Source organism: Chiloscyllium plagiosum, unplaced genomic scaffold, assembly GCF_037043375.1.
Source record: "Chiloscyllium plagiosum isolate Xiang-an unplaced genomic scaffold, Cpla_swu_hap1 HiC_scaffold_51, whole genome shotgun sequence".
Taxonomy (NCBI): Eukaryota; Metazoa; Chordata; class Chondrichthyes; order Orectolobiformes; family Hemiscylliidae; genus Chiloscyllium; species Chiloscyllium plagiosum.
The window spans coordinates 9425876-9570054 of record NW_028270189.1 but is presented as its reverse complement, the minus strand read 5'-3'; the positions used below and the strand labels follow the sequence as shown (position 1 = coordinate 9570054).

The 144179-nt window shown below is 46.1% G+C and overlaps 1 long non-coding RNA gene across 1 annotated transcript; it reads left to right on the top strand.

The window, feature by feature from the left end:
• The first annotated feature begins 47160 nt into the window (after positions 1-47160).
• On the top strand, positions 47161-89814 carry LOC148134957 (uncharacterized). The gene is made up of 3 exons (XR_015755572.1): positions 47161-47277; positions 65030-65141; positions 89446-89814. It is a non-coding gene; the product is annotated as an uncharacterized LOC148134957 (long non-coding RNA).
• The last annotated feature ends 54365 nt before the right edge of the window (positions 89815-144179 follow it).

The window sequence follows — 144179 nt, the reverse complement described above, 5'->3', positions numbered from 1 at the left end:
GTCCCTCCCTCGGTGTGTGTGTGTGTGTGTGTGTCCCTCCCTCGCTGTGTGTGTGTGTGTGTCCCTCCATCGCTGTGTGTGTGTGTGTGTCCCTCCCTCGCTGTGTGTGTGTGTGTCCCTCCCTCGCTGTGTGCGTGTGTGTGTCCCTCCCTCGCTGTGTGTGTGTGTCCCTCCCGCGCTGTGTGTGTGCGTGTGTGTGTCCCTCCCTCGCTGTGTGTGTGTGTGTGTGTGTGTCCCTTCATTCCTGTGTGTGTGTGTCCCTCCCTCGCTGTGTGTGTGTCCCTCCCTCGGTGTGTGTGTGTGTGTGTGTGTCCCTCACTCGCTGTGTGTGTGTGTGTCCCTGCATCGCTGTGTGTGTGTGTCCCTCCCTCACTGTGTGTGTGCGTGTCCCTCCCTCGCTGTGTGTGTGTGTCCCTCCCTCGCTGTGTGTGTCCCTCCCTCGCTGTGTGTGTGTGTGTCCCTCCCTCGCAGTGTGTGTGTGTGTCCCTCCCTCGCTGTGAGTGTGTGTCCCTCCCTCGCTGTGTGTGTGTGTCCCTCCCTCGCTGTGTGTGTGTGTCCCTCCCTCGCTGTGTGTGTGTGTGTGTGTCCCTCCCTCGCTGTGTGTGCGTGTCCCTCCCTCGCTGTGTGTGTGTGTGTCCCTCCCTCGCTGTGTGTGTGTGTCCCTCCCTCGCTGTGTGTGTGTGTGTGTCCCTCCCTCGCTGTGAGTGTGTGTCCCTCCCTCGCTGTGTGTGTGTGTCCCTCCCTCGCTGTGTGTGTGTGTGTCCCTCCCTCGCTGTGTGTGTGTGTCCCTCCCTCGCTGTGTGTGTGTGTCCCTCCCTCGCTTTGTGTGTGTGTGTCCCTCCCTCGCTGTGTGTGTGTGTCCCTCCCTCGCTGTGTGTGTGTGTGTCCCTCCCTCGCTGTGTGTGTGTGTGTCCCTCCCTCGCTGTGTGTGTGTGTGTCCCTCCCTCGCTGTGTGTGTGTGTGTGTCCCTCCCTCGCTGTGAGTGTGTGTCCCTCCCTCGCTGTGTGTGTGTGTCCCTCCCTCGCTGTGTGTGTGTGTGTCCCTCCCTCGCTGTGTGTGTGTGTCCCTCCCTCGCTGTGTGTGTGTGTGTCCCTCCCTCGCTTTGTGTGTGTGTGTCCCTCCCTCGCTGTGTGTGTGTGTGTCCCTCCCTCGCTGTGTGTGTGTGTGTGTCCCTCCCTCGCTGTGTGTGTGCGTGTCCCTCCCTCGCTGTGTGTGTCCCTCCCTCGCTTTGTGTGTGTGTGTGTCAATCCCTCGCTGTGTGTGTGTGTCCCTCCCTCGCTGTGTGTGTGTCCCTCCCTCGCTGTGTGTGTGTGTGTGTCTCCCTCGCTGTGTGTGTGTGTGTGTGTGTGTCCCTCCCTCACTGTGTGTGTGGGTGTCCCTCCCTCGCTGTGTGTGTGTGTGTCCCTCCCTCGCTGTGTGTGTGTCCCTCCCTCGCTGTGTGTGTGGGTGTCCCTCCCTCGCTGTGTGTGTGTCCCTCCCTCGCTGTGTGTGTGTGTGTCCCTACCTCGCTCTGTGTGTGCGTGTCCCTCCCTCGCTGTGTGTGTGTGTCCCTCCCTCGCTGTGTGTGTGTGTCCCTCCCACGCTGTGTGTGTGTGTCCCTCCCGCGCTGTGTGTGTGCGTGTGTGTGTCCCTCCCTCGCTGTGTGTGTGTGTGTGTGTGTGTGTCCCTTCATCCATGTGTGTGTGTGTCCCTCCCTCGCTGTGTGTGTGTCCCTCCCTCGGTGTGTGTGTGTGTGTGTGTGTCCCTCCCTCGCTGTGTGTGTGTGTGTCCCTGCCTCGCTGTGTGTGTGTGTGTCCCTCCCTCGCTGTGTGTGTGTGTGTCCCTCCCTCGCTGTGTGTGTGTCCCTCCCTCGGTGTGTGTGTGTGTGTGCCCCTCCCTCGCTGTGTGTGTGTGTGTCCCTCCATCGCTGTGTGTGTGTGTGTGTCCCTCCCTCGCTGTGTGTGTGTGTGTCCCTCCCTCGCTGTGTGTGTGTGTGTGTCCCTCCCTCGCTGTGTGTGTGTGTCCCTTCATCCCTGTGTGTGTGTGTTCCTCCCTCGCTGTGTGTGTGTCCCTCCCTCGGTGTGTGTGTGTGTGTGTGTGTCCCTCCCTCGCTGTGTGTGTGTGTGTCCCTGCCTCGCTGTGTGTGTGTGTCCCTCCCTCGCTGTGTGTGTGTGTGTGTCCCTCCCTCGCTGTGTGTGTGTCCCTCCCTCGCTGTGTGTGTGTGTGTCCCTCCCTCGCTGTGTGTGTGTCCCTCCCTCGCTGTTTGTGTGTGTGTGTCTCTCCCTCGCTGTGTGTGTGTGTGTCCCTCCCTCGCTGTGTGTGTGTCCCTCCCTCGCTGTGTGTGTGTGTGTGTCTCTCCCTCACTGTGTGTGTGTGTGTGTGTCCCTCCCTCGCTGTGTGTGTGCGTGTCCCTCCCTCGCTGTGTGTGTGTGTGTCCCTCCCTCGCTGTGTGTGTGTCCCTCCCTCGCTGTGTGTGTGTGTGTCCCTCCCTCGCTCTGTGTGTGCGTGTCCCTCCCTCGCTGTGTGTGTGTGTCCCTCCCTCGCTGTGTGTGTGTGTCCCTCCCACGCTGTGTGTGTGAGTCCCTCCCGCGCTGTGTGTGTGCGTGTGTGTGTGTGTCCCTTCATCCCTGTGTGTGTGTGTCCCTCCCTCGCTGTGTGTGTGTCCCTCCCTCGGTGTGTGTGTGTGTGTGTGTGTCCCTCCCTCGCTGTGTTTGTGTGTGTCCCTGCCTCGCTGTGTGTGTGTGTCCCTCCCTCGCTGTGTGTGTGTGTGTCCCTCCCTCGCTGTGTGTGTGTCCCTCCCTCGGTGTGTGTGTGTGTGTGTGTGTCCCTCCCTCGCTGTGTGTGTGTGTGTGTCCCTCCATCGCTGTGTGTGTGTGTGTGTCCCTCCCTCGCTGTGTGTGTGTGTGTCCCTCCCTCGCTGTGTGCGTGTGTGTGTCCCTCCCTCGCTGTGTGTGTGTGTCCCTCCCGCGCTGTGTGTGTGCGTGTGTGTGTCCCTCCCTCGCTGTGTGTGTGTGTGTGTGTGTGTGTGTGTCCCTTCATTCCTGTGTGTGTGTGTCCCTCCCTCGCTGTGTGTGTGTCCCTCCCTCGGTGTGTGTGTGTGTGTGTGTGTCCCTCACTCGCTGTGTGTGTGTGTGTCCCTGCCTCGCTGTGTGTGTGTGTCCCTCCCTCGCTGTGTGTGTGCGTGTCCCTCCCTCGCTGTGTGTGTGTGTGTCCCTCCCTCGCTGTGTGTGTCCCTCCCTCGCTGTGTGTGTGTGTGTCCCTCCCTCGCAGTGTGTGTGTGTGTCCCTCCCTCGCTGTGAGTGTGTGTCCCTCCCTCGCTGTGTGTGTGTGTCCCTCCCTCGCTGTGTGTGTGTGTCCCTCCCTCGCTGTGTGTGTGTGTGTGTGTCCCTCCCTCGCTGTGTGTGCGTGTCCCTCCCTCGCTGTGTGTGTGTGTGTCCCTCCCTCGCTGTGTGTGTGTGTCCCTCCCACGCTGTGTGTGTGTGTGTGTCCCTCCCTCGCTGTGAGTGTGTGTCCCTCCCTCGCTGTGTGTGTGTGTCCCTCCCTCGCTGTGTGTGTGTGTGTCCCTCCCTCGCTGTGTGTGTGTGTCCCTCCCTCGCTGTGTGTGTGTGTCCCTCCCTCGCTTTGTGTGTGTGTGTCCCTCCCTCGCTGTGTGTGTGTGTCCCTCCCTCGCTGTGTGTGTGTGTGTCCCTCCCTCGCTGTGTGTGTGTGTCTCTCTCCCTCGCTGTGTGTGTCCCTCCCTCGCTGTGTGTGTGTGTGTCCCTCCCTCGCTGTGTGTGTGTGTGTCCCTCCCTCGCTGTGAGTGTGTGTCCCTCCCTCGCTGTGTGTGTGTGTCCCTCCCTCGCTGTGTGTGTGTGTCCCTCCCTCGCTGTGTGTGTGTGTGTGTGTCCCTCCCTCGCTGTGTGTGCGTGTCCCTCCCTCGCTGTGTGTGTGTGTGTCCCTCCCTCGCTGTGTGTGTGTGTCCCTCCCTCGCTGTGTGTGTGTGTGTGTCCCTCCCTCGCTGTGAGTGTGTGTCCCTCCCTCGCTGTGTGTGTGTGTCCCTCCCTCGCTGTGTGTGTGTGTGTGTCCCTCCCTCGCTGTGTGTGTGTGTGTCCCTCCCTCGCTTTGTGTGTGTGTGTCCCTCCTTCGCTGTGTGTGTGTATCCCTCCCTCACTGTGTGTGTGTGTGTCCCTCCCTCCCTGTGTGTGTGTGTCCCTCCCTCGCTGTGTCTGTGTGTGTCCCTCCCTCGCTGTGTGTGTGTGTGTCCCTCCCTCGCTCTGTGTGTGCGTGTCCCTCCCTCGCTGTGTGTGTGTGTCCCTCCCTCGCTGTGTGTGTGTGTGTCCCTCCCTCGCTGTGTGTGTGTGTCCCTCCCTCGCTGTGTGTGTGTGTGTCCCTCCCTCGCTTTGTGTGTGTGTGTCCCTCCCTCGCTGTGTGTGTGTGTCCCTCCCTCGCTGTGTGTGTGTGTGTCCCTCCCTCGCTGTGTGTGTGTGTGTCCCTCCCTCGCTGTGTGTGTGTGTGTGTCCCTCCCTCGCTGTGTGTGTGTGTGTGTCCCTCCCTCGCTGTGTGTGTGCGTGTCCCTCCCTCGCTGTGTGTGTGTGTGTCCCTCCCTCGCTGTGTGTGTCCCTCCCTCGCTGTGTGTGTGTGTGTCCCTCCCTCGATGTGTGTGTGTGTGTCCCTCCCTCGCTGTGAGTGTGTGTCCCTCCCTCGCTGTGTGTGTGTGTCCCTCCCTCGCTGTGTGTGTGTGTCCCTCCCTCGCTGTGTGTGTGTGTGTGTCCCTCCCTCGCTGTGTGTGCGTGTCCCTCCCTCGCTGTGTGTGTGTGTGTCCCTCCCTCGCTGTGTGTGTGTGTCCCTCCCTCGCTGTGTGTGTGTGTGTGTGTCCCTCCCTCGCTGTGAGTGTGTGTCCCTCCATCGCTGTGTGTGTGTGTCCCTCCCTCGCTGTGTGTGTGTGTGTCCCTCCCTCGCTGTGTGTGTGTGTGTCCCTCCCTCGCTTTGTGTGTGTGTGTCCCTCCTTCGCTGTGTGTGTGTGTATCCCTCCCTCACTGTGTGTGTGTGTGTCCCTCCCTCCCTGTGTGTGTATGACCCCCTCGCTGTGTGTGTGTGTGTCCCCCTCACTGTGTGTGCGTGTGTCCCTGCCTCGCTGTGTGTGTGTGTGTCCCTCCTTCGCTGTGTGTGTGTCCCTCCCTCGCTGTGTGTGTGTGTGTGTGTCCCTCCCTCGCTGTGAGTGTGTGTCCCTCCATCGCTGTGTGTGTGTGTCCCTCCCTCGCTGTGTGTGTGTGTGTCCCTCCCTCGCTGTGTGTGTGTGTCCCTCCCTCGCTTTGTGTGTGTGTGTCCCTCCTTCGCTGTGTGTGTGTGTATCCCTCCCTCACTGTGTGTGTGTGTGTCCCTCCCTCCCTGTGTGTGTATGACCCCCTCGCTGTGTGTGTGTGTGTCCCCCTCACTGTGTGTGCGTGTGTCCCTGCCTCGCTGTGTGTGTGTGTGTCCCTCCTTCGCTGTGTGTGTGTCCCTCCCTCGCTGTGTGTGTGTGTCCCTCTCTCGCTATGTGTGTGTGTGTCCCTCCCTCGCTGTGTGTGTGTGTCCCTCCCTCGCTGTGTGTGTGTGTGTGTCCCTCCCTCGCTGTGAGTGTGTGTCCCTCCCTCGCTGTGTGTGTGTGTGTCCCTCCCTCGCTGTGTGTGTGTGTCTCTCTCCCTCGCTGTGTGTGTCCCTCCCTCGCTGTGTGTGTGTGTGTCCCTCCCTCGCTGTGTGTGTGTGTGTCCCTCCCTCGCTGTGAGTGTGTGTCCCTCATTCGCTGTGTGTGTGTGTCCCTCCCTCGCTGTGTGTGTGTGTCCCTCCCTCGCTGTGTGTGTGTGTGTGTGTCCCTCCCTCGCTGTGTGTGCGTGTCCCTCCCTCGCTGAGTGTGTGTGTGTCCCTCCCTCGCTGTGTGTGTGTGTCCCTCCCTCGCTGTGTGTGTGTGTGTGTCCCTCCCTCGCTGTGAGTGTGTGTCCCTCCCTCGCTGTGTGTGTGTGTCCCTCCCTCGCTGTGTGTGTGTGTGTCCCTCCCTCGCTGTGTGTGTGTGTGTCCCTCCCTCGCTTTGTGTGTGTGTGTCCCTCCTTCGCTGTGTGTGTGTATCCCTCCCTCACTGTGTGTGTGTGTGTCCCTCCCTCCCTGTGTGTGTGTGTCCCTCCCTCGCTGTGTCTGTGTGTGTCCCTCCCTCGCTGTGTGTGTGTGTGTCCCTCCCTCGCTCTGTGTGTGCGTGTCCCTCCCTCGCTGTGTGTGTGTGTCCCTCCCTCGCTGTGTGTGTGTGTGTCCCTCCCTCGCTGTGTGTGTGTGTCCCTCCCTCGCTGTGTGTGTGTGTGTCCCTCCCTCGCTTTGTGTGTGTGTGTCCCTCCCTCGCTGTGTGTGTGTCCCCCTCCCTCGCTGTGTGTGTGTGTGTCCCTCCCTCGCTGTGTGTGTGTGTGTCCCTCCCTCGCTGTGTGTGTGTGTGTGTCCCTCCCTCGCTGTGTGTGTGTGTGTGTCCCTCCCTCGCTGTGTGTGTGCGTGTCCCTCCCTCGCTGTGTGTGTGTGTGTCCCTCCCTCGCTGTGTGTGTCCCTCCCTCGCTGTGTGTGTGTGTGTCCCTCCCTCGATGTGTGTGTGTGTGTCCCTCCCTCGCTGTGAGTGTGTGTCCCTCCCTCGCTGTGTGTGTGTGTCCCTCCCTCGCTGTGTGTGTGTGTCCCTCCCTCGCTGTGTGTGTGTGTGTGTCCCTCCCTCGCTGTGTGTGCGTGTCCCTCCCTCGCTGTGTGTGTGTGTGTCCCTCCCTCGCTGTGTGTGTGTGTCCCTCCCTCGCTGTGTGTGAGTGTGTGTCCCTCCCTCGCTGTGAGTGTGTGTCCCTCCCTCGCTGTGTGTGTGTGTCCCTCCCTCGCTGTGTGTGTGTGTGTCCCTCCCTCGCTGTGTGTGTGTGTGTCCCTCCCTCGCTTTGTGTGTGTGTGTCCCTCCCTCGCTGTGTGTGTGTGTGTGTCCCTCCCTCGCTGTGTGTGCGTGTCCCTCCCTCGCTGTGTGTGTGTGTGTCCCTCCCTCGCTGTGTGTGTGTGTGTCCCTCCCTCGCTGTGTGTGTGTGTGTGTCCCTCCCTCGCTGTGAGTGTGTGTCCCTCCCTCGCTGTGTGTGTGTGTCCCTCCCTCGCTGTGTGTGTGTGTGTCCCTCCCTCGCTGTGTGTGTGTGTGTCCCTCCCTCGCTTTGTGTGTGTGTGTCCCTCCTTCGCTGTGTGTGTGTGTGTTCCTCCCTCGCTGTGTGTGTGTGTCCCTCCCTCGCTGTGTGTGTGTGTGTGTCCCTCCCTCGCTGTGAGTGTGTGTCCCTCCCTCGCTGTGTGTGTGTGTCCCTCCCTCGCTGTGTGTGTGTGTGTCCCTCCCTCGCTGTGTGTGTGTGTGTCCCTCCCTCGCTTTGTGTGTGTGTGTCCCTCCTTCGCTGTGTGTGTGTGTATCCCTCCCTCACTGTGTGTGTGTGTGTCCCTCCCTCCCTGTGTGTGTATGTCCCCCTCGCTGTGTGTGTGTGTGTCCCCCTCACTGTGTGTGCGTGTGTCCCTGCCTCGCTGTGTGTGTGTGTGTCCCTCCTTCGCTGTGTGTGTGTCCCTCCCTCGCTGTGTGTGTGTGTCCCTCTCTCGCTGTGTGTGTGTGTGTCCCTCCCTCGCTGTGTGTGTGTGTCCCTCCCTCGCTGTGTGTGTGTGTGTGTCCCTCCCTCGCTGTGAGTGTGTGTCCCTCCCTCGCTGTGTGTGTGTGTCCCTCCCTCGCTGTGTGTGTGTGTGTCCCTCCCTCGCTGTGTGTGTGTGTCCCTCCCTCGCTGTGTGTGTGTGTGTGTCCCTCCCTCGCTTTGTGTGTGTGTGTCCCTCCCTCGCTGTGTGTGTGTGTCCCTCCCTCGCTGTGTGTGTGTGTGTCCCTCCCTCGCTGTGTGTGTGTGTGTCTCTCCCTCGCTGTGTGTGTCCCTCCCTCGCTGTGTGTGTGTGTGTCCCTCCCTCGCTGTGTGTGTGTGTGTCCCTCCCTCGCTGTGAGTGTGTGTCCCTCCCTCGCTGTGTGTGTGTGTCCCTCCCTCGCTGTGTGTGTGTGTCCCTCCCTCGCTGTGTGTGTGTGTGTGTCCCTCCCTCGCTGTGTGTGCGTGTCCCTCCCTCGCTGTGTGTGTGTGTGTCCCTCCCTCGCTGTGTGTGTGTGTCCCTCCCTCGCTGTGTGTGTGTGTGTCCCTCCCTCGCTGTGTGTGTGTGTGTCCCTCCCTCGCTTTGTGTGTGTGTGTCCCTCCTTCGCTGTGTGTGTGTGTATCCCTCCCTCACTGTGTGTGTGTGTGTCCCTCCCTCCCTGTGTGTGTGTGTCCCTCCCTCGCTGTGTCTGTGTGTGTCCCTCCCTCGCTGTGTGTGTGTGTGTCCCTCCCTCGCTCTGTGTGTGCGTGTCCCTCCCTCGCTGTGTGTGTGTGTCCCTCCCTCGCTGTGTGTGTGTGTGTCCCTCCCTCGCTGTGTGTGTGTGTCCCTCCCTCGCTGTGTGTGTGTGTGTGTGTGTCCCTCCCTCGCTTTGTGTGTGTGTGTCCCTCCCTCGCTGTGTGTGTGTGTCCCTCCCTCGCTGTGTGTGTGCGTGTCCCTCCCTCGCTGTGTGTGTGTGTGTCCCTCCCTCGCTGTGTGTGTCCCTCCCTCGCTGTGTGTGTGTGTGTGTCCCTCCCTCGATGTGTGTGTGTGTGTCCCTCCCTCGCTGTGAGTGTGTGTCCCTCCCTCGCTGTGTGTGTGTGTCCCTCCCTCGCTGTGTGTGTGTGTCCCTCCCTCGCTGTGTGTGTGTGTGTGTCCCTCCCTCGCTGTGTGTGCGTGTCCCTCCCTCGCTGTGTGTGTGTGTGTCCCTCCCTCGCTGTGTGTGTGTGTCCCTCCCTCGCTGTGTGTGTGTGTGTGTCCCTCCCTCGCTGTGAGTGTGTGTCCCTCCCTCGCTGTGTGTGTGTGTCCCTCCCTCGCTGTGTGTGTGTGTGTCCCTCCCTCGCTGTGTGTGTGTGTGTCCCTCCCTCGCTTTGTGTGTGTGTGTCCCTCCCTCACTGTGTGTGTGTGTGTCCCTCCCTCCCTGTGTGTGTATGTCCCCCTCGCTGTGTGTGTGTGTGTCCCCCTCACTGTGTGTGCGTGTGTCCCTGCCTCGCTGTGTGTGTGTGTGTCCCTCCTTCGCTGTGTGTGTGTCCCTCCCTCGCTGTGTGTGTGTGTCCCTCTCTCGCTGTGTGTGTGTGTGTCCCTCCCTCGCTGTGTGTGTGCGTGTCCCTCCCTCGCTGTGTGTGTGTCCCTCCCTTGCTGTGTGTGTGTGCATCCCCCTCACTGTGTGCGTATGCATGCCCCGCCTTTGCTGTGTGTGTGCGTGTCCCTCCCTCGCTGTGTGTGTGCGTGTCCCTCCCTCGCTGTGTGTGTGTGTGTCCCTCCCTCGCTGTGTGTGTCCCAGCCTTGCTTCGTGTATGCGTGTCCCTCCCTCGCTTCATGTGTGCGTGTCCCTCCCTCACTGCGTGAGTCCCTCCCTCGATTTGCGTGTGTGTGTCCCTCCCTCTGTGTGTCTATGGGTTTCTCCCTCACTGTGTGTGTTTGTGTGTCGCGTCGCTCCCTTGCTCTGTGTGTGTGTGTGTGTGTGTGTGTGTGTGTGTGTGTGTGTCGAATATTTGCACCATTCAGGAATGTGTGGTTTAACTATATTTACCACGAGAAATGCAGGGTTTAATGTACAGGTAGAGGGGTGGGTCTGGGTCAGATGCTCTTCAGAGGTTTGGAATGGACTGGTTGGGCCAAATGGCCTGGCTCCACACGATGGCGATTCTATTCAGGTTATTGTCCAGGCCTGTCAACCTTCCCCGTCTCTTACACCTGGCCTTATCCCCAATATTCTCCGTAACACTGTAATCTCCTCCAGACTCTAAAACACTCCTTGGCGATGTAAGCTTCTCCAGTCCTTGCAAAGATCGATATGTCTGTCACCTCTTCCTGCGTTTGGAACCCTCTCTATAACTATTACCATTTGGTACAGCACTCCCAATCATTGTTCCCTCTTGAAATTTCCAGAAACATTTGTATCTCTGAAAACTCATCTGGACTGTCTCAACTTTATGGGCCGCACGGTGGCACAGTGGTTAGCACTGCTGCTTCACAGCGCCAGAGACCCGGGTTCAATTCCCGCCTCAGGCGACTCTCTGTGTGGAGCTTGCACATTCTCCCCGTGTCTGCGTGGGTTTCCTCCGGGTGCTCCGGTTTCCTCCCACAGTGACAAAGATGTGCAGGGTCAGGTGAATTGGCCATGTAAAATTGCCCGTAGTGTTAGGTAAGGGGTAAGTGTAGGGGCATGGGTGGGTTGCGCTTCCTTGGGGCGGTGTGGACTTCTTGGGCCGAAAGGTCTTTTCCACACTGTAAGTAATCTAATCTAATCTAAAACTTCCCTTTGACAGTAATGTGCTGAGACCTGCTCTATATCAGTGAAGTAATTAACTCTTGGCAACACTCACTGTTATAACCTCCCTCCAGCCTTACAGCACTGAGGATCTGTAGAAGCTCTTTTCAACCCAACATCTGTGTGTTTGTACTCTCCTCCACTCCCCATAATACATTCTCTCTGAGCTCCTCTGTCGTCCACTAAACACTCCCTAAAACTGTCTGTATCACAGTAACCTTCACCAAAAACACAACCTTCTCTATCTGTGTAAATCCCTACACCAGTCCTTGTCCCTCTCAGCTCCGTCTAACAATACAGCCCTCCATGGCTGTGTATTCACCTTCAGTCTCTACTCACCTCCCTATCTGTGTAACCTTATCCATGCATTTTTGCTTCAGTCTCTTCAACTGTCCCTGTCAGTGTAACCTCTTCCAGACGCGAAAACTCTCCTCTTTTTGACTTACTCAGACCACACAACCCTCACTATCTATAACCTACTCCTGTCTGAGAAACCTACCTCTGCAAATTGCTCCAACTCTTCAACTCTCCATAAGCTCCTGCAGCTCTTACATCCCTCCCTATCTACCAAATCTCTTCCAGTCCCTAAACACCAACAGTCTGTGGAGACCCGACCACCATCCCTATCAGTGTAATCCTCTCAGGTCTCTGCAGTACTCCTGATCTGTCAAACTCACTCCATGCCTGTGCCTCTCCCAATCCAGTCCCTACAAAACCTACTATCTATTTAACACCCTCCTGTCACTATCAAATCCTTGTCAATGTAAGCTCCTCCTGTGTCTCCACCATCTACCGATCTTCATAACCTTGTCCAGCTCTTTCACAACTATCTCTTTAAATGTCACCTTCCTCTACAACTTCCTCCTGTTTAGTGCTATGCTCCCTTATCTGTGAAACTGTTTCTGACCAAAATTGTTATCCCAGTCTCTGAACAGAAATCCACATTCCACAGCCTCCATAACCCCCAGAACCTAAGCCTTCCTATGTCTATAAACATCTTCAGTCACGACTACCCTGCATATCTGTGTTTGTTCTTCCAGTCGATACAAACATCTTTATCTCTGTAATCTGCTCAGCTCCCTAAAACAGTCCCTGTCTGTGACCCAGCCCCGGCCTACAAACATCCTTATCCCTGTACACTTCTCCATCCCTCCCTCCTCCCCATCTCCATGAACTCCTGCAGGCCCGATAGCTTTCCACATTTCTGTAACCTCCTGTGGCTCTATGGTCCACCCTCCCTGTGAAACCACCTCCAGTCCTCATATCCCTCCCAATCTGGGTCCTCTGCTCCAGATCAGACCATTGCTGTCTCTGTAAACACCTCCACTCCTGATAACTCTTCCCATTTGTGTAACCTCGTTCAGACCCCATACTCTCCAGCTTCCTGGATCCTCTTCCTGCATTGCAACCAAAACCACATGTTTATGTAATATCCACCAGTGCTTACACCCTCCCCAACTCAGTAACCACTTGCAGCCCTAACAAAACACCTAAACTGTGAAACCTCTCATTTCCCTAGAATCCTCCCTCCCTCCTCAAATGCCTTCATCACCATGAAACCTCACAATTACTGAAGCCTCCTTTTGGTACTGCAAACCTCCTAATGTCTGCAAAATCCTCCAGTCCTGATATCATCCCTGTCTCTGTAACCCCCACCACCCTCCAGTGTCCTTCTGGGGAACATGGCAGAGGAGGGAAGATTTGTGAAGTCCGAGCCATGTTACGGAGGTAGAATTCTGGGAATTACAGATTTGGTCGAATGTCTGTGGTGTGCAGATTATTGGCGAGGACTCTAAAGACAGGATGTATGACTACTTGGTAAACCATAGTTACATTAGCCACAGTCAGTATGGGTTTGTGTGGGGCAGGTCATGCCTCACAAACCTTATTGAATTCTTTGAGGATATGGCAGAATATGTTGATGTTCATTCAGAAAAGAAGGAAAATTGGGATACAGGGAAATCTGTCTGTCTGGATACAGGATTGGATGGCCCAGAGAAGACAGAGGGTGGCAGCAGATGGACAGTTTTGAGCCTGGAGCTCAGTGACCAGTGGTGTTCTGTAACAATCGGCTCTGGGACTCTGCTCTCTGTGATTTTTGTAAATCACTTGGATGTGGATGTTAGAGAATGGGTTAGTAAGTTTGCCAATAACATAAAGGTTGGTGGAGTGGTGGGTAATGTGGAGGGCTGTTGTAGGTTGCAATGGGACATTAACAGGACGCAGAGCTGGGCTGGAAGTGGCAGATGGAGTTCAATCTGGAAAAGTATGAAGTGATTCATTCTGGAAGGTCGAATTTGAATACAGAATACAGGGTGAAAGGCAAAATACTTGGCAGTGCGGAGGAACAGAGATCATGGGGTCCGTGTTCATAGATCTCTCAAAATCGCTACGCACGTTGGTAGGGTTGTTAAAAAGGCATATGTTGCGTTGGCTTTCCTTAAAAGGGGATTGACTGTAAGAGCCGTGAGGTTTTACCGCATCTTTATAGCGTCCTGATGAGACCACACTTGGAATATTGTGTTAGGTTCTGGTCCCTTGTTTACAGGAAGGCTGTGCAAGTTTTAGAGACCGTACATAGGAGATCTACCAGGATGCTGCCTGTAATGGAGGGCAGTTCTTACGAAGAAAGGTTGAGGGGGCTAAGGCTTTTTTCATTGGAGAAGGGGGCGGGGTGACTTTGTGGAGGTGAACAAGATGATAAGAGGCACAGAGTGAGTGAATTGTCAGAGACTTTTCGTCCTATTGGCATAAATGGTTATTACACGAAGGCATCATTTTAAGATGAATGGAGGATGGATAAGAGGATAGAGAATAGTAGGTGGTTGGATGGACTGCCAATGGTGGTAGTAAAATTAGACACATCTGGGACATTTAACAGACTCTTGGACAGACACATGGATAATAGTAAAATGAAGGGTATGTAGTATACTTTGGTCTTACAGTTGGATAAAAGGTTGGCATGAAATCATGGCCGAAGGGTCTTGGGCTGAACTGTTCTGTGTTCTACGTTCTGAATGGTAAACTGGGTAATAAGCTCAGATCAGTGTAAAAGGATATGGCATTCACGAGGAGCTAGTCAACTGGATACAAACTTTGGTTGATGGATGTAGACAGAGGGTGATGGGGGACATGCTGTTTTTCTGACTGGAGGCATGTGACCAGCGGTGGAGTGGATCCCCTGCTGTTTGTCATTTGGATAAATGGTTTGGATGGAAATATTGGTTTCCTGGTAAGTAAGGTTTTTGGGTGACACTGAAATTGGTGGTAAAGTGGACAGTGAAGAAGGTTATCTGTGATACAACAGGATGAACAGTATTGCTGGGATAGTGAGCTGAAGAATAGCAGATGGAGTTTAATTAAATAAATGTGAAGTGTTCCATTTTGGTGAAACAAACCAGGGTGGGACTTGTACAGTTAACGTTCGGGCCCTGGGTAGTGTTTTCAGTCAGAGATCCAGTGACCCAGGTACACAGTTCTTTGAAAGTGGTGTCACAGGTAGACAGGCTGGTGAAGCAGGCATTTGCGATGGTTACCTTCATTGGGGAGAGCATTAAGAGTAAGAGTTGGGATGTCATGTTGTGGCTGTAAAAGACATTGGTGGGGCCACCATTAAAACATTGTTGATCAGTAGGAAGAACTCATCTAGTTCACTTACCTCCTTTAGGGAAGGACATCAAATATTCTAAACTGGTCTGGCCGACATGTGACTCCAGACCCACAGCAATATGGCTGACTCTGAGCTACCCTCTCAGTAATTAGCAGTGGGGTCAAAGAGCGTTGTTCCAGGAAGTGACACCCACTTCTCATGAATGAATAAATAAAAATACCTATGTCCCTCCGTACCTCTGCAAACCCCTCCAGCTGCAGCAATCTGTACTGGCTTTGTAACACAGTTCAGACCCTGACCACTCTCTGTAACACTCTCACCACCATCCAGCACCTTCACCTCTCCCTGTTCCTATCATGTCAATAAACCCTGACCGTGGCTCCCATTCCCACAGCCCTCCTCCTGCGAGCAGACCCATTGCAATCCATTATCTTTTACTCCTAGAACACTTTCTCACTTCAGGATTTAAGCACTTTTTGGTGATCTTCTCACCTTATAATCTCGTATGATTCCTTTTGTCCTGAGTGAGGGATCAGTGGGAATTTTTTGCTGAGGTTTTTACTGTTTCAATGGTATGTCCTTTTGTTGAGTATTTTGCATTGTCCCTTCAAATGTTTTCCACTGTTCATTTCCAGGCACATAATTCAGTCTCTTCACTCTGTTTACCTTGGTCCGTTCTCCTCTCACACCCATTTCATTGGCTATTTTTGTTTCTAGTTATAGCTTGTCCTTTCTGTGATTCACTTTAAAACTTTATATTTATTTAAACTGCACTTTATCACAATTTCCCGAAGGATCTCTGCAGGTGACATTACTCATTCACCAAGTTTCATTACACGGTCGCTCTGCGATAGTTATGTCCCTTAACAGGTGCACAATGTGTTTTTCAAAGAAACACTGAAAAAAATTTAACCGAACTCCTCTTCCAATATCAATGTTGACCGTGTGATTGTCCCAGATTATACAAATATTGACGTTTTCCAAAATTATCTCAATGCTTTTGTTAAAAAAATTCCAATGAGTTCCTGTTTATTGCAGTGACGAGCAATGAAATACTGTTCGGTAGCTAAAACTGTTCTGTTGCTTGTGTCCTCGGCAAGTAGTAGCCAGAATTTACATTCAGACTGACTACTTCATGATCTGATACCAAATGCTTTCTCTGTAATGCCTTTCTTACCCATTATTGTTAGCGTTGTCTGTTTTGCCTGAGTTTGCACTAGATTATGAACCACTGATTATTTTTGTCCACGCTGTATCCATGTCTCCCTGGTGTCTAAATCTCTTTTATCTCTGTTCCACAAATCCATCTACCGTATTGCAGCAACGTTATCCATTCAAAAAAACATAATATACTCTCTTCCACAATTTTCTGTCACAAATCTATTTGCTGATGTACAGTTTTAGTTAAACTCTGTCCCATCCTGTTCCTTTCTGCTTGTCTTCAGCCACATCCCCATGCTGTTCCATTGCTTCAACTTTTCCCTTTGGATTTGGAAAGCTCCTTTCACCTGCATCCTCTCTGTCAGTTTAATGCCCTGTCCATAAACCTACCGACATGATTGGCCAGGACACTGGTCCCAGCACAGTTCCTAATAGATTTTTTTTAAAAATCAGGTCTGGGATGTGTGAGTCTCTGGCTGACCAGCCTTTCTTGCCCAGTCCTAGAAGCCCTTGAACTAAGTAGCTTGCTCGGCCATTTCAGAGGGGAATTGAGAGGCAAACACTTTGCTGTGGGGATGTCGTGCAGACCACGTGAGGATGGGCAGATGTCCTTCTCTAAAGGACAAGTGTTTGGATTTGTTGTACATCAGTAATTGTTTCATACTTATTTGTGAATTATTAATTATTATTTTTAAAATTATTGATATCAAATGTCTCCTTTTCAGATGGTGGGATTCAAACCTGCCTCCCCTGAACATTAGCTGACGTTTTGGATACATTCTCTCGCAATAATACCACTAGGCCATCACTTCACCTGCTCACTGGGTGCTCATCCTTGAGCAGTGATACCAGGGCATCATCAAGCTAAACACATTCTTCCGACACAATTGTGTGATACTGACATCTTTCAGCAATCTGGGACTATTTCTTAATATCGTTCCATTTTCCAGATGTCTGTGGAACTCAGTGCCATTCTCCATGTGTAACCCTCACAGCATCTGTTTAATATCCCATTCTGTCTATTTCTCTGTCTCCTGTAGGTCCTCAGGAAAGTCCTGACTCAATAGCCTTCCCAGCTGCTGGGTGGATCGTCCATCACCACATTGAACACAGATGGTCTGCCAGAGACAGACAAAGGGAAAGGAGATCTGGAGCCTTCAATAAATCCTGTAGTGAAGTAAGGTCACCCACAGTGCACAGAGCAAAGAACAATGAGAGGGCCCCAAACATCTGTTAACACAACATGACAAAGATACAGTGCTGGAGGGGAGCACAGTACACACACACACACACCCCAGGCTCAATCACCACCCCAATGTAAGTTCTGTTATATTAAAACTCACTGCAATACAACAGTGTATCTATGGCATGTCTTGTGGTCCAGTGTCTTCAATAATTTTTAATTCCTATAACAGATCCTATCGCTGTAACCTCCTCCCTTCCCGATAGTCCCTCCACATATTTGAAATGCACTGCATTCCAGACTACCATCCCTATCCCTGTAACTTGCTTCAGTGTCTACAACATGCCTTATCTCGGTCGTCTCCTCCTCCAATAAGGTAAAAACAAGTACAGCAGATGCTGGAAACCAGAGTCTTGATTAGAGTGGTGCTCGAAAAGCACAGCAGGTCAGGCAGCATCCGAGGAGCAGGAAAATTGATGTTTTGGGCAAAAGCCCTTCATCAGGAACAGAGGCCTGGATCCTGCAGAGTGGAGAGATAAGTGAGAGGGGGGGGGGTGGGGATGGGGAGAAAGTAGCATAGAGTACAATAGGTGAATGGGGTGGGGAAGAAGGTGAGAGGTCAGAGTGGAGGATGGGAAAGGTAGCAAAGTATACAATGGGTGAATGGGTGTGGGGATGGGGGTGGTAGGTCAGAGATGAGGGTGGAGTGGATAGGTGGGAAGGGAGATAGGCTATTAGGACAGGTCATGAGGGCGGTGCTGAGCTGGAAGCCTGGAGGTGGGGTGAGATGGGGGAAGGGGAAATGAGGAAACTGATGCCCTGGGGTTGAAGTGTTCCGAGGCGGAAGGTGAGGCGTTCTTCCTCCAGCCATCGGGTGGTGAGGAAGTGGCGGTGGAGGAAGCCCAGGACCTGCATGTCCTCGGCAGAGTGGGAGGGGGAGTTGAAATGTTGGGTCACAGGGTGGTGGGGTTGATTGGTGCGGGTGTACCAGAGATGCTCCCTAAAGTGCTCTGCTAGGAGGTCTCCAGTCTCCCCAATGTAGAGGAGACCGCATCTGGAGCAACGGATACAATAAATGATATTGGTGGCTGTGCAGGTAAAACTATTGATGTGGAAGGTTCCTTTGGGGCCTTGGATGGTGGTGAGGGGAGAGGTGTGGGCGCAGGTTTTGGAATTCCTGCAGTAGCAGGAGAAGGTGCCAGGAAGGGAGGGTGGGTTTTTGGGGGGCGTGGAACTAACCAGGTAGTCACGGAGGGAATGGTCTTTGCGGAAAGTGGAGAGGGGTGGGGACCGAAATATATCCCTGGTGGTGGGGTCGGTTTGGAGGTTGCGGAAATGTCGGCAAATGATTTGGTTTATGCGAAGGTTGGTAGGGTGGAAGGTGAGCACAAGGGGCGTTCTGTTCTTGTTACGGTTGGAGGGGTGGAGTTTGAAGGCGGAGGTGCGGGATGTGGACGAGATGCGTTGGAGGGCATCTTTGACCACGTGGGAAGGGAAATTCCGATCTCTAAAGAAGGAGGCTTACTGTTGTGTTCTGTGGTGGAACTGGCCCACCTGGGAGCAGGTACGGTGGAGGCGGAGGAATTGGGAATAGGGGTTGGGAATTTTGCAGGCGGTTGGGTGGGAAGATATATAATCTAGCTAGCTGTGGGAGTCGGTAGGTTTGTAAAAAAATGTCGGTGTCAAGTCGGTTGTCATTAATGAGGATGGAGAAGGCCAGGAAGGGGAGGGAGGTATCAGAGATGGTCCAGGTAAATTTAAGGTCAGGGTGGAATGTGTTGGTGAAGTTGTTGAATTGTTCAAACTCCTCGAGGGAACACTAGGTGGTGCCAATGCAGTCATCAATGTTGCGGAGGAAGACGTGGGGAGTGGTGCCATTGTAACTACGGACGATGGACTGTTCACCGTAGCCAACAAAGAGACAGGCATAGCTTGGGCCCGTACGGGTGCCCATGACTACCCCTTTGATCTGCAGGGAGTGGGAGGATTTGAAGGAAAAATTGTTAAGGGTGAGGACAAGTTCAGCCAAACGAATGAGAGTATCGGTGGAAGGGTACTGTTGTGGACGTCGGGAGATGAAGAAACGGAGGGCTTGGAGGTCCTGGTCAGCGTAGATGGATGTGTAGAGGGATTGGATATCCATTGTGAAGATGAGGCGTTGGGGGCCAGGGAAACGGAAGTCTTGGAGGAGTGGAGGGTGTGAGTGGTGTCTCGAACAAATGTGGGTAGTTTCTGGACTGGGGAATAGGACAATGTCGAGGTCGGCAGACATGAGTTCGGTGGGGTAAGAGTATGCTGTGACAGTGGGTCGGCCAGGGTGGTCAGGCTTGTGGATCTTGGGAAGGAGGTAGAACCGGGCAGTGCGGGGTTCCTGGACTGAGGTTGGAAGCTGTGGGTGGGAGATCTCCTCCTGAGGTGATGAGGTTATGTGTGCTCTGGGAGATGACAGTTTGTTGATGGGAGGTGGATCATGGTAGAGGGGGTGGTAGGAGGAGGTGTCTTTGAGTTGGCATCATGGCTTCAGCGGTGTAGAGGTCAGTGCACCAGACTACCAGTGCACCCCCTTTATCTGCTGGTTTGATGGTGAGGTCGGTATTGGAGCAGAGGAAGTGGAGGGCTGCACATTGTGAGGGTGAGAGGTTGGAGTGGGGGTGGGGGTAGATAGGTTGAGGCGGTTAATGTCTCGGTCGAAGTTGGAAATGAAGAAATCGAAGGCAGGTAATAGGCCAGCGCGGGGTGTCCAGGTGGGTGGAGTTTATTGGAGGCCGGCAAAGGGTTCCTCAGAAAATAGGCGGGTGTCTTCATTGTAAAAGTAAGCTCTGAGGCGGAGGTTGTGGAAGAAGTGTTCGATGTCACGGTGTGTATTAAATTCATTGATGTGTGGACGGAGGGGGATAAAGGTGAGGCCTTTGCTGATGACTGATCATTCGTCCTCAGTGAGGGGGAGGTCAGGGGGAATGGTGAAAACTCGGCAGGACTGGGAGCTGGGACCAGGCGTAGGTGTAGAACTAGGGGAGGCGGTGGAGCCTGTAACTGGAGTGGGTGTGGTGTTAGGGGGAATGGGGATGGAGTCATGAGCAGGGATGGTGTTCCCCTCAGGGTTCTGGGGGCAGGGATGGTGACAGTGGGACCTGGGGTGGGGTGTCAGCAGAATGCAGGTGAGTGGCATTGGTGGGGGCGGAAGTGGTGGCAAACACGGCAGTGGGGAGGGCGTGGAAGTCACTGAGTGTGTGACATCAGCGATGATGTGAGGGGCGGAAGTGATGTCACTTGTGGTGTATGAGGAATTGTGAGGGGCAGAAAAAGCATTTACTTTTCTTTAACCAATAATTTCCTGTTTGACAATGTCGTATTTTAATTGAACTCAGTCCCTTACTGTTTCTTTCTTTTGGTTTTCATTCACATCTCCATGGTGTTCCAATATTTCAAACTTTCTCTTTGGACTTGGGAATTTCCATTCACCTGAGACCTGTCCCCCTCCTCATCTGTGTCCATTTATAGCACACTGCATAATCCTGGTACCAGAGGAGCCTATCCCAATAAAATAGCTCAGTCCTCCCTGAGTACTGCTAGCAGTGCTCACTGGTCAGAACCACTTCTGATGATACCATTGTGTGATCCTGACACCTTCCAGCACACTGCTGATATCACTGTCTCTCTCCATGTGGTATCCCTCATTGTGTGGGTCTAATTGCTGTCTTTATCAGTGTCTCTCGCTCTTCCAGCTATTCCAGATCCTGAGCCAACAGCATTCTCCACTCCAGGGGGAAGCAACTGCACAGGCCATGGATGGAGACTGGGAATTTCCAGATCTCTGTGGGACTCAGTGCCATTCTCCATGTGTAACCTCCATTGCATTAGTCTAATTTCCCATTCTGTCTTCTTCTCTGTCTCCTGTAGGTATTCCTGATGTCCCTGACTCAGCAGACTTCCCAATTCCTGTCTCATCCATCACCACAGTGAAGACAGTTGGTCAGCCAGAGAGAGATGGAGAGTGAGATCTGGAGCCTTCAGTAAATCCTGCAGCCGGTAAGATCACTCACAGTAAACAGCACAGGGAGGAGTTAGTGGACTTTAATTCAGACCCTGAGGGCATGATGTAGGAACAATGCTGGGCAAGGAACATGAGAAAATTCTCAGGCTTCATTATCACCATCTTGTCTGTAAATTCATCTGTTCCACAAAACCCTCCCTACGTCTGTCAGTTACTCCATTGTCTGTTTCATAAATACCACTTCCCCAATCTCTATCAGCCCCTACAATCCTGCCTATCACTGTAAACTCCTCATATCAGTAAAACTCTCCAAGTTTCTGCCTTTGCCTTTAATCCCGGGTTCTGTCACATCTCTCCTTAACTGAAGAAAAACAACTCTTCAGGTCCTTAAGCTATCCGTGTCGGTGTAGTCCTTTCCACACCTGAAAAACCTCCCTGTCTTTGTGACTTTGTTGAACTCCTACTACCTTCATGATCTCTGTAACCTTCCTGTCACGACAACACAAAGCTCTGTACCTCAGTAACCTTCCTCCAACTGTTAGACTCCTCATTGTCTCTGGGCACAAAGCAGAGTGACTCTGCTTCTCTCATAAATTAGTTCCTGCATTTCTAATGATGACTATGAACTCTTCCTGTCTCTAAAACGCACTCAGTCTCTGTAAACTCTGCTGGTCCCGATTGATGTCATTTCCTTCGGTAACTACAAACCTTTATACCTTTAATCTCCTCCAGACGCGACCACACAGTTTATTTCTATAACCTTTATGAGTGATTGAGTCATAGAGATGTACAGCACAGAAACAAACCCTTCGGTCCAACCCGTTCATGCCAACCAGATATCCCAACCCAATCTAGTCCCACCTGCCAGCACCCAGCCCATATCCCTCCAAACCCTTCCCATTCATATACCCATCCAAATGCCTCTTAAATGTTGCAATTGTACCATCCTCCAGCACATCCTCTGGCAGCTCGTTCCATACTCGTACCACCCTCTGCGTGAAAAAGTTGCCCCTTAGGTGTCTTTTATATCTTTCCCCTCTCACCCTAAATCTATGCCTTCGAGTTGTGGACTCGCTGACCCCAGGGAAAATACTTTGTCTATTTATCCTATCCTATCCATGCCCCTCATAATTTTGTAAACCTCTGTAAGGTCACCCCTCAGTCTCCGAAGCTCCAGGGAAAACCGCTCCAGCCTGTTCAGCCTCTCCTTGTAGCTCAAATCCTCCAATCCTGGCAACCTCCTTGTAAATCTTTTCTGAACCCTTTCAAGTTTCACAACAATTCTTCCAATAGGAAGGAGACTGGAATTGCAACAAAAGTGGCCAAACCAATGTCCTGTACAACCGCGACACGACCTCCCATCTCCTGTACTGAATACTCTGACCAATAAAGGAAAGCATACCAAATGCCGCCTTCTCTATCCTATCTACCTGCGACTCTACTTTCAAGGAGCTAGGAACTTGCACTCCGAGGTCTCTTTGGTCAGCAACACTCCCTAGGACCTTACCATTACGTGTATAAGTCCTGCTAAGATTTGCTTTCCCATTGGCCCATCTGGTCCAGATCCTGTTGTAACCTACTTCGCTCTCCACTACACCTCCAATTTTGTTGTCATCTGTAAACTTATTAACTATACCTCTTATGCTCGCATCCAAATCATTTATGTAAATGACAAAAAGTAGAGGGCCCAGCACTGCACTCGTCACAGGCCTCTAGTCTGAAAAACAACCCTCCACCACCACCTTCCGTCTTCTACATTTGAGCCAGTTCTATATCCAAATGGCTACTTCTCCCTGTATTCCATGAGATCTAACCTTGCTAATCAGTCTCCCATGGGGAACCTTGTCGAATGCCTCACTGAAGTCCATATGGATCACATCTATCACTCTGCCCTCCTCAATCTTCTTTGTTACTTCAAAAAACTCAATCACGTTTATGCGACATGATTTCCTATGCACAAAACCATGTCCACTATTTCTAATCAATCCTTGCCTTTCCAAATACATGTGCATCTTGTCCCTCAGGATTCCCTCCAACAACTTGCCCACCACTGAGTTCAGGCTCACCGGTCTATAGTTCCCTGGCTTGTCTTTACCGTCCTTCTTAAACAGTTGCACCACTTTTGCCAACCTCCAGTCTTGTGGCACCTCACCTGCAACTATTGATGATACAAATATCTCAGCAAGAGGCCCAGCAATCACTTCTCTAGCTTCCCACAGACTTCTCTGGTACACCTGATCAGATCCTGGGGATTTATCCACCTTTAACCGTTTCAAGACATCCAGCACTTCCTCCTCTGTAATCTGGACATTTTGCAAGATGTCACCATCTATTTCCCTACAGTCTATATCTTCCATATGCTTTTCCACAGTAAATATTGATGCAAAATATTCATTTAGTATCTCCCCCATTTTCTGCAGCTCCACACAAAGGCCGCCTTGCTGATCTTTGTGGGGCCCTATTCTCTCCCCAGTTACCCTTTTTTCCTTAATATATTTGTAAAAACCCTTTGCATTCTCCTTAATTCTATTTGTCAGACCTATCTCATGTCCACGTTTTGCCCTCCTGATTTCCCTCTTAAGTATACTCCTACATCCTTTATACTCTTCTAAGGATTCACTCGATCTATCCTGTCTATACCTGACATATACTTCCTTCTTTTTCTGAACCAAACACTCAATTTCTTTAGTCATCCAGAATTCCCAATACTTACCAGCCTTCCCTTTCACCCTGACAGGAACATACTTTCTCTGGACTCTTGTTATCTCATTTCTGAAGGCTTCCCATTTTCCAGCCATCCCTTTAGCTGCGAACATCTGGCTCCAATCAGCTTTCAAAAGTTCTTGCCTAATACCGTCAAAATTGGCCTTTCTCCAATTTAGAACATCAACTTTTAGATCTGGTCTATCCTTTTCCATCACTATTTTAAAACAAATCGAATTATGGTCACTGGCCCCAAAGTGCTCCCCCACTAACACCTCAGTCACCTGCCCTGCCTTATTTCCCAAGAGTAGGTCAAGTTTTGCACCTTCTCTAGTAGGTACATCCACATACTGAATCAGAAAATTGTCTTGTACACACTTAAGAAATTCCTCTCCCTCTTGAACACTATGGCAGACCTAGTCGATGTTTAGAAAGTTAAAATCCCCTACTATGACTACCCTATTATTCTTACAGATAGCTGAGATCTCCTTACAAGTTTGTTTGGCAATTTCCCTTTGACTATTGGGAGGTCTGTAATATAATCCTAATAAGGTGATCATCCCTTTCTTATTTCTCAGTTCCACCCAAATAACTTCCCTGGATGTATTTCTGGGAATATCCTCCCTCAGCACAGCAGTAATGCTATCCCTTATCAAAAATTTCACTCTCCCTCCTCTCTTGCCTCCCTTGCTATCCTTCCTGTAGCATTTGTCTCCTGGACCATTAAGCTGCCAGTCCTGCCCATCCCTGAGCCATGTTTCTGTAATTGCTATGAGATCCAAGTCCCATGTTCCTAACCATGCCCTGAGTTCATCTGCTTTCCCTGTTAGGCCCCTTGCATTGAAATAAATGCAGTATAATTTATTAGCCCTACCTTTTCCCTGCTTGCCCTGACTGTTTGACTCACTTCTGTTCTCAGCTGTACCCGTCTCAGATCGAGCTCCCAAAATCCTCCCTGTGATTTTTATCACGTCCCATCCCTGCATTCCTCCAAATCCATGTAAAGTCCTTCCATTCCTAAAACCTTCCCTGCACCTGTCACCTGTTCCAGCTTCCACAACCCTCCCTATCTCTGTAAGATACCACCCCCACCCCACCCTGTCCCAGTGGTGTATCACTAAATGCCAGTAGTCACTATAATATCAGGGTAAGGTGTGAAAGCAGGAATACTGTACTGGGTTAGATGATCAGTCGTGATCATATTGAATGGTGGGACCGACTCTGTGGTCAAATGGCCGATAACTGCTCTTCTTTCCTGTGCTTCTCTATAAGCTTACTATTTATATAATCTCCTTCATGTCCCCACAGCCCTCCCTATCTCCATAAACTCCTTCAGTCCCCACGACTCTTCCTATCCATGTAACCTGAATCATTCCCCACAAACCTCCCTAACTCCATATCCTCTAAAAGGCCCTATGACCCTCCCTATCTCCATAATCTCATCCTGACCCAACGACCCTCCCATTCAATGTAACCTCCTTCAATCCCCACGATCCTTCTGATCTGTGCAACCTCCTTTAGGCCCAACAGCCCTGCAGCTCTCTTTGGCCCCTTTCAGGCCCCACAGCACTCCCTATCTCCATAATGTTCTTCAGTCACCACTGCACTCTTTGTGTCCATAATCTCATACAGTCCCCACATCACTCCCTATCTCCATAATGTCCTTCAGTCCCCACGACCCTACTTATTTCCAAAACATCTATTGCCTGTTGAACCTGTAAGCTACCTTTTTCAGATGGATAAACACGAACTCCCATAACCCTTTCTGCTGCCAGTCTGAAACCAAACAGTGTTAACCTGATAGTAGGTCAGGATCTGAAATATGTTTGAAAGGATATGTCAATGAACAATAACTGGACCCTTAGAAACGCTTTTAATAAAAAGAGAATGTGTTTTTGAGCCTGTTGGATTTTATTTTTATTGGTGAGAATATAAATGTCAGTATAGATACGGGTGTAGGAGTGGTTGTACCGAGGATGCGGTTTATTTGAATTTTCAGAAACCTTTACTCAAGTTTCAATAAGGGCTAAAGAGTAACTTGGTAGAGTATAGGGCCCCTTAACTGTCAGGAGGTGGGTGAGATATTAGACAAAATAGTGTTGTCAGAATTTACTGTGGAGAAAGACATGGATGCTCAAGAAGTTGGGGAAATAAATAGCGATGTCTTGGAAAGAATCCTCAACAGAGAAGAAAAAGTGCTGGAATCTTAAAACAAATAAAGGTAGATCAATCCCCAGTCGCTTATTAGGTCAATCCGAGAATTTTGTGGGAATCTGGGGAAGAAATTGCAGTATCCCTTACAGAGATATTTATGTTCTTAACAGACACAATGAGTTACTGGAAGACTGGAGGGTGGCTAATGCTGTTCCATCACTTGAGGTCTGCAGGGAGCAGCCAGAAAATCACAGCCCAGTGAGCCAGTTACATGGAGCAGCACGGTGGCTCAGTGGTTAGCACTGCTGCCTCACAGCACGAGGGTCGCAATTTCAATTCCAGCCCTAGGCGACTGTCTGCGTGGAGTTTGCACATTCTCTCCAAGTCTGCGTGGGTTTCCGACAGGTGCGCCGGTTTCCACCCACAGCCCAAAGATGTGCAGGTTAGGTGAATCAACCATGCGTTGTTCAAGAAAGGGAATAGAGATAATCCTGGGAATCACAGACCTGTCAGTCTTCTGTCTGTGATGTGCAGATTATTGGAGAGGACTCTGAGATCAAGGATTTATGATTCCTTGGGAAACCATAGTTTGATTAGCGGAAGTCGTCATGGCTTTGTAAGGGACAGGTCATGCCTCACAAATCTTATTGAATCCTTTGAGAACGTGACAAAACACATTTATGGCTCATTGAGAAAGTACAGAACATGGGATACAGGGAAACCTGTCTGTCTGGATACAGAATTCCAGGACCATAGAAGACAGAGGGTGATGACAGATGGAAATCATTCAGCCTGGAGCTCAGTGACCAGTGGTTTTCTGCAGGGAGAGGTCAAAAAATCTCTGCTCTTTGTGATTTTATGAATGACTTGGATGTGTGAGTGGAAGAGCGGGTAAGTAAGTTTGCCAATGACACGAAGGTTGGTGGAGTGGTTAATAGTGTGGATGTCAGCTGGAGATTGCAATGGGACATTGACAGGATGTAGAGCTGGGCTGAGAAGTGGCAGATGAAGTCAAATCTGGAAAAGTGTGAAGTGCTGCATTTTGGAAGGTGAGACTTGAATGCAGAATACAGGGGTAAAGGCAGAATACTGAATAGTGTGGAGGAACAGATGGATCTTGGATTTCATGACCAAAGATCCGTCAAATTTACCACCAAGCTGATAGTGTTGTTAAGAAAGAATATGTTGTATTGGCTTTCATTAGCTGGGGGATTGAGTTTTAAAGCCATGAGGTCATGCTGCAGCTCTATACAGCCCTGTTTAGACCCTGATTAGAATACTGTGTTCAGTTTTGGTCCCTTCATTACAGGAAGTATGTGGAAGCTTTAGAGAGGGTAAAGAGGAGGTTTACTCGGATGCTACCTGGACTGGAGAGCATGTCTTATGAAGAAAGGTTGAGGGAGCTAAGGCTTTTCTCATTGGAGTGAAGAAGAGTGCGCTGTGACTAGGTAGAGGTGAACAAGATGGTGTGAGGCAAAGATAGAGTGAACAGTGAGACACCTCTTTATCCCATGGCATACATGGTACAAGGGGGCATAATTGTAAGGTGATTGGAGGATGGGTAAGGGGAGATTTCAGATGTGGGTTCTTTACACAGAGTGGTGGGTGGGTGTAACGGGACATTTTAACAGACTCGTGGATAGGCACATGGATGATAGCAAAATGAAGGGTATCTAAGTTAGTTTGATCTTACAGTCGGGTAAAAGATGGCCATGGCATCATGGCCGAAGGGTCTTGTGCTGTACTGTTATGTGTTCTACGTTCTGTATGGTAAACTGGGTAATAAGCACAGATCCATGTAAAAGGATATGGCATTCAGGAGGAGCTAGTCAACTGGATACAAAATTGGGCTTGATGGTCGGAGACAGAGGGTGATGGGAGTCATTTGCCTTTCTGACTGGAGACATGTGCCCAGCAATGAAGTGGGTCCCCTGTTGGTTGTCATTTGGATAAATGGTTTGGATTGGAATATTGGTTTTGTGGTAAGTAAGGTTTTTGAGTGACACTGTAATTGTTGGTAAAGTGGACAGTGAAGAAAGTTATCTGTGATACAACAGGATGAACAGTACACTGGGATAGTGGGCTGAAGAATAGCAGATGGAGTTTAATTAGATAAATGTGAGGTGTGCCATTTTGGTGAAACAATCCAGGGTGGGACTGTACAGTTAATGTTTGGGTCCTGGGTAGTGTTGTCAGTCAGTGACCCAGGGATGCAGGTACACAGTTCTTGTAAGTAGTGTCACAGGTAGACAGGCTGGTGAAGCAGGTATTTGGGATGGTTACCTTCATTGGGCAGAGCATTGAGAGTAGAAGTTGGGATGTCATGTTGTGGCTGTACAGGACATTGGTGAGGCCACCATAAAAGCATTGTTGATCAGTAAGAATTACTCATCTGGTTCACTTATGTCCTTTAGCGAAGAACATCTGACATTCTAACCTGGTCTGGCCTGCACGTGACACCAGACCCACAGCAATATGGCTGACACTGTGCTATACTCTGGGTAATTAGTGGGGCAAAGAATGTTGGTCCAATCAGTGACCCCCACATCCCATGAATGAATAAATAAAAGTACATGTATCCCTCCCTACCTCTGCAAATACCTCCAGCTGCAGCAATCCGTACAGGCTTTGTAACACCGTTCAGGCCCTGACCACTCTCTGTAACACTCTCACCACCTCCAGCACCTTCATCTCTCCCTGTTCCTTTTGTGACATAAAACCTTGACAATTATTCCCTCTTCCATCTGACCTTCTCCTACGAGCAGATCCTTTGCAATCCCTTTAAAACTTACTCCTAAAACATTCTCTCACTTCAGGATTTTAAGTACTTTTTGGTGATCCTCTAAGCCCGATAATCTAATATGATCCTTTTTACTTGAGTGTGGGACCGATGGAGATTTCTTGCTGAGGATTTGTCTGTTTCAATGGAACATCCTTTTGTTGAGTGTTTTACACAGCTCCTTAAAATGTTTTCCACTGTTCATTGACAGGCACATATTTCAGTCTGTTTAGCCTGTTTGTCTTGGTCAGTTCTCCTCTCAAACTCATGTTATTGGTTATTTGTGTTTCTAGTTGTAGCTTGTCCTTTCTGTGATTCACTTTAGAACTTTATATTTCTTTAAACTGCACTTTATCACAATTTCCCAGAGGATCTCTTCAGGTGACATTACTCATTCACTAAGTTTCATCACACAACGGTCGCTCTGAGATAGTTCCGTCCCTAGCCAGTTGCACAATTTATTATTCAAAGAAACACTGAAAACTAATTCTCTGAACTCCTCTTCCAATATCACTCTTTCCAGTGTGACTATCCCACATTATGAGAATATTGACTTTTCCCAAAATTATCACAATGTGTTTGTTAAAAATTCAAATGAGTTCCTGTGTAATGCAGTGATGAGCAATGAAATTTTCCTACTGCAAAAAATACGGAGGTATGGCATTGAGGGTGCGTTGGAGGTTTGGATTAGGAATTGGCTGGCTGGAAGAAGACAGAGGGTAGTAGTTGATGGCAAAGGTTCATCTTGGAGTGCCGTCACTAGCGGTGTTCCGCAACGATCTGTTTTGGGACCATTGCTGTTTGTCATTTTTATAAATGACCTGGAGGAGGGGTTAGAAGGTTGGGTGAGCAAGTTTGCGGATGATACGAAAGTCGGAGGAGTTGTTGATAGTGAGAAAGGATGTGGCAGGTTACAGCGGGATATAGATAAGCTGCAGAACTGGGCAGAAAGGTGGCAAATGGAGTTCAATGTAGCTAAGTGTGAGGTGATTCACTTTGGTAAGAGTAATAAAAAGATGGGGTACTGGGCTAACGGTCGGATACTTGGTAGTGTGGATGCGCAGACGGATCCTGGTGTCCATGTACACAAATCTTTGAAAGTTGCCACCCAGGTAAATAGTGCGGTGAAGAAGGCATATGGCGTACTGGCTTTTATTGGTAGAGGAATTGAGTTCCGGAGTACTGAGGTCATGTTGCAGTTGTATAAGACTCTCCACACTACCATCTGGAGTATTGTGTGCAGTTTTGGTCGCCATACTATAGGAAGGATGTGGAGGCACTGGAACGGGTGCAGAGGAGGTTTACCAGGATGTTGCCTGGTATGGTAGAAAGATTGTATGAGGAAAGGCTGAGGCACTTGGGGTTGTTTTCATTGGAGAAAAGAAGGTTTAGGGGTGACTTGATAGAGGTGTATAAGATGATTAGGGGTTTATATAGGGTCGACAGTGAGAATCTTTTTCCACGTATGGAGTCAGCTATTACAAGGGGGCATAGCTTTAAATTGAGGGGGGTAGGTATAGGACAGATGTTAGGGGTAGGTTCTTTACTCAGCGAGTGTGAGTTCATGGAATGCCCTGCCAGTAGCAGTGGTGGACTCTCCCTCATTATGGGCATTTAAGCGGGCATTGGATTGGCATATGGAGGATAGTGGGCTAGTGTAGGTTAGGTGGGCTTGGATCGGCGCAACATCGAGGGCCGAAGGGCCTGTACTGCGCTGTATTCTTCTATGTTCTATGTTCTATGAAATGCTGTTCGGTGGCTAAAACGGTTCTGCTGCTTGTGTCCTCGGCAAGTAGTAGCTAGAATTTACATTCAGACTGACTCTACTTCATAACCTGAGACCAAATGCTTTCTCTCTAATCCCTTTCTTATCCATTATTGTTCGTGTTACCCATTTTGCCTGAGTTTCCGCAAGGTTGTGATCCATTGAATATTTATGTCCACCTTTTGTTCACCCTGTAACCATATCTCTCTGGTGTCTAAACCGCTTTTATCTCAGTGTCACAAATCCATCTGCCTTATTGATAAGAATTCGTCCATTCAAAAAAAACATGATTTACTCTTTCCCACAATTTCCTGTCACAAACCTGTTCACTGATGTACAGTTTTAGTTAATCGCTGTCCCATCCTGTTCCTTTCTGATTGCCTTCAGCCACATCCCCATACTGTTCCGATGCTTCACCTTTTCTCTTTGGATTTGGAAAGTTCCTTTCACCTGGACCCTGTTCCTGCATCCTCTTTGTCAGTTTAAAGCCCTGTCCTTAAACCTACTGACATGATTGGCCATGACACTGGTCCCAGCACGGTTCCAGTGGGATCATCCTATTGGATTTGTTTATAAATCAGGTGGGGGATGTGGGTGTCTCTGGCTGACCAGCCTTTATTGCCCAGCCCTAGCTACCCTTGAGCTGAGTAGCTTGCTTGGCCATTTCAGAGGGCAATTGAGATGCAAACACTTTGCTGTGGGTATGTCGTGCAGACCACGTGAGGATGATCGGATCTCGTTGTCGAAAGGACAAGTGGGCGGCACGGTGGCTCAGTGATTAGCACTCCTGCCTCACAGCACCAGGGTCCCAGGTTCAATTCCAACATTATTGTGTGATCCTGAAGTCTTCCAGCACTCCAGTGATATCACTCAGTCTCTCTCCATGTGGTATCCCTCACTGTGTGTGTCTAATTGCTGCCTCTGTCAGTGTCTCTCGCTCTTGCAGCTGCTCCAGATCCTGAGCCAACAGAATTCTCTACTCCAGAGAGACGCAACAGCACAGGCCAGGGATGGAGTTTGGGATTTTCCAGATATCTGTGGGGCTCATTTCCATTCTCCTTGTGTAAGCCTCACTGCATCAGTCTAATTTCCCATTCCATCTATCTCTCTGTCTCCTACAGATACTCAGGAAGTTCCTGACCTAATAGACTCCCCAATTGCTGGATGTCTCATCCATCACCCCATTGAAGATGATTGGTCAGCCAGAGAGACAAAGGGCAGGGAGATCTGAAGCCTTCAATAAATCCTGCAGTGAGGTAAGATCACTCAGAGTGCACAGAGCAGAGAGCAATGAGCGGGTTCCAAGCATCGGCTAACAAGACATGATATAGATACAGTGCTGGATGGGGAGCACAGTATAGGCACACCCCAGACTCAATCACCACATCTACTTTAACCTATGTTGCACTGAGACAGCATCGAGAGTTCAGAGTTATCAATCCAGGCCTGCGCTGTCTTAGTGAGCATCAGGACAACAGAGGTTAAAATAGGCCTCCGACAAGAGGTTGGGAATGCTGCCTGGGATCTTTCTGTTCTGCGTTCTCCCTCCAACACTGTACTAAGACTCACTACTCTGCAACACTGTACCTATGGCATGGCTTGTGCACCAGTGTCTTCAGTCATGTTTAACTCCTATAGCAGTAGTTGTCCCTGTAACCTGCTCCATTCCCGATTAGTCCCTCTAAATATTTGAGATGTCCTGCAATCCAGATTGCCATCCCTATCGCTGTAACTTGCTGCAGTGTCTACAACATGCCTTATTTCGGTACTGTAATCCTCTTTAACTGGATACAGAGTGATACAGCACGGAAACAGAACCTGTGGACCAATTCCTCAATGCTGCCCATGTTACCTAAACTGAACGAGTCTCATTTCCCTGCATTTGGCCCTTATCTCTTCAAACCTTCCCCTCTCAATGTATCTGCCCAAATGTCTTTTCCGTGCTGTACTTGTTCTTGTTTCTCCCATGTCGCCCTGGCAGTCCGTTCTGTCTGTGCACAATCCCCTGTGTATAATGTCCCCCCTCAGCTCCCTCTTTAAATCCTTGCTCTCTCACCTCCCGTTTATACCCTCTAGTTTTGGACTCACCTACCTTTGGATATTCACCATTCTTAGGCCCCGCATGGTTTTGTAAAACTTTATAAGGTCACCCCGTGGCCTCCTCTGCCCAAGGGAAATATTTAGGACAATGTTACAAATATACCTAATGTATGTAACAAAGTGCTGGCCAATGTTGGCAAATGTGCCAAATGCCGCTTTCCCCACCCTGTCCACCTGTTATGCCACCTCCAAGGAACAATGTAACTGCACCTCTTGCTCTCTCTCTCTGTCTCTCTCTGTTGGACAATACTGCCCAGAGCCCTTCCATTAACTGTATTCGTCCTCCATGGTTTGTCTTAACAAAATCCAACACCTGAATTAAACTCCTTCTTTCATTCCTTGGTCCATTGGCCCAGTTGGTCACGATCCCCTTTGATAACCGTATTTACTGCCCACGACACCATTCATTTGATCATCAACAAAAGTTCGCACAATCACTCCTATATTTTCAACCAAATCGTTTATGTAGATGATGCACATCAGTGGACCCAGCCCTGATCCTTTCTTCAATAATGGAATAAAACCATATTCTTGTCATAGAGCCATGCAGCATGGAAACTGACCCTTCAGTTGAGACCCAACTTAATCTAAAACTAAACTCTTCCCAGCTGTCTGAAGATGGCCCATTTCACTCTAACCCTTCCCTATTCACCTGTTTATCCAAATATCTTTTAAATGTTGTAATTGTACTCACATCTACTCCTTTCTCAGGAAGTCCATTCCACACTCAAACCACCCTCTGTGTAACAAATTGCCCCATATCTTTTTTTGAACATCTCTCTACTCTAATCTTAAAAATGTGACCCCTCCTCTTGAGACTCCTCCATTCTGGGGAAAAGGCAACTGCCATGAAATCGACCTATATGTCTCATTTTTTTCATAAACCTTTATAGCATCATGTCACAACCTCCAGGCTCCAGTAAAAAAAGACTCAGCCGATCCAGCCATTTTTCAGAACTCAAGCTTTCCATACCCAGCAATATCCTGGTAAATCTCTTCTGAACACCCTGCAGCTTAATAATATTCTCCCTGTTAACTGGGTGACCAGAACTGGATGGAGTATTGCAGAACAGGCCTCACAAATGTCTCTTTCCTCATTCGTGAAGAAGGGCTCATGCCCGAAACGTCGATTCTCCTGTTCCCTGGATGCTGCCTGACCTGCTGCGCTGTTCCAGCAACACATTTTCAGCTCTGATCTCCAGCATCTGCAGACCTCACTTTCTCCTCACAAATGTCTGTGCAATCTCAACATGACGTCCCAAATCCTATACTCAGTGGACTGAGCAATAGTCAGGCATGCAAAACACTGTCTTATCCATTCTGTGATTGCAAGCTTCAAGATTTATGTAGCTGAACCCGGAGGTCCCTCTGCTCTGAAACACTAACCGAAGCCTTAACATTAATTGTATAAGCTCTACCCTTGTTTGTTTTACAAAATACATTACCTCGTATTTATTCAGATTGAATTCCATCTCTAGTTTTTCAGCTCATTCACTCACTTCATCAAGATCCCTTTGTCATCTCAGAAAACCTCCTTCACTGTCCATGATGCCACCCTCCAGCCTGCCAGCCCATCACACATGGCTGTCAGTAATACACATACCTTTGCTCCACAATTTCTTCCCTAGCATCCCACAGTGTCCTGTGATACACTTAATCAGGTTCTGGGACTTACCATAGCTTTGTGTTTTAAAACCTCCAGCACCACCTCTTCTATAACATGCACTCTTTTCAAGTCATAGAGATATACAGCATAGAAACAGACCCTTCGGTCCCCAACTCGTCCACGCTTACCAGAAGATCTAAATAAATCCATTCCCTTTTCCAACATTTGGACCATATACGTCTACACCATTACTATTCAGATGCCCATCCGGATACCTTTTAAATGTTGTAATTGTATCAGTCTCCATTACTTTCTCTCTCAGCTCATTCCATACACACATCACCATGTGTGTGAAGAAGCTGTCCCTTCAGTCCCTCTGTAAACCATTCACCTCTAACCTTAAACTTACGCCCTCTAGTTTTGGACTTGCCAACGTCTGGGAAAAGGCCTTGAATGCTTACCCTATCCATACCCCTCATGTTTAGTTCCTGGCTAATACGATCAAGATTAGTCTGGCCCCATTTTATAACTTGAACCTGTGGACCAGGCCTGTCCTTTTCCAAAGCTATTTTCAAACTATTAGAACTGTGGTCACTTTGGCAAAATGCTTTCCCACTCACATCTCAGTCCCTTTCCCTACCTTGTTTCCCAAGGAGAGGTCAGGTTTTGCCCCTTTCTCTTTTCAGGCCATTTACATATTGATTGGGAGTTTTCTGGAACACAATTACCAAATTCCTCCCTAAATCATTGAACACTGGCAGTCCCAGTCTATGTTTGGAAAGTTCAAAAACCCTACCATAACAGCCCTATTATTATGGTTGATATTTAAGATGTCCCGATATATTTGTTCCTCAGTCTGTCACAGATTATTCGGGGTCAGCAATCCGATCATGTCAAAGTAATGACCCATTCTTATTTCTCTGTTCCACTGACATAGCTTCAGTGGGCTATCCCACAGGAATATCTTCTCTAAGTACTGCTGTGATGATACATGCAATCAAAACCCACCACCACACGTCCTCTCTTGCCTCCCCTTCCTGTAGCATCTCTACCTTCAAACAATGAACTGCCAGTCCTGCCCCTCCCTCAGCTGTGTTTCTGTAATCACTATAATATCCCAGTCCCATGTTCCAATCCATGCCTTTAGTTCATCTTCCTTAGCTGTCTGGCCCCTTACATTGAAATAAATGCACTTTAATCATCAGTTTTCCCCCATTCCCTCTTATGTTCTTGCCTGCCTTGTCTGCTGAAATTGCTGTCTTTAACTCGTGTAACAACCTCAATCTTCTTTCTGGCCTTACGTTTATCCAAAACCCTGCCAGACTAGTTTATATCCTCTCAAGCAGCTCTAGCAATTCACCCCACCAGGATATGGGTCCCTCTCCTGCTCCCAGTTGAGGTGCCTTTCCCACCCTGTCTCCCTGTGCTGACACCTTCAGGGATCTATGGACTTGTCCACCAAAGTCCCTGTATTCCTCAGTACTCCACAAGGACCTACCGTTCATTATGTCTGTACTTCGCTTATCGTACCTCCCACAGAGTATTACCTCGCCTCGATCAGAACTAAACTCTGTTTAGATTATCATCCGATCGACATCGGACTGCAGACGGAGACCGTCCTCCTCACTGTGGATAACACCCTCACCTTTCATTTCATCTGCAAATCTACTAATGATACCTTCTGCTTTCACATCCGAGTTATTAATGGTCAATGGTTCCTGCACAGTTCCCTGTGGTACACCCGCTGGTGAAAGTATTCTATAGACCAATTTGCATCCAATTTGCCAACTTGCCTTGGAACCCAGTCCTTTTGGACCAGCCTTCCATGTTGGATCTTGTTTAAGGACTTATTCGAGTCCATGTAAACCACATCATCTGCACTGCCCTCATCAATATACTTAAGCACCATTTCAAAAAAACTGAACTGAATTCCTCAGACAGTATCTTCCTCTGCCAAATCTGTGATGACTAAACAGAGTTGATCCTTACCTTTGCAAGTGTCGATTCATCCTCACAGTTGTTTCCAATAATTTCCCTCCTCCTGCTGTCAGACTATCTGCTCTGTAATTACCTGGCCTACCCCTGCTGCCCTTCTTGAACAAAGGAACCACATTAGCAATCCTCCAGTCATTCAGCACTTCACCTGTGTCCAGCAAAGTATTAAATATATCCACCAGGGCCCCAGCAATCTCTGGGGAATTAGCATGGGGTCAAAGAATGCTGGTCTAGGCAGTGACACCCACATCCCATGAATGAATAAATAAAAATATGTATGTCCCTCCCTACCTCTGCAAGCCCCTCCAGCTGCAGCAATTCATACTGGCTTTGTAACACCGTACAGACCCTGACCACTCTCTGTAACACTCTCACTACATCCAGCACCTTCACCTCTCCATATTCATATCGTGTCAATAAACTTTGACAATGATTCCCATTCCCATTGCCCTGCTCCTGCGAGCAGACCCATTGCAATCCCTTTAAAACTTACTCTAAAACGCTCTTTCACTTCAGGATTTTAAGTACTTTGTGGTGATCTTCTCAGCCTCATAATCAAATATGATCCATTTTGTCCTGAGTGAGGGACCGCTGGGAATTTCTTGCTGAGGTTTTGTCTGTTTCAGTGGAATGTCCTTTTGTTGAGTATTTTACACTGTTCCTTCAAATGTTTTCCACTGTTCACTTACAGACACATATTTCAGTCTGTTTAGCCTGTTTATCATGGTCAGTTCTCCTCTCCAACTCACGTAATTGGCTATTTTTGTTTCTAGTTGTAGCTTGTGCTTTCTGTGTTTCACTTTAAAACTTTAAATTTCTTTAAACTGCACTTTATCACAATTTCCCAGAGGATCTCTTCAGGTGGCATTACTCATTCACTAAGTTTTATCACACAACAGTCTCTCTCAGACAGTTACATCCCTCGCCAGTTGCACAATGTGTTATTCTAAGAAACACTTGAAAGAATTCTCTGAACTCCTCTTCCAATATCACTGTTGTCAGTGTGATTGTCCCAGACTTTGCGAATATTGACGTTTCACTAAATGTTCATCATGCTTTTATTAAAAATTCCAGTGAATTCCTATTTATTGCAGTGACGAGCCATGAAATGCTGATCGGTGGTCTAAAACTGTTCTGCTGCTTGTTTCCTTGGCAAGTAGTCGCCAGAATTTACATTCAGACTGACTCTACTTCATGATCTGATGCCAAATGCTTTCTCTGCAATGCCTTTCCTACCCATTATTGCTGGCGTCATCCATTTTGCCTGAGTTTGCACAAGGTGGTGAACCATTGAATATTTATGTCCCACCTGTTGTTCGCCCTGTAACCACATCTCTCTGGTGTCTAAATCTCTTTTATCTCTGTGTCACAAATCCATCTACCTTGTTGCAGAGACATTGTCCATTAATAAAAAACATAATTTACTCGTTCCCACAATTTCCTGTCACAAATGGATTTGCTGATCTACAGTTTTAGTTAAACTTTGTCCCATCCTGTTCCTTTCTGTTGACTTCGGTCACATTCCCCGTGCTGCTCTGATGGTTCACGTTTTCTCTTTGGACTTGGAAAGCTCCTTCCACCTGAAGCCTGTCCCTGCATCCTCTCTGTCAGGTTAAAGCTCTGTCCATAAATCTACCAACGTGATTGGCCAGGACATTGTTCCACTGGAACTGAGCTGGGACCAATCTGAATGGATTTTTAAAAAAAATCAGACATGGGATGCGGGTGTCTCTGGCTGACCAGCCTTTATTGCCCATCCCTTGCTGCCCTTGAGCTAAGCAGCTGGCTCGCCCATTTCACAGGGTAATTGAGAGGCAAACACTTTGCTGTGGGTATGTCGTTCAGACCACATGAGAGTGAACTGTTGTCTTTCTCTGAAGGTCAAGTGTTTGGATTTTTATCAATACTTATTTATGGATTGTTAATTCCAATTTTTAAAACATATATTCATTTAAAATTCCTCATGGTTAGAAGTTAGAAAGAAGAAGTGGGGTGGTCACTTTGTTGGGACTGTATTGTAGACTGTTGTAGACCCAACAGATATCAGAGGAGCAGCTGTGTAGAGAGATTGCAGATAACTATAGGAATAATAGAGGAGTGCAGGCTGGATATTTTAATATTCCCTGTACTGACTGGGCCACATCGAGTATAAAAAGAACTGGACGGAGGGCAATTTTTCAAATGTGTCCAAGGAAGGTTCCTAAATCAATATGCAGAGGACCCTACTCTCCTCAGGCGGGTGCAACACTGGACCTCCCCTCAGAAAACGAGGTCGGGCAAGTGACTGAAGTGTCATTCAGAGAGCACTTTGGGTCCAGTGCCCACAACTGTCTTCGTTTTAACATAGTTATGGAAAAAAGATCAGCAGGTCCACAGATTGAAGAGGAAAACTGGAACAGGGCCAGGTTTGGGGCCATTCTGTAGGATCTGGCCAGCGTCAATGCCGTGAATTTAAAATTGCACACCGCCCAGTTATAATCCAACTCGCTTTGGAAGCGCTGGTGATCACTGTAACAGATGAAAGGCTTAAACTAAATTTGTTTGATATTATACTCCATGACACTGCCATCCTGTTGCTATAAATTCTGTACCTTAGGATTGTGCTCCACAACCACCTGATGAAGAAGCAGTGTTCTGACAGCTAGTGCTTTCAAATAAACCGGTTGGACTGGAACCGAGTGTTGGGTGATTTTTAACTTTGTCCACCCCCAGTCCGACACCGGCACCTCCACATTATGATTCTAATCGATCGGGTGAGTCTGTTTGAAGGAAAAGGAACAACTGGCAAATGGGAGGCTTTTCAAAGTGTGATCTCAAGAATCCAGGACCGGAATGCCCCATTGGGGTAAAGGGAAAAGCTGGCAGGGTTAGGGATCCTCGGTTGATGAGGGATAATAAGGCTCTGGTCTTGAAATGAAGACTGCATGCATTGGGTTTAAGATTTCCGTTTCTACATATTCTTAAAGACGCGATCAATCTGTGGAGACCCTACAATCCTCTCAGTCGCTGTAACACTCCTAATCTGCAGAAGTCATTCCAATACCTGTGACTCTTCCAGTCCAGTTCCTACAAGACCCACTATCTATATGATATCTTTTCATTGCCAGCACCCACCCTGTCAATGTTAGCTCCTCCAGGGTCTCCATCCATCTACTCATTCCCATAATCTTCTCCAGCTCTTACATGTGTAAACATCACTCTCCCCTACAACCCTTCCCACTCTGACCAAACTGGAGGATGTTACTAATGCTCCTTAATCTGTGAAACTGTCTCCAACCAAAATTGCTGTCTTTATCACTTGGAGAATCTGTCTGATTCCACACCCCCTTTATCTAAATAACCTGCAGAACCTAAGCCTTCCTGTGTCTATAAACATCTTCAGTCAAGACTACCCTCCATACGTCTAGTTGTTTTTCCAATCTGTACAACCCACTTTATCTCTGTACTCAGCTCCATTCACCTGAAACATTCCTGTCTGTGTAAAACACCCCATCCTAACAACATCCTTATCCCTGTAAACTGCTCCATTCCTCCCAACCTCCCCATCTCCATGAACTCCTGTAGGCCCGACAGCTCTCCACATTTATGTCACCTCCTGTGGTTCTGTGCTCCTCCCTCCCTGTGAAAACACCTCCAGTCCCCACAATTCTCGCAGTCTAGTCATCAGCTCCAGATCAGACCATTGCTGTCTCTGTTACCTCATACAACTTTAGCAACGTCTCCTATTTGTTTCACTTCATTCAGATCGCATCCTCTCCCGCTTCCCGAAACCTCTTGCTGCCACCATAACCCTTGCTATTAGAACATGGAATAGCACATTTCAGTACAAGCCCTTCAGCCCTCAATATTGTGCTGACCTATTATCATACTCTGAAGATGAAACGAACCTACATACCTTACATATTACTATCATTGATGTGCCTATCCAAGAGTTGCTTAGATGTCTGTAATGTGTCTGAATCTACTACCATGGCTGGCAGTCCATTCCAAGCACGCACCACACTCTGTGTAAATAACATACCAGTCCCTTCCATGCCGACAGAATATCCCAACCCAATCTAGTCCTACCTGCCAGCACCTGGCCCATATCCCTCTGATATCTAAGCTAAACCTTCCGCCAATTACCTTAAACTTATGTCCCCTTGTGATAGCCATTTCGCCATGGGAAGTAGTCTCTGGTTATCCACTCTATCTATGCCTCTCATTCCCTTGTACACCTCTATCAAGTCACTATTCTTCCTCCTCCGCTGTGATCAGAAAAGCCCGAGCTTCCACAACCTACCTTCTATGGGCATGCCATCCAGTCCAGGAAGCATCCTACTAAATCTCCTCTGCACTGTCTTTAAAGCTTCCACGTCCTCCCGATAATGAAGCGAACAGAACTGTTCACAACATTCGAAGTGTGGTCTAACTGGGGTTCTGTAGAGCTGCAGCAAAATCTGACATCTCTTAAATTCAATCCCCCTGCTAATGAAAGCCAACACACCATCCGTCGCCTTAACAGCCTGTCAACTTGGGTGGTAACCTGAGGGACACAGGATCCCTTTGTTCCTGCACGCTGCTAAGAATCCTGCCTTTAACCACGTAAAGGTTTTCTGTAGAATCCTCCAATCTAAAACTATCCCTATCTTTGTAAGTTCCTCCAGTCCCTACAATACTCATAAACTGCAAAACCTCCTCAAGTCCATGTATTCCTAATGTCTGCAAAATCCTCCCGTCCTGATGTCCCTCCATATCTCTGTAACCCCCACCATCCTCCAGTGCCCTTCTGGGGAACACTGCAGAGGAAGGAGGAGTTGGAGAGTCTGGGCCATGTTACGAGGTATGAAGGGCTGCAGAACCTGGAGGATTGTACAAATGTCGGAAGGGACGTGGGACTTGCAGAAGGTCAGAGTTTCCGGGATTCATAGAACCTGCAGGATGGGACAGGGGATAGCTTGTGGAACCTGGAGGATATTATGATTTGAACCACAGGTAATTTTTGATTGGACCATTCAGCCGATCTTACAGTCATAGAGATGTACAGCATGGAAACAGACCCTTCATTCCAACCCAGCCATGCCGACAGGATACTCCAACCCAATCTAGTCCCGCCTGCCAGTACCTGCCCTATCTCCCTCCAAACCCTTGCTATTCATATATCCATCCAAATGCTTCTTAAATGTTGCAGTTGTACCATCTGTAAGATTAGCTGAAAGATCCAATCAAACATGACATGTGGTTCAAATCATAACATCCTCCAGTTTCCCCAACCCATTCATGGTCCCATCCTGCTGATCAGATATCCCAACCCAATGTAGTCCCACCTGCTAGCAACCGGCCCATCTCCCTCTAAACCCTTCCTATTCATATACCCATCCAGATGCCTTTTAACTGTTGCAGTTGTACTAGCCTCCACCACATCGTCTGGCAGCTCATTCCATATATATATATACTATCCTCTGCGTGAAAACGTTGCCCCTTTTTATCTTTTATATCTTTATACTCTCACCCTAAAGCTCGCCCTATAATTCTGGACTCGCACACCCCAGGAGAAAGACTTTGTCTATTTACCCTATCCATGCCCCTCTTGATTTTATAAACCTCTATAAGGTTACCCTCAGCCTCCGACTCTCCAAGAAAAACAACCATCACCTGTTCAAACTCTCCCTATAGCTCATCCCAGGCAACGTTGTTGTTAATCTTTTCGGGACCCTTTCAAGTTTCACAAAATCCTTCCGATTGGAAATAGAACAGAGTTGCATGCAGCATTCCAAAAGTGGCCTAACAACTGTCTTATACAGCCGCAACATGACCTCCCAACTCCTGTACTCAATACTCTGACTAATAAAGGAATGCATACCAAGCGCCTTCTTCACTATCCTAACTACCTGTGACTCTACTGTCAAGGAACTCCGTGTTTCATTTGAAAATTTGCATAGACATGTAGAGTGGCCCGAGGTCTTCTGGGTAATGCCAGTTCAGTCTAAGCTGGTAGGCAGAGCCAGTGAAGTATTTGCAGCGCAGTCTGATGAATGGTCGAGAGATAATGCACATGTCAAACAGGATATTTTAAGTGCTTATGGATTGCTTATGAAAGGGAAGCCACTACAATTCCCTTTACTGTACCATCGCTATCTGTCAAAGCTCCTTCAGGTCTTTCTCCTCCGAATTGTTGAAACCTGCTGTCACCATTGCAACTCCCATTATTTCCGAACATTGTTGAGTCTCTAAAAGCTTCCCTCTCAGGTTAATCTCCTCCACTGCATACAACACTCCTCGCCTGTGTAATCTCTTCAATTCCTTCAGTTCCTATATACCTATGTATAGGTGTGACTGCTTTGTGGCCATTGTATCCTCATATATATCTGCAGAAGAATCTGTTCACTGTAGCACATCCTATGCTCATAAGTGAATCTGGCCTATCACAAGACTCTTTATCACTCTCTCCTCCAGTCTCTACAAGCTTCCCTATCCCTGTCGTATCTTGCAGCATGCACACCACTCACTCTCTCTGACATACCTTCCAGTGCATAAATTCATCTCTCCTTCTAACTGTATCCAGTCTACAACTTCATCCCTGCCCATACAACATCCTCCAGTCCATATACTCCTCTCTATTGTTGCAGCATTCTCCAGCTTATATCATCTTCCATGTGCTTGCAACATTCTCCAGTCCATTCTACCCACCCTTTCCCTGTAATATTCTCCAGTCCATACCATCCTCCCTATCACTGTGATATTCTCCAGATCCCACAACTGTTGTTAAATGAACGACATTCTGGAATCCTGTGAATGTTTCTCCGCCCTGATCAACATAGTCCATGTAACGATCCACAAACCTATACACATCCCTATCTCTGGAATCTAATCAAAAATGCTTTATCTCTCTAACAGAGGGGTGGCAGAATATTGACTGGATGAGAATGTGTTTACTGTAAGGAGGTTGGACGCAGTTGGATTGTTTTGCGAGAGTATCGGAGACTGAGGGGTGACCGGGTCCAGGTATATAGCATTAGGAGAGCCATGGATAGTGTGGATAGTCGGAATCCTCCTTCCAATGTAGAAATATCAAATACTAGGGCGCATCGGTTTAAGGTGAGAGTGAGAAGTTTTAAGTGAGATAAATGAGGCCAGTTGTCTTTACGGAGAGAGTAGAAGCTGCTCAGGAGGTGGGAGAGATGGCAACGAGAGCAAAGTTTTGAAGTGGCATTTAGACAGAAACATGAACAGGCAGCGAATAGAGGGATATCGCCCATGTGTAGGCAGATGGGATTAGTTTAGAATAGCATCATGGTCAGCAAAGCCATGGTGGGCCGAAGGGCCTATTACTCTGCTGTACTGTTCGATTTTCTAACTTAACGACATCTAACCTGTCAAAGCCCCTCCGAATCCTAGACGTTTCATTGAATTTCTCTCCCATTCTTCAAAACCCCAATAGGTTCAAGGTGAATATACTCCACCTCTTCTCATTGGGAAATCCTGCCATCTCCAGGATCAGCTGAGTGAACCTTCCCTGGCCTGCCTCCAACACAAGAATGTCTTTCCTTAGGGCACTCATACTGTTCATTATAATCTAGATGTTGTCTGACTTGTACCTTGCATCGTTTTAGCAAGACCTCCTTATTTTTAGACTCCATTCCCTCTGTAATAAATGCCAGCTTTTGATTTGCCTTCTCTATTACCTGCTGATTCTGTCAGCTACCTGTTTCAGATTGATTTACAAGGATTCCCAAAACCCTTTGTGCAGTCAGTCTGAAACCAAACAGTGTTAGCCTGACAGTAAGTCGGGAACGTGCTGGAATGTGTTATAAAGGATATGACAATAAATGATAACTGGATGCTTAGAAACAATGGGAGATATATGATTTTATAAAAGGGGAATATTTTTAAATCTGTTGGATTCGATATTTTGGTGTGACCTTAAATGGCAGAATAGATAAGGTTGAGGGAGGTTAGTTGCAGTAGAGGGATATTTGACATTTCAGAAGCATTTTGACAAGTTCCAACCAGGGCTAAAGATTAGCTCGGGAGAGAATAGGGCCCCTGAAAGGTCAATGAGGCTGTCTGTGTGGAATCACTGCTGATGGGGGAGATACTCAACAAATATTTTGTGTTAGGCTTTACTGTGGAGAAAGACATGGAAGCTCGGGAACTTGGGAAAATACATAGTGATGTCTTGAAAAGAGAACGGGGGTGCTGGATGTCTTAAAATGCAAAAAGTTAAATAAAACATTGGGACATGATCAGGTGTATTCCAGCGCCTTGTGAGAAGCGAGGGAGAAAATTACATTGCCCCTCCCAGAGATATTTGTATCATCAACAGCCACTAAAGACCAGTGAGACTGATGCAGGGGTGGTAAATTGTTGGAGGAGATTCTGAGAGAAACGATCATCATGTTTTTGGAAAGGTACGGACAGATTAACGATCGTCAGCATGGCTTTGTGCATGGGAAAACCTGCTTCAAACCTGACTGTGGAGGTAGACAAGTGACCGATCAAAGCAGAGCAGTACACGATGTCCACATGAACTTTAGCAAGGCCTTTGACAAGGTTCTGCATGGCAGACTGGTTAGTAAGTTTAGATCACACATAACCAGGGAGCGCTCACCAACTGGATACAAAACAGGATTGACGGTAGGAGACAGAACATGATCATAGAGGGTTGCTGCTCAAACTGCACGACTGTGACCAACGGTGTGCCATGGGGTTCGGTGCTGGGTCACTGTTGTGCACCATTTATATAAACAGTGTGGTTGATAATACAGGAGTCATGGTTAGCAAGTTTGGGAGTGGGACTGGAATTGGTGATAAAGTGGACAGTGAAGAGGGTTATCGAAGATTGCAATGGGATCAAAAGTACTGCTGGGCCAGTGAGGTTAGGAATAACAGGTGGAGAAATACAAGATGTTGTATTGTGGTAAAGCAGACCAGGCTGGACTTGTACAGTTAATGTTCGGGCCCTGAGTAGTGTTGTCAATCAGTGACCCAGGGATGCAGGTATACAATTCTTTGAAAGTAGCGTCATGGGTAAACAGGCTGGTGAAGCAGGCGTTTGGGATGTTTTCCCTTCATTGGGCAGAGCATTGAGATTAGGAGTTGGGATGTCATGGTGTATCTGTACAGGACATGAGTGAGGCCACTCTATAAGCATTGTTGATTATCTGGAAAAAATCAACTTGTTCACGTATGTCCATTAGAGAGGGACATCTGACATTCTTAGCTGGTCTGGCTCACATGTGACTCCAGTCCCACAGCAATATGGCTGACGCTGAGCTGCCCTCTGGGTAATTAGCAGTGGGGTCAAAGAACGTTGTTCCAGGCAGTGACACCCACATCCCATGAATGAATAAATAAAAATACATATGTCCCTCTCTACCTCTGCAAACCCCTCCAGCTGCAGCAATCCGTCCTGGCTTTGTAACACCCTGACCACTCTCTGTAACACTCTCATCACCTCCAGCACCTTCACCTCTCCCTGTTCCTATCATGTCAATGAACCCTGACCGTGGCTCCCCTTCCCACAGCCCTCCTCCTGCGAGCAGACCCATTGCAATGCATTAACATTTACTCCTAAAACACACACTCATTTCAGGATTTTAAGTATTCTTTGGTGATCTTCTCAGCCTCATGACCTTGTATGATTCCTTTTGTCCTGAGTGAGGGATCAGTGGGAATTTCTTGCTGAGGTTTTTACTGTTTCAATTGAATGTCCTTTTGTTGAGTATTTTGCATTGTCCCTTCAAATGTTTTCCACTGTTCATTTACAGGCACATATTTCAGACTGTTTAGCCTGTTTATCTTGGTCAGTTCTCTCAAACTCATGTAATTGGCTATTTTTGATTCTAGTTGTAGCTTGTCCTTTCTGTGATTCACTTTAAAACTTTATATTTCTTTAAACTGCACTTTATCACAATTTCCCGAAGGATCTCTCCAGGTGACATTACTCATTCACTAAGTTTCATTACACGGTCCCTCTGCAATAGTTATGTCCCTTAACAGTTGCACAATGTGTTTTTCAAAGAAACACTGAAAAAAAAATTAACCGAACTCCTCTTCCAATATCAATGTTGTCCGTGTGATTGTCCCAGATAACACAAATATTGAAGTTTTCCAAAATTATCACAATGCCTTTGTTAAAAAATTCCAATGAGTTCCTGTGTAATGCAGTGATGAGCAATGGAATGCTGTTCGGTTGCTAAAACTGTTCTGCTGCTTGTGTCCTTGGCAAGTAGTCGCCAGAATTTATATTCAGACTGACTCTACTTCATGATGCCTTTCTTAGTGTTACCCATTTTGCCTGAGTTTCTGCAAGGTTGTGATCCATTGAATATTTATGTCCACCTTTTGTTCATCCTGTAACCATATCTCTCTGGTGTCTAAACCTCTTTTATCTCAGTGTCACAAATCCATCTGCCTTATTGATAAGACTTTGTCCATTCAAAATAAAACATAATTTACTCTTTCCCACAATTTCCTGTCACAAACCTATTCACTAATGCACAGTTTTAGTTAATCGCTGTCCCATCCTGTTCCTTTCTGATTGCCTTCAGCCACATTCCCATACTGTTCCGATGCTTCACCTTTTCTCTTTGGATTTGGAAAGCTCCTTTCACCTGGACCTGTCCCTGCATCCTCTCTATCAGTTTAAAGCCCTGTCCATAAACCTACAGACATGATTGGCCAGGACACTGGTCCCAGCACGGTTCCATTGGGACCATCCTATTGGATGTTTTTATAAATCAGGTAGGGGATGTGGGTGTCTCTGGCTGACCAGCCTCTCTTGCCCATCCCTAGCTGCCCATGAACTGAGCAGCTTGCTCGGCCATTTCAGAGGGCAATTAAGAGGCAAACACTTTGCTGTGGGTATGTCGTGCAAACCACGTGGTGATCAGATCTCGTTGTTGAAAGGACAAGTGGGCGTCACGGTGGCTCAGTGATTAGCACTCCTGCCTCACAGCACCAGGGTCCCAGTTTCGATTCCAGCCGCGGGCGACTGTGTGGAGTTTGCAAATTCTCCACGTGTCTGCGTGAATTACCTCTGGATGCTCCGGTTTCCTCCCACAGTCCAAAGACGTGCAGGTCAGGCGAATTGGCCATGCTAAATTGCCCATAATGTTAGGTGTATTAGGTCGAGGGAGATGGGTCTGAGTGGGTTACTCTTCGGAGGGATGGCGTGGACTGGTTGGGTCGAAAGATCTGTTTCCACTCTGTATGGAATCTAATCTAAGGGATTGGGATATTTGTACATCAGCAATGGTATCATATTTGTTTATGGATTGTTAATTGCTATTTTTAAAATTATTGATTTTAAATTACACCATATCTTATGATGGGAATCAAACCTCCCTCCCCTGAACATTAGCTGAGGTTTTGGACAAATGCCCTAACAATAATGTTACTAGGCCATCACTTCATCTGCTCACTGGTTGCTCATCCCTGAGCACTGATACATGAAGCTAAACACATTCTTCCAACATGACTGTGTGATCCTGAAGTCTTCCAGCACTCTGGTGATATCACTCAGTCTCTCTCCATGTGGTATCCCTCACTGTGTGGGTCTAATTGCTGCCTCTGTCAGCGTCTCTCACTCTTCAAGTTACTCCAGCTCCTGAGCTAACAGAATTCTCTACTCCAGAGAGATGCAACAGCACAGGCCAGGGATGGAGTTTGGGATTTTCCAGATATCTGTGGGGCTCATTTCCATTCTCCTTGTGTAACCCTCACTGCATCAGTCTAATTTCCCATTCTGTCTACCTCTCTGTCTCCTGTAGATACTCAGGAAGTTGCTGATTCAATAGACTTCCCAACTGCTGTGTGTCTCATCCATCACCTCATTGAAGATGGTTGGTCAGCCAGAGAGACAAAGGGAAGAGGGATCTGGAGCCTTCAATAAATCCTGCAGTGAGGTAAGATCACTCACAGTGCACAGAGCAGAAAGCAATGAGAGGGCTCCAAACTTTGGCCATCAAGATATGACATAGATACAGTGCTGGATGGGGAGCACAGTATAGACACACCCCATGCTCAATCACCACATCTACTTTAACTTATGTTGCACTGAAACAGCATCGGGAGATCATAGTTATCAATCCAGGCCTGTGCTGTCTTAGTGAGCATCAGTACAACAGAGGGGTGAGTAGGCCTCTGACGAGAGGTTGGGAATGCTGCCTGGGATCTTTCTGTTCTGTGTTCTCCGTCCAACACTGTACTAAGATTCATTACTCTGCAACACTGTATCTGTGGCATGGCTTGTGCACCAGTGTCTTCAGTCATTTTTAACTCCTATGACAGTAATTGTCCCTGTAACTTGCTCCATTCCCGATAGTCCCTCCACATAGTCGGAATGTACTGCATTCCAGACTACCTCCCTATTGCTGTGACTTGCTTCAGTGTCTATAACATGCCTTATTTCGGTACTGTAATCCTCTTTAGCTTGATACAGAGTGATACAGAACGGAAACAGAACCTGCCCATGTGACCTAAACTGAACGAGTTTCATTTGCCTGCGTTTGGCCCTTATCTCTTCAAACCTTCTCCTCTTACTATACCTCCCCAAATGTCTTTTCCATGCTGCATTTGTTCTTGTTTCTCCCATGTGCCTGAGGCAGTCTGTTCTGTCTGTGCACCATCCTCTGTGGATATTGTTCCCCCTCATCTCCCTCTTTAAATCCTTGCTCTCTCACCTCCTGTTTATACCCTCTAGTTTTGGACTCACCTACCCTTGGTTATTCACTATTCTTAGGGTCACCCCGTGGCCTCCTCTGCCCAAGGGAAATATTTAGGACAATGTTACAAATATCTCTAATGTATGTAACAAAGTGCTGGCCAATGTTGGCAAATGTGCCAAATGCCGCTTTCCCCGCCCTGTCCACCTGTGATGCCACTTCCAAGGAACAATGTAACTTGTACCCCCTGGTCAAAACACATCAATTTATTTCTCAGTCATTTTGTTGTTTCAAACTGTTAATTGTTTTCATTGGAATTGCTTCTCCACATCATATGACTACTGGAAAAGTAGAATTTTTTTTAATCTTAAATTTTACTCAAGATTTGTTAGAACATATATATGTATGCTGTCTAGATCTCTGATTCTCCGATTACAAACTTATTAGAAACCAGCAATTTTTTTGTTTTAAAGTAAAAAAAATTGGTAATCCCAGTTATTTGCTGAAATAAAAAGCCACAAGCTTTCACAGTTTAGAACGTAAGAGTCAACCAGGCAAAGTCAAAATAGTATCAGTCCTAAACTCCAGTTACGTATCGGAGTTAGGATGTTAGGTGGAGGTTGTACAGGACATTGGTGAGGCTTTTCCTGGAAAACTGTATTCAGTTCTGGTCGCCCATTTATAGGAAGGGTTATTGAGCTGGAGAGGGTTCAGAAGTGATTTATCTGGAAGGTGTGAATTATAAAGAAAAGCTGGATAGGCTGGGACTTATTTCGCTGGAACAGAGGAGGTTGAGAAGTGACCTGATGGAAGTTTGTAAAATAATCAGAGGTATAGATAGAGTTGATGGTGGTTGTCTTTCCATAAAATGGGGAATTTTAAGACACAGGGGCATATTTTTAAGGTGAGAAGAGGGAAAGTTTGAAAAGACATGAACCAATGTTCACCTGTGGAATGAACTTCCTGAGAAAGTTGTGGATGAGGGCATAACTATGACGTTTAAAAGACATTTGGATAAATACATGAATAGGAAATGTTTGGAGGAACTTAGACCCGGATCAGGCAGTGGGACTAGTTTAGTTCAGGATTCTGTTCGGCATCGACTGGTTGGACCGAAGGGTCTGTTTCCGTGCTGTATGACTCTATGACTCTATTTAGGATTACCTTGAGTTAAACAGGAAGTAACAAGCAAATTATGGATGAATACGATTTTTAAAAAAGCTTTACAAATTGGCTGTTTATTACAGTGTGCCACACATCTTTCAATTGTCTTTCCCACAAGGAATAGGCGGCACGGTGGCACAGTGGTTAGCACTGCTGCCTCACAGCGCCAGAGACCCGGGTTCAATTCCCGACTCAGGCGACTGACTGTGTGGAGTTTGCACATTCTCCCCGTGTCTGCGTGGGTTTCCTCCGGGTGCTCCGGTTTCCTCCCACAGTCCAAAGATGTGCACATCAGGTGAATTGGTCATGCTAAATTGCCCGTAGTGTTAGGTAAGGGGTAAATGTAGGGGTATGGCTGGGTTACGCTTCGGCGGGTCGGTGTGGACTTGTTGGACCGAAGGGCCTGTTTCCACACTGTAAAGTAATCTAATCTAATCTAATCGAATTTGAACTCATCTCTTTCTGGGAGGTAGTCTAATCCACAGTCAACTGCAACTTTACTCCATATAGCATGGTCTTCATCCAGCAAATGACAGATGTCTTTAGAACCTGCTCAACTTGATTTGCATGGTGGGGATCCATCACTGTTATCTTTAAGAATGAGAAGCAGCTGTGGTTACTTATTATTTTTGCTTATAGTCAATTTCTGGATCTCTCTCTCTCTGTTCGACAACCCTGGCCAGAGACCTTCCATTAACTGTGTTAGTCCTCCATGGTTTGTCTTAACAAAATCCAACAGCTGAATTAAACTCCATCTTTCATTCCTTGGCCCACTGGCCCAGTTGGTCACGATCCCCTTTGATAACCGTATTTACTGCCCACGACACCATTAATTTGATCATCAACAAACTTTCGCACAATCACTCCTATATTTTCAACCAAATTGTTTATGTAGATGATGCACATCAGTGGGCCCAGCCCTGATCCTTTCCTCAATAATGGAATAAAACCATATTCTTGTCATAGAGCCATACAGCATGGAAACTGACCCTTCAGTTGATACCCACTATAATCTAAAACTAAACTCTTCCCAGCTGCCTGTTGCTGGCCCATATCACTCCAACCCTTCCCTCTTCACCTGTTTATCCAAATATCTTTTAAATGTTGTTATTGTACCCACATCAACCCCTTTCTCAGGAATTTCATTCCACACTCAAACCACCCTCTATGTAGCAAATTGCCCCGTATCTTTTTTTTGAACATTTCTTTCCTCTAACCTTAAAAATGTGGCCCCTCCTCTTGAGACTCCCCAATCCTGAGGAAAAGGCAACTACCATTAAATCGATCTATATACTTTTTTCCCCCATAAACCTTTATAGCATCATGTCTCAACCTCCAGGCTCCAGTGAAAAAAGACTCAGCCTATCCAGCCATTTTTCAGAACTCAAGCCTTCCATACCCAGCAATATCCTGGTAAATCTCTTCTGAACGCCCTGCACCTTAATAATATCCTCCCAAAAACTGGGCGACCAGAACTGGACAGAGTATTGCAGAACAGGCCTCACAAATGTCTGTGCAATCTCAACATGACGTCCCAAATCCTCCACTCAATGGACTGAGCAATAGTCAGGCATGCAAAGCACTGTCTTATCCATCCTGTGATGCAAGCTTCAAGAATGATATACCTGAACCCGGAGGTCCCTCTGCACTAAAACACTAACCGAATCCTTAACATTAATTGTATAAGCTCTACCCTTGTTTGTTTTACAAAATGCATTACTTCGTATTTATTCAGATTAAATTCCATCTCTAGTTTTTCAGCCCATTCACTCCCTTCATCAAGATCCCTTTGTAATCTCAGAAAACCTCCTTCATTGTCCATGATGCCACCCTCCAGCCTGCCAGCCCATCACACATGGCTGTCAGTAGTACGCATACCTTTGCTAGGGGCTCCACAATTTCTTCCCAAACATCCCACAGTGTCCTGTGATACACTTAATCAGGTTCTGGGACTTGCCATAGCTTTGAGTTTTAAAACCTCCAGCACCACCTCTTTTATAACATGCGCTGTTTTTTTTTTCAAGTCATAGAGATATAAAGCATAGAAACAGACCCTTCGGTCCAAACTCGTCCAGGCTCACCAGAAGATCTAATTAAATCCATTCCCTTTTCCAGCATTTGGCCCATATACGTCTACACCCTTTTAGATTAGATTATTTACAGATTAGATTAGATTACATACAGTGTGGAAACAGGCCCTTCGGCCCAACAAGTCCACACCGACCCGCCGAAGCGTAACCCACCCGTTCCCGTGCATTTACCCCTTTACCTAACACTACGGGCAATTTAGCATGGCCAATTCACCTGACTTGCACATCTTTGGACTGTGGGAGGAAACCGGAGCACCCGGAGGAAACCCACGCAGACACGGGGAGAACGTGCAAACTTCACACAGTCAGTCGCCTGAGGTGGGAAATGAACCCGGATTTCTGGCGCTGAGGCAGCAGTGCTAACCACTGTGCCACCGTGCCGCCCACCCTTACTATTCAGATGCCCATCCGGATACCTTTTAAATGTTGTAATTGTATCAGTCTCCATTACCTTCTCTCTCAGCTCATTCCATACACACATCACCATGTGTGTGAAGAAGCTGTCCCTTCAGTCTCTCTGTAAACCATTCACCTCTAACCTTAAACCTATGCCCTCTAGTTTTGGAATCCCCATCTTCTGGGAAAAGGCCTTGAATGCTTACTCTATCCATACCGCTCATGTTTATATAAACCTCTGTCAGGTCATCCCTCAGTCTCCGATTCTCCAGTAACAGTAACCCCAGCTTATTCAGCAACAACCAGACAATATCTTGTTAATCTTTTCTGAGCCCTTTCAAGTTTCACAACATCCTTCCTGTAGCAGAGAGACTGGATTTGCAGAGTACTCCAATTGTGGTCTAATGTATTACTCTTGTTCCCTGAGTTCCCCAGTCTTTCTCCACAGTAAGTTCTGGAGTGAAAAAATTGTTTAGGATCTTAGCAAATATCCTGCAGTTCCACACATCGATGGCCTCATTGATCTTTAATGGACACTATTTTGTCCTGAGTTACTTATGCACTCTTAATATACTGATACAATCACTTTTGGATTCCCCTTTCCTTCTCCTTTCCTGTTTTCTACTCAAAGTGTATTCCTACAGCCCCTGTATATCCTCAGGGATTCCCTTGATGCAGCTGGCTATACCTGACATGTGCCCCCTTTTCCTTGACCAGACCCTCAATAGACAGCCAGTGTTTCTGAATGCTGTCAGCATTGAGCTGCGCACAAACAGGAAAATGCTGGCGCTGATCGATCAGTTTATCTCACTTTTAAAATATTCTCACTTGCCAAACTACCCTTTTCCTGTAAATAATTCCCTTCCCCAATCCCATTTTACGATCAAGATTGGTCTGGCCCCATTTTATAACTTGCATTTGTGGACCAGACCTGTCCTTTTCCAAAGCTATTTTCAAACTACTAGAACTGTGGTCACTTTGGCAAAATGCTTTCCCACTCACATCTCAGTCCCTTTCCCTACCTTGATTCCCAAGTGGAGGTCAGGTTTTGCCCCTTTCTCTTTTCAGGCAATTTACATATTGATTGGGAGTTTTCTGGAACACAATTACCAAATTCCTCCCTTGCAAACACTGAACACTGGCACTCCCATTCTAGGTTTGGAAAGTTCACAAACCCTACTATAACAACCTTATTATTATGGTTGATATTTAAGATGTCCCGACATATTTGTTCCTCAGTCCGCCACAGATTATTCGGGGTCAGCTGTCCGATCGTATGCAAGTGATGACCCATTCTTATTTCTCAGTTGCACTAACATAGCTTCAGTGGACGATCCCACAGGAATATCCTCTCTAAGTACTGCTGTGATGATTCATGCAATCAAAACCCACCACCACACGTCCTCTCTTGCCTCCCCTTCCTGTAGCATCTCTACCTTGAAACAATGAGCTGCCAGTCCTGTCCCTCCCTCAGCTGTGTTTCTGTAATAGCTATAATATCCCAGTCCCATGTTCCAATCCATGCCTTGAGTTCATCTTCCTTAGCTGTCTGGCCCTTGGATTGAAATAAATGCACTTTAATCATCAGTTTTCCCCCATTCCCTGCTATGTTCTTGCCTGCCTTGTCTGCTGAAATTGCTGTTTTTAACTCGTGTACCAGCCTACGTTTATTTCAGGTCCAACACCCTGCCAGACTCGGTTATATCCTCTCAAGCAACTCTAGCAATTCACCCCACCAGGATATGGGTCCCTCTCCCGCTCCCAGTTGAGGTGCCTTTCCCACCCTGTCTTCCTGTGCAGACACCTTCAGGGATCTATGGACTTGTCCACCAAGGTCCCTGTATTCCTCAGTACTCCGCAAGGTCCTACCATTCATTATGTCTGTCTTTCGTTTATCGTACCTCTCCCAGAGTATTACCTCATTTCAATCAGAACTAAACACTGATTAGATTATCATCCGATCGACATCGGGCTGCAGACGGAGACCATCCTCCTCACTGTGAAAAACACCCTCACCTTTCATGTTATCCGCTAACCGACTAATGATACCTTCTGCTTTCACATCCGAGTTATTACTGTTCAATGGTTCCTGCACAGATCCCTGTGGTACACCCGCTGGTGAAAGTATTCTATCCACCAATTTTACATCCAATTTGCCAACTTGCCTTGGAACCCAGTCCTTTGGACCAGCCTTCCATGTTGGATCTTGTTTAAGGACTTAGTCAAGTCCGTGTAAACCACATGATCTGCACAGCCCTCATCAATATACTTAAGCACCATTTCAAAAAAACTGAACTGAATTCCTCAGACAGTATCTCCCTCTGCCAAATCCGTGATGACTAAACCGAGTTGATCCTTACCTTTGCAAGTGTTGATTCATCCTCACAATTGTTTCCAATAATTTCCCTTCCCCTGCTGTCAGACTATCTGCTCTGTAATTATCTGGCCTACCCCTGCTGCCCTTCTTGAACAAAGGAACCACATTAGCGATCCTCCAGTCATTCAGCACTTCACCTGTGTCCAGCAAAGTATTAAATATATCCACCAGGGCCCCAGCAATCTCTGGGGAATTAGCATGGGGTCAAAGAATGCTGGTCTAGGCAGTGACACCCACATCCCATGAATGAATAAATAAAAATATGTATGTCCCTCCCTACCTCTGCAAACCCCTCCAACTGCAGCAATTCATACTGGCTTTGTTCAGGCCCTGACCACTGTCTGTAACACTCTCACCACCTCCAGCACCTTCACCTCTCCATGTTCGTATCGTGTCAATAAACTTTGACAATGATTCCTCTTCCCATTGCCCTCCTCCTGCAAGCAGACCCATTGCAATCCCTTTAAAACTTACTCTAAAACTCTCTCTCACTTCAGGATGTTAAGTACTTTGTGGTGATCGTCTCAGCCTCATAATCTAATATGATCCATTTTGTCCTGAGTGAGGGACCGGTGGGGATTTCTTGCTGAGGTTTGGTCTGTTTCAGTGGAATGTCCTTTTGTTGAGTATTTTACATAGCTCCTTCAAATATTTTCCACTGTTCATTTACAGGCACATATTTCAGTCTGTTTCGCCTCTTTACTTTGGTCACTTCTCCTCTCCAACTCATGTAATTGGCTGTTTTTGTTTCTAGTTGTAGCTTGTCCTTTCTGTGTTTCACTTTAAAACTTTATATTTCTTTAAACTGCACTTTATCGCAATTTCCCAGAGGATCTCTCCAGGTGACATTACTCATTCACTAAGTTTTATCACAACAGTCGCTCAGAGACAGTTACGTCCCTCGCCAGTTGCACAATGTGTTATTCTAAGAAACACTGAAAACTAATTCTCTGAACTCCTCTTCCAATATCACTGTTGTCAGTGTGATTGTCCCAGACTTTGTGAATATTGACCTTTCACTAAATGTTCACCATGCCTTTATTAAAAATTCCAAGGAATTCCTATTTATTGCAGTGACGAGCCATGAAATGCTGTTCGGTGGTTTAAAACTGTTCTGCTGCTTGTGTCCTTGGCAAGTATTAGCCAGAATTTACATTCAGACTGACTCTACTTCATGATCTGATGCCAAATGCTTTCTCTGTAATGCCTTTCTTACCCATTATTGTTAGCGTTGCCCATTTTGTCTGAGTTTCCACAAGGTTGTGAACCATTGAATATTTATGTTCCACTTTTTGTTCGCCCTGGAACCACATCTCCCTGGTGATAAATCCCTTTTATCTCTGTGTCACAAATCCATCTACCTTGTTGCAGAGACCTTGTCCATTAAAAAAAAACATAATTTACTCGTTCCCACAATTTCCTCTCACAAATGGATTTGCTGATCTACAGTTTTAGTTAAACTTTGTCCCATCCTGTTCCTTTCTGTTGTCTTCAGTCACATTTCCATGCTGCTCTGATGCTTCACGTTTTCTCTTTGGATTTGGAAAGCTCCTTTTATCTGAAGCCTGTCCCTGCATCCTCTCTGTCAGTTTAAAGCCCTGTCCATAAATCTACCAACATGATTGGCCAGCACACTGGTCCCAGCACAGTTCCAGTGGAACAATCTGAATGGATTTTTTTTAAAAAATCATGTATGGGATGTGGGTGTCTCTGGCTGACTAGCCTTTATTGCCCATCCCTTGCTGCCCTTGAGCTAAGCAGCTGGCTCGCCCATTTCACAGAGTAATTGAGAGGCAAACACTTTGCTGTGGGTATGATGTGCAGACCACATGAGAGTGAACTGTTGTCTTTCTCTGGGCCGCCTAGAGTATAAAAATACCTGGACGGAGGGCAATTTTTCAAATGTGTCCAAGTAAGATTCCTAAATCAATATGCAGAGAGCCCTACTCTACTCAGGCAGGTGCAACACGAGGCCTTCCCTCAGAAAACAAGGTTGGGCAAGTGACTGAAGTGTCATTTGAAGAGCACTTTGGGTCCAGTGCCCACAACTGTCTTCGTTTTAACATAGTTATGGAGAAAGATTAGGAGGTCCACAGATTGAAGAGGAAAACTGGAACAGGGCCAGGTTTGGGGCCATTCTGCAGGCTCTGGCCAGCGTCAATGCTGTGAATATAAAATTGCACAATGCCCAGTTATTATCCAACTCGCTTTGGAAGCGCTCGTGATCACTGAAACAGATGAAAGGCTTAAACTAAATTTGTTTGATTTTATATTCCATGACACTGCCATCCTGTTGCTATAAATTCTGTACCTTAGGATTGTGCTCCACAACCACCTGATGAAGAAGCAGTGCTCTGACAGCTAGTGCTTTCAAATAAACCGGTTGGACTGGAACTGAATGTCGGGTGATTTTTAACTGTGTACATCCCAGTCCGACACCGGCACCTCCACATTATGATTCTAATCGATCGGGTGGGTCTGTTTGAAGGAAAAGGAACAACTGGCAAATGGGAGGCTTTTCAAAGTGTGATCTCAAGAATCCAGGGCCAGTATGGCCCCATTGGGATAAAGGGAAACACTGGCAGGGTTAGGGATCGTTGGCTGATGTGGGATAATAAGGCTCTGGTCTTGAAATGAAACTGCATGCATTGGGTTTAAGCTATCCGTATCTACGTTAAGTCTTCTATTCTTAAAGACACGATCAATCTGTGGAGACCCTACGATCCTCTCAGTCCCCGTAATACTCCTAATCTGCAGAAGTCATTCCAATACCTGTGACTCTTCCAGTCCAGCTCCTACAAGACCCACCATCTATGTGATATCTTTTCATTGCCAGCACCCACCCTGTCAATGTAAGCTCCTCCAACGTCTCCATCCATCTGCTCATTTCCATAATCTTCACCAGATCTTCCATGTGTAAAGATCACGCTCCCCTACAACCCTTCCCACTTTAACCAATCTGGAGGAAGTTACTAATGCTGCCTAATCTGTGAACTGTCTCCAACCAAAATTCATCACCTGGAAAATCTGTATGATTCCTCACCCTCCATGTCTAAATACACTGCAGAACCTAAGCCTTCCTGTTTCTATAAACATCTTCAGTCACGACTACCCTCCATACGTCTAGTTGTTTTTCCAATCTGTACAACCCACGTTTTCTCTGTAATCTGCTCCATTCAAATGAAACATCCCTGTCTGTGTAAAACACCCCATTCTACCAACATCCTTAGCCCTGTAAACTGATCCATTCCTCCCAACCTCCCCATCTCCATGAACACCGGTAGGCCCTATAGCTCTCCACATTTCTGTAACACCCTGTGGGTCTATGCTCCTCCCTCCCTGTGAAAGCACCTCCAGTCCCCACACCCCTCCCAGTCTGGGTCATCTGCTCCAGATCAGACCATTGCTGTCTCTGTTACCCCATACAACTTTAGCAACGCCTCCTATTTGTGTCACTTCATTCAGATCGCATCCTCTCCCGCTTCCCGAAACCTCTTGCTGCCATCATAACCCTTGCTATTTAGAAAATGGAATAGCACATTCCAGTACAAGCCCTTCCGCCCTCAATATTGTGCTGACCGTTTATCCTACTCTGAAGATGAAACAAACCTACATACCTTACATATTACTATCATTGATGTGCCTATCCAAGAGTTGCTTAGATGTCTGCAATGTGTCTGAATCTACTACCATGGCTGGCAGTCCATTCCAAGCACGCACCACACTCTGTGTAAATAACATACCAGTCCCTTCCATGCCGACAGAATATCCCAACCCAATCTAGTCCTACCTGCCAGCACCTGGCCCATATCCCTCTGATATCTAAGCTAAACCTTCCGCCAGTTACCTTAAACTTATGTCCCCTTGTGATAGCCATTTCGCCATGGGAAGTAGTCTCTGGTTATCCAGTCTATCTATGCCTCTTATTGCCTTGTACACCTCTATAATGTCACCATTCTTCCTCCTTCGCTCTGATCAGAAAAGCCCTAGCTTCCACAACCTACCTTCTATGGGCATGCCATCCAGTCCAGACAGCATCCTGCTAAATCTCCTCTGCACTGTCTTTAAAGCTTCCACATCCTTCCCATAATGAAGCGAACAGAACTGTTCACAATATTCGAAGTGTGGTCTAACTGGGGTTCTGTAGAGCTGCAGCAAAATCTCACATCTCTTAAACTCAATCCCCCTGCTACTGAAAGCCAACACACCATCCGCCTTCTTAACAGCCTGTCAACTTGCGTGGTAACGTGAAGGACACAGGATCCCTTTGTGCTTGCACGCTGCTAAGAATCCTGCCTTTAACCACGTAAAGGCTTTCTGCAGAATCCTCCAATCTAAAACTATCCCTATCTTTGTAAGTTCCTCCAGTCCCTACAACACTCATAAACTGTGAAACCTCCTCAAGTCCATATATTCCTAATGTCTGCAAAATTCTCCCGTCCTGATGTCCCTCCACATCTCTGTAACCCCCAAAATCCTCCAGTGCTCTTCTGGGGAACATTGCAGAGGAAGGAGGAGTTGGAGGGTCTGGGCCATGTTACGAGGTATGAAGGGCTGCAGAACCTGGAGGATGGGACAGGGGATGGCTTGTGGAACCTGGAGAATATTATGATTTGAACCACAGGTAATTTTTGTTTGGACCATTCAGCCGATCTTACAGTCATAGAGATGTACAGCATGGAAACAGACCCTTCATTCCAACCCAGCCATGCCGACAGGGTATTCCAACCCAATCTAGTCTCACCTGCCAGTACCTGGCCTATCTCCCTCCAAACCCTTTCTACTCATATATCCATCCAAATGCTTCTTAAATGTTGCAATTGTACCATCTGTAAGATTGGCTGAAAGATCCAAACAAACATTACCTGTGGTTCAAATCATAACATCCTCCAGGTTCCACAACACATTCATGGTCCCATCCTGCAGATCAGATATCCCAACCCAATGTAGTCCCACCTGCCAGCACCCGGCCCATCTCCCTCTAAACCCTTCCTATTCATATACCCATCCAGATGCCTTTTAACTGTTGCAGTTGTACTAGCCTCCACCACTTCCTCTGGCAGCTCATTCCATTTACGTACTATCCTCTGCATGAAAAAGTTGCCCCTTTTTATCTTTTAAATCTTTATACTCTCACCTAAAGCTCGCCTTATAATTCTGGACTCGCGCACCCCAGGAGAAAGACTTTGTCAATTTTCCCTATCCATGCCCCTCTTGATTTTATAAACCTCTATCAGGTCACCCTCAGCCTCCGACTCTCCAGGAAAACCAACCATCACCTGTTCAAAGTCTCCCTATAGCTCAACCCTGGCAACGTTGTTGTAAATCTTTTCTGGACCCTTTCAAGTTTCACAAAATCCTTCCGATCGGAAATAGAACAGAGTTGCATGCAGCATTCCAAAAGTGGCCTAACCACTGTCTTATACAGCCGCAACATGACCTTCCAACTCCTGTACTCAATACTCTGACTAATAAAGGAATGCATACCAAGCGCCTTCTTCGCTATCCTAACTACCTGTGACTCTACTGTCAAGGAACTCTGTGTTTCATTTGAAAGATTGCATAGACAGGTAGAGTGGCCCGAGGCCTTCTGGGTAATGCTAGTTCAGTCTAAGCTGGTAGGCAGAGCCAGTGAAGTATTTGCAGCGCAGTCTGATGAATGGTCGAGAGATAATGCACATGTCAAACAGGATATTTTAAGTGCTGATGGATTGCTCATGAAAGGGAAGCCACTACAATTCCCTTTACTGTACGATCGCTATCTGTCAAAGCTCCTTCAGGTCTATATCCTCTGCATTGTTGAAACCTGCTCTCACCATTATTTCCTAACATTGTTGTGTCTCTAAAAGCTTCCCTCTCAGGTTAATCTCCTCCACTGCATACAACACTTCTAGCCTGTGTAATCTCTTCAATTCTTTCAGTTCCTATATACCTATGTGTTGGTGTGACTGCTTTGTGGCCATTGTATCCTCATTTATATCTGCAAAAGGCTGTGCTCACTGTTGCACATCCTATGCTCATAAGTGAATCTGGTCTCTCACAAGCCTCTCTACGACTCTCTCCTCCAGTCTCTACAAGCTTCTCTATCCCTGTCGTATATTGCAGCATGCACACCACTCCCTCTCTCTGACGTACCTTCCAGTGCATAAATTCATCTCTCCTTCTAACTGTATCCAGTCTACACCTTCATCCCTGTCTGTGCAACATCCTCCAGTCTATATCCTCCTCTCTATTGCTGCAGCATTCTCCAACTTATATCATCTTCCATGTGCTTGCAACATTCTCCAGTCCATACTACCCACCCTTTCCCTGTAATATTCTCCAGTCCATACCATCCTCTCTATCACTGTGATATTCTCCAGATCCAACAACCGTTGTTAAATGTACCACATCTTGGAATCCTGTGAATATTTCTACGCCCTGATCAACATAGTCCATGTAACGATCCACAACCCTATACACATCCCTATCCCTGGAATCTAATCAAAGACGCTTTATCTCTCTAACTTCCTCCAAACAATAAAATGTTTTCTCCTGCGAACATTCTGTAGCAACTGTAACCATGTTTAACCCTGCAACATTGTTGCGCCCCCAAACATCTCTCGCACTCTGTGACCTCTATCCATCCCTCAAAGGCCCTCTCTCAGTTACACGCGCCATGCATTTGCAACAAGGCAGATGGAATGACAGCATTAACTGAAGGGAACAGATATGATCGAACTGTTATTGTGGAGGTGTGGCTGCAGCATGACCATGACAGCAATGTGATTATTGAGGGGTTGTATGGATTTAGGCAGGGTCAGCATCAAACCAAACAAGGTCCTGTTTTGTTGTGAAGAAAGGATGCAGTCAGTGCATTAGTGAGACAGCCAATTTAATCTGGGAATCAAAATATAGAGTCATTTTGAATGGACAGCTTCCAAATAGCAAGGGGGATCTGGAAGATCAAATCACAATCCGTGCTCGTTGGTAAGTTGGATACAATATTTTCTTGGTGATTGTAGTCTGAGGCATGTAGAGTGGTCACTTTCTGATTGGATGTCTGTGGTCAATGATGTTTCACAAGGATCAGTGCTGCGATGTCTGTGTGTAATTTATATCTGTGATTCAGATGAAAAGGTCAGCAGTTTGAGTGGTAATTTTGCAGACGACATTTGGAAAGGCATGTAATGATTAGGGATAGTTAGGGGAATTGTGGATAGTGAGGAAGAGTGTTCAAGGTTGCAGCAGTGTGTCGATCAGCTGGAACGTTGGGCAGAGATGTGGCAAATTGAATTTCATTGGGACGGGTGTGAAGTGATGCATTTATGAAGTCAAATAGAAGAGAGAATTACACTAATTGACGAGTTGGAAACATTGATAAACAGAGAGACATTGGAATCAAATCCATAGCTCCCTAAAAATAACAACAAGACAGGATGTGGTGGTAGAGGGGGAGAATGGTATGCTAACATTTATTGGGCACAGTATTGAGTACAGTCGTTTGCATGTCATGTTGTGACTGAATGAAACTTCATTCGGCCATGTTTGGAAGGTTGCGTGTCGTTCTCATCGACATACCACACGAAGGATGTGGAGGTTTTGGGGAGGTTGCAACAGAGGGTTGGCAGAATATTGTCTGGATGAGAATGTGTTTACTGTAAGGAGGTTGGACGCAGTTGGATTGTTTTGCGTGAGTTTCGGAGACTGAGGGGTGACCTGGTACAGTTATATAGCATTAGGAGAGGCGTGAATAGTGCGGATACTTGGAATCCTCCTTCCAATGTAGAAATATCAAATACTAGGGCGCATCGGTTTAAGGTGAGAGTGAGAAGTTTTAAGTAAGAAGGATGAGGCCAGTTGTCTTTACCGAGAGGGTGGAAGCTTCCCAGGAGGTGGAAGAGGTGGCAACGAGAGCAAACATTTGAAGGGCATTTAGACAGAAACATGAACAGGCAGAGAATAGAGGGATATCGCCCATGTGCAGGCAGATGGGATTAGTTTAGAATAGCATCATGGTCAGCACAGCCATGGTGGACCGAAGGGACTATTACGTTGCTGTACTGTTCGATTTTCTAACTTAACGATATCGACCCTGTCAAAGTCCCTCAGAATCCTGGATGTTTCATTCAATTTCTCTCCCATTCTTCAAAACCCAATGGGTTTAAGGTCAATCTACTCCACCTCTTCTCATTGGAAAATCCCGCCATCTCCAGGATCAGCCGAGTGAACCTTCCAAGGCCTGGCTCTGTACAAGAATATATTTCCTTCGGGCACGCATACTGTTCATTATAATCTAGGTGTGGTCTGACTTGTACCTTGCATCGTTTTAGTAAGACCTCCCTATTTTTAGACTCCGTTCCCTTTGCAATAAATGGCAACATTTGATCTGCCTTCTCTGTGACCTGTTGATCCTGTAAGCTACCTGTTTCAGATAGATTCACAAGGATTCCCAAAACCCTTTGTGCAGTCAGTCTGAAACCAAACGGTGTTAGCCTGACAGTAAGTCGGGAACGTGCTGGAATGTGCTATAAAGAATATGACAATAAATGAGGGGAATATATTTAAATCTGTTGGTTTCTATATTTTGGTGTGGCCTTAAATGGCAGATAGATAAGGGTGGGGGAAGCTAGTTGCGGTAGAGGGATATTTGAAATTTCAGAAGCATTTTGACAAGTTTCAACAAGGGCTAAAAATTAGCTCGGGAGAGAATAGGGCCCCTGAAAGGTCAATGAGGCTGTCTGTGTGGAATCACTGCTGATGGGTGAGATACTGAAAACATATTTTGCGTTCGGATTTACTACGGAGAAAGACATGGAAGCTCGGGAACTTAGGAAAATACATAGTGATGTCTTGAAAAGAATTCACATTGGAGAAGAGGAGGTGCTGGATGTCTTAAAATGATAAAGGTTAGATAAAACCTTGGGACATGATCAGATGTATCCCAGCGCCTTGTGAGAAGCGAGGGAGAAAATTGCAGGGCCCCTACCTGAGATATTTGCATCATCAACCCATCAACAGCCACTACAGACCAGTGAGACTGATGCAGGAGTGGTAAGTTGTTGGAGGAGATTCTGAGGGAAACGATCATCATGCCTTTGGAAAGGGAAGGACAGATTAACGATCGTCAGCATGCCTTTGTGCACGGGAAATCATGCCTCAAATGTGAGTGTGGAGGTAGACAAGTGAGAGATCAAAGCAGAGCAGTACACGATGTCCACATGAACTTTATCAAGGCCTTTGACAAGGTTCTGCTGGCAGACAGGATAGTAAGTTTAGATCACACATAACCAGGGAGCGCTACACCAACTGGATACAAAACAGATTGACGGTAGGTGACAGAGCATGTTCATAGAGGGTTGCCGCTCAAACTGCAGGCCTGTGACCAACGATGTGCCATGGGGTTCGGTGCTGGGTCACTGTTGTGCATCATTTATATAAACAGTTTGGATGATAACACAGGAGTCATGGTTAGCAAGTTTGTGAGTGAGACTGAAATTGGTGATAATGTGGACAGTGAAGAGGGTTATCGAAGAGTACAATGGAATCAACTGTACTGCTAGGCCAGTGAGGTTAGGAATAGCAGGTGGAGAAATGCAAGATGTTGTATTGTGGTAAAGCAGACCAGGCTGGACTTGTACAATTAATGTTCGGGCCCTGGGTACTGTTGTCAATCAGTGACCCAGGGACACAGGTACACAGTTTTTTGAAAGTAGCGTCATGGGTAGACAGACTAGTGAAGCAGGCGCTTGGGATGGTTCCCCTTCATTGGGCAGAGCATTGAGAGTATGAGTTGGGTGTATCTGTACAGGACATTAGTGAGGCCTCTGTATAAGCATTGTTGATTATCTGGTAAAAAATCAACTTGTTCACGTATGTCCATACGGAGGGACAACTGGCATTCTTACATGGTCTGGCTTACATGTGACTCCAGTCCCACAGCAATATGGCTGACTCTGAGCTGCCTCTGGGCAATTAGCAGTGGGGTAATGCATGCTGGTCCATCCGGTGACATCCTCAGACCATGAATGAATCAATGAAAATACAGATGTCCATCCCTACCTCTGCAAACAGCTCTAGCTGCAGCAATTCGTACTGGCTTTGTAACATTGTTCAGGCCTTTGTCCCTCTCTGTAACACTCTCACAACCTCCAGCAGCTTCACCTTTCCCTGTTCCGATCATCTCATTAAACACTGGCAACGTTTCCTCTTCCTACTGCACTCCTCCTGCTCGGAGACTCCCTAGCGATCTCTTTAACCAATGCGTCCGCATTTCTAAACGTTGGCTTCTTCAGAATTGTTAGTTTTTTTTTCATCTCTTAATCAACTCTGGTAAGTCCTGGACCAAGATCGTCCAAAGTGGGGGAGGAGCATTGGGAAGGTGTTGAGCACTTCGAGACTTTCTGTGGGGAAAATGGGAATCCAGGAGAAAACAGCACAAGGAGTACGTGACCACACCAACGCCCCACCCACCCCATTCCCATGGTCACCTTCTGCAATAGAGTGTAACAGAATCTGTGGAAGGCCACATCGGTCTGTACAGCCAACTCCAGAACCCACCCCGACCCCCCCCCCCCCCACCCCCACCCAGAGTGGGAGAGAGTCAGCCTCGTCTGTGACCCACCGCCAAAGAGATGATGAGATAGGAAGGTTGAATCCCCTCACAATTATCCCAGTGCCTTTGTTACAAATTCAAACAATTCCCTGTTAATGCAATGTCTAATAATGTGATATCACTCAGTATCTCTCCATGTGGTATCCCTCGCTGTGTCAGTCTATTTGCTGCCTCTGTCAGCATTTCTCCCTCTTACAGATGGTCTGAGATCCTGAGTCAACAGAATTGTCCACTCCACAGAGACGCAGCAGCACGGGCAAGGGATGGAGGCTGGGATTTTCAAGATCTCTGCTGGACTCAGTGCCACTCTGCATAAGTTATCCCCATTGCATCAGTCTAATTTCCCATTCTGTCTATTTCTGTCTCATGCAGGTAATCAGGATCTTCCTAACTCCTGTCTCATCCATCGCCTCATTGAAGCTGGTTGGTCAGCCAGAGAGAGATGGAGAGGGAGATCTGGTGCCTTCAGTAAATCCTGCAGCCGGTAAGATCGCTCACAGTAAACAGTACAGGGTGGAGGTAGTTGACTTCTATATTCTGACCTGGAAGACCGTGCATAGATGCAGAGCTGGGCAAGGAACAGCAAAATTCTAGGCTTCATTCCCACCATCTTGTGAGGGTCCTGCTTTCACCTCTGCTGTACTGGTCCTCAATGCGACAGCACAGGGGATCGCAGGCATCAATCCTGGCCCATGCTGTGTTAGTTATCTCTGTAATATTCTCAGTCCCGATAATCCTTCCTCTGTTGGAATCTCCTCTAGTCCACACAATTCTCTCTCTCTTTGTCCCTGACTCTGTCAGGTTCTCCAATCCCTAACACACTAATTCCAAAACTTCTCCAGTAAATACTAAATTCCTTCATCCCTGTAAACCCTGACAGTCCTGTCTATCCCTGTTAGCACCTCCCACCAATACCACCCTCGATGTCAATGTATTTGTCTTTAACCTTTCCATCAGTCCCTACCTATGTAATCTTCTCCAGCTCCTACAACCCTTCCTTAGTTGTGAAAAGTTAGTAATCTCCTTATCCTTCTCCAATTCTTTGATCTTTATCTTGTTTAATTTCGCCCTCAGTCCCGGCACTATACCCCTCCCGACCACAGGAACCTCTTTCAGTTTGTGTAACCCTCCCCTTTTGTGTAACTGTCTCCAACCCAGTAACCTGGCATTCTCCATTGTCTTTCTATCTCTGTAGTCTCCAAAACCTAGAAACCGCCTTATATCTGTAAACGTCTTCTGTCACTACAACCTTCCATATCTCTGTTAGTATACACAATATTCTCCTAGATTAAACAGCTCTCTGTCTGTGCCTGTCAGGCTCCCTGCCTCTCGCTACATCCATCCCTATCCCTATCTCCAGAATCTAATCCAGCTCCCTCTATCTCTGTACGTTCCTCCAATCCCCAAACCCCTTTGTCCCACTGACATTCTTGACCAGATGTAACACTGTTTTACTCTAACATCCTCGAGTTCCTGTAAGTCTTGAGTCTCTGTAACCTCTTCCAATCTGTTCAACCCCTCCCCCTCCACCGCCACTACTGAGGCATGACTCCCTGTATTCGCCATAAGGCAGATGGAATGACAGTGAACAGATATGATGGAACATTCTTTCTGGAGATTTAGCTGCAGAATGACCATCGATGGGAGGTGAATACTGAAGGATTGTTTGGATAGAGTCATAGAGTCAGAGAGATGTTCAGCATGGAAACCGACCCTTCTGTCCAACCATCCATGCTGAGCAGATATCCCAACCCAATCTAGTCCCAATCGGCAGACTAGGCAAAAAGCCAACAAGTTGTGAAGGAAGGATGAGGTTAATGCATTAATGAGACAGTCATGTGGATTTCAATATGAAAAGTGGAGCTGAGAATAACCAAGCAGCAGCAACTGTTAACAGGAATTCTTTTATAGGCACCAAACAGTGATGGGAATGTCAATATGGTTACAGTCAGGACACTGAATATACTTATGGCAAGGGCAGTACAGTAACTGTGTCTGACAGTGGTCTCCGTGCCAACTGATGCAGCAACGAGACTGTTGGATTTAATTTGTTGGTGTGAAGAGAAATGGCAGGATTGTAAGGGTGTGGGAGGGGTGTAGCAGTTTCGGGGATATGGTGCATTTGAATTATCAGAAGCCTTTATGCAATCTTTAATAAGGGCTAAAGAGTAACTTGGGAGAGAATAGGGTACCTTTAAAGATCAATAAGGTCACCCATGTGTGGAACCAGAGCAGATGGGTGAGATATTAGACAAAACAGTCTTGTCAGTATTTACTGTGGCGAAAGATATGGAAGCTTGGGAACTTGGGGAAATAAATAGTGATGTCTTGGAAAGAATCCTCACCAGAGAACAGAAATTGCTGAAATCTTGAAACAAATAAAGGTAGATCAGTCTTCAGTAGCTCATTAGATCGATCCTAGGATATTGTGGGAAGCTCGGGAAGAGATTACAGAGTCTCTAACAGAGATATTTATATTATTAACAGACACAGTGAGATGTTGGAAGACTGGAAGTTGGCTAATGCTGTTCCATCATTTCTGGACTGCAGGGAAAAGCCAGGAAATTACAGCCCCGTGAGCCCAGTGATGGGGAAGTTGTTGGAGGAGATTTTGAGATAAAGGAGCTCCTTACACTTACAAAGGCAAGAGCTGATTCGAGATGGTCAGCAGGGCTTTGTGAGTGGAAAACCATGTTTCACAAACCGGATTGACTCTTCGAGGAGGTGGCCAAAGATAGATGAAGGCAGAGCAGTCAACGTTGTCCACATGGACTTTGGCATCTGGTCAAGAGGAAGAAGGGAGCTTACTTAAGGTTGAGGAAGCAAGGATCAGACAGGTCTCCAGAGAGTTACATTGGATGGCACTGTGCCTCAGTGGTTAGCACTGCTACCTCATAGCACCACGGACTCCATTTCGATTACAGCCTCAGGCGACTGTCTGTGGGGTGTTTGCGCATTCTCCCTGTGGATTTCCTCCAGGTGCTCCGGTTTCCCCCCCCCACAGCTCAAAAATGTGCCAATTCGGTGGCTCAGCCATGCTAAATTACCCATAGTGTTCAGGAATGTGTAGGTTTGGCGCATTAGTCAGGGCAAATGGAGAGTAATAGGGTGGGGGAATGGGGCTGGGTTGGATACTGTTTGGAGGGTTGATATGGAGTTGTTGGGTCAAACAGCCTGTTTCAACACAGTAGGGATTCTCTGAAGGTACCATGAAGGAACCGAGAGATATCATGAGGGCAACTAGAAGGAGGCATGAAAAAGCATTGTTGGGAAGGATTAAGGAAAACCGCGAGGCATTCTCAACTTATGCGAGGAACAAGAGCAAGGCCAGAGTGAGGATAGGGCCGGTCAGGGATAGTGGAAGGAACTTGTGTCTGGAGTCACAGGAGGGAGGGGAGGCCCTTAATGAATACTATGCCTCAGTATTCACTGCTGAGAGGGACCTTGTCGTTTGTGAGGACAGCGTGAAACAGGCTGATGTACGTGAACAGGTGGATGTTAAGAAGGAGGATGTGCTGAGAATTTTGTGAAAGATAAGGATAGATAAGTCGCTGAACCAGACTGGATGCGTCCAAAGTTACTACAGGAACCAAGGGAGTGGATTGCTGCGAACCTGGTGATGACCTTTGCAGTCTCACTGTCCACTAGAGTCGGACCAGATGATTGGAGGCAGGAAAATATTATTCCCTTGTTCAGGAAAGGGAATAGGGATAATCCTGGGAATTGCACACGTGTCAGTCTTATGTCTGTGGTGTGCAGATTATTGGAGAGGACTCTGGGAGACAGGATTTATTATTCCTTGGAAAACCATAGTTTGATTGGAGATAGTCAGCATGGTTTTGTAAGGGGCAGGTCATGCCTTACAAGTCTTATTGAATCTTTTGAGAATGTGACAAAACATCTTTATGGCTCATTCAGAAAGTATGGAGGCATGGGGTACAAGGAAACCTGTCTGTCTGGATACAGGATTACTGGCCCACAGAAGACAGAGGGTGATGATTGATGGAAAGCAATCATCCTGGAGCTCAGTGACCAGTGGCTTTCTGCAGGGAGAGGTTACAGGACCTCTGCTATTTGTGAGTTTATGAATGACTTGGATGTGTGATTGAAAGAGGGGTTAGTAAGTTTCCCGATGACACCAAGGTTGGTGGAGTGGTTGATAGTATGGAGGGCTGTTGTAGATTGCAACGGAACATTGACAGGATGCAGAGTTGGGCTGAGAAATGGCAGATGGAGTTCAATCTGGGAAAAGTGTGAAGTCATTCATTTTGAAGATTGAATTTGAATGCAGAATACAGAGTTAAAGGCAGGATCTTTGGCAGTCTGGAGGAACAGAGAGGGATCTTGGGTTCCAAGTCCCTAGATCCCTCAAAGTAGCCACCCAAACTGATTGACTTGTTAAAAGCAATATATTGTGTGGGATTTCATTAGTTTGGGGATTGAGTTTTAAAGCTGTGAGGTTATGCTGCAGCTCTATAGAGCCCTCGTTCGACAATACTTGGAATATTGTGTTCAGTTTTGGTCCCTTCATTGCAGGAAGGAAGTGGAAGCTTTAGAGAGGGGAAAGAGGAGATTTACCCGTGTGCTGCCTGTACTGGAGAGTATGTGTAATGATGAACGTTTGAGGGAGCTAAGGCTTTTCTCATTGGAGTGAAGAAGGGTGAGGGGTGACTTGGCAGAAGTGAACAAGGTGATGAGAGTCTTGAAAGAGTGACTAGAGAGAGATATTTTTTACCCTCATATAAATAGTTATTTCAAGGGGGTATAAGTTTCGGGTGATTAGAGGATGGTTAAGGGGAGATTTCAGAGGTAGGTTCATTACATACAGAGTGATGGCTGACTGGAATGCATTGCCAGCGGTGGTGGTAAAATTAGATGCATTAGGGTCATTTAATATATTTCTGGATAGGCACATGGATGATAATAAAATGAAGAGTATGGAAGTTAAAGTCATAGAGAGGTACAACATGGAAACAGACACTTCAGCCCAACCTGTCCATGCCGACCAGACATCCCAACCCAATCTAGTCCCACCTTCCAGCACCCGGCCCATATCCCTCCAAACCTCTACTATTCATATACCCATCCAAATTCATCTTAAATGTTGCAATTGTACCAGTCTCCACCACATCCTCTGACAGCTCATTCCATACACGTACCACCCTCTGATGAAAAAGTTGCCCCTTAGGTCTCTTTGATATCTTTCCCCTTTCATCTATAACCTATGCCCTCTAGTTCTGGACTCCCCAACCCAAGGGAAAATACTTTGTCTATTTACCCTATCCATGCCCCTCATAATTTTGTAAACCTCTATAATGTCACCCCTCAGCCTCCGATGTTCCAGGGAAAACAGCCCCAGCCTGTTCGGCCTCTCCCTTTAGCTCAAATCCTTCAGCCCTGGCAACATCCTTGTAAATCTTTTCTGAACAATTTCAAGTTTCACAACATCCTTCCGATAGGATGGAAACCAAAATTGCACGCAATATTCCAACAGTGGCCTAACTAATATGTTGTACTGTCGCAACATGACCTCCCAACTCCTGTACTCAATACTCTGACCAAAAAACGAAAGCATAACAAACGCCTTCTTCATTATCCTATCTATCTGCGACTCCACTTTCAAGGTGCTATGAACCTGCACCTCAAGGTCTCTTGGTTCACAAATACTCCCTACGACCTTACCATTAAGTGGATAAGTCCTGGGTAATAAGCTCAGATCAGTGTAAAAGGTTATGGAGTTCAGGAGGAGCTAGTCAACTGGACAGAAAATGGGGATTGATGGTAGGAGACAGAGGGTGGTGTGGGACATGCTGTTTTTCTGATTGGAGGCATATGACCAGCGGTGTAGTGGGTCCGCTGTTGTTTGTCATTTGGATAAATGGTTTGGATGGGAATATTGGTTTCCTGGTAAGTAAGTTTTTTAAGTGACACTGAAATTGGTGGTAAACTGGACAGTGATGACGGTTATCTGTGATACAACAGGATGAACAGTACTGCTGGGATACTGGGCTTAAGAATAGCAGATGGAGTTTAATTAGATAAATGTGAAGTGTTCCATTTTGGAGAAACAAACCAGGGTGGGACTTGTACAGTTATTGTTTGGGCACTGGGAATGTTGTCAGTCTGTGACCCAGGGATGCAGGTACACAGTTCTTTGAAAGTGGTGTCACAGGTAGACAGGCTGGTGAAGAAGGCATTTGGTATGGTTTCCTTCATTGGGCAGAACATTGAGAGTAGGAGTTGGGACGTCATGTATCTGTACAAGACATTGGTCAGGTCACCATAAAAGCGTTGTTGATCAGTGGGAAGAACTCATCTGGTTCACTGACCTCCTTTTGTGTAGAACATCTGACATTTTAACCTGGCCTGGCTAAAAAATGATTCCAGACCCATTGCAATATGGCTAACTCTGAGCTGTCCTCTGGGGAATTAGCAGTGACACCCACATCCCATGAATTTATAAATAAAAATACATATGTCCCTCCCTATCTCTGCAAACCCCTTCAGCTGCAGCAATCCGTACTGGCTTTGTAACACAGTGCAGGCCCTGACCACTCTCTATAACACTCTTACCACCTCCGGCACTTTCACCTCTCCCTGTTCCTTTTGTGACATTGAACCCTGACACTGATTCCCCTTCCCACTGCCCAACTCCTGCTAGCAGAACCTTTGAAATCCCTTTAACACTAACTGCTAACACTCTCTCACTGCAGGATTTTAAGTCCTTTTTGATGATCTTCTAATCCTCATAATCTAATATGATACATTTTGTCCTGAGTGAGGGGCCGGTGGGAATTTCTTGCTGAGGTTTTGTCTGTTTCAGTGGAATTTTCTTTTGTTGAGTGATTTACACTGTCCTTTCAAATGGTTTCCACTGTTCTTATACAGGCACATATTTCAGTTTGTTTCGCCTCTTTACCTTGGTCAGTTCTCATCTCAAACCCATGTCATTGGCTGTTTTTGTTTCTAGTTGTAGCGTGTCCTTTCTGTGATTCACTTTAAAACATTATATTTCTTTAAACTGCACTTCATCACAATTTCCCTGAGTGTCTCTCCAGGTGGCATTTCTCATTCACTAAGTTTGATCGCACAACGATCGCTCTGAGATAGTTATGTCCCTAGCCAGTTGCACAATTTGTTATTCAAAGAAACAATGAAAAATGTTTCTCTGACCTACTCTTCCAATATCACTGTTGTCAGTGTGAATGTCCCAAATTATGGGAATATTGAAGTTTCCCAAAATTATCACAAAGTGTTTGTTAAAAAATTCCAAAGAGTTCCTGTTTAATGCAGTAATGAGCAATGGAATGCTGTTCGGTGTCTACCACTGTTCTGCTCCTTGTGTCCTTGGCAAATAGTAGCCAGAATTTACATTCAGACTAACTCTACTTCATGATCTGAGGTCAAATGATTTCTCTGCACTGCCTTTGTTATCCATTATTGTTAGCGATACCCATTTTGCCTGAGTTTCCACAAAGTTGTGATCCACTGAATATTTATGTCCACCTTTTGTTCATCCTGTAACCATGTCTCCCTGGTGTCTAAATTTATTTTATCTCCGTGTCACAAATCAATCTACCTTATTGAAGAGAGTTAAAAATCACACAACACCAGGTTATAGTCCAAAAGGTTTTATTGGAAGCATACTAGCTTTCGGAACGATGCTCCTTCATCAGGTGATAGTGGAGGGCTCGATCGTAACATGGAATTTATAGCAAAAATTTACAGTGTGATGTAACTGAAATTATACATTGAAAAATTGATTGTCTGTTAAGCCTTTCATCGATTAGAATACAGTGACAGTTTCACTTCGTTCATGTGTAAATCACAAAACATTTTTTAAGTTGCATTCTCAGGTTAGCTGTCAACAATGGTGATAGCTAGACAATATGTTGAAGGTGTTAGCCCCCTGTGTTCTCTGTCTATGCCCTGATGTTTAGATTGATTCTAATCTAAAAAGTGAGATAACAGACTTTTACATAAATTCATGCAGTTTTTGAGCTCAGGATTCTACATGAATGCATGCAGTTTTTGAGCAAAGTACAATGTAACTCTGCAATTACAAATTCACCCCACAAAATATATATGTGTGTCTGTGGGTCTTTGCCTGCCTGTGTGTGTCTGTCTGGGGTGGGGGTTGTGAGTGTCAGAAAGTGTGTGTGTAGTGAGTGCAGAGTGACTTAAGTCTGTGAGGGGGTGCATGTGTGAGTGTGGGGGTGTGTGTCTATAAGGGTGTCTGTGTAAGGGTGTGGGTGTCTGTGTGCACGTTTGTCTGTACCTGTGTATGTGAGAGTGTGTGTGAGTAGGAATATCTGTGTGTGTGGAGTGCAATGGTGATCACATGTAATGTGACATGAATCCAATGTCCCGGTTGAGGCCCTCCCTATGGGTACCGAACTTAGCTATCAGCCTCTGCTCAGCCACTTTTTTCCCTGCTGCCTGTCCCGAAGTCCATCTTGGAGGATGATCACCTGAAGGTCCGATGCTGAATGGACTGGACCACTGAAGTGTTCCCCAACTGGGAGGGAACCCTCCTGTCTGTTGATTGTTGTGCAGTACCCATTCATCCGTTGTCGTAGCCTTTGCTTGGTTTCCCAATGTACCATGCCTCTGGGCATCCTTATCTGCAACGTATAAGATAGACAACGTTGGCTGAGTCACATGAGTACTTGCCATGTACAAGGTGGGAGGTTTTCCCACACATAATAGTGCTATCTGTATCCACAATCTGACACCTCTTGCAGCGTCTACCGTGACAGGGTTGTAAGGAGTTGTCCTGAGGGCCATCCGCTTTATCCTCGATTACAACGTCTTCACTGTCAACTTTGCCACACTCCAGCCTTTCTAGAACATCACGCATGGCTATCAATGGTAAAAATATCTTTGCTAGGGGCTCCATAATGTTCTGTGATATAATTAATCAGGTCCTGGGGCTTTCCATAGTTTTGTGTTTTAAAACCTTCTATAACATGCACTCTTTTCAAGTCATAGATATATCTCGCATGGAAATAGACCCTTCGGTCCAACTCGTCGATGCTGACCAGAAGATGTAAATAAATCCATCCCATTTACCAGCATTTGGCCCATGTACTTCTAAACCCTTATTATTCATATACCCATCCAAATATCTCTTAAACGTTGTATAGTATCAGTATCTGCTACTTTCTCTCTCAGCTCATTCCATACACATACCACCGTGTGCATAAAAAAAAAACTGTCCCTTCAGTGCCGTTTAAACATTTCCCCTTTAACCTATGGCCTCTAGTTTTGGACTCTCCAACCCCTGGGAAAATATCTTTTTGTTTACCCAATCCATATACCTCATGTTTATATAAACCTCTGTCAGGTCACCCCTCAGTCTGTGATGCTCCAGAGAATATAACCCCAGCTTATTCAGCAACAACCCTGGCAACATCTTGTCAATCTTTTCCGAACACTTTCAACTTTCACAACATCCTTCATATAGCGGTGATACTGGAATTGCTGAGAACTCCAAATGTATTCTAACGTATTGCTCTTGTTCCCTGAGTTCCCCAATCTTTGTCCACAGTAAGTTCTGGAGTAAAAAATGTGTTTAAGGTCTTAGCCATATCCTGCGGTTCCACACACCAATGGTCTCATTGATCTTTAAGGGACACTATTTTGTCTCGAGTTATTCTTTTACTCTTAATATATATATATACAATCACTTTTGGATTCTCCTTATCATTCTCTGCTGAGGCTATTTCATGTACCCTTTCTGCATTCCTGATTTCTACCCAAAGTGTATTCCTAAAGTCCCTGTGATCCTCAGGGATTCCCTTGATCGAGCTGGCTATACCTGACATGTGCTCCCTTTTCCTTGACCAGACCCTCAATAGACAGCCAGTGTTTCCTAATGCTGTCAGCATTGGCCTGCACACAAACAGGAACATGCTGGTGGTGATCGCTCAATTTATCTCACTTTTAAAATATTCTCACTTGCCAGACTTCCCTTTCCCTGCAAATAGTGGTATCTGTATTCCCAATCACCTTTTGAGAGTTCCTGGCTAATATTATCAAGATTAGTCTGGCCCCATTTTATAACTTGAACCTGTGGATCCGCCCTGTCCTTTTCCATCGCTATTTTTAGACTAATAGACTTGAGTCACTTTGGCAAAATGCTTTCCCACTCACACCTCAGTCCCTTTCCCTACCTTGTTTCCCAAGGGGAGGTCAGGTTTTGCCCCTTTCTCTTTTCAGGCCATTTACATATTGATTGGGAGTTTTCTGGAACACAATCACTAAATTCCTCCCTTGCAAACACTGAACACTGGCACTTCCAGTCGAGGTTTGGAAAAGTTAAAAACCCCAACCATAACAGCCCTATTATTATGATTGATATTTGAGATCTCCTGATATGTTTGTTCCTCAGTCTGCTACTGATTATTCGGGGTCAGTAGGACAATCGTGTCAGAGTAATGACCCATTCTTATTTCTCAGTTCCACTAACATAGCTTCACTGGGTGATCCTACAGAAATATCCTCTCTAGGTACTGATGTAATGATTCATGCAATCATTACCCACTACCACGCGTCCTCTCTTGCCTTCCCTTCGATGCTTCCTGTAGCATCTCTACCTTGAAACAATGAGTTGCCAGTCCTGTCCCTCCATCAGCTGTGTTTCTGTAATAATTATAATATCCCAGTCCCATGTTCCAATCCATGCCCCGAGTTCATCTTCCTAAGCTGTCAGGCCCCTTGCATTGAAATAAATGCAGTTTAATCATCAGTTCCCCCACTCCTATTTCCTGCTATGTTCTAGCCTGCCTTGTCTGCTGAAATTGCTGTCTTTAACTTGGGCACCAACCTTAACCTTCTTTCTGGCCTTATGACTGTTTAAGGTGCAGCACCCTGCCAGATTTGATTATATCCTCTCAAGCAGCTCTAACAATTCGCCCCATCAGGATGTGGGTCCCCCTCCTGCTCCCAGTTCAGGTGCATTCCCCACCCTGTCAACCTGTGCTGACACCTTCAGACATCCAGACACTTGCCCACCTGTGCTCCTCAGTTCTCCAGGAGGACCTACCCTTCATGATGCATATCCTTCGCTTGTGAGACTTCCCATACTGCATTACCTCACAGTGATCAGAAGTAAACTCCATCTGCCATTACTCAGAGTGTGTTCAACTCTGAGTATGACTAACTTCATCCAGTCTACCCAACCGTCCCTACCTCTAATTGTCGAGAGAATGCACAACTCTCCCTATTGCGTTAACCTCCTCCAGTCCCTCTCATGGACACCATCTATGTAAGCCTCTCCTGTTCCTGACTATATTTTCCTTCTGTTCCACTAAACCCTTGTGAACTTTGTGACCTAGTCCAATCTCTGCAGTGCTCTGTATAATCAGCCTCACTGTGCCTGGAACCTGGCTTCAATTCTAGCCTTGGCCAACTGTCTGTGTGGACTTTGCATGTTCTCCCCCTGACTGTGTGGGTTTCTTCCGGGTGCTCTGGTTTCCTGCCATAGCCCAACATTTTAACGATACGTGGATTGGCCATCATAAATTGACTGTAGTATTCAGGCAAGTGTAGTTTAGGTGAGTTCACCATGAGGAATGCAGTGTTTATTAGACAGGGAGAGGGATGGATCTGGTTAGGATGCTCTTTAGAGGGTTGGTGTGGACTTGTTGAGCCGAATGGCCTGTTTCCATACTGGAGATTCTATTCAGGTTATTGTCCAGTCCTGTCAACCATTCCTGTCTCTTGAACCTTGCCTCATCCCCAATACTCTCCATATATGTATAATCTCCAACAGTTTCTAAAACATTCCTTGGCGATGTAAGCTTCTCCAGTCTTTACAAAGATCGATATGACTGTCACATCTTCCTGCTCTTAGAACCCTCTCTGCACTATTGCCATTCGTTACAGCACTCCCATCTTGAAACCCCCCAAAACATGTATATCTATGTAAACTCATCTGGACTGTCTATACTTACTTTTGGCAATCCCGTTCTGAGACTTTCTCTATATCAAAAAATTCATTAAGTGTAGATAACCCTTATTGCTGTAACCTCCCTTCAGCCTTACAGCACTGAGGACATGTAGAACCTCTTTTCAAACAGACAGCCATCTCTGTGTCTGTAATTTCCTCCACTCCCCATGATACATTCTGTCTGAGCTCCTCTGTAGTCCATTAAACACTCTTTAACACTCTCTGTATCAGTGTAACCTTCACCAAAAACACAACCTTCTCTATGTGTGTAAATCCCTTTGCCGGTCCGTATCCCTCTAAGCTCCGTCTAACAATACAACCCTCCATGTTTGTGTATTCACCTTCAGTCCCTACTTACCTCCCTATCTGTGTAACCTTCTCCGTGCATTTTTGCTACAGTCTCTTCAACTGTCCCTGTCAGTGTAATATCTTCCAGTCCCGAAAACTCCCCTCTCTTTAACTTTCTCAGGCCTCACAAACCTCACTATCTGTGACCTACTCCTGTCGGAGAACCCTCCCTGTGTAAACTGCTCCAACTCTTCAACTCTCCATAAGCTCCTGCAGCTCTTATGGCCCTCCTTATCTACCAAACCTCTTCCAGTCCCTAAAACGCCATCAGTCTGTGGAGACTGTACCACCATCCCTATCTGTGTTATCCTCTCAGGTCCCTGCAACATTCCTGATCTGTAGATCCCACTCCAATGCCTGTGTCTCTCCCGATCCTGTTCTTGCAAGACTCATTAACAATGTAACATTCTCCCGTCACTATTACCCCCCCCCCCCCCCGTCAATGTGAGCTCCTCCTGTATCTCCAAACATTTACTCTTCTCCATAACATTCTCCAGCTCTTACTCCCATCTGTGTGAACATCACTCTCCACTCGAACCCTCCCTACCACAGGAACTTCCTTCTGTTTGTGCTATGCTCCCTTATCTGTGAAACTGTCTCCAACCACTCTCTCAAAAAACAATCCAGATTCCACAGCCTCCATGTCTAAATAACCCCCAGAACCTAAGCCTTCCTATTATCTATAAATATCTTCAGTCACGATGACCCTCCATATCTCTGTGTGTTCCGCCAGATGATACAAACCTCTTTTTCTCTGTAATCTGCTCAGCTCCCTGAAACATTCCCTGTCCTACAAACATCCTTATTCCTGTAAACTTCTCTATCCCTCACAACATTCCCAACTCCATGAACCCGTCAGCCCTACAGATCTCCACATTTCTGTAACCTCCTGTTTGTCTATGGTCCTCCCTCCCTGTGAAATCACCTCCAGTCCCCACATCCCTCCCAATCTGGGTCCTCTGCTCCAGATCAGACCATTGTTGTCTCTGTGAACACCTCCGCCTCTGACAACTCTTCCCATTTGTGTAACCTCGTTCAGACCCATACTCTCCAGCTTCCTGAATCCTCTTCCTGCCTTGCAACCAAAACCATGTTTATGTAACAACCTCCAGTGCTTAAACCTCCCCGACTCAGTAACCACTTGCAGTCCTAACAAAGCACCTAAACCGTGAAACCTCTCATTTCCCTACAATCCTCCCTCCCTCCCTCCTCAAATTCCTTCATCACCATGAAACCTCACAATTACTGAAGCCTCCTTTTGGCATTGCAACCCTCCTAATGTCTGCATAATCCTCCTGTCCTGATATTCCTCTCTATCTCTGTAACCCCCACCACCCTCCAGTGCCCTTCTGGCGAAACTGGCAGAGGAGAGAAGATTTGTAGCGTATGGACCATTTTACGGAGGTAGAATTCTGGAAATTACAGATTTGGTTTAATGTTTGTGGTGTGCAGATTATTGGCGAGGACTCGAAAGAAAGGATTTATGACTACTTGGAAAACCATAGTTAAATTAGAGACAGCATGGGTTTGTGTGGGGTCAGGTCATGCCTCACAAACCTTATTGAATTCTTTGAGGATATGACAGAATATATTGATGTTCATTCATAAAAGAAGGATGATTGGGATACAGGGAAATCTGTCTGTCTGGATACAAGATCGGATGGCCCAGAGAAGACAGAGTATATTGGCATATGGACAGTATTGAGTCTGGAGCTCAGTGACCAGTGGTGTTCAGCTCTGGGACTCTGCTCTTTGCGAGTTTTGTAAATGACTTGGATGTGGATGTTGGAGAGTGGATTAGTAAGTTTGCAAATCACACCAAGGTTGGTGGAGTCGTGGGTAATGTTGTAGGTTGCTATGAGACATTGACAGGACACAGAGCTGGGCTGGAAGTGGCAGATGGAGTTCAATCTGGAAAAGTGTGAAGTGATTCATTCTGGAAGGTCGAACCTGAATATAGAATACAGCGTTAAAAGGCAAAATACTTGGCATTGTGGAGGAACAGCGAGATCAAGGCATCCATGTCCATCAATCCCTCAAAGTTGTCACGCACGTTGATAGGGTTGCTAAAAAGTCATATTTTGTGTTGGCTTTCCTTAGCAAGGGGATTGATTTCAAGAGCCGTGAGGTTTAACTGCATCTTTATATCGTCCTGGTGAGACCACACTTGGAATATTGTGTTCAGTTCTGGTCCCCTCTTTACAGGAAGGATGTGCAAGTTTTAGAGAGCGCACAAAGGAGATTTACCAGGATGCTGCCTGGAATGGTGGGCATTTCTTATGGAGAAAGTTTGAGGGAGCTAAGGCTTTTCTCATTGGAGTGAAGAAGGGGGTGGAGAGACTTGGTAGAGGTGAACAAGGTGATGAGAGGCACAGAAAGAGTGAATAGTGAGAGACTTTTTCTCCTATGGCATAAATGGCAATTACAAGGCGGCATAATTTTAAGCTGATAGGAAGATGGATAAGAGGATAGAGAATGGTAGGTGGTTGGATGGACTGCCAATGGTGGTAGTAAAATTAGACACATTTGGGACATTTAATAGACTCTTGGATAGACACATAGATAGTAGTAAAATGAAGGGTATGTAGGCTAGTTTGATCTTACAGTCTGATAAAAGGTTGGCATAGCATCATGGCCGAAGGGTCTTGGGCTGAACTGTTCTGTGTTCTACGTTCTATGTGGTAAACTGGGTAATAAGCTCAGATCAGTGTAAAAGGATATAGCATTCAGGAGGAGCTAGTGAACTGGATACAAAATTTGCTTGATTGTAGGAGACAGAGGGTGATGGGAGACATGTTTTTTCTGACTGGAGGTATGTGACCAGTGGGTTCCCTGTTGTTTGTCATTTGGATAAATAGTTTGGATGGGAATATTGGTTTCCAGGTAAGTAAGGTTTTTGGGTGTCACTGAAATTGGTGGTAAAGTGGACAGTGAAGAAAGTTATCTATGATACAACAGGATGAACAGTACTGCTGGGATAGTGGGCTGAAGAATAGCAGATGGAGTTTAATTAGATAAATGTGAAGTGATCTATTTTGGTGAAACAAACTAGTGTGGGACTTGTACAGTTAATGTTCGGGCATTGGGTAGTGTTATCAATCTGAGACCCAGGGGTGCAGGTACACAGTTCTTTGAATGCGGTATCACAGGTAGACAGGCTGGTGAAGCAGGCGTTTGGGATGGTTACCTTCATTGGGGAGAGCATTAAGAGTAAGAGCTGGGATGTCATGTTGTATCTGTAAAAGACATTGGTGGGGCCACCATAAAAAACATTGTTGATCAGGAGGAAGAACTCCTCTAGTCACTTACTTCCTTTAAGGAAGGGCATTAAATATTCTACCATGGTCTGGCCAACTTTTGACTCCAGACCCACAGCAATATGGCTGACTCTGAGCTAGCCCCTGGGTATTTAGCAGTTGGATCAAAGAATGTTAGTCCAGGCAGTGACACCCACATCCCATGAATGAATAAATAAAAATACATTTGTCACTCCCTACCTCTGCAAGCCCTTCCAGCTGCAGCAATCCATACTGGCTTTGTAACACCGTTCAGGCCCTGACCACTGTCTGTAACATTCCCACCACCTCCAGTACCTTCACCTCTCCCTGTTCCTATTGTGTCAATAAACCCTGACCATGGTTCCCCTTCCCACCGCCCTCCTTATGCGAGCAGACCCATTGAAATCTATTTAACATTTACTCCTAAAACACTCTCTCACTTCAGGATTTTAAGTACTTTTTGGGGATCTTCTCAGCCTAATAATCTAGTATGATCCCTTTTGTCCTGAGTGCGGGACCAGTGGGGATTTCTTGCTGAGGTTTATACTGTTTCAATGGAATATCCTTCTGGTGAGTGTTTTACACTGTTCCTCCAAATGTTTTCTGCTGTTCATTTACAGACACATGTCTCAGTCTGTTTAGCCTGTTTACCTTGGGCATTTCTCCTCTCACACACATGTAATTGGCTATTTTTGTCTCGAGTTGTAGCTTGTCCTCTGCGAATCACTTTAAAACTTCATATTTATTTAAACTGCATTTTATCACAATTTCCAGAAGGATCTCTCCCGGTGACATGACTCATTCACTAAGTTTCATCACAAGGTCGCTCTGCGATAGTTATGTCCCTCGACAGTTGCACAATGCGTTTTTCAAAGAAACACTGAGAAAAATTAACCGAAGTCCTATTCCAATATCAATGTTGACCGTGTGTTGTCTCAGATTATATGAATATTGAAGTTTTCCAAAATTATCACAATGCCTTTGTTAAAAAAATCCATTGAGTCCCTGTGTAATGCAACGATGAGCAATGGAATACTGTTCAGTGGCAAAAACTGTTCTGCTGCTGGTGTCCTTGGCAAGTAGTAATTTACATTCAGGCTGACTCGACTTCATGATCTGCAGCCAAATGCTTTCTCTGTAATGCCTTTGTTATCCATTATTTTTAGTGTTACCCATTTTTCCTGAGTTTCCGCAAGAACCATTGAATATTTTTGTTCACCCTGTATCCATGTCTCCCTGGTGTCTAAATCTCTTTTATCTCTGTGTCACAAATCCATCTACCTTATGACAGTGACGTTGTCCATTAAAAAAAACATAACTTACTCTTTCCCACAATTTTCTGTTACAAATCTTTTCGCTGATGTACAATTTTAGTTAAACGCTGTCCCATCCTGTACCTTTCTGCTTGTCTTCAGCCACATCCCCATGCTGTTCCATTGCTTCACCTTTTCTCTTTGGATTTGGAAAGCTCCTTTCACTTGGACCCTGTCGCTGCATCCTCTCTGTCAGTTTAAAGCCCTGTCCATAAACCTACTGACATGATCGGCCAGGACACTGGACCCAGCAGGGTTCCAGTGGGACCATCCTAATGGATTATTTATTAAATCAGGTCTGGGATGTGGGTGTCTCTGGCTGAGCAGCCTTTCTTGCCCAGTCCTAGCTGCCCTTGAACTGAGTAACTTGCTTGGCCTTTGAAGAGGGTAATTGGGAGGCAAATACTTTGCTGTGGCTATGTCGTGCAGACCACGTGAGGATGGGTAGATGTCGCTCTCTGAATGACATAGCCGCCTGAGATACCTGCGGCAGTGTTTGTGCAGTGTGTCCAAGAAGCTTTTCTAACTCAGTATGTAGATTGCCCGACCAGAGGGGAGGCCATATTGGATTTGGTACTTGGTAACGAACCGGGACAAGTGATGGGCTTGTTAGTGGGTGAACATTTTGGTGATCGTGACCACAATTCTGTGACTTTCACCTTGGTTATGGAGAGAGATAGGTGCGTGCAACAGGGTAGGTTTTACAATTAGGGGAAGGGTAAATACGATGCTGTAAGACAGGATCTGAGGAGCATAGGTTGGGAGCATAGGCTGTCAGGGAAGGATGTCGTGGAAATGTGGAACTTTTTTCAGGGAACAGATACGACGTGTCCTTGATATGCATGTACCTGTCAGGCAGGGAAGAGATGGTCGTGTGAGGGAACCTTGGTTGACGAGGGAGGTTGAATGTCTTGAAAAGAGGAAGAAGGAAGCTTACATAAGGTTGAGGAAACAAGGTGCAGACAGAGTGTTGGAGGGTTACAGGTTAGCCAGAAGGGAGCTGAAGAAAGGGATTAGGAGAGCTAAGAGAGGGCATGAAAAATCTTTGGCGGGGAGGATCAAGGATAACCAAAAGGCATTTTATGCGTATGTGAGAAACATGAGAACGACGAGAACGAGGGTAGGTCCGATCAAGGACAGTAGTGGGAGACTGTGTATTGAGTCGGAAGAGATAGGAGAGGTCTTGAATGAGTACGTTTCTTCAGTATTTACAAATGAGAGGGACCATATTGTTGAAGAAGAGAGTGTGAAACGGACTGGTAAGCTAGAAGAGATACTTATTAGGAAGGAAGATTTGTTGGGCATTTTGAAAAACTTGAGGATAGACAAGTCCAACGGGCCTGACTGGATATATCCTCGGATTATGTGGGAAGCAAGAGAGGAAATTGCAGAGCCGTTGGCAATGATCTTTTCGTCTTCACTGTCAACGGGAGTGGTACCAGGGGACTGGAGAGTGGCGAATGTTGTGCCCCTGTTCAAAACAGGGAATAGGGATAACCCCGGGAATTACAGGCCAGTTGGTCTTACTTCGATAGTAGGCAAAGTAATAGAAAGGGTACTGAGGGATAGGATCTATGAGTATCTGGAAAGACACTGCTTGATTAGGGACAGCCAGTACGGATTTGTGACGGGTAGGCCTTGCCTTACAAGTCTTATTGAATTCTTTGAGGAGGTGACCAAGCATGTGGATGAGGGTAGAGCAGTGGATGTAGTGTACATGGATTTTAGAAAGACATTTGATAAGGTTCCCCATGGAAGGCTCATGCGGAAAGTCAGCAGGCATGGAATAGAGGGAAATTTGGCCAGTTGGATAGAAAACTGGCTAACCGGTTGAAGTCAGAGAGTGGTGGTAGATGTTAATTATTCAGCCTGGACCCCAGTTACAAGTAGAGTTCCGCAGGGATCAGTTCTGGGTCCTCTGCTGTTTGTAATTTTTATTAATGACTTGGAAGAGGGAGTCGATGGGTGGGTCAGTAAATTTGCAGATGATACGAAGATTGGTGGAGTTGTGGATAGTGAGGACGGCTGTTGTCTGCTGCAACGGACTTAGATATGATGCAGAGCTGGGCTGAGGAGTGGCAGATGGAGTTCAACCCTGTCAAGTGTCCATTTTGGAAGGACAAATAAGAATGCAGAATACAGGGTTAACGGTAGGGTTCTTAGTGAGGTGGAGGAACAGAGGGATCTTGGGATCTATGTTCATAGTTCTTAGAAAGTTACCACTCAGGTGGTTAGAGCTTGTAAGAAGGTCTATGGTGTATTAGCGTTCATTAGCAGAGAGATTGAATTCAAGAGTCGTGAAGTGATGTTGCAGCTGTACAGGACCTTGGTTAGGCCACATTTGGAGTACTGTGTACAGTTCTGGTCGTCTCACTTTAGGAAAAATGTGGAAGCGTTGGAGAGGGTGCAGAGAAGATTTACCAGAATGTTGCCTCGAATGGAGAACAGGTCGTCCGAGGATAGGTTGAGAGTGCTAGGCCTTTTTTCATTGGAACGGCGAAGGATGAGGGGTGAATGATAGAGGTTTATAAGATGATCAGAGGAACAGATAAAGTACACAGTCAGAAACTTTTTCCCCGGGTACAACAGAGTGTTACAAGGGGACATAAATTTAAGGTGAAGGGTGGAAGGTATGGGGGGATTTCAGGGGTAGGTTCTTTACCCGGAGAGTGGTGGGGGCATGGAATGTGCTGCCTGTGGGAGTGGCAGAGTCAGAATCATTGGCGACCTTTAAGCGGCAATTGGATAGGTACATGGATAGGTGCTTAAGCTAGGACAAATGTTCGGCACAACATCGTAGGCCGAAGGGCCTGTTCTGTGATGTATTGATCTATGTTTTATCTATGTTCTATACATTTCATTGGGCACTGGGGAGTTCTCCACCTTTATGCCTGTGAAAACATTTAATATCTCCTCTTTATTGATCTTAATATGTTCTGGAACCTCCGCATCCCACCTGAAATCCCCGGCTACAATGCCTTTCTCCTGTGAATACAGATGGGAAGTATTCATTGAAGACCTCACCTGCTTTCTCTGGCTCCATGCACAGATTGTCCCTTTGGTTTCTCACAGGCCTTCCTCTTTCACTGGGAATCCTTTTACTCTCACAATGCTGATAAAATACATGTGGCTTTTCCGCAATCGTATCTGCCAAATATATTTCATGACCATTTATTGTCCCTCATTTTCCACAATCCCCTTGCACTCTCTATACTTGTGAATGGCTTCACCTGATTTTATTACACTGTACTTTCTTTATCAAACTCACGATATCACTTGATCAGTATTCCCTGGACTTGCTGCCTTTACTATTCACTCTTCAAGGAGCACACTGGCCCTGCGTTCTCACTGCATCACTTTAAAATGCTCCACTTTCCTAACGTGGACCCAACTGCAGGGAGTTCCTCCCTGTCTCTGTTTGCCAGATCCTCTGTCATGATCGCAATACTGATGGGAGACTCAGTTGTGAGGGGGACAGACAGGAGACTGTGTGGCTGCACAAGAGACCCCAGGATGGTGTGCTGCCTCCCAGGTACCAGGGTCAAGGGTGTCTCTGAGCGGTTACTGAACATTCTGAAGGGGAGGGGGTGAACATCCAGAGGTCATTGTGCACATCGGTCCATACGTCAGAGGTAGACAAAGGGATGGGGTCCTGTGAAATGAGTACAGGGAGTCAGGTGAGAAGTTAAAAAAGCAGGATATTGACGTTAATGATCTCCAGATTACTCCCAATGCCAAGTGCCAGTGAGGATAGAAATAGAAATATAGGCCGGATGGATGTGTGTCTGAGGAGCTGGTGTAGGGGGCAGAGTTTTCAGTTCTTGGGTCATTGGGATCTCTTCTCGGGTAGAGGTGACCTGTACAAAGGGGATCGTTTGCACTTGAAGCAGAGGGGCACCAGTATCCCAGGAAGGAGATTTCCTAGCGTTACCCAGGAGGATTTAAACTAGTTTGGCAGGGAGTTGTGACTCTGAGTAAGAGAGGGTCAATCGAAAAGTCAGCAGAAATACATCAGCCATCAAGAGCAATCTACCTATTCTGGATATCCAGGGGCACAATCGAGGGAGGGAAAAGACATCTGGTTTCAATACACGAGCCCTGACTGGTAAGGCAGACGAGCTCAGACCATGGATTAGCTCTGGGGACTGGGATATTATAGCCATAACAGAAACATGTCCGAGAGAAGGGCAGGACTGGCAGCTCAGTGTGCCAGGCTACAGAAAGTACAGGCGTGACAGAAGGACAAGTAAGTGACGAGGGGGAGTTGTCCTTTTGATTAGGAAGGACATAATAACAGTGCTTCCAGTCAATACTGTTAAGCAGTCATCAAATGAGGCCATATATATAAAAGTTAGAAACAAAAAGGGGATGGTCAGTCTGCTGGGATCATGTTCTAGACCCTCAACTAGCCAGCGGATATTAGATTAGATTACTTACAGTGTGGAAACAGGCCCTTCGGCCCAACAAGTCCACACTGACCCGCCGAAGCGCAACCCACCCATACCCCTACATTTACCCCTTTAACCTAACACTACGGGCAATTTAGCGTGGCCAATTCACCTGACCCGCACATCTTTGTGACTGTGGGAGGAAACCGGAGCACCCGGAGGAAACCCACGCAGACACGGGGAGAATGTGCAAACTCCACACAGTCAGTCGCCTGAGTCGGGAATTGAACCCGGGTCTCTGGCGCTGTGAGGCAGCAGTGCTAACCACTGCGCCACCGTGCCGCCCACAAGATAAGAGAAAAATGTGTAGTGAGTTTGCAGGTACGTATAAAAATAATGGATTAGGATTGGTTGGAGATTTTAACTTCCCCTGTATTGACTGGGTCGCACAGAGTGTAAAAGGCCCGTACTGAGTGGAATTTGTCAAATGTGTTCCAGAAAGTTTCCTCAATTAAGACGAAGAGGGCTCTATGCTACTCAGGCGGATGCAGCACGAAACCTCTCCTCAGAAACCGAAGTCAGGCAACTGACTGAAGTATCAGTCGGAGAGCACATTGCGTCCAGTGACCACAACTGTCTTTGGTTTAACATATGGAAAAAGATCTGCCGGGTTGACAGATTTAGGTCTTAAATTGGAACTGGGCCAAAATTGGGTCCCTTCAGCGAAGGTAAAAATCACACAACACCAGGCTATAGTCCTGATGGTTTACAGAGGAACCTCGATTATCTGAACGAGATGGGCGGGCACTATTTCGTTCGGATAATTGATTATTCGGTTAATCGATTCAATACCTTTCCTCTGGGACTCGGCGTTTTCAGTCCAGTCTGCTCCCTGTTCAGGTGATTAGGCAGCAGCAAGCTATGAGCAAGCCCCCACACCCTGACAGCCCCCCAAAACACACGCCGCTCGCCTCCAAACCCATCCAACTCTGCCCCCACCCGCCCCTCAATTTTGTCCCGCCATCTGCCGCAAACCCACCCAACAGCGACCCCCAAAACCGTCCGATGCAACCTTCCACCCGCCGCCTGCCCCCACCTCCCAAACACGTCCGACATCACCCTCAGCCCGTCCCCAAACCCGTCCAACACCGCCCCCCACCCACCACACCCAGCGTCTAATCCATATCCATGCCCGTGCCCCCGTAAGTGTTACACATTTAAGCGGATAGTGAAGAAGGTGTTTGGTATTCTTTCCTTTATTGGTCAGAGCATTGATTATAGGAGTTTGGAGGTCATGTTGCCGCTGTACAGCACACTGGTTAGGGCACTTTTGGAATATTGCATGCAGTTCTGGTCTTTTTCCTATTGGAAGGATGTTGTGAAGTTTGAAAGTGTTTAGAAAGTTTAAAGGATGTTGCCAGGATTGGAGGTTTTGAGTTATCAGGAGAGGCTGAAACGACTGGGACTGTTTTCCTTGGAGCGTCAGAGGCTAAGGGGTGACATTCTTGAGGTTTACAAAATCATGAGGGGCATGGATAGGATAAACAGACAAGGTCTTTTCCCTGGGGTGGTGGAGACCAGAGCTGGAAGGCATAGGTTTAGGGAGAGAGATGAAAGATTTAAAAGGGACCTAAGGGGCAACCTTTTCACGCAGAGTGTGGTTATGTAGGGAATGTACTGCCAGAGGAAGTGGTGGAGTCTGGTACAATTGCAGTATTCAAAAAGCATCTGGATTGGTACATGAATAAAAAGGGTTTATTGGGATATGGGCCAAGTGCTAGCAGACGGAACGAGATTAGGAAAGGATATCTGGACGGCGTGGACGAGTTGGACCGAAGGGTCCGTTTATGTGTTGTACGTCTCTAGGTCTCTCTGGCTCTAAATGTTTTCCACTGTTCATTTACAGACTGACATTTGAGTCTGTTTCCCCTGTTTACCTTAGTCAGTTCTCTCTCATAGTCATGTAATTGGCTTTGTTACTGATGCTCGGGTGCTTTCTGGTCAATTTAAAATGTCATAATCTCTTTGAATTCCGGTATAATGTCTTGGAGGATCTCGATGTGAAGTTACTCATTCACTCAGCTTCATCACCCAACGGTCGATCTGAGGTAGCTACATCCCTAGCCATTTGCACAATGTGTCATTCAAAGAAACACTGACAAAAGCATTCAAGGAGGATCTCGGATAATATCAGATTTGCCAATGTGTCTGTCCCAAATTATACAAAGATTTAAGTCTCCAAAAATTATCTCACCACCTTTGCTACAATTTCTAATGAATTCCTGTTTCATGCAGGGATGAGCAATGAAATACTGCAAGGCAGTATAAAAACTGTTCTCCTGCTTGTGTTTTTGACACATAGCACCCAGAATTTCCATTCAGGCTGATTCAGCTGCATAGTCTGAGGCCAAATGCTTTCTCTGTAATGCCTTTGTTATCCATTAGTGTCAGGGTTCCCATCTTGCTTTTCCATTCTGCCTGAGATCCTGTAAGGTTGTTTACTGTTGAATATTTATGTTCCACCTTTTGTTCAACTTGTAATCGCGTCTGTCTGGTGACTAAGTCTCATTTATCTCTGTGTCACAAGTCTATTACCTTATTGTAGATGCTTTGTTCATTCCGAAAAAAAAGCAACATTATAATTTCCTCTTCCCCACAATGTCCTGTCACAAACCGATTCATTGATGTACAGTTTTAGTTAAACTTTGTCCCATCCTGTTCTTTTCTCCTTGTCTTCAGCCACATTCCCATGCTGTTCCGAGGCTTCACATTTTCTCTTTGGATTTGGAAAGCTGGTTTTACCTGAACCCTGTCCCTGCATCCTCTCTGTCAGTTTAAAGACCTGTCCATAAACCTACAGACAGGATTGGCCAGGACACTGCTCCCAGCAGTGTTGATTTTAAATCACTTGTGAGATATTGTTGTCTCTGGCTGGCCAGCATCGCATGCCCACCCTGACCAGCCTTAGAGCTGAGTGGCTTGACAGACCATTACAGAGGGTATTTGAGCATCAATCCTATTGCTCTGAGTCTGGATTCATATGTAAGCCAGACTGACAGCCTATGACAGATTTCCTTACTTAAAGGGTACTAAGTAGTCAGATGGGTGTCTTTGCTACCGGCATTAAATTCTGGATGAACAGACGAGTGAGAGTAACCCGAGGCCATTGCCTGGCCCACTGATAGCTCCCTCACCCCTGAGTACTGATCCCAGTGCACCTTCTTTGTGACCGTGGTTTGATCGTGATGCCTCCCTGCATTCTGGTGATATCACTCGGTATCACTCCATGTAGTATCTGTCACTGGGAGGGTCTAATTGCTGCCAGTGACTGCACCTTTTGCAGCTACTCCAGATCCTGAGCCAACAGAATTCTCCACTCCAGGGAGACACAGCAGTACAGGCCAGGGATGGAGACTGGGATTTTCCAGATCTCTATGGGACACGGCGCCATTCTTCATGTGTAATCCTCACTGCATCAGTCTGATTTCCCATTCTATTCATTTCTCAGGATGATCCAGGTAATGATTACAGACGCTTACAACAGACTTCACAAATACAGACAAGAAATTGCGCGCCAAAAGTCGTGAATTTCAAAAACCCTGAATCAGGAATGGACCCAGACCATAGAACGGGCTGTCACCATAGGACAGAACAGGACCACACACCGCAAAAAAACGGCACTAAACGAAAAAATGGCCAAACTAACACACAACAAAGAGGACACCACAACACACACCTGGGTTAAAAACCTATCCCACAGACAGCTCACAGACACGGAAAGAACAATACTGGCCAAGGGACTCAACTACAACCACAGGGACGCCAAGACAGCAGACTTCCTAGCAGCACTAGAATGCACACTCAGGAACAGTGGACTGACAGAAGAGACACAACAAATAGTGAGGCAAAGTATCGTACCTCTGATAACAAGGAAAAGACAAACACATAACCTCAACACAAAGGAGAGGGAATCACTAAAATCACTAAAAAACGGTAAGAAATAATCATACTACCAGCAGACAAAATCAGAATGACGGTCATCCTGGACAAAGCAGAGTACACCCAAAAAGCACAACAACTACTTGCAGATACCAACACTACCAAAAGAGGGAGTTTGGCCCCACCCCACAGCTCACCAATAGGATAAATAACACACTGAGGAATCTACAAAAAAAAGACAGATAACCATGTCTGACCTACAAAGAATGAAACCTGAAAGCAAACAACACCCCCAGATTCTATGGACTACCTAAAGTGCACAAACCAGACATCCCACTCAGACCCATTGTATCATTACCAGGGACACCATCACACAAACTGGCTAAAGAACTACAGCAGAAACTGAAACACTTGATCAGTGGATCCAGACAATCTATACAATCAACACAGGAATTCTTGGACATCATCAGAAATATACACATAGACAAGGAAGAAACTATGGTCTTATTCGATGTAACGGCACTGTTCACCTCTATTGACAAAACCCTAGACAGAGAAACAATTGCCAACCTGCTGGAAATACAGAACAGACAACAGGACGTTGAACCTATCAACAAAGACGGCATACTTAAACGACTGGACTTGTGCCTCACAACACACTTCACATTCAACAACCAGATATACGAACAAATCGAACAAATCAACGGCACACCCATGGGCTCACCGATCTCTGGACTCATAGCAGAAGCAGTAATGCAAAGGTTAGAACAAACAGTCTTACCACAAATTCAACCCAAACTCTGGGTCAGATATGTTGATGACACCTTTGTAATCATTAAAAACACAGAAATAGAGAAAACACACTGGATCATCAAAGCCACACTCTCAGGAATCCGGTTCACGAGAGAAGAAAAGGATAGCCAACTCCCATTCCTAGACGTGATGGTACAGAGAACACCGAACGGAGAATTCACCACCAAGGTATACAGGAAAGCCACACACACAGACCAAGTCCTGAACTATGAAAGCAACCACCCCAACACACACAAACGAAGCTGCATCAAGACACTATTCAAAAGGGCCACAACACACTGCAGCACACCAGAACTGCAAAAAGAGGAAGAGGAACACCGATACAAGGTATTCGCCAAAAATGGATACCCGTGCAATTTCATCAACAGATGCCTAAGAGGAAGACAACGGAACGAGGACATGCCATAACCCAAAGGGCTTGCCACACTACCATACATCAGGAGCATTTCAGAACTGACAGCCAGACTACTGCAACCACTAGGACTTATAACAGCACACAAACCAACAGCCACGCTCAGACAACAACTCACCAGAACGAAGGACCCGATACCCAGCATGAGCAAAACTAATGTTGTGTACAAAATCCCATGCAAGGACTGCACAAAACACTACATAGGACAAACAGGAAGACAGCTAACGATCCGCATCCATGAACATCAACTCGCCACGAAACGACACGACTAGCTATCCTTAGTAGCCACATACGCAGATGACAAGCAACATGAATTCGAATGGGACAACACTACTATCATAGGGCAAGCCAAACAGAGAACAGCCAGGGAATTCCTAGAGGCATGGCACTCATCCATAAACTCCATAAACAAACACATCGACCTGGACCCAACATACCGGCCACTACAGCGGACGGTTGAAACTGACAACCGGAAGCGGCAGAGACAGGCCAGTGTAAATGCCGGAGCAAACACCTCAGAAGTGCTTAACAGGAGGCTCCCAAGCACTGAGGATGTCACCTAGACAGGGGACGAAACGTTTGCAACAAAAATTTCCAGCTCGGCGAACAGAACCACAACAACGAGCACCCGAGCTACAAATCTTCTCACAAACTTTATTCATTTCTCTGTCTCCTGTAGGTACACAGGATGCTCCTGACTCAGCAGAATTCCCAATTCCTGTTTCGTTCATCACCACATTGAAAACAGTTGGTCAGCCAGAGACATGGTGAGAGAAAAATCTGGAGCCTTCAGTAAATCCTGCAGTGAGGTAAGATCACTCACAGTGAACAGAGCAGAGTGTATTTAATTCATCTAACTTTGGTCCCGAAGAAATGACATAGATACAGTGATGAAGCACGAACACAGAGCATGATGGTCCCAGGCTCAAACCCCACCTCTTGTTAATTTTCATCTCTGCTGTACTGAGCCTTCCTGTGTCAATACAGTAAGTTGACAGTTATCAATCCAGGCCTGTGCTGTCTTAGTGAGGATCAGTACAACAGAGGGGAAAGCAGGCCTCCCTCAAGGAGATGGTATTGAACCCTGGGATCTTTCTGTTCTATATTCCCTCCTCACGCAGTCTCTTGTCGTGTGATAGAGTCATACAGCAAGGAGACATACCTTTTGGTCTAACTTTTTTGTGCCAATGTCTTGAATGCTTGTAATTCCCAGAAAATTTCCTGTTTCTATAACCTCCATCCCTCCCATATTCCCGCTGTATATTTGAAACCTACTCCAATGCTGACAACTCTCTCTATGTGTAAATTGCTCCAGTTTCGATAACATGCTCAATCTCAATAATCTCATCCTGCACTCAGTACAATAATTCCTATTTCTGTAGTTTTTCACAATACTTTCAGTGCACCCATCTCTGTAAAATCCTTCGGCCTGGACCAAAGTACCCACCTGTGTACCTTCCTCAAGCCCCAAGAAAACAAGAAAACACTGGAACCTTCTGCGGGTCCGATCACACTCCTGCCTCCGGCCTATAGAACCACATGACCACAGTAACCTTCTCCTATCCCTACCGAGCTCCTTACACTTTTCAAACCACAACAGCACTCCACATCTCTGTTTGTTCGTCCACTCCCTTCAGCCCTCCCAGCACTTCAAAAACTCTCTCTTTGCGTAATTCTGCAATTTGGGGCAGCACGGTGGCTCAGTGGTGAGCATTGGTGCCTCACAGCGCCAGGGACCAAGGTTCGATTCCAGCGTTTGGTGACTGTCCGTGTGGAGTTTGCACATTCTCCCCGTGTCTGCGTGGGTTTGCTCCGGGTGCTCCAGTTTCCTCCCACAGTCGAAAGGTGTGCAGGTAAGGTGAATTGGCCATTCTAAATTGCCTACAGTGTTATGTGCATTGTCGGAGAGAAGTGGCTCTGGGTGGGTTATTTTTGGAGAGTTGGTGTGGCCTTGTTGGGCCGAAGTACCTGTTCCTATGCTGTAGGGAAATCTAATCTAATCTCTCCCTCTGCGTTCCATATTACTGTCCCTAAATATATCCCTCTATCCATAAACAGCCCCAAACCCTTCAAACCTCAAAGTCTCTGTGAACTCCCACAGCTCCAACATCCCTCCTTAACTGTGTAAACTTTTCCAGTCCTGAAACATTCTGAAAATGTGAACACCCTACAATCCTCCCTATCTGCGTAATCCTCTCAGGTCCATGCAACGCCCCCGATCTGTGGAAACAACTCCAATGCTTGTGACTCTCCTGATCAGTTTCCACAAGACTTACTGTCTATGTGACATCCTCCCGTCGCTATCACCAGCCCTGTCAATGTAATCTCCTCCAGTCTCCGCACCAATCTAATTGTCTCCATAATCTTCTCCCGCTCTTTCACCCCTATCTGTGTAAACGTTACACTCCCCTACAATCATCCCTAAAGCAGAACCTTCCTCCAGTATCTGCAGTGCTCCCTATCTGTGTTAGTGTCTCCAGGCTCTATTGCTGTTCCTGTCTCTGTAAGCTCTGACAGATTGTCCAGCCTTCTGGTCCTTATAATTTCCAGAACCTCAGCATCGGGCATCAGCAAATGTCTTCATGAACTTCCATATCTCTGATCGTTCCTCAATTTTATACCACTCGCTTAATCTTTGTGAATAGCACCATTCCATAAAATACTCCCTGTCTGCATAAACTGCCCCAATCCTACACTGAGAATCCTCACTGTTCTTTTGATCACCTGTAGTCCCTTCAGATCTCCCTGTATCTTTCCTGACTCCATTGAACACAGCTCATCTTATGTTATAACTCCTCTAACTAATATGTTACTCCACAGCTCTGTGATATTCTTCAGTTACTGCAGTTATGATTCTTTATCGTCAGCGCTTCCAATACCCCTGTTCGATGTAAGGTTATTGATTCCTTGCAGTATGTTTAACACCTGTAGCAGCCTCCAACTCCTCAACGCATCCTGTCGCTGTAACCGCCTCAAATAATACAGCTTTGTAATATTCTTTGTAATATCTTCCAGTATCTGCAACCCTGTTGATTTCTGTCACGTCCTCCAGAACAGCACTCCACATCTCTGTTTAATTGATGGGAATGCTGCAAACTTGCCTTCATAGTGCACACTAGCTCTCTGAACGCCTGCACCCGACAACCCTCAGTATCTCTGGCTCGTCCAATCCCTACACTTTTCCCTGGTTGTGTGAATTGATCCAGCCCCTTCAACCCTCCCTATCTCAGTCTCTCCTGCAGCTCCAATTATTGTCCGTGTTCATGTAATTCTCAGCACCAACAATCCTATATTAACTCCTGCAGCTCCAGCTATCACCCCAATCCGTGTAATCTCCAGTCCCTCCAATCCTCCCTTTGTCCATAAACGCCTGCAGCTCCAATTTCACCCCTATCCGTGTAATCTCCAGTCCCGACAACCCTCCCTTCCTGAGCCCCTGCACCAGCCGTTGGAACTGTTGTTATCTGTGTCCCCTCCAGCAGGCACTACAATACTCCTCACATCTGTAACTGTATACAGACAATGCAGCTCTCCCTTTTATATCTGAGACCCTCCCCGACTTATAATTCTTACAGTTCCTCACATTATCTCACCTCCTCCATTCCCATCTGTGCTAGAGAGCTCTAAAATTTCTTTATTGTTGTTTAAACTTCTGATCATCTAAACTCTATCCCTTTTTAAATTTGTGACCCCTTCAGTTTCTGTTGCTCTCCATATAACTGTAATCAATGATAGCACAGGTTCCCTTCCTTAAATCTCTATAATTACAATAGTTGTATTTGTTAAATTGGCACTTTTCTTCCTCCTTATCCATCTCAGGACTTCCAATACCTACAATCCCACTATTTGGAATGTTCCCATTCTCTGCACCTCCTCATGCCCTGAGGGTCTTTGAACACCACTCTAAACGTTTATCGAACCCCCAGATACTGCAAGTCTTCTAACTCTGTAACATCCAACAGTCTTCAATACCATACAACGCTTGCTGGCTGTCAGTTTGCATTTGTTGAAGTCTACACATCTCTGTAAGCAGCTCAGAAAAAGCCCTTTAGACTCTACAAAGCTCCATCATGAACAAGCCACCATCTCTCTATTTCCTTTGCCTTCTTCAGTGTCTGCAACTCTCACTGTGTCTTCCAATAACGTTCTTTAGTAGCTGCAGGTCTGCCTAGCTCCCCAGATAACCTGTTACATCCCATATAGCTCACTCAATCACTGTAACACCCTCTGCTCTATCTAAAACCTCATCTTTTCCACTGTCTTCCAGACACAACAGCGATCTTGTAAGAGAGCAGTGTGGAATGGGATGTTATAAACTTCAACTGAGGCTTGAGGCCTACCATTACCTGGGAGTCACAAAGGGAGAGAACCTGAGAGAGAGAAGCTCAGAGCGGGTGAATATAAATTTGCAGCGAGGATCGAGGCCGACTGAGACTTGGAGTCGGGGAAACAGCAGAGCAGGAGGCTGGAAATCAGCACCGAGTCACAGAGGGCGTGACCATGTGAGGGAGTATCGTGGAGCTTGAGGGTCACTCACACCTAGGAGGTGGAAGCACCAAAGTGGGAGGATATAAATCAGCACTGAGGATCGAGGCCTAGTCATACCTGGGAGTCACAGAGACGGTGACCCTGTGAGGACGCAGAGTGGAGTGGGAGCTGAAGGATTAGACGTCCCTGAGAGATACAGAGACGGTGACCCTTTGAGGGAGCAGAGTGGAGTGGGAGCAGGAGGATTAAACGTCCCTGGGAGTCACAGTGATAACTTTCAGTTGCTGGGATCTGCCTGCACTGAATTTGAAAGAAGTGCAAGAACCATCACAGAAAACACTGTAAATTCATTGGCTGAATATAAACCGTTATTAGTGACTGTCAATTAATTGCTGTAAGTCTGCAAATTTATTTTTTTAACTTCTGAAGTAAGGATTGAAATCAGAAATAAGAGGGACAAGTGAGATTCTGAGCCAGTATAATCAATTACCCTCAGTAAGCCACAGTTAGATAAGGGACTTAACCATATTATGATGTCCCTGATGTTAACTTCATTCGAAGTAATTAAGTAAGTTACTCCAGACGTGTTGCATTTTAGGACGTGGCAAGACATATTTGTCAGATGGAAAATGCATTCTGTTACATTAGGAAGGCATAGCCCCTGCTCGTGTCCTAGATGGACACTGGGTCTTGGAGCTCAGACAGTGACTGGAGCCTCTATGGGACATCTGTGATGCTGAGAGTTAGGTGGATAGCACACACGCAGAGCAGATCATCCTGCAGACATGACGGCCTGGAAGAAGGAAGGGTCTGGGAGATTAGGCAATCGGAGAGAATTAGTCAGGGAATACAAGAATATCATTGTGTATCCCTCCCAATTCAGATCCCCAGTTTGGAAGCTGATGAAGGTGCTGGCTGCTCAAGGGAGGGCAGTCACAGACATGTCTGTGGCGCCACAAGCTGCCTGACTGTACAGGAGTGGAGGGAGAAGGAAGGAGGAGCAATAGGCACAGGGGAGTCGGGAAAGTGAAGAAGGTGTCAGCGTGTCTGTAATTCCAGGATAGTTGGGTTAAGAATGTCACCGTGTCTGCAGGACATTCGTCTGGGGGACAGTGAGCAGTCAAACGTCATGCCCATGTTTGTAGGAATGACCTGGGTAGGAAGGGTGAAATGGTCTGGGAGTCAGAATTTAGGGAGCTCGGTGAATGGTTAGCAAGCGGGGCCTCAAATGTAGCAATCCCTGGAATACTCCCAGTGCCGTGTCCAAGTCAGGACAGGACTCGGAGTTTTAGGTAGATGAAAGTGTGACTGACACGATGGTGCACCAGGAACGGCTTCAGACTCCTGGGATATTGGGACTGGTTCTGGGGAAGGCAGCAACTGTACAAGCTGGTTGGGCTAACGTGACAGAGCTGGGACTGAATTTCTTACGGGGTGTTTGGGAGGGATTGAAAATAACTTGGTGTGTTCTTAGGATCCAAAAAGGAATAGTAGAGGAGAGTACCAGGATTCTCAAAATAAGGGGAGATACAGTTGGTAATAATTTGCAGCTACAAATGTAACAGTGGAAGATGGAGTAAGAAAGAAAGCCTTAATCTGAGGTACTATGCATGGACATGAATACTCGGAGTGTGGGGAGATCCAGATGCAGATTGGTGTGTGGCAATCTGATCTACTAATCACCGAGAGCTGGCTCAGGGAATGGAAGGACTGGGTGTTAAATATTGCTGGGTATAAAGGATTCCAATATGATCGAAGTAAAGGGAAAGGATGAAGGTAGAAGGATTGGCTTAGATTAGCGTTCGTTAAGGCGTCCAAGAGAAAGAGGATCCGCCAAGGACAGAATGAATTTGGCTGGAACTACAGAACATAAAGTGTACAATTAAACTGTGAGGTACAATCTGTCGGCCAGCAACCATTGGAAAGGATGGAGAGAATAAATATGCAGGTTCATTTGAGATCAATGATAATACAACAGATTAATTACACTGAAAAACTTAATTTATCCAGATATTGACTGGGTTACTGGTGGTGCAGGGTTATGACGGGCCAGTATCTCTGGATTACACGGAGGAGAGCTCACTGCAGGAATATGTGTCCAGCCCAAGAGAGCATGTACTGTTGTACCTGGTCCTTGGGAAAGAGATGGGGCAAATGGATCCAGTGTCAATAGGGGAACGTTTTGTGGCGCAGCGATCATTTTATTGTAAAGTTCAGGATAATGGTAGAGAATGATGTGCAATAATTGAGAATGAGAAACATTCTCATGGTGGGCGGCACGGTGGCACAGTGGTTAGCACTGCTGCCTCACAGCGCCAGAGACCCGGGTTCAATACCCGCCTCAGGCGACTGACTGTGTGGAGTTTGCACGTTCTCCCCGTGTCTGCGTGGGTTTCCTCCGGGTGCTCTGGTTTCCTCCCACAGTCCAAAGATGTGCAGGTCAGGTGAATTGGCCATGCTAAATTGCCCGTAGTGTTAGGTAAGGGGTAAATGTAGGGGTATGGGTGGGTTGCGCTTCGGCGGGGCGGTGTGGACTTGTTGGGCCGAAGGGCCTGTTTCCACACTGTAAGTAATCTAATCTAATCTAAAAAATTAGTTGACTGAGAGCAGCCAAGATTGAAGCTGCGAACGTTTCAACAAGGCCAGTGAAATGGTCGCTTTAAATAGTATGAACCAGGGCAGATAGAGCTGGATTATGGAGATGGGGCTGCAGTGTGACCACGACTGAGAACTGGATAATCAAAGGTTTTCCCCATTTATACAGGAAGGATCACCAGGCCAACACAGTGAAGTTGCATTGTGTATAAAGGACGGGATCATTATCATTGTGATGTTAATTAATTCACACACTGCTCCACTCTGCCCTCACCCCTCATCCCTGCGTTCTATAAGATATTGATCCTATCAGATATTGGTAACTTTTGAAAACTTCAGAAAATAGCACAGTATAGAGGAGATGACCGTCCACTGTCTGCAGTGGACAAGATGTATCATTGTTTTTAAAGCCCCAGTTCTATCTCTCTGGATGCTGTAGGACTTCGGGCACAGAACTTGGCACCTTTTTAAAATAGTTTGAGAGTTTCTGCCTCTACTCCGCTTCCATGTGTGCCTCCCAGATCCCGACCATACTCTGGGTGAAATAACAACTTTCCACACCACTTCACTAATATTTCAATGAATTATATTAACTATTCACCGCTGGTAACTGAGCTCTCCAACAGGAACAAGGTGTTCTCTCTCTTTCTACCCAGGGTCCTGGCAATTAAATCTCTTCTCAGCATCCTCCATTCCAATCTTTCCTCATAACTGCAATTCCACTGTCACAGGGTGGAGAATCTCCTCTCTCCCCTCTCCAGTCTAATTCCAATCTTTCATGTGATGGGGTGACCAGAACTGCACACAGTCCCCAAGCTGTGACTTAGCTCATTATTTATACAGTTCCTGCATAAGCTACCTGCTCTGAAATTCTGTATTTTGTCTGATAGAGGAAATGGTCCCATTTGCTATATTAACAAAATTATTGATGTTTCCAGCTACCTTCATTTATCTGCCCACACTGACCATACTCTCATTTATTGTACATTCCTCTCTACTGTCAATATCCCCAAATGTCTTGCCTTTCACTTCTCTGGGTTGTTTTCTCCATTCGCCTTGACCTAATTGTTTCTGTTTTTAAAAGGTCTGCCATGGGCTGTCTCGTCAAATGCAAGCAAGTCACACGCAGTTACAAGTTACTGCCTCAAACCAACACAGTCAGATTAATTACACCCGACCATCCTTGAACAACTCCAGACCAACTATGCTGGAGTCCCTGGGACTTCCTCAGTGACCGTTTGTCCACTGTCTCAGAATTCTAGCCTCGACCTATTCAGTCAGTCCCTTGCTCCACATTAAACAAAGCTGCAGTGTTCGGCATTCTTCAGTCCTCTGGCACCATCCCTGCATCCAGTGAGGATTGGAAAATGTAGGTAACTATAAGACAGGGGATTTCCCCCGGCTCCTTTTAACAGTCTGGAACATTGTATTACCCCTTTTTAAGGATTTGAATCTCCTGTATAATTCTCTTCTCCAAGTTTGTTGCTCCCAATACTTCACACTGCATCCCTATTTTGATTCAGACAGACAGAGGCCTAAACCATCGTATGATTTGGTCAAGTCTAAGTTTAGTCGAGTTTCATGGAGGGTTTCTCTCCACAAGGTAAAGTTCATTTTCTCATGACACCATCCCCAATCTGCCTCATTAACGACCCTCCCTGACCATGTGGTTGTCTTCTCATCTGATACTAACACGATACCTGGATATCCCAGAATGAAGCGGCCTCCCTGTTACAGGGGCTATCTTTAATAAGTCATTACACTATAGGTTTGTCACTCCGAAACTACCCTGGACATGGCAGAGGGGGTAAAGCTCGGGGTTCACTTTGTGGACAAGCCCGTGAGGTTCTGGTGGATGGCATGGTGCACGAGAGGGACATTATCTTCCTCCTGGACTGGCAGGGGAGGCCATGAAACCAGACCTTGCCAGTTTGGTCCGAGGATGACCCCTGGGCCAGTGAGGTGCCAGCCTTCTGGGGAATGCCCAGCAGTGTAGGAAGGAGGTCAGTGACCTTCTCCCCTCCACCAGGGTAAGTGCCACCACCTGCACTTTGTGACCTCGGCCTCACTCTTCCTCTGTTACTGCAGCCACCTCCCACCAAGGCTCATGTTCTCCCACCCTCACCCCTATAATTGCATGTGAACTTACCCACCCTCACTGAATGCAGCACCTTCTCTCAGTCTCTCCAACCTCATCTTTGTCCCTCTATCCAACTGTTCCTGGTGTCTGTGCTGCCCATTTACTCAATCAGGACACCTTGTCACCTTTCCCCCAGCTGTGCCAGCACTAACAGCTGCACCAACCGTTTCCATTTCCCTTAATATCTCTTGCTAATTTTCACATCCCAGAAGGAACCATCCCACAATAGGAGAGAAAGAGTCAAGAGAGACGTGCGTTTGCCCAACATTCAGCTCCTCACCCCCTCACAGGGGAAGGATCTTCACCCTAACAACCACAAGAGGCTTCCTGACCGTGTCCAAGCTCCCGGACTAAGATCTGAGAGTCCCCTTGTCTCACTACTGGGCACCGTGACAATGATATCAAGCTTCCTGGGTTTGTGTCTGTGCTAAACACCAAGACAATATAGCAGGCGGCTGAGCCAGCTAGCTCTGGCTGAGGAGACAGACTGCTGAGAGCAGGGTAAGGCAAGGCAATAATTCTTTGAACATTCAAGGCATATCAAAGTGAGTGTGTACAAACACGGAGTGAGCAGCCCAGATGGACAGTCCATAAGCTGGGTGTGTGTCCCTGAGCACAGCGTCCTTGCAGCAGCATTGCAATGAGAGTTGTCAGTGCACCCTGAGCTGCAGCAATGACGCACAGAAGTGTACTGTAGTGGTTGGAGATGTGCTGGGATGGCATGGTGAGGATGGCATGTGACAGATGCCAGCATTGGTGGGTGTGGAGTACATGCAGCGTCTGTCAGTGCAGTGTTCCCCAAGACACAACTGCCCAAGATAGAAGGCCGCAGGATCGATGGGCGAGACGGAGTCACCAGTTAACAGCTCTGACTTTCATGTCAAATTCTCCATATTGAGGTTCCCCGCAGTGGGACGGAGGGTATGAAGCTGACAATTGATGAGGAGCGATCTCCATGAATGTGATTACTTATCATCAGGAATCATTCAGTGAGCATCTCGCCACTGCTGCGCTCAAATCTTGTCTTAAAGAACAGTCCAGCACAGCAACAGGCCCTTCTGCCCAGCAAGGCTGCACTGACACATGATGCCCTTCGAAAGTTATAACGAAAGTTTTTTGCTTCTGTGCATTCTGTCATTCTAGTTGCTGCTGTCTCGTCTCTGTGCCAAGATCCCTCTTAAACTTTGCTCTATTAGCTTTTACCCTCTATCAGTGCATTCCAGGCACTTGCACATTCTGTCTGGAAAAGCAAAAAAACTTACCTATCATATCCACTGAACTTTCTCCATTTTAGCTAAAACTTATGGTCCCTAGTAATTGATATTTCTACTCTGGGAAAAAAAACAACAACCTCTAACTGTCCTTCTATCTATGCCTCTGACAGTTTTCCTACAAACAAATTTAGGTAAAGGGGCAGTATAGAGAGATCTGGGTGTTCTTGTAACCAGTCAATGAAGGTAAGCATGCAGGTACAGCAGGTAATGAAGAAAGCTAATAGCATGCTGGCCTTCATAACAAGAGGAATTGAGTATAGAAGCAAAGAGGTTTTTCTGCAGATGTACAGGGCCCTGGTGAGACGACACCTGGAGAACTGTGTGCAGTTCTGGTCTCCAAATTTGAGGAAAGACATTCTGACTATTGAGGGAGTGCAGCGTAAGTTCACGAGGTCAATTCCTGGAATGGCGGGACTATCTTACACTGAAAGACTGGAGCGATTGGGCTTGTATACACTTGAGTTTAGAAGACTGAGAGGGGACCTGATTGAGACATATAAGATTATTAAAGGATTGGACACTTTGGCAGTAGGAAACATATTTCTACTGATGGGTGAGTGCCGAACCAGAGGACACAGCTTAAAAATACGGGATAGACCATTTAGGACAGAGCTCAGGAGAAACTTCTTCACCCAGAGAGTGGTGGCTGCGTGGAATGCTCTGCCTCAGAGGGCAGTGGAGGCCCACTCTCTGGATTCATTTAAGAAAGAGTTGGATAGAGCTCTCAAAGATAGTGGAATCAAGGGTTATGGAGATAAGGCAGGAACAGGATACTGATTAGGAATGATCAGCTATAATTATATTGAATGGCGGTGCAGGCTCGAAGGGCTGAATGGCCTACTCCTGCACCTATTGTCTATTTCTATTGTATTGTCTATTGTGTTTAAACATGTTAGTGAGATATGAGTATATTTTCAATTGCCTCTATCTGTCTCAGAGCTCAGTAATGTGGGATGTGATTGTCAGTGTCTGTGTGATGCTCGGTATGCAGACCATGCCTCTGAGAGACTGTCCGATTGTTTCAAACAGCATATTCCTTCAGCTGTTTGCAGCAAATTGGTTACTGCCTGGACCCAACCAGCCAGAGCTCACAAAACCCAAAGCACAGTGTCCAGAATTGGGCAGGACTGGGCAATATTTTTTATGTAAATTTATTCATGGAATATGATAAGGCTAATATTTATTGCCTGTCCCTTTTTGCCCTTGAGAAGGTGGGGATGAGCTGTCACATTGACCTGCTGCAGCCCATGTGCTGTAGGTAGACTTACAATACCATTAGGGAGGGAACTTGAAACAGTGGCACTGAAAAAACGGCAATATACTTCCCAATCAGCTCGGTAGATGGCTTGGATTGGAACGCAAACATGGTGGTCCCATGTATCTGCTTCCCTTGTCCTTCTTCATGTTCGTGGTTTCAGAGTTACGTTGTAAGGAGCCTTGGTAAATTTCTGCAGAGCACCGTGTAGATGGCAGACATTGCTGCTTCTGAGTGTCAATGGGTGAGGGGTGAAGCTGCACTCACAGGCAAATGGAGGTATTCAATCACACACACATTCAACATGAGTCTTTTTGATGGGAGACAGGCTTTCCGAAATTTTGAGGTGAGTCATTCCTGTAGGATTTCTTGCCGCTGACATATTCTTGTAGCCAATCAATTAATATGTGTCAAAGTGTGGCGCTGGAAAAGCACAACAGGTCAGACAGCATCTGAGGTACAGGAGAGTCGACGTTTTAGCATAAGCCCTTCACAGGACTGGGTAACGAAATTATATGGTCTGTCCAGTTCTGGTTAACGGTAATCCCCGGGATATTGCTAGGTGGGTGTTCAATGATGGTGGTGGCATTGAGCATTAAATGATGTGGTACACTTTTCTATTGTCAGAGGTAATCGTTGTCTGGCATGTGTGTAATGGGAGTGGTACTTGTCACTGTTAAGTACACACCTGCATAGTTCCAGGACCTGTTGCATTTGGACAAGGACTGCTCCAGTATCTGAGTAAATCACGAATGGTGTTGAACATTGTCCAATCATTGGCAAACATCCCCAGTTGTGACTTTACTTGAGTAGGGATGGTCATTTATGAAGCAGCTGAAAATTATTGGGCCTAGGGCAGAGAGAACTCTTACAGCTCACTGATGCTGTCCCTCTCTCTGAGCTAGGAATCTTGCTTCTAGTTCCACTTGCTCCAGAGGTGTCGAACAACATATCTGAACAGAATAATGTTGCAGTATCTTCCCCAAGGAGCTGAGCGAGGACTTGGTTAGCTCAGTCAGTTGGACGGCTCGTTTGTAATACAGATTAATGGCAACAGTGTGGGTTCAGTTCCAGCACTGAATGAGGTGCCTGAAAAGGGCTGTCTTACTCAACCTCTCCCTTGCTTGAGGCATGATGACTGTCCAGTTAAACTGCCGCGAGTTGCATCTATCTAACAAGGGAACAACCCTATCATCCTGTTGGTCTATGGTGCCCTGCCTTTCCATTTCTGGTCTACAGGTTTACTCGGAAACCCCTCCCCTGGGGACCTGCGGTGGAGCTGAGATGGCTTCTCCCCACCAACCCCAGCCACCTTCCTTTGTACCAGGTATAACTTCAGCCAGTGCAGACGATTCCTATTTGCTCCAATTTTGCTGTTAATCCAGGATATGACACTTGGTCAAATGCAGTTATGATGATGTTAAGTGCAGTCACTGTCACCTCAACTCGAGAATTCAGCTGTGTGTTCTCTTGTTGTACATCGTTAAACCAAGGCTTCAATGTGCCCAAGGGATGAGAGCCCAAACTGAGTTTAAGCGAGCAGGTTGGTGCTGAGGCAGTGCTGCTTGATCCCACTGTAGATGACATCTTCCATCACTTTATCAATGTTGGGAATTAGAGCAATGTGGTAGTCATTGAGTGTCTGATGTTTTGTCTGTGTGCGTACAAGACACACCCTGATAGTTTCCCACATTGTCAGGTAGGTGCCAGCGCTGTATCCCAGCAGGAAAAGCTTGAATGGAATGTTCTCAGGGCCCACAGACTTTGCATTCCCCATCCCATCAGCCGTTTGGAGTTACCACACACAGTGAATAGACTTAGCTGATGATTCCCATCTGGAGAAGACTAAAATAGATCATCCCATCGACACTTTGGTCTGAACATTTTTGTGAATGTTTCATCCTTAGCTTTTCTATTGTTGTACTGGGCCCTTTCATCGTTGAGGAGGGTGATATTTGTGGATCCTACCCTTCCAGTGAGTTGTTTGATTGACCACACAATTCACGCTGATTGCATGCGTCAGGATTGCAAAAATTAGGTATGATTTGTTGGTTAGATCTGTCTGCCACTGGCTGTTTACGCTACTTGGTGAGTAAGTGATCCTGTTTGGTAACGTCACTTCATTGTGAGGTATACCTGGTGCTGCTCTTGACCGGTCCTCCTGTGTTCCTCATAGAACACGGGTTTAACCCCAGGCCTGATGGTCACGGTAAAGTGGAGCATATGCCAGGCAGTGACAGTGAAAATTGTGCTAAAGTACAATTCTGCTGCTGTTGGTAACGACCAGAATCAACTCACACAGGCCAGTGCTGGGTTCTAGATCTCTTTGAAATCTTTACCATTTAGCATGGTGATAATATTTCTCACATGTGCGCTCATGCATGTGTGTACACACACACGCACACGCACTATTGACAATGTAAAAGTGGGACTTTCTCTGTAGAAATACTGTATGCCCTGTCACCATTCCCAATATGGTCCTCGATCAATGTGTCTGCAGCCGGTAGTTTGGTGCGGATGAGGTCAAGTATGTTTCTGCCTGTCAGTCGCTCCCTCCTGATTCGGTGCAGCCCCAGTCCAGCAGCTATGTCCTTTTGGACCCGACCGTCTCGATCAGCAATGCTGCAGCTGAGCCCCTCTTGGTGGTGGGGTTTGAAATGGTCCACCCAGTATACATTCCCCAGCTCATTCACTCTGTCAGTGCATCCTCCAAGTGTTGTTCAATGTAGAGGGACACTGACCCACCAGCTCAGGCAGTGGAGTCATCAGGAGGTTTCCATTTCAGTGTTTGATCTGACACCATGAGGTTTCGTTATGTCACATTGTTGCTTGAGGAGTCTGTTGAATGCCTTTGCCACATCTCGCCCTAGTCCCCAGACATTAGGAAGGAGGGAATTCCAGTGTCTGCAGTGCTTTTAATTTTTGTCACTATCAAGTGAAGGGCCTCTTTTGTGCTGTATGACACCCACTCTATGACTCTTGTGATTTGACAGTCCAAGGTCTCCCTCCTTCAGTTCCTCCAAGTGCCTTGTCTATTCCACAGAATTCTACAATATTTTCTCTACTAAGACAGTGCATAATTCAGTTTTTAAAGTATCTACGTGTATCTCTGTATCTTTCCCTGTCATCTCTTCCAGCCGCCACATCCATTGGTATCTCAGTAACCCTCCGTATCTCCACAATCTTTATCTCATACTCCAGCCCCACCTCTCACTGTAAATTCCGCCAGTCCCTGCACCTCACCCTAACTCTCTAATATCCAGCTGCTACACCTCCCCCCATACCCTGTGAATGAATTATAAAATATCTCAATAACATGTTCTTGCATGCACAGGCCACGCAATCTCGCGACCACCTCCAGCCTTGCTTTCCTACCTCTGTAACATCTCCAGCCTTGCTTTCGCATCTCTGTAACATCTCTAGCCTTGCTTTCCTATCTCTGTAACATCTCCAGCCTTGCTTTCCTCTCTCTCGATAACAACTCCAGCCTTGCTTTCCTACCTCTGCAACATCTCCAGCCTTGCTCTCCTATCTCTGTAACATCTCCAGCCTTGCTTTCCTCTCTCTGTAACGTCTCCAGCCTTGCTTTCCTACCTCTGTAACATCTCCAGCCTTGCTTTCGCATCTCTGTAACATCTCCAGCCTTGCTTTCCTACCTCTGTAACATCTCCAGCCTTGCTTTCGCATCTCTGTAACATCTCCAGCCTTGCTTTCCTATTTTTCTGTAACATCTCCAGCCTTGCTTTCCTATTTATCTGTAACATCTCCAGCCTTGCTTTCCTACCTCTGTAACATCTCCAGCCTTGCTTTCACATCTCTGTAACATCTCCAGCCTTGCGTTCCTATCTCTGTAACATCTCCAGCCTTGCTTTCCTATTTTTCTGTAACATCTCCAGCCTTGCTTTCCTATCACTGTAACATCTCCAGCCTTGCTTTCGCATCTCCGTAACATATCTAGCCTTGCTTTCCTCTCTCTCTGTAACATCTCCAGCCTTGCTTTCCTCTCTCTGTAACATCTCCAGCCTTGCTTTCCTCTCTCTGTAACATCTCCAGCCTTGCTTTCCTACCTCTGTAACACCTCCAGTCTTGCTTTCGCATCTCTGTAACATCTCCAGCCTTGCTTTTGCATTTCTGTAACATTTCCAACCTAACTTTCCTCTCTCTGTAACATCTCCAAACTTGCTTTCCTCTCTCTCTGTAACATCTCTGGCCTTGCTATCCTCTCTCTCTGTAACATCTCCAGCCTTGCTTTCCTAAAACTGTAACATCTCCAGCCTTGCTTTCCTACCTCTGTAACATCTCCAGCCTTGCTTTCACATCTCTGTAACATCTCCAGCCTTGCGTTCCTATCTCTGTAACATCTCCAGCCTTGCTTTCGCATCTCCGTAACATATCTAGCCTTGCTTTCCTCTCTCTGTAACATCTCCAGCCTTGCTTTCCTCTCTCTGTAACATCTCCATCCTTGCTTTCCTACCTCTGTACCATCTCCAGTCTTGCTTTCGCATCTCTGTAACATCTCCAGTCTTGCTTTCGCATCTCTGTAACATCTCCAGCCTTGCTTTTGCATTTCTGTAACATTTCCAACCTAACTTTCCTCTCTCTGTAACATCTCCAAACTTGCTTTCCTCTCTCTCTGTAACATCTCTGGCCTTGCTATCCTCTCTCTCTCTGTAACATCTCCAGCCTTGCTTTCCTAAAACTGTAACATCTCCAGCCTTGCTTTCCTCTCTCTCTGTAACATCTCCAGCCTTGCTTTCCTATCGCTGTAACATCTACAGCCTTGCTTTCCTCTCTATGCAACATCTCCAGCCTTGCTTTCCTCTCTCTCTGTAACATCTCCAGCCTTGCTTTCCTATCGCTATAACATCTACAGCCTTGCTTTCCTCTCTATGCAACATCTCCAGCCCTGCTTTCCTCTCTATCTATAACATCTCCAGCCTTGCTTTCCTATCACTGTAACATCTCCAGCCTTGCTTTCCTCTCTCTGTAACATCTCCAGCCTTGCTTTCCTCTCTCTGTAACATCTCCAGCTTTGCTTTCCTATCACTGTAACATCTCCAGCTTTACTTTCCTCTCTATCTGTAACATCTCCAGCCTTGCTTTCCTCTCTCTGTAACATCTCCAGCTTTGCTTTCCTCTCTCTGTAACATCTCCAGCCTTGCTTTCCTCTCTCCCTGTAACATCTCCTGCCTTGCTTTCCTCTCTCTGTAACATCTCCAGCCTTGCTTTCCTCTCTCTGTAACATCTCCAGCTTTGCTTTCCTATCACTGTAACATCTCCAGCTTTACTTTCCTCTCTATCTGTAACATCTCCAGCCTTGCTTTCCTCTCTCTGTAACATCTCCAGCTTTGCTTTCCTCTCTCTGTAACATCTCCAGCCTTGCTTTCCTCTCTCCCTGTAACATCTCCTGCCTTGCTTTCCTCTCTCTGTAGCTCCTCCTGCCTTGCTTTCCTCTCTCTGTAACACCTCCTGCCTTGCTTTCCTCTCTCTGTAACACCTCCAGCCTTGTTTTCCTCTCTCTGTAACATCTCCAGCCTTGCTTTCCTCTCTCCCTGTAACATCTCCAGTCTTGCTTTCCTCTCTCTGTAGCTCCTCTTGCCTTGCTTTCCTCTCTCTGTAACACCTCCTGCCTTGCTTTCCTCTCTCTGTAACACCTCCAGCCTTGCTTTCCTCTCTCTGTAACATCTCCAACATTGTTTTCCTATCTCTCTGTAACATATCTGGCCTTGCTATCCTCTGTCTCTGTAACATCTCCAGCCTTGCGTTCCTCTCTCCGTGTCACATCTCCAGCTTTGCTTTCCTATCTCTGTAACATCTCCAGCCTGGTTTCCTTCAGACCTCAGTGAATTGGTTTTTACGCACCTCAGTGAATTGGTTATATATTTGCTCCTGCATTTTCATCTTTCTGGGGCTCTATAAAATATCCCCAGCAGCGTGCCTGTCATCGTTTGGAACCTCACATCGACCCATAATTCCTCATTTAAAGACACATCCAAGATATTGTCTCTCCTTACTGCAGTAACTGTTCATTAATTAATAATGCAACACCACCTCCTCTTTAACACCCTCTCCTGTCCTGACTATAATTCAAGTACAACAGAATACTGAGTTGTTAGCCCTGACCTCCCTCAAACACGTCTCTGTGATGGCAAAAATATTCCATCTCCACATGTCGACACATGCCATTGTCACAACAGTCTGTCTGATAATACTCCCAGCATTCATATTAAGCTGGAATATAACACCTGGAATACTCTGTGTATCGGAGTTTCTCAATTATTCACTATTTGTTATCAGGCTGCCCAAACCATGAACCAAAATTGTAACTCTGGGACTGAATGAATATTTGTTGAATTGTATTTTTTTTTTAAAAGAATGTATTCATCAAGTGCAACTTTCCAGAACTGAGCAGTCAGCTCCACATACAATGAGTTTCTGATGGTTAATTCCCCCCCTCAGTGTGCAAAGGGGAAAGAACACAGTAATGGAGAATGTGAGGACTGCAGTTGATGGAGATCAGAGTTGAAAAGTGTGGTATTGGAAAAGCACAGCATGTCAGGCAGCATCCGAGGAGCAGGATAGTCGATAGTTCGGGCATGAGCTCTTTATCAGGAAAGCATTGATGCATTCCTTTCTTTTTGATTCCGTGATTTGCAGGACGTTGGGAACCATACTTGCTCAGCAAGACAGCACTGTATATAGCACTGAAAACGAAATCAGTCAATCAATTGGTTGGACAGGGTGTAGACAGGTTGAGGGAAAATACAGACTGATTGAAGTACAAGCATAAGGATGGATAAATCCCCTGGGCCAGATGGGATATACACAATGTTACTCCCAGGAAGTGATGGAAGAGATTGGTGTGATTTTGGTAATACTTATGCGTCTTCACTGTTCACTGGAATAGTGCCAGATGTTTGGGGGGTGGCAAATGTTATCCTCTTGTTCAGGGAAGGGAATAGGGATAACCCTGGGAATGATAGAAAAGACAGTCTTATACCAGTGGAGGGCAAAGTATTGGAGAGGATTCTGAGAGACAGGATTTACAATTACTTAAAAAAAACATAGTATGATCAGAGGTAGTCAGCATGGCTTTTTGAAGAGCAGATCATGCCTCACAAACCTTACTGAATTCTGTGAAGTTGTGAAAAAACATGTTGATGAAGATAGACCAGTAGATGTGGTGAAGATTAATTTTAGAAGGCGTTTGATAAGGTTCCCCGTTTTGGGCTCATTCAGAAGGTAAGAAGGCATGGGACGCAGGGAAATTTGGCTGTCTGGATACGGGCGTGGCTGGCCCATAGAAGACAGAGGGTGGTAGCAGATGGAAAGTATTCAGCCTGGTGCTCAGTGAGCAGTGGCGTTCCACAGGGATCGGTTCTGGGGCCTGTGCTCTTTGTGATTTTATAAATGACTTTGATGAGGAAGTGGAATGGTGGGTTAGAAAGTTTGCCGATGACATGAAGTTTGATGGAGTTGTGGACAGTGTGGTGGGTTGTTGTAGTTTGCAACAGGACATCGACAGGACACAGAGCTGGGCTGATAAGTGGCAGATAGAGTTTAACCGTTGAAAGTGTGAATTAATTTAATTTGGAAAGGTTGCATTTGCATACAGGATACAGGGTTAAAGGCAGAATTCTTGGCAGTGTGGAGCAACAGAGGGATCTTGGGGTTCATGCCCATAGTTTCCTCAGTGTTGCCACCGACGTTGATAAGGTTGTTAAGGAGGTGTATGGTGTGTTGGCTTTCATTATGGGGGATTGCGTTTAAGAGCGGCGAGGTTAATGCTTAGGTCAATAAAGCTGAGGTTCAACCACACTCGGAGTATTGTGTTCATATCTGGTTGCCTCTGTATAGGAAACATGTGGGAGCCTCAGACAGTGTGTAGAGGAGATTTACCAAGATGCTGCCAGGACTGGAGGACACGTCTTAGGGAGAAAGTTTGAGGGAGCTGGGGCTTTTCTCCCTGGAGCGAAGAAGGATGAGAGGTGACTTGATAGGGGTATACAGGATGTTGAGAGACATAGATAGATTGGATAGCCAATGTCTTTTCCCATGGCAGAAGTGGCTATCAACAAGGGCCGTAATTTTAATGTGATTGGAGAAAGGTTTCGGGGGCTGTCAGAGATAGGTTCTTTACACAGAAAGTGGTGGGGGCGGAATGCACCGCCAGTGGTGGTAGTAGAGTCAGATACATTAGAGATATTTAAGAAGACTCTTGGATAGGCACATGGACGTTAGTACATTGAAGGTTATGTAGGTTAGTCTGATCTTAGAGTAGGATAAAAGGCTGCCAAAACATTGAGAGCTGAAGCGCCTGCACTGTGCTGTACTGTTCTATGTTCCAAGTTTCACTCAGCTTGTGGATTCTCGTCGGTTGGTGAATTTGGGAGGGAGGGAGGCGGGTGAGGGAGTGAGGTGTGTGAGGGAGTGAGGTGTGTGAGGTCAGGAATCTGGGGTGGGGCGTTAGACCAAGAGGTCCAGTTTTGATGTGCTTTGTTACATTCACCTGAATGTCAGCATATGTGAGGTTTCCAAGACCAGACAAAATCCACCAAGTTCAGATATTAATACGATTCTTGGCTTGCCGTTTGCTCCTGGTTTCTTCAGATACATTCTGTTGGATGACCTATGAATTTGTATCTGAGCATCCACAGGCATGTACAATTTTATTTTGATCCTGGTTAATTTAGTGGATATAGTTTCAGAGGGTTCGCTGTGAGACAATAGTCTGTTAGTTTTGACCATTTTCATCCAGTGTCTGGTCCAGGGTGCAGATGTATGGAATCTGGAGGTCATGCCAGATGTCATCACCATAAGTAACGTGTGCGATGTGATTATGACACTCCATGTCCATACATCTGCTCCCTGGGCCAGGCTCTGACTGATGATGAATTTATAAGGCATGGTTCCTGGTCAGTCATTGGTATCTAATTTAGACAGCATTTGTACCTACACTGAGAGCAGTGATACACTGAGCAGTGTTGGTTAGTTTTCTCCTGCTCAAGGCGGATCCAAATGAATCTCTGTCAGAGAATGTTTGAATGACTGCCCTGACCCAGGTTGGAAACTGTCTGGTCAGATTCAGGAGCAGGCCAGTGCCTCACTCAGTGCCACCGGCAGCTGCGAGGTCCAGTAGCACTGTACCCAAATTCAGGCCTTTTGGAATCCACTTTTAATGTTGGTCATGATGTAAAGTCATGAGTTTACTGATCTGAACAATGATCAGGAGTTAGCCATGTTTGTGAATTGTGCAATAATAAGGTATGAGCTACAATTATTCAACTGAACAATAACTGCATCATCTCTGAAAACAATTAAGTTGATTCCACATTGATGGAATTAAAATATAAACACGAAAAATCTTTTATTGTACAAAAGTAAGGAATCACATTTTGTTTTGTATCGAAAACGAACGGGTCTGGCTATTTTGGTGATCACAATTACACATTGAATCTCAGTATTCAAATACATACATTGTCGCTCTATCAGTTACAAAGTGGCTGACCTCTGATTGATTGCATATTCAGATTGAACAAATGATTGAAAAATCAAATAGACTTACAACTCTTACACATTTAAATATAATCAATCGATTTAATTTCTCACCTGAAATATGTGAGCTTCAGCTATTTGCTAACAATTCTATTAGTTTTAAAATAATGATGGAAAAGGATAGACTCGATGCAAATGTTAATGTTCTAAATTGGAGAAATGCCAATTTTGATGGGATTAGGCAATAACTTTCAAAAGCTGATGGCAGCAGATGTTCGCAGGGAAAGGGATGGCAGGAAAATGGAAAGCCTTCAGAAATGAGATAACGAGAGTCCAGAGACAATATATTCCTGTTAGGATGAAATGAAAGGCTGGTAGGTGTAGAGAGTACTGAATGGAGAAAGTGAGGACTGCAGATGCTGGCGATCAGAGCTGAAAATGTGTTGCTTGAAAAGCGCAGCAGGTCAGGCAGCATCCAGGGAACAGGAGAATCGACGTTTCGGGCACAAGCCCTTCTTCAGGAATAAGGAAAGTTTGTCCAGCAGGCTAAGTTAAAAGGTAGAGAGGAGGGACTTGGGGAGGGGCGTCGGAAATGTGATAGGTGGAAAGAGGTGAAGGTGAGGGTGATAGGTCAGACTGGGGTGGGGGCGGAGAGGTCAGGAAGAAGATTGCAGGTTAGGAAGGCGGTGCTGAATTCGATGGATTTGACTGAGACAAGGTGGGGGGAGGGGAAATGAGGAAACTGGTGAAATCCGAGTTCATCCCTTGTAGTTGGAGGGTTCCTAGGCGGAAGATGAGGCGCTGTTCCTCCAACCGTCGTGTTGTTGTGGTCTGGCGATGGAGGAGTCCAACGACCTGCATATCCTTGGTGGAGTGGGAGGGGGAGTTGAAGTGTTGAGCCACAAGGTGGTTGGGTTGGTTGGTCCGGGTGTCCCAGAGGTGTTCTCTGAAACCCTCTGCAAGTGGTGAACTCGGATTTGACCAGTTTCCTCATTTCCCCTCCCCCCCACCTTGTCTCAGTCAAATCCATCGAATTCAGCACCGCCTTCCTAACCTGCAATCTTCTTCCTGACCAATCCACCCCCACCCCAGTCTGACCTATCACCCTCACCTTGACCTCTTTCCACCTATCACATTTCCGACGCCCCTCCCCCAAGTCCCTCCTCCCTACCTTTTATCTTAGCCTGCTGGACAAACCTTCCTCATCCTGAAGAAGGGCTTGTGCCCAAAACGTCGATTCTCCTGTTCCCTGGATGCTGCCTGACCTGCTGCGCTTTTCAAGCAACACATTTTCAGCTCTAGAGAGTAGTGAATGACTAAAGAAATTGAGGGCCTGGTTAAGAAAAAAGAGGAAGCATTTGACATGTACAGGCAGGATAGGTCGAGTGAATCCTTACAAGAGTATAAAGGCAGGAGGAGTATACGAGAGAGCGAAGTCAGGAAATCAAAAAGGGGACATGAGATGGTTTTGGAAAATAGATTTAGGGAGAATCCAAAATGACTTTACAAATACATTGAGGACAAAAGGGTAAATAGGGAGAGAATAGAGCTCTCAAAGTTCAGCAAGACAGCCTTTGTGTGGAGCTGCAGGAGTTAGGGGAGATACTAAATGCTATTTTGTATCAGTGTTTACTCAGGAGAAGGACATGGGCGAGGTAGATATACAGAGAAATAGATGGTGACTTCTTAAAAAATGTTCATATTACAGAGGAGGAAGTGCTGATGTCTTGAAATGCATAAATGCATGAATAAATCCCCAGGACGCGATCGATCAGGTGTAGCCTAGAACTCTGTGGGAAGCTAGAGAACTGATTGCTGGGACTCTTGCAGAGATACTTGTACCATTGATAGCCACAAGTGAGGTGCCAGAAGACTGGAGGTTGGCGAACGTGGTGCCAGTGTTTAAGAAAAGTGGAACGGACAAGTCAGGGAACTATAGACCAATGAGACTGACGTCAGTGGAGGGCATGTTGTTGCAGGGAATCCTGAGGGACAGGATGAACATGTATTTGGAAAGGCAAAGACTGATTAGGGATAGTCAACATGGCTTTGTGTGTGGAAAATGATGTCTCAGTAACTTGATTGAAGTTTTTGCAGAAGTAACGAAGAGGATTGATGAGAGCAGAGCGGTGGACGTGATATATATGGACTTCAGTAAGGCATTCGATATGGTTCCCCATGGGAGACTGGTTAGCAAGGTTAGATTTCATTGGAGTACAGGGAGAACTAGCCAGTTGGATACAGAACTAGCTAAAAGTAGAAGACAGAGGCTGGTGGTGGAGTGTTGTTTTTCAGATTGGAGGCATGTGACCAGTGGAATGTCAAAGAATCAGTGTTGGGTCCACTACTTTTTGTCATTTATGTAAATGATTTGCATGTGAGTATAAGAGGTATAGTTAGCAAATTTGCTGATGACACAAAAATTGGAGGTGTAGTGGACAGCGAAGAAGGTTACCTCAGATTACAAGAGGATCTTGATCACATGGGCCAATGGGCTGAGGAGTGGCAGATGGAGTTTAATTTAGATAAATGTGAGATGCTGCATTTTGGGAAAGCAAATCTTAGCAGGGCTAATACTCTTAATGGTGAGGTCCAATGGAATTTTGCTGAACAAAGAGACCGTGGTGTGCAGGTTCATTGTTTCTTGAATGTAGAGGAACAGGTAGGTTGGTTAGTGAAGAAGGCATTTTGTATGTTTTCCTTAATTGGTCAGAGCATTGAGTACAGGAATTGCGAGGTCATGTTGCAGCTGTACAGGACATTGGTTAGGCGACCATTGGAATATTGCGTGCAATTCTGTTCCCCTTCATATCGGTAGGATGTTGTGAATCTTGAAAGTGTTCTAAGAAGATTTACAAGGATGTTGCCAAAGTTGGGGGGTTTCAGCTATCGCTGGTGGTTGAATAGGCTATGGCTATTTTCCCTGGAACTTTGGAGACTGAGGCGTGACCTTAAAGAGGTTTATAAAATCATGAGGGCCATGAATGGGGAGAGAGACAAGGTCATTTCCCTGGTGTGGGGGAGTCCAGAACTAGAGGGCATAGAGTTAGGTTGCAAAGGAAAAATATAAATGAGATGCAAGGTGCAACTTTTTCACACAGAGGGTGGTTTGTGTATGGAATGAGCTGCTAGAGGAAGTGGTGGAAGTTAGTACAATTGCAACATTTAGATGGTGTCTGGATAGGTATATAAATAGAAAGGATTGAGAGGGATATGGGCTGAGTGCTGGCAGGTGCGACTAGATTGGGTTGTGTTATCTGGTCGGCATGGACAGGTTGGACCGAAGGAACTGTTTCCATGCTGTACATCTCTTTGACTCTGTGACTGTAATTTAGAAATGACAATAATTTGATATGTACTGTTAAATAAATGGTTTATATCATTAAATTGTAGCATACAATAAGTTGAAAGCTTGCTATTTTTAGAATGATTGATCAAGAACAAAGAACATTCCAACACAGGAACAGACCCTTCGGCCCTCCTAGACTGTGCTGATCCAGATCCTCCTATTTTCTAAACGTGCCTCCTATTTTCTAAGAGAATGTATCCCTCTGCTCCCTGCCCATTCATGTATCTGTCAGATACATCTTAGATAACGCTATTCTACCTGCCGCGATCTCCTCTGCTGGTAACACTTTCCAGGCTGTCACCACCATATGTGGAAAGAACTTCCCACATATATCTACCCTAAACCCTTCCCCTCTCACTTTGAACCCATGAGTCCTAGTAATTGAGTTCCAAAATCTGGGGAAAAAGCTTCTTGCTATCCACCCTGTCTATATCTCTCTTGATTTTGTAGACCTCACCCTTTGTCTTTATAATTAATATAATCCTAATCTACTCAATCTTTCTTCATAACCAGCACCCTCCATACCAGGCAACACCCTGGTGAACCTACTCTGTACTCTATTCAAAGCATCCACATCCTTTTGGTAACGTGGTGACCAGAAATATATGCAGTATTTCAAATGCGGTGAAACCAAAGTCCTATGCAACTGTAACATGACCTGCCAACGTTTGGACTCAACAGCTGATCCAATGAAGGAAAGCATACCTTATTTTGCCTTGACCAGTTTACTGACCTGCGTTGCCACCTTCAGGAAACAACGGACCCAGGTCTCACGAAATATCAATTTTCCCCAAGACTTTCCCGTTTCCTGTATTATTGCTCTTGAACTGGATCTTCCAAAATGCATCGCCTCACATTTGCACAGTCTGAACTCCATCTGCCATTTCTGTGCCCATCTCTCCAAACTATCTATATTCTGCTGCATTCTCTGACATTCCCCTTCACTATCTGCTACTCCACCAATCTTGGTGTCATCTGCAAACTTGCTAATCAGGCAACCGATACCTTCCTCCAAATCATTGACATATATCACAAACAACAGTGGTCCCAGCGCAGATCGCTGTTGCATACCACTTGTCATAGGTCTCCATTTTGAGAAATCCCCTTCCACTACTACTCTCTGTCTCCTGTTGGCCAGCCAGTTCTCTATCCATCTAGATAAAACATTCTGGACCCCATACGGCATTACCTTCTCCATCAGCCTACTCTGGAGAACCTAATAAAACACCTTACTCAAGTCCCTCAGTATCTTCTCCAGAAGCTTCCCTACCACTGATCTGAGGCTCGCCAGTCTATAAATACCTGGATAATTCCCGCTATCCTTCTTAAGCAAGGAGACAGCATTAGCAATGCTCCAGTCCTCCGAGACCTCACCCATGTACAAGGGTCCTGCAAAGATATTTGTTGAAGCCCCAGTTATTTCCTCGCTCACATCCCTCAGTAACCTGTGGTAGATCTCATCCAGACCTGGGAGTTTGTCTACATTTCTACCTTTTAGAATATCCAACACTTCCGCCCTCTTTGTGTCGACTTGACCCAGAGTATGCAAAGATCTATCCCTAACCTCAACATCCATCATGTCCCTCTCCTTGGTGAATACAGATGCAAAGTATTCGCTAAGAATCTCACCCATTTTCTGACTCCATGCATAACTTTCTTCCTTTGTCTTGTGTGGGCCAAATAGTTCTCGAGTTACCCTCTTGTTGCTTATATATGAAACGTAGTCTTTGGGATTTTCCTCAACCCTGTTTGCTAAAGTTATCTCATGACCACTTTTAGTCCTCTTAATTCCTCAATATTAACTGTGAAATGTGGTTCGTGTAAAGAAAATAAACATTTGTTCGTGCGAGTGGGAACTCAGACCTTTTCAAACTGTTTTGTGCCAAAAAATATTTGAAATCCATCTCGGTGCAAATAAAAAGCAAGAGAAGAAACATCTTGGGAAGAGGAATTTTCAGCCACTGTCCCCCCAAAGTACTTCTGAGATAGAATATTGTGAGGGCTTGTAACAGGGGCACAATTTTAACTATGGGTGTTTTGAACATGCACATTGACTCAATTAATCAACTTGACAGTGATATCCTCGAATAAAAATTCATGGAGTGTATGAGAGATTCTTTCTGAGAGCAGGATGGCATGGAACCAACCAGAGAATGGGCTAATTTAGATTTGATATTATGTAACAAGAAAGGATTGGTGGATGAGCTTTGACTTGGAAGGAGTAAACACAACATGCTGGAGTTTCACATTCATATTGAAAGAGTGAAGACTGAGTCATACATGAGAGTTTTAGTGTTAGGCAATGGTAATTATACTAGCCTAAGGAAGGATTTGGCCTGGGTGGACTGGGGGGTGGGTGGAGGTGGGAGAAAAGAATAGTCAAAGGCAGACAGATGAAGAAATTTGGCAAGTAATTAGGGAGATACTGAAGGCCGAACAGGAGTTGCATAACAGGACAAAAAAAATCATCCATATCTTGATAAGGAAGTCAAGGATAACATGAAGGCTAATCCTAGTGTATGTCATACTGCACACGTTAGTCACGCTATGGAGGATTGGGCAAGTCAGTGGCCTCATGGTGTTATAACTGAATTCTTATGTGATAAGCCCAGATAATGTTCTGGTGACCTGGGTCCAAAACCTGCCACAGCAAGTAGGGGAGCTTGAATTCAAATCTGGAATTAAGAGACTGATAGTGGTTATTAATCGATTGCCAAGAAAAACCCACCTGGTTCACTAATGTCCTTTAGGTAAGGAAACTGCCATCTTTATTATAGATTCACCACTCTCAGGCTGAAGGCCTTTCTGACCGGACGGGCCACCTGAAAGAATAATCTTACAACGGGCAATAATAAATTTACCATGGAGTTACAAAAATGAACAATTATTAAAGCATGCTGTGAAATCGACCCCAGCTTTGACTAAAGTCTCTGTGCTAATCCACATGGTGCAGAATACAGACAGGCTGCAGATACTCACAGACGGTTTGCAAACAAACCTGAAACTACAGATCCTGTAATACTCACCTGAAGTTGGACCTGAATGGGACAATGGAATGTTGCCCTTGAGCCAACCCATGGTTGAGTCTGATTGATCAGGGTAAATGAACCTGATCATTCCATTGACAGATCCTCCTTACCTTCCAAAAAGGGTGTGAAGACTTGGAAGGATAAGAATCACCACAAATCCCCACACAGTGCAGTAACTGGAGAATAACCAGGGAAAGAGAAGACATCTCCAAGATCATCAGAAGAACAAGAAGACATCAGCAAGTCGAGCCCGGTCAACTTCTAATGGGGTGGTTTGTGATCATCCAAAGTTAAGTTAAAGCATAAGATAATGTGTAACGTTTATCATTGCGTTATAATACGTTTTATTGTTCTATATTAATTGTGACCAATAAACAACTATTGTTTGTAAGAGTTAACTCGGTTCTTTTGCTGAATATAAGATTTCAATCACACTGTGCACCAGATACAACACCTTCCTAATTGCTGACTGAACCTACAAGTTTATCTAGAGACAATCCTTAACTGGAACTCGCAACTCTCTTTGTACTTCAGCCTTCTGATTTTTCTCTCCACTTACAAAGTAGTCTATGCCTGTATTATTCCTACTAATGTGCATCATCTCGCACTTTCCCAAGTTGTACTCCATCTGCCACTTCTTTGCCCACTCTCGTAATAGTTATTCATTTTCTCATCTATTATTTGTTCCACACGACTATCTCTCCAGCGTCATTTTCCAGTGCCCCAATATCCACTTCTGCTTCTCTTTTGCCTTTTATATGTCTAAAGAAACTCTTACAGTTGTCCTTTATATCACTGGATAGCTTAACCTTATATTTAATCTTCTCCGTCCTTATTTCTTATTTTGTTGCCATCTGTTCATCTTTGAAGCTTCCAAATCTTCTGGTTTCGCACTGCTATTTGCTATGTTATCTACTTTCTATTTTCCTTTTACCCTAGCCATGCCTGTCCCAGTCATCCATTGTTGCCTCCATCTCGCTGTGCAATGCATCTTTTACCTCGGGATAAATCTCTGCTGTGACTCCAAACTTGCTCTGAGAAACTCCCGCCATTATTGTTCCACTGTCTTTCCTGCTCGGCTCCTCTCCCAGTCAATTCTATCCAGCTCCTCCCTTGTGTCTTTGAAGGTGTCTTTAGTTAGCTGTAATATTAACTCCGATTCTACGTTCTCCCTCTAAAATTGAAGAGTAGGTTCAATCATAGTAAGATCACTGCCTCCGAAGGTTCCTTCACCTTAAGCTTTCTTATCAAGTCTGCCTCACTGCACAGCTCTAAATCCAGTATTGCCTGTTCCTTTGTTGCCTGCACCATAAGCTGCTCCAAAAAGCCATCTTGTAGACATTCCACAAATTCCTTTCCTTGCAAACCACTACCACTGATTTTCCCAGTCCACCTGCATATTGAAATCCCCCCAGTCACTGTAACTTTGCCTTTTCTACATATCGTTTCTATCTCCTCGTCTATCATGCGCCCCAGCTTCTGACGATGATTTGTCGACCTGTACATAACTCCAACTACGGGTTTTCACCTTTATGGTTCCTCAATTCTACCCAGACACATTCCACACCATCTGACTCTATTTTAAGTAATGGAACTGAGTGATGCGACTGCAAAACCCTTTAGCATTGTCTCAAATTTATAGTTTAGACATGAAGTAACAATATTTCATTGTCAATTACTTTGCAATATGGCCACAGTGTATTTCTTTGGCCAAATATTCTGTCTTTATTACGGAAGAATACAAACTTCAGCGTGGGTTTCCTCCTGGTGCTCCGGTTTCCTCCCACAGTCCAAAAATGTGCAGGTTAGGTGAATTGGCCATGCTAAATTGCCCGTAGTGTTAGGTGAAGGGGTAAATGTAGGGGAATGGGTCTGGGTGAGTTGCGCTTCGGCGGGTCGGTGTGGACGTTTTGGGCCGAAGAGCCTGTCTTCACACTGTAACTGATCTAAAAAAAACTTGAAACTGTTCGAGAAGGAAGATATGAAGAGGACATGAGTCTATAAGGAGATTAAGGTGGGTCAAGTGAACAGGCAAGTATTGGTGTATGGAACATAGTAGGACAAATGTGTCTGTGCTAAAAGATATTGGCGGGATGAATGGAAACGTAATGTCTTATTTCAGTGGAGAGAAAGGCTTTAGGCACAGAGGAACCAGGCACTTGGGTTACAAAATAAAAAATGTACTTGTACATCAAGGTTTTCGGGAGGTAAGACAAATGTTGAAACTTTCTGAAACAGAATACATTTAAAAGTTGGGACGATTTTGTCCAGATTTACAATGTAGTGGTGCAACCACATCGAGAGAGCGATGGCCACAATGATGTGAAATGCAATCCAGAGAAGATTCACTCAGCTGACTCCTGGGAGGAGCGTTCATTTCAGGAGGAAATCTTGAAATGACTGGCTCTGGACCTGCTGGGGTTTAGGCGAACAACATGTGGTCTTGCTTAACCTCAAAATATTCCAAGTAGTCTTTCAAGTTGAATTCTAAAACAATATTTCAGCTTGTGTGAGAGATTTCCATGAGTGGATGGAGAGTAAAACAGAAAAATGTCTCTGTTAAGAAGATGGTGATTTGGTGTCATCCTCTCAGAGTGTTGTGTCTTTGTACAATTCTCTTCCCAGATAGCGATGGGGGATAAGGCATTGAATATTCCTAAGGCAGAGGTAGGCAGATCTTTGACTAAGAATGATGCACGAACATTGTCAGGGCAAATGAGGAATGTGAGATTGAGGTCACAATCAGATCATCCACGACCTTATCACATGATGGAGTTGTTTTGATTCCTGACTCCTGATGCTCGGTTTTACATTTCTGTTGTCTTTAGATACTGAAAATAAAATAACACAGTTCTCACAATTTCAAAGAGAGCGACAAATCTTCAGATCAACAAAATGCCCTTGTTGTTTAATAATTATTAGAAAATCGGATTGTCATTTTAGTTCATTTGGGATGTTAATGGAGCCAGACCAGTATTAATTGCACTTGGGAAGTTCCAGTCCAGTTGATGTTGGTCCATCCAAGTGGCTGTTGGGAGGGAGTGCCAGCAGTGCATCTCATGTGCCGGTTTAACTGGGAGTAAATATTACTGGTGAGGAACAACTCGCAGGATAACAGACTCTTTGTCAATACGAATATGTGGGAAGGAATTTATTTGTCTTCAGAGAAATAACAACCTTACATGAGAAGTCTATGTAATAATGAAGCGAAGTCTGTTTCTATGTTATTAGTGAACTTAAAATAATGGTGTCAAACAGCTGGAATAATGTTGATGCTGTGTTGGACGATTCTTACACTGAGCATGTGAATTATCCGGGATGATTTCAGAGATGGCTGGGCTGTCCTAGGTCGAGTAAGTGTTGATACTCCATGGGTTGATGCTTGTTTGTAATCTCACCACTTACTGAGCACAGTTCGTTGGAACAAATCAAGTTCAATTGGTTGCTGCTTCAGAATATATCAGACATTTCATGGCTGCCACCACATGGAATCATGTAATAAAGACAAAGCCCGTCGAGTCTGCACCACCCAGTGCTGATACAAGTGTTTTATAATGTTTGTGAACCATCCTCCCAGGCCATGCATTTTTGACACATATCATGCTCTGGATTCGAAACAGATTTCACAAATCCTCTGTTAGTATATTCTCTTTGACTTCAAACGTATTTCCCATTGTTTTTGACCCTTTGACTAAAGGGAATAGTTGTTGTCTGTTCACTCATCCCATACTTCTCAAGCTATAATACACCTCTGTCAGGTTCACCCCTCACCTTTCTCTGCTCCAAAAGCAAATCTAAACTATCTTCATGGTTTGTGTTCTCCCTTGTCTTGTTACATCTTCCAAAGTTCAGCATCTCACACATTTCACATTTACCTTTTATCAGTCATTGATCTGGCCATCAGAAAATATGTTTGTACCCTCCTGTAACCAACACGTTCCTGCTCACTGTGACCCACCTGGATAATCATTGTGTCATCTACAACATTGTTTATCATCCTCTAACATCCCCCCCCCCCCCCAACTACATATACCGCATTCTTATCATCACAATTTATGAATTTCAGAAACAAACCTTGATTTTCTTCTTGTTCTAACGATGTGGTTGCAGAATTGGGAATTCCAGTCTCTTGTTTTTCCTATTTTGGTGAATTTACACCGTGAATCAGTTGAGGTATTTTGTGAGGGAGCCACAAACAGTATTTTAGACATGGAGCTGAATTCTGCTTTGATACTCCGCCCGTCTGCATGTATTATTCATAATGCTTGGGCATAATTAACCTTCGACTAGCGTTTGGCACCTTGCCCTGCAGCATTTTCATTTTACGTGGGCCTGCAGCTTATTCTTTACAACATTCGCTGCAATAGTCAGAGCTGAAAGAACTTTTTCATCTGCAGGATGGACACAGGCTCATTCATTATTTTTGTTTCAAAGAGCTAGCGCAATGATGATAAAGATTGAATTAAATTCTGGATTATAAACACACTATAGAAGATCAATTCACATTCTCATGTTTACACTGAATTGGAAGCAAATTAAAAGAACAAATACCCACCGTTCAGAATATTGTTTGAAAAGTGATGCCATGTTGAAATAATGCATTAAGGAAGACCATGCACCAATTTTCTTTTGAATATTGCAAGGACATTGTTCAAACAAACAGTGTTCTTGAATTTCGTTCCTTATTCTCCCAACTGATCTGCCCGTGTAGTTTGAGGTGAGATCAGAGTGACTTCCCTTTCAATCGAAGCAGGACTTGACTGAAGGTGGAATCAAGGACCCTGAACAAAACTGTGATTAATGGGAATTTGAGAACATTCTGCATTGGGAATGGGAACAAGAGAAAAATCAGTCTCTGAAAGGTATCTTCCAAGTTGCATGTCATCCTGACTGGGGACTAATTTGCTGGTCCTTCACAAGTATTTGTTAAAAATCTTGGAATGCCCCTACAAACAGCTCTGTCTGGATCTGCATCACTTTGGATTGAAGAGGTAAAACAGGGCAAGTCTGTGTCACTTATTCCAGAGCCATTGGGGATGACAAATAAACTCTACCCTTGCTAGTGCCTTCCAAAACCCTGGATGAATATGTCTTGTTAAAATACAAAGATATTTTACGTTTTCATAGATATATGGAAACTCTCGGAAAGGTAAGATCTTGCTGGATGAGAACGATGCCAGTGACATCAGGAGCATGATAAGACATTGTTAACAATTGGGATCAGTACTTCAATCAGTTACTTTCAGAGGATTGATCATGTGATGTCATGACCACCAAGTTCAACATTTTCATAATGCATTATGACAATGGCAATAAACTATCGGTACTTGGGGAGCGGTCAGGCACATAGTTTTTCATTTTTCATTCAAAAACCATAACCAAGTTCTTGAGCGTCAACAGAAATGGCAGCTTCGCTGTTCCCTTTCAGATCAGACAAATATCCACTGTCCAGAAGAGTAATTAAGTTGAAAGCGCAGGAAAACATTTGCAGGTTCTGAACAGAGAGAAACACAATTAACTTTTTGATTCCAATATGAGTTTTTCAGAAGAGGATCGTATCAGACTCAATATGCTGCCTCTGTTTCTACCTCCAGATCCTGACTCATCTGTGGCGTTTTGTCACTGTTTACTGTTTAGAACATAAAACATAGAACAGTACAGCACAGAACAGACCCTTCAGCCGACGAAGTTGTGCCGACCATTGATCCTCATGTGAGGTAAACCTAATGTACGAACTCTCAAATTTCTGTGACCATATGCATGTCCAGCAGTCTATTAAATATCCCCAATGACCTGGCTTCCACAACTGCTGCTGGCAATGCATTCCATGCTCTCACAACTCTCTGCGTAAAGAACCCGCATCTGACATCTGCTCTATACTTTCCGCCAAAAAGCTTAAAACTGTGACCCCTCGTGTTAACAATTGCTGCCCTGGGAAACGGTTTCTGACTATCGACTCTATCTATGCCTCTCATTATCTTGTACACTTCAATTAGGTCCCCTCTCTTCCTTCTTTTCTCCAATGAAAAAAGTCCGAGCTCAATCAACCTCTCTTCGTAAGATAAGCCCTCCAGTCCAGGCAGCATCTTGGTAAACCTCCTCTGAACCCTCTCCAAAGCATCCACATCTTCCCTATAGTAGGGCGACCAGAACTGGACACAGTATTCCAAGTGCGGTCGAACCAAAGTTTTATAGAGCTGCAACAAGATCCCACGGCTCTTAAACTCAATCCCCCTGTTAATGAAAGCCAAAACACCATATGATTTCTTAACAACCCTGTCCACCTGGGTGGAAATTTTAAGGGATCTATGTACCTGCACACCAAGATCCCGCTGTTCCTCCATACTGCCAAGAATCCTGCCTTTAATCCTGTACTCAACTTTCAAGTTCGATCTTGCAAAATGCATCACCTCGCATTTATCCAGTTTGAATTCCATCTACCACCTCTCAGCCCATCTCTGCATCCTGGCAATGTCATGCTGCAGCCTACAACAGTCCTGTATATTGTCAATGATACATCCAACCTTTGTGTCCTCTGCAAACTTGCTGACCCATCCTTCAATCTCCTCATCCAAGTCATTTATAAAAATTACAAAGAGTAGAGGCCCAAGAACAGAGCCCTGTGGAACACCACTCACCACTCACTTCCAGGCAGAATATTTTCCTTTCACTACGGCGGCACTACACCTTTCACTACACCGTGGGCGGCACGGTGGCATAGTGGGCGGCACGGTGGCACAGTGGTTAGCACTGCTGCCTCACAGCGCCAGAGACCCGGGTTCAATTCCCGCCTCAGGCGACTGACTGTGTGGAGTTTGCACGTTCTCCCCGTGTCTGTGTGGGTTTCCTCCGGGTGCTCCGGTTTCCTCCCACAGTCCAAAGATGTGCAGGTCAGGTGAATTGGCCATGCTAAATTGCCCGTAGTGTTAGGTAAGGGGTAAATGTAGGGGTATGGGTGGGTTGCGCTTCGGCGGGTCGGCGTGGACTTGTTGGGCCGAAGGGCCTGTTTCCACACTGTAAGTAATCTAATCTAATTAAATAAATTTAAAAAAAAATCTACCACTCGCTGTCTTCTGTCGACCAGCCAATTCTGTATCCAGACAGCTAAATTTTCCTGTATCCAATTCCTCCTGACCTTCTGAACGAGCCTACCATGGGGAACCTTATCAAATGCCTAACTGAAGTCCAGATACACAACATCAGCTCGACCCTCATCAACTTGTCTAGTAACATCCTCAAAGAACTCAATAAGATTTGTGAGGCATGACCTGCCCCTCACAAAGCCGTGCTGAACTGCCTTTAATCAAGCCATGCTCTTCTAGATGGTCATAAATCCTATCCCTCAGAATCCTTTCTAACACCTTGCAGATGACAGACGTGAGGCTGACTGGTCTGTAATTTCCGGGGATTACCCTATTTCCTTTCTTGAAGAGAGGAATTACATTTGTCTCCCTCCAGTCCTCTGGTACGAATCCAGTGGAGAGCGAGGATGCAAAGATCTTCGCAAGTGGAGAAGCAATCACATTTCTCGCTTCCCATAGCAGCCGAGGACAAGTCTGGTCTGGCCCTGGCGACTTGTTAATATTAATGTTTGTCAAAATTTTCAACACATCCGCGTTCTCAATCGATCTGTTGCTGCATGATTACCTGCTCCTCAATGGTTTCATTCACTACAAGGTCCTTTTCTTTCGTAAAGACAGAAGCAAAAAAACTCATTTAGGGCTTCCCCTACCTCCTCAGACTCTATACACAAGTTCCCTATGCTATCCCTGATCGACCCTACTCTTTCTTTGATCATTCTCTTATTCCTCAGATATGTGCAAAATGCCTTTAGATTCTCCCTAATCCTTCCTGCCAAGCCTTTTTCCTGCCCCCTCCTGGCTCTCCTCAGGCCATTTTTGAGCTCCTTCCTCGCCTGCCTGTAATCATCTAGAGCTGAGCAAGACCCTTGCTTCCTCCACCTTATGTAAGCTGCCTTCTTTCTTTTGACGAGAAGCTCCTCCGCTCTCGTCATCCAAGGTTCCTTTATCTTACCCCTTCTTGCCTGTCTCAAAGGAACACATTTGTGCATCACTCGCAACAACTGTTCCTTAAACCGTCTCGACATGTCTATAGTGCCCTTTCCATGGAACAATTGCTCCCAGTCCATGCTTCACAACGCAGTCTGATAGTATCATAGTTTTCTTTTCCCCAACTAAATATCCTCCCATTGTGCCTGCTTCTCTCCTTCTCCATGGCTATATAGAATATGAGGCAGTTGTGCTCCCTATCACCAAATTGCTCTCCCACCGCAAGATCTGACACCTGCCTCAGCTCATTGCCGAGCACTAAATCCAAAATGTCCTTTCCCTTCGTCGGCCTGTCAACATACTGTCTCACAGTACCAGGGACCCGGTTTGTGGGGAGGGGGAGGAGGGCTGGTGTCTCAGTGGTGAGCACGGCTGTCTCACAGTACCAGGGACACTGTTTGGGGGGGAGTGGGAGGGGGGCATGGTGTCTCAGTGGTTAGCACGGCTGTCTCACAGTACCAGGGACCCGGTTTGGGGGGGGCGGGGGAGGGGACATGGTGTCTCAGTGGTTAGCACGGCTGTGTCACAGGACCAGGGACCCGGTTTGTGGGGAGGGGGAGGGGGCTGGTGTCTCACTGCCTTTGACATCTTCCAAAACCTTTCTCCAAACACCTTAAAATTATGCTCCACTCAGTGGTTAGCACGGCTGTGTCACAGTACCATGGGCACGGTTTGGGGGGGAGGGGGAGTGGGGGCATGGTGTCTCAGGGGTTAGCACGGCTGTGTCATAGTACCGGGGACCCGGTTTGAGTGTTGGGGGTGAGGAATTGGGACATGGTGTCTCAGTGGTTAGCACGGCAGTCTCACTGTACCAGGGACCTGGTTTGGGGGGGCGGGGGAGGGGGCATGGTGTCTCAGTGGTTAGCATGGCTGTGTCACAGTACCAGGGACCTGGTTTGGGGGTGGGGGAGGGGGCATGGTGTCTCAGTGGTTAGCAAGGCTGTCTCACAGTACCAGGGTACCTGATTGGGGGTGGGGGAGGGGGGGCATGGTGTCTGAGTGGTGAGCACGGCTGTCGCTCAGTACCAGGGACCCAGTTTTGGGGGAGGTGGAGGGGGCATGTTGTCTCAGTGGTTAGCACGGCTGTGTCACAGGACCAGGGACCCGGTTTTGGGGGAGGGGGAGGGGGCATGATGTCTCAGTGGTGAGCACGGCTGTCTCTCAGTACCAGGGACCCAGTTTTGCGGGAGGTGGAGGGGGCATGGTGTCACAGTGGTTAGCACGGCTGTGTCACAGGACCAGGGACCCGGTTTGGTGGGAGGGGGAGGGGGCTGGTGTCTCACTGCCTTTGACATCTTCCAAAACCTTTCTCCAAACACCTTAAAATTATGCTCCCCTCGTGACAACCATTTCTACCCTGGGAAGAAGTCTTTGGCTATTTACTCTGTCTGTCACTCTCACCATCTTGTTCAGCTCTATCAAGTTACCTCTTATCCTTCTTTACTCCAATGAGAAAAGCCATAGCTCCCTCAACCTTTCTTCATAAGACAAGCCCTCTAGTCCAGGCAGCATCCTGGTAAATCTCCTCTACACCCGCTCTACAGCTTCCACATCTTTTCTATAATGAGGCGATCAGAACGTCACAAATGTGGTCTCACCAGGGTTTTATAGACCTCTAGCATAATCTCCCGGCTCTTAAACTGAGTCCCGCTGCTAATGAAAGCCAGCACAATATACGCCTTCTTCACAACCCTATCAACTTAGGTGGCAACTAAGACACCGACAGACATGGACCCCAAGATTCGTTTGTTCCTCCACACTGCTACGAATCCTGCACTTGACCCAGTAATCTGCATTCAAATTCGACTTCCAAAATGAATCCCTTCACAAAATAGGAAATTGGAACAGAATTAGGCCATTTAACCCCTTGGATCTGCTGAGCCATTTGATCACGGTTAAAATGTTTCTCAGCCACATTCACCTGCCTTCATCAACTGACCATTTATTCCCTTATTCATGAAAAACGTACTTATCTCTATCTTAAAAAAACACTGTTTCTGTGTGCGGGCGTGTGCATGTGTTTGTGTGTAAGTGTCCATATCTGTATGTATATGTGTTGTGTGTTTAATGTGTCTATGTATGTTTGTGTGCATCTCTGTGAAATGATGGCTCTGTGGGTTTGGGGGTAATACCATTGAAATTGAGATAAACCCCTACTCCCCTTCTCCACCTCCACGTCTGTCTCTATTAAGGTTATATTCATACAATGCCACGCTCTGCTGGTCTCCCCATGCCACTGCACAAGTGTCAGTTTTTTTCCTCTCTATCAGAGGACATCAAATACTGCTAATCTCTCACATTGCACGGCTGTTTGGTTTTACAAATATCGCTGGAGGCACAGAACAGTTTTGTTTGATACCTAGATATATTACCACCACCGCTGGGTCGGTTTCAGGACTTTTCAATCCTTTCTCACTTACACCTTGTAGGGGTGAATTATAAAATATTTCAATTTAAAGAACATGTAATACATTCATCGCATCACCTTACAAATGGTTTGGTCAGAATTGCTTGGTTGCAGTTGCAGTGAAAATACTCTTTAAGGTGTACACTTTGTGGATACTTGGCAGTGTAGAGGAATAGATGGATCTTGGGTTCCATGTCCACAGATCCACAAAGTTGCCACGCAAATTGATGTAGTTGTTGAGAAGGCGCAAGGTGTGTTGGCTTTCACAAGCCGGGGAACTGAGTTTCGTAGCTGTGATGTTACATGAACAAGGGAATAACTTTTGACCAACCTCCTATGATCTGGCACGAATCCAGTGGACAGTGATGATACAAAGATCATCGCAAAACACACAGCAATCTCTTCTCTCGCTTCCTATAGTATCCTCGGTTTATTTCCCAGCTGGCCAAGATTTGTCTATCCTTGTGATTCTCAAAATTTTCAGCACATCCTCCTGTTCTAGCATATCTGCCTGTTTCACACTGTACCCAAAAACATGAAGGTACCTCTCAGTACTGAATACTGAAGCAAAGCATTCATTAGGGAGCTCCCAGAGGTCCTTAATGAATTTTGCCAGAGCGGTGAGGAGAGAAGGAGAGGTAAGCGAGGGCTGCCGGGAAGGGTGAGTTTCCTGGCATTAAAGGGACTTACCTCGGGAGTTGGGCTCCATTTGCCGAGAGTTACGAGGGAAGAGCGAAGGACTTCTGGGAAGTCATATATTTGTGTGGTTGTGTTGCCCGATTGTGTGCCAGATTGGGGGGTAAGGTAAGGTAACGAGTTTTTTTTATTCCTTATTTTTTTCAACAGTCTCTTTGGGAATTTAGAATAGTGGGAATGTAAGTTAGGGCGGTTGAATGTTTTTTCTTGCAGAATGTGGGAGATAAGGGTCACCACCATTGTCCCTGCTGACTACATCTGCGGGAAGTTCGCCCAACTCCAGCTGCTCGAAAACTGCGTTAGGGAACTGGAGCTTGAGTTGGCTGAACTTCGGATCATTCGGGAGGCAAAGGGGGTTATTAAGAGGAGTTACAGGGAAGTAGTCACTCCTAAGGTATAAGAAAAATGCAAATGGTTTATAGTCGGAGACGGAAAGGGAACCGGCAGGCAGTGCAGGGATCCCCTGTAGCCATTCCTCTCAACAATAAGTATACCATTTTGGATACTGGTGGGGCGGGACTTACCATGGGAGAGCAGTGGGGTAGAGGGCTCTGGCACAGAGTCTGTCCCTGCTGCTCAGAAAGGAAAGGGGAAGAGGAGCAGAGCAGTAGTCACTGGGGACTCCATAGTTAGGGGGACAGATAGGAGGTTCTGTGGGGAGGAGAGACACTCATGGTTGGTCTGTTGCCTCCCAGGTACCGGGGTTCGTGATGTCTCTGATCGTGTTTTTGGGATCCTTAAGGGGGAGGGGGAGCAGCCCCAAGTCATGGTCCACATCGGCACCAACGACATAGGTAGGAAGAGAGATGGGGATTTTAGGCAGAAATTCAGGGAGCTAGGATGGAAGCTTAGAGCTAGGACAAACAGAGTTGTTGGCTGTGGTTTCTTGCCCGTGTCACGTGCTAGTGAGGCAAGGGTTAGGGAGAGAGAGAAGGTGAACACGTGGCTACAGGATGGTGCACGAGGGAGGGTTTTGGATTCTTGGATAATTGGGGCTCTTTCTGGGTTAGGTGGGACCTCTACAAGCAGGATGGGCTTCATCTGAACTGGAGGGGTACCAATATCCTGGGGTGGGAATTCGCTAAGGCTATTGGGGTGGGCTTAAACTAATCCAGTAGGGGAATGGGAACCAAAATTGTAGTTCGAGTATAGAAAAGGTTGAGAGTAGGGAGTTCCAAAATCAAGTTTCAGGACGCAAGATGGCACCGGCAAGCAAGAGGTTGGTGTGAAGTGTGTCCACTTAAACGCCAGGAGCACCCGGAATAAGGTGGGTGAACTTGCAGCATGGATTTGTACATGGGACTTCAATGTTGTGGCCATTTTGGAGACATGGTTAGAGCATGGACAGGAATAGTTGTTGCAGGTTCCAGGATTTAGATGTTTCAGGAAGAACAGAGAATATGGAAAAAGAGGGGGAAGTGTGGCATTGTTGGTCAAGGACAGTATTACAGTTGCAGAAAGGATGTTTGGGGACTCGTCAACTGAGGTTGTGTGGGCTGAAGTTAGAAACAGGAAAGGAGAGGTCACCCCGTTGGGAGTTTTCTATAGGCCTCCGAATAGTTCCAGAGATGTAGAGGAAAGGATAGCAAAGATGATTCTCGATAGGAGTGACAGAGACAGGTTAGTTGTCATGGGGGACTTCAACTTTCGAAATATTCAACGGGAACACTATAGTACGAGTACTATAGATGGGTCAGTTTTTGTCCAGAGTGTGCAGGAGGGCTTCCTGACACATTATGTAGACAGGCCAACAAGGGGCGAAGCCACATTAGATTTGATACAGGGTAATGAGCCCGGTCAGGTGTTAGACTTGGAAATAGGTGAGCACTTTTTTGATAGCGATCACAATTCTGTTATGTTTACTTTAGTGATAGAAAGGCGTATGTGTATACCACTGGGCGAGAGTTACAGCTGGGGGAAATGCAATAACGATGCCATTAGGCAAGATTTAGGAAGCATATGATGGGGAAGGAAACTGCAGGGAATGGGCACTTTAGAAATGTGGAGCCTATTCAAAAAAAATGCTATTGCGTGTCCTAGATAAGTATGTACCTGTCAGGCAGGGAGGAAGCTGTAGAGCGCGGGAGCCGTAGTTTACGAAAGAAGTGGAATCCCTGGTCAAGAGGAAGAAGGCGGCTTATGTTAGGATGAGATGTGAAGGTTCAGTTGGGGCACTTCAGGGTTACAAGGTAGCCAGGAAAGACATAAAGAGAGAGCTCTGAAGAGCCAGGAGGAGACATGAGAAGTTGTTGGCGGGTAGGATCAGGGTAAACCCCTAAGGCTTTCTATAGGAATTTAAGGAATAAAAGAATAACGAGAGTAAGTTCAGGGCCAATCAAGCATAGTAGTGGGAAGTTGTGTGTGGAGTCAGAGGAGATAGGGGAAGAATTAAATGAATATTTTCGACAGTATTCACTCTTGAAAACGACAATGCTTTCGAGGAGATTACTGAGATAAAGGCTACTAGACTAGGTGGGATTGAGGTTTCACAAAGAAGAGGTATTAGAAACCCTGCAGCATGCGAAAATAGGTATGTCCCTTGGGCCAGAATGGATTTATCCTAGGATCCTCTGGGGAGCCAGGGAGGAGTTTTCCCAGCCTTTGGCATTGATCTTTAAATCGTTATTGTCTACAGGAATACTGCCAGAAGACTGCAGGATAGCAATGTGGTTCCCCTGTTCAAGAAGGGGAGTAGAGGGAACCCTGGTAATTATAGACCAGTGAGCCTTACTCCAGTTGTTGGTAAAGTGTTGGAAAACATTATAAGAGAGAGGATTTATAATCATCTAGAAAATAATAATTCTTTTAGGGATAGTCAGCATGGTTTTGTGAAGGGTAGTCGTGCCTCACAAAGCTTATTAAGTTCTTTGAGAAACTGAGCAAACAGGTAGATGAGAGTAAACCATTTGATGTGGTGTATATGGATTTCAGCAAGGCGTTCGATAAGGTTCCCCACAGTAGGCTATTGTACAAAATGCGGAGGAATGGGATTGTGGAAGATATAGCAGTTTGGATCAGTAATTGACCTGCTGAAAGAAGACAGAGTGTGGTGGCTGATGGGAAATGTTCATCCCTCACTCAGACCATCATCTTGTTCCTCACACAAGTGAAAACGTCTTAAGTTTTACCTTAATCCTACTCACCAAGTCTTTTTCATGCCCGCTTCTTGCTCTCCTGAGATTATTCTTCACTTCCTTCCTGACTACCTTTTAACCCTCTAGAGCCCTGTCTGATCCTTGCCTAGTCCAGTTACCAGTGGTGTACCGCAATGGTGGGTGTTGTGTCCACTGCTGTTCGTGATTTTTGTAAATGACATGGATGAGGGCATGGAAGGTTTTTCAGATGACACTAAGGTCGGTTGAGTTGTGGATATTGATGAATGATGCTGTAGGTTACAGAGAGACATAGATAATCCTCAGAGCTGGGCTGAGAGGTCTCAAATGGAGTTTCATGTGGACTAGTGTGAGGTGATTCACTTTGGTTGGAGTAACCGGAATACAAAGTACTGAGCTAATGGTAAGATTCTTGGTAGTGTAGGTGAGCAGAGAGATCTCGGTGTCCATGTGCACAGATCCTTGAAAGTTTCCACCCAGGTTGACAGGGTTGTTAAGAAGGCTTACAGTTTTCTAGCATTTATTAAGAGAGGGATCGAGTTCCGAAACCATGAGGTTATGCTGCAGCTGTACAAAACTCTGATGGGGTCGCACTGGGAGTATTGTGTACAGTTCTGGTCACCGCACTATAACAATGTTGTGGAAGCTTTGGAAAGGGTTGAGAAGATTTACTAGGATGTTGCCTTGTATGGAGGGAAGGTCTTACGAGGAAAGGCTGAGGGACTTGAGGCTGTTTTCGTTGGAGAGAAGAAGGTTGAGAGGTGACTTCATAGAGACATATAAGATAATCAGAGGGTGAGATAGGGTGGACAGGGAGAACCTTGTTCCAATTATGGTGACGGCGAGCATGAAGGGGCATAGCTTTAAATTGAGGGGTGGTGGATAAAGGACAGATGTCAGAGGTAGTTTCTTTACTCAGAGAGTAGTAAGGGTATGGAATGCTTTGCCTGCAACAGTAGTAGATTCGCCAACTTTAAGTACATTTAAGTCGTCATTGGACAAGCATATGGACGGACATGGAATAGTGTAGGTTAGATGGGCTTCAGATTGGTATGACAGGTCGACGCAACATCGAAGGCCGAAGGGCCTGTATTGCGCTGTAATGTTCTATATTCTTTGTTCCCCTATCTTCTCCGACTCCTGGCGCAAGTTCCATCCACTATCCTGATGAGCCCTACCCTCACTCAGACCATCATCTTGTTCCTCACACAAGTGTAGAACGTCTTAAGTTTTACCTTAATCTTACTCACCAAGTCTTTTTCATGCCTGCTTCTTGCTCTCCTGAGATTATTCTTCACTTCCTTCCTGACTACCTTTTAACCCTCTAAAGCCCTGTCTGATCCTTGCCTAATTAACCTTAAGTCATCTTCCTCCTTCCTCATGAGATATCCTACATCTATTGACAAAATGGAGATATGGAGCTGTAGATGATAAGAGCTGCACATCCTGTCACTTCCAGCATGGGCTGCACGTTTCCCCACGCTGGGCAGTGATCTAACACAGTGTTACAGAACAATGCACTGGGCTAGCGTACACTGATCTACATGCTGGGAGGGTAACTGCTCCTGGTTTACAGATCCATGCTCTGGGGTGGCGTACACTGCTCTACATGCTGGGAGGATAAAAGCTCCTGGGTTACAGATCAATGCCCTGGGGTGGTGTACACTAATTTACATGCTGGGAGGTTACCTGCTCCTGGTTTACTCAGCAATTTACTGCTGTTCAATGCATAGCTCCCAGTGCTGAGAGGTAGTTTATGGACTGATGTGGTCTGCACAGATTGCTGGGTTGTATTGAGCAGTACACTAGCCTGGTCTAAACACTGCTACATTCTGCACAGATATATCATCTGGATTATGGTGTCTGATTCTGTGACGTGGATTTCAGCTGATTTGTCAGCACATTTACTTTATATTCTTACTTTTGTTATTGGACCTACGAAAGTACTACTCATCTAGTTAATCCCATTTGTCTGATAAGAACCACGTTTACTGAACTTGTCGATCAAGTAATCATCCAATTATAACATGAATATCCGTCCTTCTGTACCTTAACCTGGCCGTTGGTGCTCATATCTCGGGGAAATCATTATGAAGCTCAGAAACAATGTGCAAAATGTATGCCTCGTGCTTTCATGTACATCCCGTCTGTGGGTCCCATTTGGCTCCCTAGTATATTGAGAGCTGGCATTGTGAAGCTCAGAAACAATGAAATGGTATGTATCAGGCTTCAGTTCACTTCCTGGTGTGCCCCATGTGGTACTCCATGAACACGGGTGTGTGTGTTTGGCTGCTGTTCACTTCCCGGTGTGTCTCATGTGGCGATCCATGGACAGGGGTGTGTGTGTGTGCTGGGCTGCTGTCCACTTCGCGTTGTGTCTCATGTGGTACTCCATGTTGATCAGGGGTTCCAGCAGCTTTAGACATGTCTTTGAACCTTGGTCTGTGCGTGTCCACTGAATACCTGTGCTTGTCCCTCTCAGATGATTGTCTAGTTAATAACACGAGGAAACCTCTCGAGTATTATTGTAAAAGAGAAGGCATCTAGATTAGATTAGATTACAGTGTGGAAACAGCCCCTTCAGCCCAACAAGTTTTATACCAACCCGCCGAAGTGCAACCCACCCAGACCCATTCCCCTACATTTATCTCTTCACCTAACACTACGGGCAATTTAGCATGGCCAATTCACCTGACCTGCACATCTTTGGACTGTGGGAGGAAACCGGAGTACCCGGAGGAAACCCAAGTAAACACGGGGAAAATGTGCAAACTCCACACAGTCAGTCGCCTGAGGTGGGAATTGAACTCGGGTCTCTCGTGCTGTGAGGCAGCAGTGCTTACCAATGTGCCACCGTGCCGCCCATCTAAGTTGTCGCTGAGGGGCTTCTGACTGACTTCTGTTAGTGAAAAGTTAGTGGAGTGCTCTGGATGGTTTGGTGGAGGTTGTGCTGTGAGCTGCCTCAGACATTCAGGGAGACCTGAGGATTTGGTGACCCAACTCGGGATGGAGCATAGGGACTGTAGTTACTGCATCTGTGTCTGTAAGATGAACACCAAATGGAGCAGAGGCTGCACAGTGTGGAAGATCTGAAACCACGGAGTGATTGTGTGTGGGGAAAGGGATCTGCTGTATCCACTCTGGGTTTTCCAGGAACAGCTTCCCAAGTTACATTTAACTCAGGAGCAGAGTGTTGAGGGGACCCTAAATGAACAAGGAGCTGGCCACAGAGCGATATCATTTCCTTAAACACGACTTGCATCTTCACACCAGGGGGAGGACGGTGCTGCCAGTGGTTGTTAGGGTCACTGTTTCATTCAGCTTCTATGATCTGGAACTTTCCAGGCAGGAGTGGGTGACAGCTCCATCATCTCCCAGTATGACGACGTCAACGTCACCATTTGGAGTCGGAGGATATATATGGTGGTTGAGAGCAATGGGGTCCCTGGGGGGAACATCAGGGAGATGGAGCAACACTTCCCGTGTCTGATCGGGTCAGAATGAACCCTCCAGTACACACTGCATCACTAAGTCCTGTAGTCTTTCTCCATTTCAGTAACATACTACCTACCATTCTTCCTAAAAAAAAGACAGACTATATATTACCTTAAATCCCATTTGCTAAACTTTTATCCATTGACTTCACCTGTCCATAGCTGAAAAATGTGTTGCTGGAAAAGCGCAGCAGGTCAGGCAGCATCCAAAGATCAGGAGAATCGACGTTTCGGGCATCAGCCCTTCTTCATGGCCGAAACGTACATTCTCCTGATCTTTGGATGCTGCCTGACCTGCTGCGCTTTTCCAGCAACAAATTTTTCAGCTCTAATCTCCAGCAACTGCAGTCCTCACATTCACCTATCCATATCAAATTACAGATTCTCCCCCTTCCCTTGATAATTTAGTTTCCTGTTTATCTTAGTTTAATCGGCAAACTTAGTTACAGTGCATTTGTCCCACAACTCCTGATCATTGATACAGATTGTAAAGAGCTGTGGACCCAGCACTGGTCACTGTGTGACTCCACTGGTGACGTTCTGTCAAACCGATTAAGGCTGACTCTTCCCGAATGCCTGTTTCCTGTCTAATAACCAGTCCTTCCCCATTTATGTGTAACACATTCAAAGGGCTGAATAAGAACCAGGAACAATCCAGCTCCTCAGGCCTGTTCTGCCATTGAATACAATCATGGCTGATGTCATTGCGTCCTCAGTTCCACGTTCCTGTCCGCTCTCCATATTCCTTCAGTTACTCAATATCCCAGCACCTACTGCACTCTGGGGCAGTGAATTACACAGATTCCCAACCCTGTGACAGAAGTACGTTCTCCTCACCCCTGTTTAAATTCTCCCCCACCTCATCCTAAAACTATGGTTTTAGGATCGTTCGAGATTGTCCCACATGAGGAAATATCCACCTCACATCTACATTGTCAATCACCTTTAACATCGTCCTGACCTCTGACATCTCCTCTCATTTTTCTATACTCCGGGCAGAGTTGGCCTGAACTGCTCAATCTCTCTTCAGAGGACAAACTCCTCATGTCTGGAGTCAATCGAGTAAACCACTTCTGAACTGCCTCCATGGCAAATACATCCCTCCTACAGTGAGGACACCAAGACTGTACACAGTACTCAGTTGCGATCTCACACCTCCCTCCCTTTATAATCCATTGTTTAAGAAATAAATGCCAAAGTTGCACTTGCCTTTCTCATTATCTGCTGTACCTACATTGGAGTATTCTGTAGTATGGACGCGGGCAGCCAGATCCCTCTGCACCTAATCATTCTGAAGTCTCTCTCTATTTGGGTAATAATTTGCCTTTCTGCTACACTGATCCAAACGGATACACTCATACTTTTCGATGTTCAGTTTCTTCTGTCAAATGTTGCCCCAACCTATCCATATATATTTTCTAATTTCTTCCATCTTCATTGCAATTTCTCACCTGAGTTAGAGTCATCTATTAATTTGGTTATAACATGTTCTATCCTCTCAAGTATGTAAGACTATAGATTGTAAATAGTTGGGGACTGGAGACCAAGACATATGGTTTCCTAACAGTTGAATTTTGCCAAACAGAAAATGACTGATATTTTTTCCATCTCACTGCATTTCGTTGCCTCACCAAGCCTGTACCTAGTTGATAAATTATATTTAATCGTAAACGATCTTATTCTGCAGATTAATCATTTGTGCAGAGCTATTCAATGCCTTTTGGAAGTCCAAATATTTCATCTCTCGGATCCCCATGATCGAAATCATGTTGATTCTGATGGATTGTATTTTTTCCATCTCACTGCATTTCGTTGCCTCACCAAGCCTGTACCACGTTGATAAATTATATTTAATCGTAAACGATCTTATTCTGCAGATTAATCATTTGTGCAGAGCTATTCAATGCCTTCTGGAAGTCCAAATATTTCATCTCTCGGATCCCCATGATCGAAATCATGATGATTCTGATGGATTGTGATTTGACTTTTCAAATTTCTTGTCATTAATTCCTGAATAATCGACTTTAACAATATTTCTTAAATTTGAACAGTTTTCTCACTACTATATATTCCATCGTGAAGGTGATAATTCTAATCTCTTTGTTCACTCCAATCCTGGATAATTGGCACATGGCGTGAAATGACCTGCTCTGATTTCTCTGTAAGAGGTCTGAGTTGCTGAATGGCATCATTCTCTTATTTGTGCACAAAATCGATGGGCTGATGTCTTTCTGGTGTTCCACATCACCATCTCGATGGTCTGCCTGTCCTCCTCCTGTTGATGCGTAAGAGTCGTGAGGGCTTATGCAATCTTCCTGTTGCTGTGTAACAGTTTGAGGGGCTGACAAAACCTTCTCATAGTCCTCCATGACAGGCTGGAGATACTGAATGGTCTCTCCTGAATCGCTGATATAGGACTGAGGGAATGATTGGCCTTCTTCTGTTACCACATACGAGACATGTGAGGTAAGCTTCTTCCTCCTTTCCCATAAGAAATCTAATCGTTTGCATCCTTCTCCAATTCCCGTGCAACAGGCTCGAAGGGACTGAATATCCTCCTGGTATCCCAGTGCACCAATCTCCAGTCTCTATGTGACGTCTTCCAGTTTCTATGTTACAGACTTAAGGAGGCTGAATAGACTGATCCTATTGCTGCATAACAGGGTACTGTGCTGCATGGCCTACACTGGGCCCAATGTTATCGACTCGAGGAGCTGACTGGCCTCCTCCCGTAACTGTATATCAGGCTCCAGGGACTGAATAGTCTCTTCCTGGTCTGGTGTAACAGGGTCAATGTCCTTCGAGACTACCTCCGAATAAATGACAGAAGGTGCTGAACGAGAGAGTGCCCATACTCTGAAGCACTCTCATCTCCATATCTGACTTACAGAGATGAACCATTAATATAGTCTTTTTTCTGGATAAAGTCCTGAAGCTGAAAGTAACAAAAGAGGTCCCTCCCAGATACCTCATATTCCTGGCTCAGCTGCTCAAAATTCATCATGACCGCCCCGTCAAAAACTTCTCCCAAACAGGAAACTCACCTGGACTCCCAGAGCCTAAAGCCAGAATCCATCAATCCCGGCTGGAATCCTACCAATCCTACAATGAGAGTGAAAGCCGAAGTTTTTGTTTTGTTAAGTGCCCTCAACTTGTCCCATCATTCTCCATGCTTTCACTGTGTTAAGGACAATCGGTTTCTGCAATTCTCTATAACAGTCCTCATTTTGTCCATGAACAACAGATTAATGAGGGACAATTTTGCTGGAAGGCCTCGATTTCCAGCCAAATTGACCATGGGTCCTGGCAAGCCCAATCAGCCTCATCGGATAGCAAGGAACTTAGCGGTATTTCTAAAAGTATGGAAAACCAGCACGCCCCCATTCACTGTGGAAACTGCAATTTGTCCAGCTTAATAGGAGGCCATCTGTGACGCAAGATGAAAGATCAAAGCCAACTGTTAAGCCTCCGTACTGCCTGTCTGGGCAGCGTCAAAGGGAGCATTGTCATGGGCTTTCATAAACAAGGAAGGAATTAATTTTAACCAGCGCTAACCCAAACTGGATATTGAAAGATTCTGTCTTATCTTCTCTAGCAACTGCACGAAGTTAGCTTTATATAATTAATCGAAGGCCTGGATGTTAAAAATACCTAAACCCCATTATGACCATCTGGAAGGGAATCAGATTCCACCCCAAGGTCGGGTACCCTAATAAGACCCCCAACAGGGATCTGATTTCATAAAATTGATTTTATACCCTGAGAAAGATCCAAATGAATTAATCATTCGTAGTAAACAGGACACAGATATCATTGGGTTAGTTAGAAAGAGAGGAACGCCATCTGGTTAAAGGGTGATCTTATGCCTTCCTGGTCCTACCTCCTTGCCAGTGATATTGGCGTCCCTCCAGATGCCAACGGCTCAATCATTAATGTAAATGGTAACAATGAAATAGGGTGACTTTGTTGGCTGCCACTGTCAATACTAAAATTGTCAGATCTTATACCATTAGTGAAATTCGCTGTTTTTGGGTCACTATATAACACTGCCACCCACCTGGCGAAGACCCCTCCAAGACCAAACCATTCAAGGACATAAAAGGTGCACATCTAATCCATCCAATCAAGTGATTTCTCTGCATCCAGGGAGACTACCGAGCCTGGAATCGAACCTTGCTGGCAGACTGGAACCATATTTAGCACTCTTCCAATATTATCAGAGGACCTACGGCCCCTAATAAAAGTGGTCCTCTTTCACAATGGACCTTCAAAGCCAGCGTTTTCGACAAAATTTTAAAGTCCACGTTTAATAATGAAATAGGCACATACAAAGTGCAATCCTCTGGGACGTTCCCTCTCTTGAGAATAAGATGAATATTTCCTTCTCTCAGAGAGGATGGGAGGCAGTCCTGACTGTACGTATAATTGTACATATCCAACACTGGCCCAGCCAGCATGTCTATGAACTCCTTCTAAATCTCACTCTGAAAGTCCATCTGGACTGGGGGCTTTACCACTCTGGAGCTGCCTCACTGTCTCCTGTATCTCTCTGATTATCGGAGCGGCAGTCTAAAGAGACGCCTGCTCTGCTCTTACACCTGAGAGGTCCAAATTCTTAATAAAGGACTCCATCGTCGCCAATCAGTCCTCCCAGCCCGCTGACTGGGACATCCCAGAGTAGAACTTCCTGAACGCTGCATTAATCTATTTGGGATCGCGGGTGATAATAGCAGCAATCTTCTTTCTGGCCAAGTACGCCTAATATCTACCTGGTTATCACCATGCTGGAATACCTTCTGTTTCGCAAAGGAAATCTCTTTCTTTGCTCTCTGGGTGAGTGCAGCATTCAGAGCAGTCCGGAGGGCTGGAATCTGCTGCAATTAAGTTATTGATGGTCTGACAAAATATGGTGTCTCAGCTCTCTTCAGCTGAGACTCAAGCATACGCCGCTGTTCTCCCTTCTGCCGCTTCTGAGTCACCGAGTAAGAAATAATCAAATCCCTTGTATAGGCTTGGCAGTCTCCCATAGCACCGTCGGATTACTGGTCGTGCACAAGTTCATGTTCCAAAAAAAATTAAATTCCCCTGAAAATTACTCAATGAATTTGCTATCCTTCAGGAGGAAAGGATCCACGTGCCAGTGCCGTGAGCCTGGCCCATCGCCACCATCCTTGTCCTCCATGTCCACTGCCACATGATCAGAAATGGTTCCCAATTCTAAAGGACAGCATCGAATTTAAAAAGACCAATGGGGCAAACAACATGCCAATCCTAGTATAGCATTTATATGGGTTAGATAAAAAGGTGAAGTCCCTTCCTTCAGGTGAAGACATCTCACACATCCACCAACCCAGCTACCTGTTCAGGTCCACCAGCTGCCTGGGTGGCGGGGAAATACCTCTGATACCCCTCGACATCCTATCCACCTCGGGACCATATGTCAGTTAAAATCTCCCCTTAATTGTACGACGTGCCCCAAGGCTCAAGAAGCTTCCAGCACCTGTTTTCCTCTGTCGTACTGGAATTGCACAAGGACCGGGCAGGGATGCTGGTCCGATCCCTGCCTGCACACTACGACCCTGTGGGCCCACTCGACCCGCACCCAGTCTGCCCTGACTTACAGTTTCAAAAATTGTGCGAGCCATTGTTCCAAGAAGCTGACGAGCTGGCTTTCTGGTTCCCGTTCTGGCAGCCGGACCAAGCTGATGTTCTTCTGACGGCTCCAAATTTCGAGGTCCTCGACGTGCTCTACTAAGGTCTGTACCTACCATTATAGGGCTTGGACCCGACCCGCTGAGGATTCTGCCATGGTTTCCAAAGCCGTAAACCACTCTTCCACCTCCACGACATGTGGCCCGAATCACTGGATCTCCTGGTCATGCTTCTGCAGCTTGGATGAGATCAGTTCCAGCATGGTTCAGGTCTCCTCCATTGCTGAATAACCAGGGTAAAATTAGGATCCATTTCGAAACCAAGGAGGTAATCAGAATGTGAAACTGGGGAACATTGATAGACTGTAACATGACAGCTTCACATCTGTTTTAGTTGGGATAAGGAAGATGCAGGTACAGAATTAAAGAAGATGGACTGGGAAGCTCTCGAACAAATTGATATAAAATGCAAGTTGGGATTGAAGATTTTGGATAATGTAAAGTCCAGATGAGTTGTATCGCACGATGCTATTGGAGACAAGAGAGGAAATGTCCTGACCGAAATGTTTTAGTCGAATCTGACCACACAAGGGAGGTGCTAGAGGACTGGAGAACAGCTATGTGGCCCCAAGTTACTGGAAAGTTGGTAGAGATAGACCAGTGTCTCGTGGTGTACCACAGCGAGCAGTGCAGTGTATCAAATTATTTGTGGTATTCATAAATGATGTAAATGTGAATGTGGAGGGGGTGGTGGTGGGGTGGTGGGGGCTGAGCTTAATAAGTAATTTTGTGTTTGACACAAAGATTGGCCTGGTGGTTGACAGTGAGGAGGAAGGCCTTATGTTACGGGAAGATACAGGTGGAATGGTCAGATGGTCAGATCAATGGCAGATGGAATGGAACCCTGATAAATATGAGGTGATGCACTTTGGAAGAAGGAACCAGACAGGGGAAAATTCAATGAATAGCAGAACACTAGGGAGGTCAGAGTGTGTTTCTCCACACATCCCTGAATGTGACTGGACAGTGTAATAGCCAGTTAACAAAATCACACGGGAAATTCATGGAGGCGGCATAATATGAGTTAAACATGCCATTGGTTAGGCCATAGATAGAATACTGTGTGCAGTTCTGGCAGCCACATTACAGCAAGTGTTCTGGTTTCTCAGTAACATCAGAAACTATTGGGGACTTCACAGAGTTGGAAACTTCAGTGGAAGTCTCCTGGCTGCAACTCTCTCTAAATTTTCACTTGATTTGTTTTCCCTCCTCGATTGGAGAACTGCATCTGAGAATCTGTCTGATCTTTCCTTTTTGCAAAGTACATGTATCACAACACTTACTTATTAATACAGTCTAGGCCAACGCCTTCAAATATTTTTGAGGAGCACCTAATGTGCCTGTGTGTCCGTGCTGGTCTGTGTGCATGTGTTGTCTCTGTGTGTGTCCCAGTGTCCTGCCCTGTACTCCATGTTGGAGAATGGGGTTTTAGCAGTTTTGAGGCACATCTTTGTAAATTGCTCTGTGCCGATCCATTGAACGCCTGTGTTAATCATTCCCTGCTGCTCATGTGCTCAGTAACATGAGGAATCCCCACAACTGTTAATGATTCAGACCAGGCTTCTCACTTGCATTTCACTGACATTTGACTTAACTCTAGTTTTTGTACGTTCGTGGAAGTGCTGGGGATGCTTTCCTGGAGGCTATGTTTTAAACTGCTGTGGAAATTCAGGAAGACCAGAGGCTTTGGTGACCCAACGCTGGATGAAATATGGTGACTGTAGTTACAGTATCTGGATCTGCAACATGACCAACAAATTGAGCAGAGGCTGCGGAGAGGCGAATCTCTGTAAAATGGAATGACGCCATTGCAATCAGATCAGTTATGGTTTTGAAGAATGTTGGAGCAGGATTGAATGGCACGCTCATGCAACTTATTCAGATATTTCTGTTAGTAACAAGCCGATTTCCCTTTTCTCCCAGTGTCCCAGACTGGTGGGTAGTGAGTCACCTCCTCCTGTTC